The 105,710-nt window shown below is 52.0% G+C and overlaps 1 protein-coding gene and 1 non-coding gene across 3 annotated transcripts; one reads left to right on the forward strand and one right to left on the reverse strand.

Annotated features, from left to right (window-relative positions):
• Positions 1-9,639: 9,639 nt before the first annotated feature.
• Nkd1 (NKD inhibitor of WNT signaling pathway 1) lies at positions 9,640-81,874 on the forward strand. 2 transcript variants are annotated; one of them, XM_021220170.1, is made up of 10 exons: positions 9,640-9,827; positions 9,946-9,978; positions 10,585-10,718; positions 64,212-64,278; positions 73,457-73,563; positions 75,404-75,499; positions 78,761-78,908; positions 79,340-79,424; positions 80,332-80,459; positions 81,107-81,874. In XM_021220170.1, exons 1-10 carry the CDS (start codon positions 9,803-9,805, stop codon positions 81,697-81,699), a joined length of 1,416 nt encoding a protein of 471 aa, XP_021075829.1. In that variant the 5' UTR covers positions 9,640-9,802; the 3' UTR covers positions 81,700-81,874. The 2 variants fall into 2 exon arrangements, with proteins under 2 accessions (XP_021075829.1, XP_029388547.1); XM_029532687.1 differs by lacking the exons at positions 9,640-9,827; positions 9,946-9,978; positions 10,585-10,718; positions 64,212-64,278 and adding an exon at positions 73,082-73,189.
• LOC115062743 lies at positions 32,343-32,486 on the reverse strand. Its single transcript, XR_003842672.1, has one exon. It is a non-coding gene; the product is annotated as a small nucleolar RNA SNORA48 (small nucleolar RNA).
• Positions 81,875-105,710: the final 23,836 nt, after the last annotated feature.

Below are 105,710 nucleotides of genomic sequence, written 5' to 3' on the forward strand. Positions count from 1 at the left end.
TCTCTCTCTCTCTCTCTCTCTCTCTCTCTCTCTCTCTCTCTCTCTCATCTTTTTGAACAGGGCTTCTCTTTGTAGCCCTGGCTGTCCCGAAACTCACTTTGTAGACCAGGCTGTCCTTGAACTCAGAGATCCACCTGCCTCTGTCTCCTGAGTGCTGGGATTAAAGGCATGCGCCACCATGCTTGGCCACTTTCCTTTTCTTTCAAGACAGGGTTTTACTCTATAGCACAGGCTGGTCGTGAACGTATGATTCCCCCAGTTTAGCCTTCCGAGTGCTGGATTACATGCACCACTGCACCTGGCCACTCATATTCTAAAATGTAGTTGCCCCTTCCCCTCATTTGCAGATTGCCCTTGGAAAATGTGGCAGTGCCACCCCCTTATGCTGGGCATGGCCCCTCCCCTGGGGTGAATCTGGAACTCAGGATAGGCCTGCAGCACTGTCTGGGTGGTTTACGGTTGCATCGCCGTTGCCTCTGCAACGGGCATTCCCTCATCAATCTACAGAGTGCCCTCCATGTGCACACTGGGGTACTATCTCCAGACTTTCTCTTCCCTGCCTCCCTGAGCCAGCCAGGCTGCTGCCTTGCTCTGGGACGAAAACACACACACACGTTATTAGAAGCCCAGATCAAAGGCAGCACCCCACTGCCTGCCTCTCAATGGACCCTTTGTGCAGAAGGAAGCCAGCGAGAGTTAGGATCCAAGGAGACAGGGAGGGGTGGAGGGGCTCTGCACAAAGATACTTGTCACTCGGAGAAGCCTTCGGAAGATGGTGTTAAAAAGGCGCCAGGTGGAGGCCGGCGGCTTGCTGCTGGGATGCAGATGGACAGTCCTTGCCTCTGGTCCCTTCGGGGGTTTCCCAGGCGAGAGACAACAGTGGTCTGGAGAGCATCAGCCTCTCCATCTGCTCTCCGGCCCTCACGGAGGTGTTGTGATATCAGCCCTGGCTACTTGGAGTCTTCGGATGGTACAGCAAAGTGGGGATGGATGGTGGGGAAGCCTGAAGCAGGGCATGGAGATGTTGGGGGCAGGCATGCATGGTGTCACCTCTGGCTGGGTGGCCTGCCTTTCTGCCATTTATCCCATGGCATGGCCACTGATGTGCCTGGCCAGTCATAGCGTGAGGCAGGCTTGGAGGGAGTGGAGTTGGATCGGGACCGCAGTGAGGGCAGGATGCTGGGCATTACAACGAGCTGCCATCCTCCCCATCTGCCCCGTGCCAGATGCGGAGGTCACACACAGGTTCTTATCTGTCTCCAGAGAGGACAGAACAAAGTGCTGCTTTGAGAGCTCAGCTCTTCTTAGAACTTGCCTGCCAACAACGCTGAAGAGGAGGGGTGAAGGGCAGGTATGGGAAGGGTCTCCAGGAAGGGACTCCACAAGGACCGAGTGAGGCTCCAGTAGCTGCTGTGGTGCAGCAAGGCTAAGAGACAGGAGGAATTGACTGGAGGATGAGCAGTGACAGACAGCCCTAGGCTCTACCCCTGACTGTCTTCTCTCTGTCCCCGCCCACTCCTCAGGAATCTCTCCAGGCTTGGGTCTTGCTTTATGACACCTGCCCACGGCAGGCAAGGCGGCTTGCATCTGAACTCTGTGGTTCCAACCGTCTATTCGCAGATCCCTGCACTCAGATACCTACTAACGCTCTCAGAATAGTTTGCTTCAAACAACCCTCTCCTCAGCCTGAGACTTCCACCAACCAGCTACACTGTGTGTGTCCCATCAGCCACTGGCAGTTGCTGTCTCCAACCTCGGAATCCTACTTCAGGCTTTGTCTCCCCCCCCCCCTTCTCTCTCTCCAGGTCCTTTATGTCAGCTAATCTTGTGACCTCTAACTTCCCAGAATTTTTAGCATACAACCCCTCCATCTCCACTGCTGTCATTCACTCCAGTTAAGCGACTGCCATCTTGGGAGTAACCTCTTACTGTCATCCCCCAATCTAGCCCCTCTCAGGTGGCTACTGTCTTGCTTGAGTGAAGCTAAAGCCCTCGCTGTGGCCCATAAAAGACCCATGCTCATCCCATGTTACCTTCAGCTTCATGGTCTCTGCTGCAGAATCTTGCTTATTTCCAAGCATTCGCGGTTTGTTGCGACCTCAGGCGCTTTGCACGTGCTGAGATCTGCTTTCTCAATATGTTGTCCTCCTCTTGGGCACACAATGAGAAGAAACAAAGCGATGTATCTATAGAAAGGGCTTAGCTTAAGCCAGGAGATGCTGAGGAGGTAGAGGGTGGTATTGACCTTGAGCATTTTGAAGTTTTAAAACTGTATTAATTTATTACTCTACAAGATCATCAGGCTTGCGACCAGTGTTTTGCTCACTGAGTCATCTTGCTGGCCCAAGATTTTGAAGAAAAAAAAAAATTTTTTTTTTTTGCCCACTTTGTCCCGTCTGTGGCATGTCCTGTTGTACCTTCCCCCTGCTCCTTACTTGATGTTATTTTTACCATCTAATTTGCCGACTTACCTGATCCTGATGCCGTCCTCATCAGCCAGTGAGCTTCATGACAGGAGACATTTTTTACCCATACTGTGCACATGGAAGTCTGGTGTAAGTGAGGCATCTAGTCATCTTCATTGCACAGTAGAATTAAGGGAAAAGAAGCACATGTGTCTCTTGGTCCCTTTCCACCTTCAGCTGCAGCCCTGGCTGCCCACCCTGCTAACACTCACTGAGAGCAACCATCCAGGGCCCCCATAGATGGTTCACCACTCCAAAGCCTCACACTCATCGGGGACCCCACACTCATCGGGGACCCGTCAGAAAGGCCATCCTCAGGCCACACTGGTATTGCATCTTAACAAGGCCTTGAGGACCGGTATACATGTTCTATACATGAGGCTTCAGTGGTTGACATCAGCCCAACAAGGAAGGACTGCCTGGCTTTTAGGGTTCCAAGATCAGAACATAGGCAAGATCAGAGACCATGACAGTCCTCTGTCCGTCTGTCCGTGTGCCTGTGTCTATGTGTCCCCACTGAATGTTAGCTGGCCTTTTGTCACTGTGACAAAATATTGAACATAAAGCAATTTAAAATGAGAAAAGATGACTGGGTACTGGTGGCGCACACCTTTAATCCCAGCCCTCAGGAGGCAGAGGCAGGCGGGTCTCTGACTTTGAGGCCAGCCTGGTCTACAGAGAGAGTTCCAGGGCTACACAGAGAACCCCGTCTAGATCAACCAACCAACCAACCAACTAACCAACCAACCAACCAACCAACCAACCAACCAACCAACCAACCAGAAAAGGAAAAAAAAAAAAAAAAGAAAAAAAGAAAAAAAAAGGAAAGATTTATTTTAGCTCATTGTTTCTGAGAATTTATTTCATGGTTACTTGACTCTAGGTTTCTGGGCCTGTGGTAGGCAGGCAGAAGGCATGGTAGGAGAAGCTGCTTACTGTGTGCATCCAGGAAGCAGAAAGTACTGATTCCTTCAGAGGCACACCAGCGGTGAACCCCTGCCACCTTCCCGGGGGCTTCCAACAGCCTGTCTAGCTAAGATGCGTCTATGCAACTAATCCCCCCCCACAGCAGCACCAGCCTAGAGATCCACTCATATCCAAACCCCAATATCACCTCTGTCCCCATCTCTGCTTCCTCTCCGAACTTGTTTTCCATCAGCCTACATGGTACCCAGACAGCTGCCACTGCCCCTTCAAATGCTGCAGAAGAGTGGACCCATTGGTCAGATTCATGGGTGAGGCATCCAATCAGCTGTGTCCAAGGAATGAAGTGTTAGATGCTGCCAACATGGGGGTGGGGCCATCCAATCCCCTGTTTGTGAGATGGAAGGAGGAAGAAACTGAACCAGGAGGGAAGGCTGGTGGCTCAGGGCATTGCTGGTGATCTTTGCAGTGAGAACTTTCTCTTCACCCCTGTGATATTTGAGTGAGAATATTCCCTTCCCGCATGGGCTCGTAAGTTTAAATACTTAGTCCCAAGTTGGTGGAACTGTTTGAGCAGGATTAGGAGGTGTGGCTTTGTTGGAGGAAGTGTGTCACTGGGAGTGAGCTTCAGGGCTTCGAAGGTCTTCCACCATTGCTCTATGCTTTCTCTGCCTCCTGCTTGGGAATCAAGATGTGAACTTTCAGCTGCTATTCCAGGGCCATGCCTGCCTGGTGCCATGCTCCCCACCATGACAGAAATTATGAACTTCTGTCCCTCTGAAACTGTAAGCTCCAAATTTCCTTCTGTGGTAATGGTATTTCATCACACCAATGAAAATTTAAAAACCAATACACGCCCCAAGCTGAGCCCTTAAGATGCCTGTGTGCCAACACAGAGTTTCGGACAGAGGGTTTCAGAGGCCGTAAGGGATCAAGGATGTCCCAAGGATATGGTGACTAGACATGAGTGGATTCTCGACCCTAGGAACCCTCTCTGTGCCAGCTCTGTCCCCAGTAACCCTCTGCTGCACTTCCCTCTCAGTTTAGCCTCCAATGTGGAACCTGGAAGGAGATCTAGAACTAACTTCATCCGGCATGGTTTGGAAATGCTCGCTTACACTGATATTTCTCAAAAGGTTCCTTGGTCGGCAAGTTCAAGAAACCCTGCTCCTTTCCCTTTCTCTTAGGGAATTGTGAAACTTGGCGGCTTGTTGAGGGCCCTGACAAGTCCTGCAGATGAGGAACTCTCGGAGAGAGTTGGGGAGATAGCTCAACTGGTAATCTAATTTCTCATTTCTCAAAAAGGGCTTCCTGTGGAAGCGTGAGGACTCACTTTGTCCCCAGTGACTATCTTTTGTTTGTTTGTTTGTTTGTTTGTTTTTAAGGTGCAAAGGTATGCACTCCTGCAATCCCAACCCTGAGGAGATAGGCAGATGCCTGGAGCTTGCTGATCACAGGGTAGTCTCTCAGCATCGGGGAGCTCCAGGTTCCCTAAGGATCCTGTCTCAGAGTGGAGAGTGATTGGGAAAAGACACCTACATTGATCACCGCCCCCTCTTCTCTGTGTACACATACACATGCACATCCCTTGCCACACACATGCACCACGTTTACATAAATACACAAAAGAAGAGCTGTGGATCTTTCCTGTTCACCCTTCAGGTTACAGCAGGGGGACTGGGTGTGGGGGTCAAGCCTGTGTTGGTTGCATTTAGTAGAAAATGAACAAACCCCAAAGGCGCTCCCTCTCTCTCTCTCTCTCTCTCTCTCTCTCTCTCTCTCTCATGGAAAAAATGCCTGGAGAGCTAGTTTCTCAGATGTCAGGGGATGGCTGTGCTCTGAGCTTGGGACAACATTTCAGGCCAGGGTGAGTCCCTGCCACAAATGTTCAACTCAGCCAGCATTTGGAGGAGATGGGTCTCTGCCTTCTGGCCTCTTTAAGGTCCAAATAGAGAGGGAACCCCATGCCTGTTCTGGGGTTCCACTGAATTTCCAGGAGCCAATGCTGGGGCCGTGTAGCTCCTGGCTGCCTCTCTCAAACTTTTCTTCAGCCAACTGCCTCCCTGGATGATAGCTGTGGTTAGTGCCCCATGGGTGAGCTCTGTCACTGACTCAGGAATGTAGTGAGGATTCACCCAGGGTACAGAACAGTGGAGAGAGGCACAGGTCCAAGCAAGCAGCAGCTGCCCCTTCACTTCCCTGGATGTCCCCCCTTTCCACCTCCAAGGAGCACTCTTGTTTCACGCTCTGTTGATCTCGAGACCTCCATTCTTCCTCCTGGATTACACTCCTCATCCATCTGCCCCACCCCCACCCCCAACCGGTCTCCAGGCCCCAGCAGTCTTAGCTTCCCAGGGACATGGAGATGTGGCAAAGGCAGGGGCCTGCAAGGAACCAGAGGGAACTGGTATCATTCCCTTGATCATAGTCTCATTATGTAGCCCAGGCTGGTCCCCAACTCACAATACCCCTGCCTTGACTTCCCAAGCGCTGGAATTTCAAACCTGAGCCAGTTTGCCTGTCTCCAGATTACATTTCTACTTCTTATGGATGACAGTTCACCCCAGGGCTTAGGCTCCGTATTGAGGATGGAGCTGCGTTAGGGACTACACCAGGATATGTAAAGCAATGAGAGTCCTGCCCTCACGGAGACTCAGAAGGGAAGGCAGCTCTGTATTAAAAGTGAAGGAGTGCCAACTGGATGCAGAAGGATAGGTGCCTTGATGTTTAGAGAGCGTGCCTTGTGTACGGAAGGCCAAAAGGGTTTCTAACCTAGGAAGTGGTGTTTGACGGGAGCCAGATCAGATAGCTTAACCTGGGATATGGGCAGCCAACCAGGGTGCTGGGGCTTTTGAAAAAAAAAAAAAATCTCCTAGCCTTTCATCTGACAGATTTCCCCAAATCAGTCTTGGGAAATCTGCAGCCCATGCAGGCGGTGGGTCTAACCTCTCTGTCTTATCTCTTCATGGCCTTCCTCTCCTGCTCTCCTCCCCCAAAGGATGGGAAAGCTTCAAAGAAAGCGATGTGTCACTGTAAGTATACAGCCCAAGAAAATGGGCCAGATAAATTATTAAAACAGAAAAAAAGACAGCAAGCGATGGGGTGGGGAGCCCGCAGAGGGCAAAGAGCCACCTAGCTGGATGGTGCCCTGGTGGCCGCTAGGGAGTTCGTCCTCTGAATCCCGGACAGGTGATCCGGTCCCCACCCGGCCCACTCTCTGGCTTCTCATGCCAGGGTCAGAGGTGCGTGTTTGTAGAAGCCGTGAGGGTCCGGACAGCAGCAAAGTCCCAGGCGCCTGGTGGGGCCTCTGTGTCTGGCCAGCCGCTTGGGATTTACTTCCCCTAAGACTCAAGCTGGTAACTACAGAGTTTTAGTCTTTGCTTTTATCTCTTTTTGAACTGCAAAGAGACATTCCCAAGGGGCAGAGGGGATACTGTTTTCTCATGAAAGAAGAAAGCCATGACAGGTTTAAGGAAGTAACCAACGTTCTAAGCTCTGTGAGAAAGGGTTTTGCTTTGATTTCGAAGCCCCTGGCACTGGGGTGGGTGTGGGGGAGAAAGACAAGCAGGGACCCCACAGGAACTCCACTTCTATAGCAGACACTCTGCGGGATGTTCCCTGTCAGCTCAGGACCTGTGACCTCGGCCACTCTCGTCTAGTCTCGGGGTCTTCTCTTCCATTCCCACACAGTTCGCATGCTCTACACTGCACCCTAGACATCTGGGCCCCATGATTCTGGGGGTGTCCTGGGTACAGTTGGCGTTTAGCAGTTTGCCTGGTGTCTTGGACAATACTAACCCTTTCCTGGATGTAAGCTGCCTTCTGTCCTCCTGTGTTTCATCATGGGCACTATTTTTCATCTCTCTTCCACCCAGGACATAGGGGGACAGGCCTGTGCACGTGGTACTTTACTGTCCCTCTTGTTCACTGAAGTACTAGAACAATGCCTACCACACAGCTGGCACTTACTGTTTCTTTCCAGACGTTATGCTTGGGATGTGCTGGGAACCTGGGGTAGTGAAATGCATGCCAGCAAAGGAGCAGTCTGAGCTTGGTTCTCAACTAGATCACGAATCAGCTGCATGATGGGTAACTCCTTGGGCAGGTAACCCCACTTTTTCTGAGCCTACCTAGCAGGATCTGTCCTTTCTACAAATACAAAAGCCTTCACTGAGGGCACGGAAATCCAACAGGCACTAAAGATGTGGCATACACAACTGACAACAGTCCAAGTGTGGTGGCTCACACCTACAATCCCAGTCTGCAGGAGGCTAAAGCACGAACATCGCTGCGATTACCAAGGTCAGCCTGGCCTATGTGGTGAGTTCCAGGCTAACCTGGTAAGAAGCCCTTGACTCAAAACAAACAAACCAAAGCGTCAACAGTATTATTTTTTGCTGGTTTGTGAGGTCCCAGCCATGCTTGGATAAATGCATGCCGCATGAGATTTAGGGGTGTGCTTAGATTAGCTTTGATTTCCTCCAGGCAGGGTATATAAGCGAGAAGAGGGATGAAGAATTTCGGAGGGTCACACAGCTCCGGGCTCCCTTGTCCTTTGAGACAGGGAGGTGCTCAGAGTCTACTTCACAGCACGGTAGCCACCAGCCACATGCCAAGGACTCTTGCAGTGTGGCTCTGCTGTTTGAGATGCATTTCAAGTGTAAAAATGCACACCAGACCTTAAAGACAGTGGAAAACAAAGAACGTGACTTCTTCCTAAGTATTGATGTTATTTTGGCTATCTTGAGTCAAACCAAATTTCGCCCTTTACTTTTAATTTGAAACTTACTTTTTTTTTTTTTTTTTGGTATGTGAATATGTATGTGGGCACTTGAGTGTGGAGGTGTGTGTGCAGGGGATAATTTTGCAGCAGATGGGCCACTCCTTTCACCATGTGGTCTCTGGGGATGGGACTCAGATCCTCAGGCTTGGTGGCAAGCAACTTCAGCAGCTGAGCCATCTGGATGACACACCTGTTTAACTTTTTAAAAATTGTAGCGCCTAGGGCTCAGGACATAGCTCAATAACAGCGTTTGCTTGCCTAGAACCGGCTTGTCAAAGCAGTGCTTTGGGATTGACTCCCAGATCCCTTCCCACAAAGTGCTTACTTGTAAGTCTAAAACGACCAACCACTGCAGGCCATCCCACCTGTTTATATTGAATAGCGCAGCACAGGGGAGCAGGGTAAAAAAAATGGGGAGAACTAAATCTCCATTGTACAGATCATAAAACTGAGGCTGAAGCAGCGAGTCTAGCTCTAAGAGCAGAACTGGTTCTTTCCCACGCCCAGGCTGTCAGATACCAGGATAAGCTTAGCGCAGGGCCAGCAGAGACGACGGACGTTCTGAGGACCACAAAGGTATGGTGGAAACCTTTAAGTCGCCCTCCCCTTTGTAGAGACCTCCCCAGACAAAACAAACAGGCCCTTGGGGTCTGCAGAACTGCCGGGGAGGGGGGGCACGGAAACTAAGAAAGATCAAAGATCTGGCGGTTCACGCTCCTGGCCTCTTAGCTTGGCAGCTCGCCCCACCGCAGTTGGGCACTCAGGAGCCTGTGGATGAAGAAGAGTTGCGAGTGACTAGGGCACAGCTCGGGGTTCCTGTACACTTGTCGTTAACAGGAGTGGGCTGAACTCTCTCTAGTCAGCGAGGTGTCCAGTTGATTTCTACCGGACTCCCAAATGGAAAAAACAAAAAACAAAAAACAAAATCAAACAAACCCAAAACCCAGAGTATCAAAGAAAAGGGCAGGCAGCTGAAAACAGGGACCACTTTCTGCAGAAGACTGGGCACTGTAAGTCTGGGAAGGGACAGCACGATGGGAGAGCAGTAGACATGTGTGCTAGGACATCTGAGGTCGCCAGTTGTAACCTCAGTTTCTCCACCTGTGAACTCAAGCCATCCAGTCCCACTCTGGCAGCTTCGAGGAAATGCAAAGAGGGAAGTTTCAGTGTCACCAGCGAGGGCAGCGCTGCTCCACCACCCAGCGGCCAAAGCCTCCGCCTGGTCCCCACTCCCGCCCCGAGGTTCGCTCAGGGGGCCTGGGGCCCAGCACACCCAAAGCCCCTCCCCATCGAGGCTCCACCCCGCCCACAGACCACGCCCTCTGTGGTCCCGCCCATCGGCCAGCCCCTACCCGCAGGCCCCGCCTCTATCCGCCTCGCCGCGTCCGCCTCGCCTTTGATGGACCGCTGCCGGCCAATGGGCGCTCGGGGAGGCGCGGGGCCGCGGCGGCGGGCAGGGGGCTCGGCGCGCCCGGGCGTCAGTCCGGCCGCGGCGACGGCGGCAGGAGCGCGTCCCGGCGCCGCCTAAGGCTGCGCTCGGCGCGCGGACTGTGAGGAGGAGGCGAGCGAGGCTGGCGCGGGGTCGGCGGCCGGACGCATGGCTTAGGACGCCCCGCCGCCGCGCCCCAGCATGGGGAAACTTCACTCGAAGCCGGGTCAGTGTCTTAGCCTGCGCGCCGGCCGCGGCCCCGCGTCCTCCCGCCGGTGCTAACTCTCCCTCTCCTTTCTTTCCGGCTCCCGCCGCCGCCGCCGCCGCGCACGATGTGCCCGCAGCCGCCGTGTGCAAGCGCAGGGAGAGCCCGGAAGGTAGGCGCGCGGGCCACCGGCCCGGGGGGCGCGAGGGAGGCGGCGCGGACCGCCCTGCCGCTGGATCTCATTACCAGGGCTGCCTCAGCCCCCAGCCCCGCCCCGGGAGCGCTCTTTGGGGCCCCTCTGCCCCTCCTACCCGTTCCCCACAGCCCGGTGCTCCCACTGCTGACCCTAACCCCCTCCACTTAGGCGGCGGTGTCTTCCCTTCAGCTCCCCAAGATCTTGCGCCTTCCTCTAGCCGCCAGCCCCTTCTCCGGAGAACTTGGTCTCTGGTCCCACTGCACCCTCTCTGCTGACCCTCATCTCTCTCCTCTGCAGTCCCTGCCTCCCGCGCTCCTTCCTCTGATCCCCGAACTCCTTCAGTCAGGGTACTGCCTCCTCCCTTTCACCCTCTGAATCCTCCTTGCACTTAGGATCTCGCCGAGCCCCCTTTCTTGGCTATTTCCCTCTTTTGGATTCTGCTCCGTCCGGGGCGCTTGACCCTCTTGCCAAGTCTTTACTCTCCGGGCTGTGCCGCCTTGTCTCCTTCCCTTCACTCTCAGGTAACTTTTTGCCAGCTGGGGGGCCCCCGGACTCAATGTCTTCGTGTTCTTCTCGCCTCAGGTGACAGCTTTGCCGTAAGCGCTGCTTGGGCAAGGAAAGGCATCGAGGAGTGGATCGGGAGGCAGCGCTGTCCAGGCAGCGTCTCAGGACCCCGTCAGCTGAGATTGGCAGGCACTGTTGGTCGAGGCACTCGGGTATGGCACCCACGACTCCGTTCTACCCTTTCACCCCTTTCAGCCTTGGGGAGGGTCTGAGGATCTCCCCCCTCCCAACTTTTAGCATCCCGCTTGCACATTATCTAAGTCCAAAAATCCCTACTCAGCCACTGTGTGCCCCACTAGCCCTACTTGCGCCCCATGCTTTGGACGACCCTTGTCGATCAAGTGGGCACCAGTCTCCTGCCCAGCTGGGCACAGAGGGTTGCTTGGGGAGGAAGCTCCAGGGAGAAGGCGATCCAGGTCCAGTGGGGTGGGGAAACTGCTGTGTGTCTTGTGTGTGTTGGGGGCTGGGGGGCTCCTCTACTTTGCTTTTGTGGCTAAGCTTTTCCACAGGGAGGGGTTAAGACTAAAGGGAGACAGGAGTGTCTGGGTAGAGGGCAGGGCTCTGCTGGCCCAGGATCTGTGGCTACCTCCAACTGTGTCTGTGGCATTCATCAGTGCCATCTGCCATCTGAGTGTAGAGTTTGGAGGCACTGGGACCTGGCTGCCCCCTTAGTGTGGCCCTGAGAGGGAGGGGGCGTCTCTATAGCTTGGTCTGGGTGCACCCTCGTTCTTCACCCAGGGGGTTCCTGAGGCTAGAGGTGTTCTGTGGGAGCAAGTGGGTTGGGGGAGTGAATGACTCCAGCCCCTGCGCCTGGCCTGGGACTGGTGTTCACAGATGTCCTGTGAGCTCCAGAACTCCGCACGAGGCTTTCAGATGGTCTGCGTGGAACTCTTGCAAGCTGAGGATCAAAGGATGAATCAACTTTTTGATGTGACATTTAATTTTTTTTTTTTTAAACTTAGAGGGGGGAAAAGACTGAGCCTCAGGTCTGGCTAGTTCTTTGGTCTTGTTCTTTGGGTGAGATTGTGTGTGTGTGCAGGGGTGTGTGTGTATGGATGTGTGTTAGTATATGTGGTATTGAACCTGGCAGCACTATTGCAGAGAGGTGGCGTGGGTATGCGTGTGTGAGTGTGTGTGTGTGTGTGTGTGTGTGTGAGTGTGTGTTGGCACCTGGCAGCACTATTGCAGAGAGGTGGTGTGGGTATGTGTGTGTAAGTGTGTGTAAGAATGTATGTGTGAGTGTGTGTGTGTGTGTATGAGAGAGAGAGAATGCATGTGTGAGTGTGTGTGTGTGAGAGTGTGTGTGAGTGTGTGTGTGAGTGTATGAGAGAATGCATGTTGTGTGTGTGAGAGTGAGTGTGTGAGTGTGTGTGAGTGTGTGTGTGAGTGTATGAGAGAATGCATGTTGTGTGTGTGAGAGTGAGTGTGTGAGTGTGTGTGTGAGTGTGTGAGTGTGTGTGTGTGTGTGTTGGCACCTGGCAGCACCATTGCAGGGAGGGGGCATGTGTGTTTGTCTGTGCATATGTGTTAAATGTCCTCTCTGGATACTTCTCCCACTCCGTGGCTCCGGCTTCCTCTTCCTGGCCTTCCAGTTTGCTGCTGGCTGGGACTGGAGCTGCTATCCTAGTAGAAAGGTCAAAACTGGTCTGAGGTGGGGGTGGGGGGGCTGCATTGGAGCCTTTCAGCAGAACCACAAACTTTTCCTCCCCCACCATTCCCAGGTTTTGATGTACTTATTTATTTAAGGACCAATGAAAACAATTCAATTTAGACACGTGAACAGATGCATTTGCAGCTCAATACAGGCCGACAGAGGATTTCCATTAATCAAGTTTTGTTTTTTTTCAGCCTGTTTATTTTCATAAAGTATTCCTGCAGAATGACATTTATTTAGGCGCTCTCTCTCTCTCTCTCTCTCTCTCTCTCTCTCTCTCTCTCTCTCTCTCCCCCTCCTCTCTCTCACTTCTCTCCCCCCACCTCTTCCCCCTAAAGTGCCAGGCAGCTTTTGCTTCATGCTAGAGGGGAAACTTGAAATACAGCGAGGGCTTGCTTCCATTGACTTTTATCTTCAAAGCCATAACAAATGTTACCCGCATGTTTTTGGTGGGTCTCCTTGGCATCCAGGCTGGGAGGATGGGAGGGAGGGTGGAAGAAGGAGAGGAAAACAAAAGTCTGTCGTTTTTAATTAAATAGTAGTGTTCCCAGCAAGAGGAATGCAAGCCAGTAAAAGTTGCCATTGGGGGAAATGAAGCAGGGGGAGGGGGCCCCTGCTTAAGCCTGTGGCTTTGCTGAAGTCACGGAATTCTGTTGCCTGGTTTCTTCCCCCAGCTGAGGACAGCATGGGATGGATGTGCCTGCTCGCCTGCCTTCCTGCCTCACCCCCCTCTCAGAAGAGGAGGGGTCATTAATATTTGTTCAAAGTCCTTTTGAAGATGTGAGGCATAGAGCCATCAGTGTGACATGTGTCGGATAGTTAGAGGGTGGGCCCAGCCATCAAAGATGTGGAGTGGGGGGAGGGAGGTCTCTGTTTCCTTGAGAGTTGATCTTAATAGCAGACCAGGATGCCTGGGTCCCCTCCTGCCTGTGGTGGCCACAGTAGTGGGGTCATATTCACCCTAGAGAAGGACCAGGCTGAGCCAAAGTGTGGGGCTACACTGGTGGCGGCCCGGGAAGCAATTCAGGTGGTCTTTAGAGGGGCTATCTTTAATCTTTATAGATACTTATCTTTTTTAATCAGTGAAAAATAACTAGGACATCAAACGCATGATTTCCTGGATGTTATATCACTTAAGATGAATCAAAGTTGAAAGAGGTAGGTGAGTTCAAAGTCAATACTGGGGAAAATGCTGAGTTCAAGCGGTTGGAGTTGGGAACGTCAGGAGGACTGCTCACACGGCAGGGGCACTGAGAGTGGCGGACAGGCCATTGCGGAGCGCGTTGAAGTCCTGCCATTTCCACGGATCCCATTGGCATGGGAGGGGTGGCTGGCAGGGTCCTTCTATGATATCATCAGGATGTAGATGGGTGTGGGCTCTCGCAGTCTGTTGGCTTCCAGGGCTGATAGTTTCCTGTAGGCCTGTTTCAGGGAAGGACTCTGTGTCTGTTTCTCTACCTGTCCTGTCACCGAAGAGCCTGAGGACACATTACTGGCTTATCAAACAGACAACATTATTGTTGCCATGAGAACTGCTGTTGCCCGAGCGCCTGGATATGCCCAGCACATTGCTTCTCTGACCTTCATCTCCCCATAGCCCTCTGGAGTTGCACTCAGCCGGTGTAGACTGAGTGGTGTGACGCCAAGCCTTGCCTTGTTTCCAGTCAGGGGCTCACAGACAGTTGCCACTGTGTCCACATGAGCTGGTTGCAGGGTCGGAAAAAGCAAGAGGGACCCTGCCTTTCCTGTGTCTGTGACAGGAGCTGAGTTGCAGACCTCACTGTAAAGTGTGAGGGCAGCCACACAGACATGAAACTCAGCCTATCCCCCCTGTGCAGAGGTCAGGCTCTGCACAGGACATTGTCACCTTGTGCAAGTCATATTAACGTTGCATGTCTTTTGTTAGCACATCTATAAGATGAGCACAGTAATATTATCATCCATAGCAGAGCTGCCGTGGATTAATCTTGATAAGAATAGGGCCTGGGTTGAGAGTTGATCTTTACATAGGGATCCTGATGTGTGTGTTCATTCTCTCTGCACCCTTCTACTACAGGCGCCTCTTGGGGGAACCCAGGCTAAGGTCTGGGCTTCTGCTTTTCCATGGATGCTTTATCAGGTACAAGGGAGTATAAGCTCAAAGGAGAAGAGACATGAGTGACTGGGGCCAGAGGAACACGTGAAGGAAGGACCATCGACTGAGCCCAGGCCATGGCTGAGGCGAATGTACTGAGCTGTAGTAGAGGCTAGACAGTGGTCTCCGGCCAGCAGAAACAAAGTGTCAGGTCCGAGGGCCAGCAGAAACAAAGTGTCAGGCAGCAAGAGAAGGCCCAGGGGCAGTGCTAGGTGAGCAGAGGCGTCATGGTGAAGCTCCCTAGGTAGGTGGAGCAATGGGCTCTGGGGTGAGGGAGGACACCTTGCCTATGTCCACGCTGTGAGCATGGACACGCATGTACACAGGGATGCATATAGACAGGCTCCAAACAACCTTGACTCCTCAAACCACGATCCTTTTGTTCTTTTATAGCAAGACAGCTTGCAGAAATAGGCTGGGGCTTGGGGCAGGCAAGCCCCCTGTAGATCAAAGGCGGCTGCCAGGCACTTGGGTAATTTGATTAGGGGGCACCTAGCACATTTTGATATTTGGAGGAGATTAGGAGGGTGCAGGCAGGCCGCATGGGGCCAGGTGGGGCTGTGTGATGAGATTGGGAGCTGGCCCAGCTGCTGCTGGAATCCTGGATTCCAGGGGAATTACCCTTGAATGATACCAGTTGGCACAATGAAAAGGCCCCATGTCTTCACCCTATGGAAAGTGTTAGGCCTCCTTACGTGGTTTCAAAGCTATGTGTTGGGAGGTGGACTTGACATTTGAGGTAGAGCATAAATTAAATAGTCGGTGTTTAAGAATCGAAAGATGATTTGCTTTGAGAATGGCTGGGTCTCAGGGCAGAGGCATGGTGCCTTCACTCACAGGCATCTTTTAGTGGGCTAGGACGGGTCTCCTTGGGAACAGAGTCACAGGCCTGAGCCAGCAAGGAGCCTGGGAAGTCTGAGCTGTGCCAGACATCACTGCAGGCTGCTCCTGCTCTGTATCTTTCCAAGTGGGTATCATCACCTGCTGCGGTGGTACATCTGTGTGATGGGACTTCTTAGAAGAGGCACTTTAACTTCTTTAAGAAGGACGCTGAGTCAGCCCATGTGTGCTGTCTGTACCCTAGGAGCCATGAGTGGGGACGTGTCTCTCCATTCACAGTCCCGGCAGCATCTCGTACATGTGGCTGAGACTAGAGTTGAGGGCTGTTACTTCCTTGCGGGGTGGGGGGTGGGGGGGATGGGATGGTGAGTGTATCCTTGTTTGGACCAGGAAGCCCACTTCCTCACCTCCCCCACCCCCATCAGTAACCACCTGTCTCCTTGGACAGAAAGAGTCAGCTGCCAAATGCAATTTTGTTTCTGAAGTGCATAATAGGCACTTGCTGGGTATGAAGAAAGAACATGTGATCATCGTCCTTACCGCCTCCTTCCTTCTAGCCAACTTTTTTTGTTTGCTTGTTTTATCGAGACAGGGTGTCTCTGTGTAGCCCGGGCTGTCCTGGAACTCACTCTGTAGACCAGGCTGGCCTCGAACTCAGAAATCCGCCTGCCTCTGCCTCTCAAGTGCTGGGATTAAAGGCGTGCGCCACCACCACCCGGCTCTAGCCAACTTTTTAAACCTGTATTCCCGATGCTAGGTTTTATCTTTCCCAAGTCCACCATCCTTAGTTGAATCTTAGAACCAAGTCTTACACTGAGACTGTGGGTTGGTAGCTCATGGGGAGTGGAAGTGTCCCTGGAACTCCATCTGGGAAAGCCCTGTGGGTGAGCAGTTCTTGGCAATGCTTGAGCTCCCTGTCCAGGGGCAGGTGTGTGAGGCTGCCTGCTTAGGCCTTGGAATTAACTAACCTGTAGTTTGAGGATGGGCTGTTTGTTACCCAGCTGTCAATTGGGTTGGTGGCTTCTGGAGCCAGATTGTAGGTGGAAGAAGTCAGCTTGAGGGTCGGAAGCTCAGCTGTGCCAGCAGAGAGAACTAAGGGATGACGTTGGCTGCGGAAGGGCAGGGAAGAGCCAGCCCCTCAAGGGCTTGGGGAAAGAGGCTGCTGACAGGCAACCCCAGAGAGCTCACTGTGTCATCCAAGGCTGAGCTGAGACAACATCATCTTTGCTCAGGCTCCTCAGAGTCAGGGATGGAGCCCACGGAGGGGGTGGGGGGGAGGGGGGAGAGGAAGGGGCATCCATCATATTGATGAGTCGGGTGCCAGAGCTGTGAATTTACTCTGCTTAGCTATACAAACTTTGAAATCTTTTTTGGCTGCTTGTTGGATCCAGGTACTTCCTGCTCTTGCTGGCTCCCATGTTTCCTCTTGCAGCTCATTGCTCACAGTCAGTAACACCCCCCCCCTTGCCTTCTTCCCCTGGCTTCTTCCCTAGCCCTCTCTCCCTGAGAAAGGAAAGAATATAGTCCCTCACAAACCAAATATCTGCCCTCCCGTCAGAGAGAAACGAGGAAGGAGCTGAGAACACCCTGGACGAAAGACCAGAGAGAACTCAAGGCCTCGCTTGTTGGCTCTGGAAGCTGGGCTTTGATGCCACCCTGCTCCGTTTATCCTGGGAAGCTGCCTCAGCCTCTCTGCATGGGCAGGGGCAAGCTCTCAGGCTGGATCAGAGGAGAGGCATGCCCACTCCATGAAGGGTAGTCCTCTATGAAGGGTAGCCCGAGAGTCCAGTCAGGCCGCACCCTGCCAAGCCCAGGTGGGTGGGGAGCCTTTTCTAAACACACACTTCCAGAGGCATAAGTAATTCTTTGATAGATGCCTGGGCAAGCTGAGAGGGATGTTTACCCATGTGGGCACCAGCCACAAGGCTCAGGAGGAAAGCCGTAGGTCCTTCGGCTGAAGTCACCCTCAGCTTCAGCAGGGCATGCAGGAACCCCGGCCAGCCAGTGTGGCTCTGTCCGAGGGGCCTGTCCAGGGCCATGTTTGCTTAGCAGCCCTGAGGAATTAGTTTGGGCGTCACTGTTCTGGCTTGCTGAGCCACATTGGCTGTGGCATGTGTCCCTGTGTGTGGCTGATGGTTATTAGAGGGCCCTAGGGTAAGGTGGGTTTTGCTGCATCCCGTGACATCAGCTCAAGGGCCTTTCCCTCCCCTGAACTTTGGCCTCTCCATCTGAGAAGTGGGATGATGTCATTCTAATTTAGTATGTACAGGACGCCGTCTTTTTTCCGCTATTCGTGTGTCTGCAGAAGATGTGTACACACCTCTACATGTTCACTGACCACAAGCCATTTTTGTGAGGCTTAGAGCCTGGTGGAAAAGAAAGGTTTTAAAATGTAAATAATAAAACACAAGTTGGCCGGATGCTTCAGTAAGGTCTGGGGTGCCTTGAGGCTCAGAGCTGGTCTGGGTGGATGTCCACCTTATGTGTTGGCCTTCCCTCTCCTCACGCCTCTGTCCTTGCCTTGGAACTTAATGAGAGGGTTTCCTAAGTTCTGTTTAGTAACAGTGAGATGTCGTGAGTGCTGTTTATTTAGCTAAAATAACTTGCTTTGACTACCAGCTCTCTAAGATTTATTAAGTCAGGAATAATCGTTCATGTTTTTCAAATGTGGGCCTATTGATGGGCTGGGTCACTCTACTCTGTGACAGGATCTTGCTGTATAGGTCAGACTGGCCTGGAAATCACTAGCCTCCTGCCTCAACTTCTTGATTGCTGCGATTACAGCGAGTGCCACCATACCTGTTGTCATCCATATCGCTAAGGTCCCTAGTGTTCAACTTCTTTACGCTCCAGAAGTTAAGTTCATTCATTACGATGCATTATGGCATCAGCTGTCCATACTGAGCCCTGAATCAACTGAAAACTGAACATATTTGAAGAAAATGCATCTAAGTTGATCAGGCTTTCCGCTCTCCTTTGTCATTGTTTTCTAAACAAGATACCCTGATGACTAGATAGCAGTATTATGATGTGATAAGATGCTGTGACCAAGGAGGCGGTAATAATCTGAGCTGACGGTTTCAGAGGATTGGAGCCCATGATGGAGGAGCAAGGGCGTGACAGCAGGAACAGTTGAGGGCTCACACCTTGCTCCACAAGTAGGAGGTAGAAAGTCTCTTGAAATCTCAAAGCCCACACCCAGTGACACACCTCCTGCAACAAGGACACACCTCCTCCAACAAGGACACACCTCCTCCAACAAGGACACACCTCCTAGTCTTTTCCAAACAGCTCCACCAACTGGGGACCAAACATTTAAATGTATGAGCCTATGAGAGCCATTCTCCTTCAAACCGCCACATTAGGTATTATAAGCAATGTGGATTTGATGTAAGTATATGGGAGAGTGTGCCGGGTTATACACATGTGCGGTCCCTAGTTATATAAGGGACTTGAGCAGTACATTTCAGTCTTCAGGAGTGAGGATGAGGGAGTGCTCTATACTGGTGCCCTATAGCTACCAAAGGATACAACTGCTTTTTTTATTTTTTTAAATATGCAGCTGTGCTTGCTACATAGTTGCTGCAATGTGGACATTTAAGAATGTAGCTGTGTTTTTCCATGCAGCCGCCATACTTGGGTCTTTGCAGGTGTTTCTAAGTTAGATTGGCCCACACTTGGAAGGTACATGTTGAACAGTGACGACATTAAAGGGAGGTTAGGGGACATGCTGGGGGCTTTGGGTCTAGAACAGAAACTACTGGGGTCAGAGCTATCTGTCCCCAGAGGAAACCTGAGGCAAACACCAGAGGCGAGTCAGGGGAATGTCAAAGTGGCTGCACGTTTGATAAGCGTCAGGGAGAAAGCCACAGAGCATAGTTTGTTGGAGATATTGGTGGAAGTCGTGGCTGGCCTGGTCACCTTCCATGTTTACTAGATTGGCCTTAGACTCAGAGAGATCTGCCCGCTGGGTGCCCGGATTTAAAGCACAAGGCACCATACCCAGCCCCTGGCCACCTTCCCACTGTGTTATGGACTCAGTCAGGTCTTTGTCCAGAGAGAAAACTTGAAGTAGCCTTGTGTGAGGTCAGTGTGATGAAAGAAGCCTGTGATCTGTTCTGTGGAGGAGGAAGAGTGAGGAAGAGCTCTCTGTAAAGGTACTTTGGAAGATGAAGCCGGGGACAGAAGGTTTCACCGGCTCCGTGAGGATCACAGGTCTGCACTGGGATAAGCACAGCTCTTGGCTCTCTGGGGAACATCCAGGGGCCCTTGGGGAGGCTGCAGGCAGGCAAGAAGTCAGGAGAAATAATAGAGCAGCATCAAGGTGAGCAAGGGCTGTGGAGGCCCACAGTCTGGGTTCTAATTCTGCCTGCACGCTTTCTCATTGAGACTTCAGGCACTAAGCCGGGACCTCTGTGTCAACCGGTGAATGTGGTGGGAAACAGATACAGTGTCGATAATTTAAAGGAGAAGATTCCTAAGGTCAGAAAGTTGCAAGCGAGGTTGGGAGAAACCTGCTGGGTGTTGAAACAACTGTGGTCTGGCACCAGCCTCCACTAAGGCCCAGGTGATTCACTGAGATCAGAGCCATAGTGTGGGGGTGTCAAAGTGTGGGAGGAACTATTTCACTTTCTACCTTCCAGGTCGTTCTTCTAACTGAATTCAGAAGCCAACATGCAGACATGTCCTAGGGAACTGGTGCCCAGGGGTCAGCTTCCCTAGGGTACCATAGAGAAGGTAGGGACCTGGTATGCATGCTGTGGTAGGAGCGTAAGCTATGGCTGCCTCAGTTTTTGCAACTGGGAACTGGGCTGGTAGTATTCACTCATTAGCATGGTTCAGAAGAATCCCACATGGGGCTTTTAAAGCTGTAACCCACAGACAAGGGTGGGGCTTGGGGTACAGTTAGAGCGGAGGCTTTGTGGGATGCTAATGCTGACCTCAGTAGCCCGAGGAACCAGAGAAGTCACATTGATTGGGTGCAGCAGGCCGGGTGGAAGGCATCTGCTCCTGAACACACACCCTGCCTCAAGAGGGCAGTGCCACTTAGGCCCAGCCAGCACTTAGCCTCTGGGGAGCATGGCCTTGACGTTGGTTTAGAATATCCAGATGTCTGGATTTAAAACATTGCAGGCGTGATGGCATGCCTTTGTGATCCCAATACTCAGGAGGCTGAGACAGGAGGATTACAACTTGCAGTCAGCTTGGGCTGTATACGAGAGCTAGCTGGATTTGGCCTGCGCACTGTGCTTGTAACTGCTTCCACCTCGGCCCTGTGGGCTCAGGGAGTTAGTGATAAGACACTGCATGCAGGCCTGCGTCTCCTTGTGAGATCTTTGTATCTGTCTCTTGAGGGCACTTTTATCATGTGGACGAAACAGCTACTCCTAACCTAAAACTGGTACCTGACAGGAAAGGCCGGCTTTGGCTACAAACAGAACAGAGCAGGTAGCCCCTGGAGCTGGGAACCCACAGCTTGTTTCTGTGGCAGGCAGGACAGCAGGAGGACAGAGAGTGACAGAAGTAGAGGTGTGAATCAGTGCTGTGGACCAGCTGTGTGGCTGCTGGTGACAGGTGTGATGGGTTTGTAGAGTCTGACATCTTAGACCTGCATCCCACGTGGGCTTCCTGATGGATGGCCCAGGGCCAGCAATGTCTCAGGTCCTCTAACCTCACGTCTGTGGCATGGTTTCCTCTACACCGAGTTCTCTGGGGGTGGTGGTGGTGGTGGTGGTGAAATAAGTTTATGTCAGCAAGTTGGAAAACGGAGCAGATACTCAGCGTCCCAAAGCTTTCTGGTGTGTCCACTCATGATCAAACAGATGCATCCCAAGAGTGGGCATCTGAGGATGCTTGGGAACAGGGCATGAAGGAGAGTGAGGGGCTAATGCTTAAGGGTAGGTCAGAGAGTGGTGCTGAGGCTACTAAGCCCCAGGGAACAAGTAGGAGGTGTGCCTTCCTGGCACGGGTAGGTGATGTGCAGAGGCACAGAGGCCATATGAACAGCACAAAGTCCTTAGCCTCCTCCTGGAGTCTGAGTCTAGTCTCCCAGATGTCAGGTCAGCATTCTGCAAACCAGCAGAAGAGCGGGCCATACCTGCTGGGGTGGGTTGGGGTGTGCCACATCCTGTGGGGAGATCAAGTGTCTACCGCAAACCTTCCCGACTCCAGCCGCTGCCCTTGCTGTGGTTCTCTGAGCACCTAGTTTTGACTATGGAGTGGGTTAGGCACAGCAGCGCTAGTCTGCCCTAGGGCTGTGGGAGAGACCCACAGCCATCCAGGGGGGCTTCTCCTTCGCCTAGCCTCAGAAGCTTGGGCAGGGAGCCTCACCCAGAGGCCTTTGCTGTAGGTGTTGGTTAGGGACCCGCACCTGGGCCATACCTGGCTTCTATAGGGTGTCATGTTACAGGGCTGCTTTTGACCTTGAATTTTTCTCATAGCGCCCTTTCTCCCAGTGGCTTAGACAGATTGCAAGAGGACTCCAGGAAACTTGGGTTACCTGGGAACACGGTTGCCGTCTCTGTGGGTGCGGGGGCCCTCCGTTCCTGCCCCTGCCTATGGGAGTCTGTGACTGGGGTAGCCCTGGGCACATGCTCTGTAGCTGCAGCCTGGGAACACGGCTCCGTGGTAAGCGCGGGTGCCCACCAAGAGGAGGTGGTGGCAGCGTAGCTGCTGCCTACAGAGCACCGGAGGAGGCCGAGCTGTCCTTGTCCTCAGTGCTTGCTTCCGTCAGCATCCTGGTGATGCAGGCGCTGATAGTTTACCTGACACTAATCAGTTTTCTTGTTACTTTAATGGCAGAACGCCAGAGGAGAATAACAAAGGAGGATGTATTTTGCTTACGGTGTGAGAAGGTGTAGGCCCTCAGCTGGGGGAGGGTGGAGGAGCATAGTAGGACAGCAAGCAGAGGTAGGAGTCAGACACCAGACATCCCTAAGGACATCTTCAGGACCTGCTTCTCCCAGCTATACTCTACTCCCTTAAGATTTTGGTGACCTAGGGATCAAGGCTTTAGTACGTGAGCTTTTGGGGGACAGCATTTCATATCTGATGAGTGGCAGTCCCTCTTCCTCTGGCACAGTGGTTCTTCGCCTGGGCTATCACCACTTCGGAGGTTGCATATCAGATATCCTGCATATCAGATATTTACACTATGACTCATAACAGTGGCAACATTACAGTCATGAAGTTGCAACAAGACTGATTTTACGGTTGGGGGTCCGCACACCTCGAGGAACTGTAGTAAATTTAGGGTCGCGGCACTGGGAAGGGTAAGAACCAGCCGCCTAGTGGGCAGACTAATGCTGCCCAAACTGGCCCCCCGCTGGCTACCGCGCTGAGGCTCACCTGACATGAAGGTGGGACCTCAGTAGAGCAAGACTCAAGTCAGGCTGGGGAATTGTAGAGTTGTCTTAGAGACATGGCAGTGGGTTCAAAATGATATGTTACGGCTCCATTCCCGAAATCAACCGGCGGCCAGAAAAATGAAATCGAAAATTACAAAAATAAGACAAAGCTATCACTTACTTACAGTAAAACTACTGTTTCGTATTACTTTTTTTGTATTGGCTTAAACACACATGTGCATGCTCATGTTTATAGATACAGAAGCCCGTTATAACGTAATTCTTATGGTAGATAGATCGTGACTGCTCTAGATTCAGAATGTGAGTGAATACCTGGGTTCAAACCCCAGCTCAGCTCTCACAAGCTGTAAGCCTTGGCTGTGTTTCCTGACCTCTTTATGCCTCTCTCTGGTTTCCTAGCTTCAGGGCCTTTGACTTCATTTTTCATCCCAAGGCAGGAGCTCCTTGGGGTTGGGAGGGTGCTTTCACACTGAGCCTGCCCACTCCTCACTTGGGAGGAAGAGGAAGAGGAAGAGGAAGAGGAAGAGGAAGAGGAAGGTAGTGGCCTTGTACTGAGGTCACCATCTGAGCCTGAAGGGCAGGAGCCACCTCTCAGAGGGGATGTGGCTGAGCAGCCATGATGATGGCTTGAGGAGCTTCAGGTATCCATTGGCTATTATTTGACTTCTCTGAGTGCCCAGTAGCTCAGAGCTAGAGCTGGTGTTTCCATATCCTTTTTGGTACAACAGACCGCAGCTTTAGCCCAGACTCAAGGGAAGGGACCACAGGTTCCTAAATACTGGACATGAGATCTCTATCAGGGATTGTAGCCTACCATAGAGTGTGTGTGAAAAGAAAGCCACTGATAGGCAGCCTTATTATTATTATTTTTTAAGTGGGGAGGGAGCAGTACCCATGAGATGCAGGTAGGATGAGATTGTTGGGGTTGTCACAGTTGGGTTTTACAGGTGCTGACTTGGTGAAGAGAGGTCAGAGAGTCCCAACAGAATGGAGGTGTGCCTCGTGCATGTTAAGATATGTGCATGGAGTGAGAAAAACTGGTTACAATGCACCCGCCCCTCACCAGGTCAGTCCCTGGCCATGTGACCACTTCACTGACTGCGCTAGGTGACAGCAGGATGAGGGGGCCCTTGTGATGAAGGGCCTGGGTGTTGACAGGTTTTGTTGTCCACGGCAGGGGAGTCCCAAAGCCGGTCTCCGGGGATATTGGGGGACAGCTGTGCACAGGTCTGTTTCTGAGTGTAGTTAGATATATAGAGAAAGATCTGGAAGGATCAGACTTTTCACACTGCCTACTTCCTTCTTTGGCTTTTTAGGTGAATAAGTGTGTAGCCCTCATACTTTTCAGAAAAACTATACGTTTACTAAGGAAGGGGAGGGGAGGGGAGGTGCCAGAAGGGGCAGAGGGTTGGGGTGACTCGCCATTTCTGAGTCTCCTGGGTGCTGATTCAAGCGCAGAGTCCAGCTGGTGTGGTACAGATTTGTGTACTTGGTAAGCTGAGGCAGGAGGATCGTGTGTGTTCAGAGCTGGCCTGGGTAATGAGGAGAGCGGCAGATGCCGGGTGCAGGGGACCCAATAGGTGGCCCTGTGTGAATCTGACTGGTGTCAGGCTCCCTCTTCCCACTCCCGTGGCTGTGGCTAAACTTCCACGAGGGCTTAAACTTCCACAAACGGTTTTGATACAGGAGTACTCTGAACTGTTAAAGAAGTGGGCAGTATAGCTCAGTCTGATGGGTTTTCTTGTGATTAGAGTGGCCTGGGCTACTGCGTGTGTGTGTGTGTGTGTGTGTATGTATGTGTGTATGTATGTGTGTGTCTGTGTGTGTGTGTATGTGTGTGTGTAGGTGTGTATGTGTGTGTATGTGTGTGTATATGTGTATGTGTGTATGTGTGTGTATGTGTGTGTGTCTGTGTGTCTGTGTGTGTGTATGTGTGTGTCTGTGTGTATGTGTGTGTATGTATGTGTAGGTAGGTGTGTAGGTGTGTAGGTGTGTGTGTGTAGGTGTGTATGTGTGTGTATGTGTGTGTCTGTGTGTGTATGTATGTGTGTGTATGTATGTGTGTGTATGTGTGTGTATGTGTGTGTATGTATGTATGTGTGTGTAGGTATGTGTGTAGGGTGTAGGTGTGTCTGTGTGTGTCTGTGTATGTGTGTGTGTCTGTGTGTGTGTCTGTGTGTGTATATGTGTATGTGTGTGTATGTGTGTGTGTATGTTTGTGTGTATGTGTGTGTATGTGTGTGTATGTGTGTGTGTAGGTAGGTGTGTAGGTGTGTAGGTGTGTAGGTGTGTGTGTGTAGGTGTGTATGTGTGTGTGTCTGTGTGTGTCTGTGTGTCTGTGTGTATCTGTGTGTGTATGTGTGTCTGTGTGTGTATGTGTGTTTGTTTGTGTGTGTGAATGTGTGTCTGTATGTGTGTATGTGTGTATGTGTGTGTATGTGTGTGTATGTGTGTATGTGTGTATATGTGTGTGTATGTGTGTGTATGTATGTGTGTATGTGTGTGTATGTGTTTGTGTATGTGTGTGTGTATGTGTATGTGTGTGTGTTTATGTGTGTGTGTATGTATGTGTGTCTGTGTGTGTGTGTGTGTGTATGTGTGTATCTGTGTGTGTGTGTATGTGTGTGTATGTATGTGTATGTGTGTGTGTAGGTGTGTACGTGTGTGTATGTGTTTATGTGTGTGTGTATGTATGTGTGTGTGTGTGTGTGTGTGTGTGTGTGTGTGTGTGTGTGTAAGGTAGATTGCAGCAGGGGTGATGAGAATGCTTTCTACACCTTTGAAAGGAAGCCCAGGTCCACCCTCCCCTGAGTCCCATCAGAGGCGTTAGAGGCATGGCTGTGTGGAGGCAGGAGAAGCCAGCCCCATTGGCCACTGACAGCCACAGTCATGGTTTTCAGTGATCTTCCTTCTGGAAGAGTGGAAGGGAGAACTTGAGCCCTACATTACAAATACTTAAGTCTGGAGCTCCTGCGTGCTACTCCTTGTGCAGCTGTGGGGTGAGACTTTTTCCAAGTATGGACTGGAGTGGGTACCTACCACAGAGTTTGCTGTAGGGTACTGGAACGCAAACCCCTGGACTGGAGCAGCTGCCCCCTACACTGGTATCGGCCAGAGGCTTCCTAGCTCCCAAAGCCTTGTTCAAGTAATACATTAATGGGCCAGGATTATTCGCACAGGGAAACTGAGCTCATACTCAGATTCCATGGAACAATCTTTTGTGGGCTGGGCACTACTTGGCAGGCTGTAGATACTCAGATATACTCAGAGAATATCTGAGGTTTGGAGAATCCCGGTGGTGTGAAGAGACGGTCACCGGTGTGTAGGGGCTGGGATTCAGGCTCTGTGCCTTTCAGCCCCAGTTTCTGTTCTGGGTCTTTGCAGAGGGCTTTGGGTTGCTTCTCCCTAGCTCTGTGACCTCACCCTTCTCCTAAATCATGTCTGTGGCGATCCACCTAGCTTGGCCTCCCGAATGCTGAGACTAAAGGCACGTGCTCCCATGCCTGCCTCAAACATTTCAAATGCACGTATGAAAATGTCATAATTAAAATGCTCTGCTGCTCGGGTGTGTTGCTGGGTGAACGTGGCTAGTCAGGAGCTCAGAGCACCTGTCCCCAGAGCAGGATGGCAGTGTTTGTCTCTGCCCACTTCATGTTGGCTTCATTCATAGGCCGTCTCTCTCTAGCCAGTGTGAGCCGGTCTCAGCAGTCCATTCAAGCTTCTGCCTCCATCTGAAAGCTCCAGGAAATTCCAGGCTACACTTCCATCGTTTTGACCCGGGCCATATACTTTCCTGCAGAGTTGAGTCATCCTGGCTCTCTGTCTTATGCTATGTCCCTTGGGTGTGTCCCTGAGAGAGGTCCATAGGGATTGATGGGAAGGCTGCACGTGCTGCTGAGAGGGTAGAGCCTAGAGTATGCGTGCCCAGTTCCCTGGGCCGAAGACTCACCAAACAAAGGATGGCTAGCAGTTGGGGACAGGGGCTACCAGGTAAAGTAGCTAAGCTTTGGGGAGAAATATGGCTGGCCATTGGGTTTCAGAAAGCCTGGGTCATTTGCCATTTCCCCCATGTGGCCCACAGGAGCCTCCTTCCTTCCCAGCTCTCAACCTCTGCCTGGGGATACCAGGAAATCCCTCCCACTCAGAGTGCTCACGGCAGCCCTCTGAAGCCCATGTACTCTCCACCGTGGGTGGATGTGTGCCCTTCTCCTAACTGTTGGGCTAGTGTAGCCAGAGTTCCCAGGTCAGAAACCCTCCCTTGATTTGCATGGAACCTGAAAGGCTAGTCCTGGATTTGATTCCCAGCACTGCAAGTAACACACCCAAACAACAGATGGCTTTAATTGTGACATTTTCATAGATACATTTGAAATGGTTGAGCCTGGCATGGTAGCACATGCCTTTAATCCCAGCACTTGGGAGGCCGAGCTTAGTGGAGGCCAGTCTGGACTACATAGCAAGTTCAGGTCAGCTAAAACTACAGTGAGACCCTCTTTAAACAAATGAACAAACAGATAAAAATAATATAATAGCAATAATAATTATAGTAATACTACTAATAATAGTAATATAATGTTTTGACCCTTCTCTTTATGCTCTCTCTCTCTCTCTCTCTCTCTCTCTCTCTCTCTCTCTCCACACACACACACACACACACACACACACACACACACACACACACACGCGCGCGCGCGCGCGCCTCATTTAATCTTGCCTTCCTACGTGTGGATCTGCCAATTCTAGGGGACACAGAGCTTGGGGTGCAGCTTCGAATTGGGGTTTACATTGTTTTTCCTGTGTAGTGGGGAGGGGAAATCCCCCACCTTGTTTTAGGATTCAGTGAGGTAATGCCTATGCTGGTAGCCAAATATGTACGCCTATCTCTGTTTCTTTGGACCTAAAACAGCATTTGCAAGTCTCAGCTACTGTGGGGTGGGTGCAGAGGCTCACAGGGACCTGCCATCTGGACTCCTGTTTCTCCAGAGTGAGCCTTCCACATTGACAAGTGGGAAGATTGAGGTCTGTGCAAGCCCTGTGCCTTCCCTGGTGTCCTGGAGTGAGTTAGGTTAAGCACTTGTACACTCACCTAAGCACCCCTAACTTAAAAAAAAATGATATTAATTATTTTATTTATTTACATCCTAAATGTTGCCCCATCTCCTGGTCCTTCCTCCCAGAGTTCTTCTCCCCCATCCCCTCTCCCCTTTGCCTCCGAGAGAGTGCTCCCACCCCTAGCATCTCCCTTCCTTGGGGCATCAAGTCTCTACAGGATTAGGTGCATCCTCTCCCACTGGGGCCAGACAAGGCAGTCCTCTGCTATATGTACAGGGCCTCCAACCAGCCTGTGAATGCTCTTTGGTTGGTGGCTCAGTCTCTGGGAGTTCCTAGGGGTTCAGGTTAGTTGGCACTGTTGGTCTTCCTACGGGGTTGTCATCTCCTTCCATTCCTTTAACCCTTCCTCTGACTCTTCCATAGGGGACCCCAATCTCAGCCCAATAACCCTAACTTGTTTTATAACGCTCACTGCCTCCGTGAGCAAGGCCAAGTCACAGAGGGTGACTCACCTGTGTATCGTGTCTATCTCAGGGGTTCTCTGCTCTCCAGAATCCTTCCAGGCCCCTGAGCCCAGCCCTGGCTCTGCTGCCCACTTGGCTGCCTGCCCCCTGAGCTGGGGTGGTGGGTATTGTTTCAGCAGAAATGTGAACTGGTGTTTTGCTTTGAGTGTATTAAGACACAAAGTCCCTGTGGTTAACAGCAAATTAATCACTGTGCCCGGGAGGACTGCCTGGGGTAGACATGACTTCATGAGCTTGTCGGAACGTCTGCCTTGGCTGTATTTCATTCTCCAAGGTTTTTGACTTTCAGAAAAGGAGCTGCAGATAGAGTTACCAAGTTTTACAGAAATATTTTTACTGGGCAGAGGTTGCTTTATGGCGAGAGCCAGTTATTTCAGGAGACAAGCAAAGAACCCTTTATTCTCACGTTCTGTGGGAGGAAAATGTTATGTTGGAAAGCTTGCTTCTTGGATGGGCCACTGGGGAGGCAGGCTGCGTTTCTAGAGTGGGAGTGGGTGCCGGGAGATGGCATGGGGTGGGGAGGGTGAACATGCAACCATGTTCTCTTCTCCTTTGGGGGGGGGGGATTTAGGGCTATGCCACTCAAGGGTGCCAGGCAGGGATGGAGACAGGCCGAGCTGGAAGATGGAGCCAGAGACTGGAGGAGGGTACACCAGCAGGGAGGGCCCAGATGAGATCTGGAGGTCTGGTCCGATCTGGTGCTGTCTTTACGGTTATGAGACTCTGGCTTATCTGTCATCTGGAGACAGCAGCAGTACCTGCCTCTCGCTATGTCCTCCTGACGGAGGGTTGTTATCCTATGGTTGCTGTCTCTTTTATCCCACCCTTGATGCTGAGGGTAATGGTTCAGAGGCAAGGAACACAACTTCCTCTCCCCACACGACTGAGTCGGCTCACCCCTCCTCTTCCCATTACCAGGGCCTACGTAGTGAGAGATCTGAACTCTGGGTTAGCTACCCTTGGGACTTGGGGGTTCACAGGCCTCATTCTGTTGCTCCAGCTCCAGCTGGTGTCCTGGTTCCCAGAAGGGACCCTTCTTTTTTCAGAAATGTAGGGGAAGATGAGCCTGCATGTACTCAGAGTGGCTTTGAGCCTGTGTATGAGGACGGCTTGCTCCCCTTCCGACGAGGAAGAAGGATGCCTGCCAAAAGTTTTGTTTGTGTCTGGAGCGGCCTTGTGCCCGATAAGGGCACGGCATCTCTGCTCCCTCCTTGCTCCGGACCATAATCCCTTTTAAGTTGGGCAGTGGGGAGGGTTGATTTATTTCCTCCTCCTCCCCACCTCCCTCTCGTTATTTAGAATGCGAGGGAAGGTTTATCTGGTTTTCCGGGAGATCTGTCTCTTCAGCTCTGGAATTGCATCCAAGTTTACAGAATGGAGTCTGTGCCCAGAGCCTTCTGGTAAATATTTTGGGAAGTTGAATTCAGCTGGCATCATGGCCCCGGGGGTGGGTAGTGGGTGCTGTTCGGGACTAGGTGGTGGAATCTGGGCCCTTCTCACACAGTGCCTGTGAGCAGGCTAGTCATCTGTGTCAGCACCAGAATCCTCGCTTCTACCTGGGTCCATGGGTCCTGTGTTCGGACCAGGCAGGCCTGGTCCCATGTTTCCTGAGCATGTGTGCCCTGCCTTATCCTGGGGAACCTGCCTCCTTCTTCCTATTTCAGCAGACCCTGAGATACCATGTCCCTCCCTCTTCTGGAAGCTCTCCCTCAGCTGACCCTCCTCCCTCAGGGAAGCTTTCACACTGCTTTGCTGATGTGTTCTGGGGTTGTCCAAGTCAGAGGGGTGTGGATGACGTGCAGGTCCTCAGTTCCCCAGCGGTAAAATGAAATAGTCGATAAGAACTCTCCTGGTAGTGAGAATTAAAACAGGCAAGCAGGGAACCTCAGGGCCTGAAGCGATTGTCTCACTGTGTTTAGGGACCATAAAGACAGTGTGAACATGCTCTCAGAGAGGCCACCTCCTCAGAGCCTTCCTGGGTTGGTCTCATGCTGCACTGCAGTTCATCTCTTCCCTGCAGAGATATCCTGCATTCCTTGTATCTCCCCAAGAACAGGTCCTCGCATTGTCTTGCCCACAGCGGGTGCTAAGGACCAGAGTGGAACCTGCCAGTTGGGACTCGATAGAGACTCTCTAGTTCTTAGGTATCAGAGGTCCCTTAGAGCTTGACTGTAGAGAGTTTTAGGGAAGATACACAGCCTAGCTTCAGCAGAGTGGCTGGAGTCTATGGGCCCTGCCAACTATGAAGGCCTGTCTTCTGTAGGGTTGACGGGCAAAGAAATATGGCTGACACAGGGTGCAGGCACAGGGTATCCCAAAGCTTTTGTGTGGGAAGGAAAGATGAGAGTTCCTAGTTAACAATTTTAAAAAGATTTATGTTTACTATTTTTACAAACTTTTATTGATTCTTTGTGAGTTTCATGTCATGCGCGCCCCAATCCTGCTCATCTCACCATCCTTCCATATATGCCCTTGCAACCCCCCCAAATTAAACACACTTACAACCAACCACCACCAACAAACAAATCAGAGGAAACATCTCATCGTGGGAGCTGTAGTGTGTCACAGTGTACCCACAGTGTATCCCTCTGTCCATGCATCTTCACTTGCAAATGCTCATGGCAATGAGTCATTGGTCTGGCTCGAGATCTCCAGCTTCTGTGACACCATTAATATTGGATCATCACTGGGACTCCTCCTGGATATCCTGTTGCACTGTGTCATGAAGATCCTGTAGGTTTTGATCCGTAGGACTGACCCCTTTCACACATCCCAGTGTCAACTCAGAGCCCTTGGTCTGGGCCTGGGTGGTAGCTGAGCTGGTCAGCCTGCTGGTTCTCTCTTATCTGTACCATCAGGGTGAGCTCTCCAGTACTGCTCTGGGTAGGCCACCCAGTGCTGCCTTGACTATCAGAAGTCAGGCTCAGCCCTCCTGCTCTCACATCCTTAGTCTGGCTCACCTGCATCCCCTCCTCCATAGCAAGCTCCATTGTGATGTCCAGTCAAGATGCTGGCCCCACTTTCCAAGTGCTGTGGCCTGTGAGGGGTGGGCCAGCTCTCCCACTCCCACACCCTCGGGGCTGGCTTCGCCATCAGGGCCAGCTCCACTGGGTGGCCCAGGCAAGGTTCAGGGCCTGCTCTTTGGGGTACTACAGCTGGTGAGGTACAAAGCCAGCTTTGCCGTTCTCATGACCCAAGGCCAGCTCTCCCAGCTACCGCAGGTGTTGAGGTACAAGGCATCTCCCCCACACCCATGCCACCTCATGCCAGGGCTAGCCCTCCTGTGCTCTCAGCCCCAGCTCACCTGTGCCCACTCCATCAGGGCCAGCTCTTCTGTGCTGCCCAGACAAGGTACAGGACCAAGGAGTGCTGCAGTTGGTGAGGGGCAGGGCTAGCTCTAGCTCTCCTGAGATCATGACTCTGGGCAGCTTTCCTGACTGCTGGAGGTGACAAGGGGTAGGAAGGTAGGGGGCATCCCCTGTGTGCCCGAGCCACCCCATGCCAGATGAATACCAGAGTCAGCTCATACTCTTACCCTTGGGCCCGGCTTGCCCACACCCCTGTGCTGCCTGTGTGAGGGACAGGGCCCACTTTCCTGAGTGCTGCTGCCAGGGAGAGATGGGGCAAGATCTTCAGAGCGCAGCATCGAGTGAGGGGCAGGACCAGTTATGCACAGTCCCTGGACACCCACAGTCCCTGGAGGTTGCCCCAACCCTGTTCTCTAATGGTAATATGACATCAACACCAACCCCTGCTGTTGTCTAGCCTCGGACTCAGACATGGCCGTCTGCAGCAGCTTGGGGTGGACCTTACCATGGCCTCAGGTGGTGGGGCCTCTCCACCCCATGCCATGGCCTCTCACAGCTGGCTGCTCCTCTCCACCTTCCAGTCTCCAGATCCATCTCCTTCATCATGCTCAAACTACTCCACTTCCCTGTCTCTCCCACCTGACCACCACATGCTCTCACTGCAGGCTGGACCACCACATGCTCACAACACTGTGATGGGTCCCGCTGCAGGCTGGACACACGGCTGGTGGGCCCCTGGGTGACATCCTCCATCTGTGCTGTGTGGTATGGTGGCACACAGGTGTTATGCCCTGCCTATGCTGTGCACTGGAGGTCGTGTCGAAGGGGCATGGTGGTCCACAGGTCTCTGTCTGTCTTCCCCTTCCCATGCTGCGCTGCCTGGATTTTATTTGGTTTTAAGGTGTCCTAGGCATAAGCCTGCTTTGGCCACCAAGCCTGGCATCAGGCTGGGATGAACAAAGGCCCACCACCTGCTCTGCCCCTGACTGACGTAAGAGCCACGCCACTAATGAGGCGCCCCTTTGCCCACTACCCAGGACATTATTTTTACTACTTTTCCTTGTATTCACAGGAAGGCAGGTGCTCCTGAGGACCAGTGGCTTCAGTGGGAACTGAACTCTGGTCCTCTGCAAGAGATGCCTGTGCCCTCAAGTACTGAGCCATGTCCCTACCCCCAGCCTTTCCCCTGCAGTAACGTTTGTTTTTATATGTGGTGACACTTTTGAAATGTAAATATTTGGATATGCTGGCTTTAGTAACGTCAGAATTAAGTTCACTTTAAAAAAAATGTGGCTTGTAGGGACTTGAACTTACATCCCTTCTGTTCTCTTGGTCAGCAGTCCTGTCTACTCAGCACTGTTCTCAAAGAGGCTAGCTATTGTCCCCAAGGCAGTGAAGGTTGGTTCTTTAGACTTTAAAGATCTTATTCTCTTAAACTGTAAGGGACAGCTATGCGTGACATTAGTGAACAAACACTCTGTCACCTGTGGCATCAATATTTTTCGGGGGAGGGGGAGGATGTGAACCAGGCCTTGTGCTGGGGAGGGCAGGCCTTGTACTGGGGAGGGCGGGCCTTGTGCTGGGGAGGGTGGACAAAGAGAAGCAGGGCTTCCGCAGTCAGGCCTGATGCTGGTGTTGTCCCCACCACTCACTGTTTGTGTGACTTTGGGCAGATGCCCTCTCATCTCTATACATCTGTGCTTATCCAGACCCTCAAGTGAGGACAGAGCTCTGGTGTGGGCAGCTCTGAGTCCCTCGGAAAGATGGCAGCTCCAGGCAGTTACTCACAGTGTCTACCTGAAGGTCTGAAGGGAGGACTCTGCTTCCCGAGTGACCACTTCTGTTAGCTTCTGTGTTCCCACGTGGGGAATGGGTTGCTGAGAGCATTTGGGGGAGGGTTCTGCACATTGCTGGGGTATTTCTAGAGATTTCCACACTTGGCTCAAACAGAACCTCCTGGCTGTGCTCCGTCCAGCTCTCTGGGCCAGGGTATGCTGGCGATTCTCCCCAAGGCTGCCTTCAGTGGGAGGGCTGTGTGAGGGTGCAGAAGGGGACCACTGACTGTTGACTGTTCTGTCCAGAAGTTGGATTTAAGGTCCTTATCAAGGCTTTGAGAATTGGTGGTGACTTGGACCCTGTCCTGGAGATGCAGAGGCAGCCTCACAGGCTATACGCTGCTGTCACTTACGAGAGGCCAATGGTGTGCCTCCTGTGGACACGTGATCTGGAGATAGCTAGTCACAACACATCCAAGAAGAACACAGTCTGCTGTACAGAGCCTGGTGGAAGCAGGGCACGTGCGTGTATCAGGCTCGTAGGTTGGGGAAAGGAAGTTAGTTCCAATATCTGCAGGCTTCTTCCCTTCACACATCGGAACCCAGCCTGTCCAACGTAGCCTTCTGTGTCTGAGAGGGCTGTCTGGGCTCAGACCTAGCACCGCTCCTGATTGAGCAACAGATGACCCCACTGTTCCCAGCCTAGTGTCAGTCACCAGCATATGGCCCATGGGGGGGGGAGGGCGCTCTTCTGTCCCCACCTGCATTCCAGGCAGGCCACATTCACAGTACAGAAAGACATCACCACTGGGTGTGTTGCATATGTCTTTAATTCCGGCACTCGGGAGCCAGAGGCAGGAGGATCTCTGAGTCTATGGAGTGAGTTCCAGGACTCAGGAAAACAAGAACAAACAAACAAGAGAAGATAGAGAGAGAGAGACAGAGACAGGCAGAGGCAGAGACAGAGGCAGTCAGGGATGCATGCACCGTGTCACTTTCCCCTGTCACTCGCATCTCTGACTCTGTGACTTTCAAATGAGGAGATGAAGCTTCTCTCTGCCCCTCCCTAGAGCCTGCTCCTCACTCACTCTGCCCCAGACCACCTGGTCCCGCCTCTGAGCCTCTGCACACGCTCCTGTCTGCTTGAGATTCTTCTCATTCACTTCCCTGGCTCTTCCCTGCCCTCCCATTGGGGTTTAGCCAGAGCAGCTTTCCCCAGAGCCCGAGAGACAGTGGGTCCTTATCAGACCTTCCTCTCCACTTCTCTGTGGTCATCACCACTGGCTGTGCATGACTTCTTCATGTGACAGCTGAAGGAACTGTCCACTGTGGAACTGTCCACTCTGCTGCTGACAGTTTATTGCCACTAGGCTCACGAGAATGCTGGACATGTAACAGGCATGGATTTGTACTTAGGAAATGAACTTGCTTTGCTGTGTGTCTTTGTAAGTGCAGTTCCCTCTCTGTGCTCCTGGCTAAACTTTGGTGGTGGTAGATTTTGGTGTTTCTGTGGAATGTCCCTGGGGTTTTCAGCTCAATGGGAAATGGCTTGCCACACCCGTCCTTTGTGCTCTAGATGAGTAGGAGGTGTGTGTCAAGGGTCAGCTGGTTGACCCATGGAAACAGAGAAATTTGGAGGGCACAAGTGAACCCACAGCCCATGGTTCTTCACTGGTGTGGGTATAGTATAACCAGGATGCTGACCTCCCCACACAGAAACAGAAAGAGAACTCTACACTTGTATATATTTAAATCCAGAGCTTGCTGCCTGTTAATGCAAGCTTAGGCGGCTTTACTGTCTTGAGGTCTCAGTTTTCCCATCTGTGAAATGGAACTGTCAGTGGACCCCCCTCCTTGGGCAGTGGTGTCCATAAGATGTCACTCCAAAGGTCATGTAAACCCCAGGTGCTCAGTAAAGCTGTCCTTGTGACCACATGCTATTTCCTTCTGTGTTTCACCTGCTCCTGCCCTTCAGATCCCTGACCTCCAGGTCTCCCTCTGATCATCAGGTAACTCAAGGTAGAAAGAGTTGCTTTGTGGGCAAGTTTATGTTACTTTTAAAGAAGACAGATTTATTGAAATAAAGCCTCATGTTTTACTGGTGCGTGCGGGCTCATTAGTGTGTGTCTGCCGTGGTTTGCATGTCAAAGGACAACCTTCGGCGTCTCTTCTCCCACTGTGAGGAGTGGGATTGAACTCAGGTTGTAAGGTTTGGGCGGCAAGCACCTTCACCCTCTAAACCTCCTTGTTGACACAGAGAGCTTGATTTTGATCCATGACATTAGCCTGTGCCTTGTAGGATCACACTTGAACTCCGTTGGTCTCTGCCCCTGAGCCCTCCTTAGCATCTCCACACGGAAGCAGGAGGGTGAGGGCCCGCCCTGAAGGCAGGGGCTCAGTTCTTGGTAGGTAGAGTGTGCAGAGTGAGGAGGCTGTTCACATTAGCGCAGACTGGGAGGAGGAGGTTGCTAGGAACCGGAGCAGGGATAGTCTTCAAAGGCCTGGCCCAGTGCCCTACTAACCCTGTTCAGGCTCCACCTCCTTGAGGTTCCACAGCCTCCTCCAAAGTGCCAGCAGCTGAGGCATGTGTGTAACCTGAGCCTGTAGGGATGCTTCCAAGTCAAGGCACGGAGGCTGGGGATGTAAGGGTAGGGGTTCTGGGCCCTTCCTATTCTCTGCTGCTCAGTGGAGGTTTGCAAGATAGAAGACCACCCAGAGGAGCAGCAGGGCACTGTTGTCACCAAGTGGGGGACAGGCTGAGTGGCCCGAAACAATGGCCGCATATGGTATGTATCTGGAGAGGACCTGGGGACAGCCTTAAAACCCACAGACACACAGTCGCAGAAACACATGCATAAAAAGTGTGCACATGGCTGGGAAGATGGCTCGGTCAGGAATGTGCTTGCTAAGCAAGCAGGAAGACCTGAGTTTGGGTTCCCCAGCACCCGTATAAAACAGCAACCAAAGGCTAGGCCTGTAACACTAGCTATGGAAAGGCAGAGGAAGGAGGCTCCCAGGAACGCTCGAAGAGTCTTGCTGAATTGGTGAGGCCTGTCTTAAAAATCAAATGGGAAGCAGTGGAGAAAGACACTGAGCCTCAGGCCTAAACATGTGCACACGTGCTTACCATCCCCTCAGTAAGCATACACATACACCACACAAACAGAAACAAAAGGCATGTGTGTACACATTCATCCTAACATGTTGTACCTTTTTACACCATGCCGAAGTGGGCATTCTCGCTTCCATTTCACAGACCACAGAAACTGAGGCACTGGGTGGCACAGTGCCCTCTTCCTGGATCAGTCAGTGTAGACCCTGATCGGGTGTGAACCCTGGCCTGCCTGTGCCATCCTGTCTCACGACTCTACTTTGGGGGTCTCAGTTAGCTAGCAAATGGGTAGAGTTGCCCAGCCTGGGTAGAGACAGTACCTGGAGAATGAAGAAAAGGGGAAGATAGGAAAGGGGTTTGAGTCACCCACAAGTTGAGGCTGGGGCTGAAGGGCCCTGGGAGCTGGTTTAGCTCGGTTGCCTTCTCGGGGCCTCTCTGGCTAGGCACACACCAGCCATCTTTCCCTGGAGACTAAATTTAGGATCCCTTGGGGCCAGGCAGGCCTTGTCTTGTTTTGAGAGAGGCTCCATTTTGTTCCTGCTGCTGCTGGTGCTGGTGGCCACAGCTCAGTGATCGCCTTGCCTGATCTCTGCTCCCCAGAACTGGCCTCAGTTGATCTTGTTGGAGCTAATTAGTAGCTGGCCTCACAGGCCTGGCCTTCCGTGGACAGGAGGAGCTCTAAGAGGTGTGCCAGGAGCCCCCCATGTCCTGCCTCGCTGCTTCTCAGGCAGAGGCCCTTGGAGGGAGCTGCTAGGGTTTTCTTTGGCACTCACTGAGCAAATGGCTCTGTCTCTCTCTTTTCTTCTGAGCCCTGTAAAAATAAAAAGTTAAAAGGCCCAAAGTTTGAACAGTAAAACCAAATACACGAAACCAAGCTGTTTCCATGCGGGAGCCACAGACTGCGAACACCCAAGTTTGAAACTTCCTCTCCTCGGGATTTATGGATGCCTCGGAAACTTTTCCCCCTTTTTTCCTTTAAACATCAGATCGGCTCAGGGTGCGCTCGCTCGCAAAGTGTAGCCTGGCGCTCCTCGCAGCTTGATTTAATGCAGCTGGGTACTGTAAGGACTTCTGAGAGCCGTGCTTCAGAGGCCTGCAAAGCTGTTTCAACACTCAGTAAGTGGGGTGGTGTGTGTGTGTGTGTGTGTGTGTGTGTGTGTGTGTGTGTGTGTGTGTGTCTAAGCCAAGAAGTGTAGTCTGAGATTTATTAGGCTCTTCTGCCTCTCCACTAGTAACCCAGATTCTGGCTCTGCAGCTTTGGGGGTGGAAGGGATGATGAGAGAGAGAGAGAGAGAGCCTTCCTGAAGGAGGCCTGTTCACACTAAATGTTCATGTACTTGTGGGCTGGTATCAGTTGCTCCACAGAGTGCCACTGGCCCAGGCCTGCTGCAGAGCATCAGCACAAGGTGGTCGTAGTGGGGGAGAAGGCAGGGAGGGGAGATGCCACCCATTCAAGGTTGTCTTTGGACTTCCAGGCCTGGGCTCCTGGGAAATGGTGTAGGACAAGGGTTGGCAGGGGAAGGAGGGGTTGTGTCCCCAGAAGTGGGTGGCATCCTCACCTGCCTGCCTTCTTCCTGGACCGTGGGTCACAGTGTGCCCTTTCGGGAACTTGATGTCGGGAAGTAGATACTGCTTTGCCTTGTGGAGCCAGCGGAGAGCTGGTGGAGGTGGCAGCTCGCGTCTCGCCTGTGTGTTTTATGGCTCTGACTGCATAAAACAATTTAATTGCGTTTGGAGTGTAACCTGCTCTGCGGGGAAAGGTGTGGGTCTAGTGTGTGAGGACCTGTATTCTATCCCCAGCGTGAAAGAATGAATTGAATTAGTTACCCAAATTTAACAAACGGAGAGAAAGCAGCAGGTTTAGGTTTTGGCCTGGGCGTCCGTCTTTGTGCTCATTGGAGCAGGGTTGACAAGGGGAGCCTGAGCCATTGGCTAGTGCTCTTTGTCCTCCCTGGGTATGGCTGCTGGAGAAGAACGGGATTCTCTAGTATCCTACAATGCTGAGGATAGCCATCCATAACAGAATGCTTTGGTGCCTAATTTCAGAAGGGCCAAGGTAGGGCCAGGTACTCTTGGGTGCACCTGGCCTCCACTTGGCAGCAGAATCTCCGCCATGTCCATCCTCCTCCCCGGGCTCCAGAATTTTCTCAAAAATTGGAATCCCTACAATTGGTTGCTAGCCTCTTGGTCTCTAGCTGCCTTTTACTCAAAATTGGGAGTATATACTTGGCCCCTTTCAGGGTCCTCCTACCCTTGCCTTGAACAAGTTATGGGTTCTTGGTACCTGGCAGTTGTGTGTATTGCACAAGTGGGCCCATATTAGAGCTTGGAGGAGCCGCCCTCTGAGGCCAAGCTCAGTGACATGAAGGCATTTGGTCACTTCTCTCTCAGGAGATGAGAGACTCCAAACATGAGGATCCCTGGCTTTAACAGGTGTCGGCACTAGTGAGATGTAGATTCTTTGCCAAATTGCTTCGATTGTGTGGTAATAGAACAGGAGGGGATTGGGTCTGTCTGTCCTAACATTTCAGGGCTAGATTTAGGGTATGAGTCAAGAGACACCCACATTGGCCAACCATAAAGATCTGGATGGTGCATTACCTCCTGCAGAAAGCTCGGGAAATGTTAAGGCTTTGATACAGTATTGCTAGCTCTTGTTTGTTTTGATACACTATTCTTTACAGTCTTGATACAATATTGTTACAGAGTAATAGAACTCGTCCTCTATCCCGGCCCTTCCTCTGGCAGCCACCATTCTCATTTCGGGCTGTGGGCTTAGTGTCTGTCTCAGGAGACACCACCTCACCATTTCTCTGTAAGTTGCTCGTGTTGGGGTGTGTGTGCATGTTGAGGACTCAGGAATCGTTCCTCCGGTGCAGTCTACCTTGTTTTGTTTGTTTGTTGTTTGTTTTATTTTAAAGATAAATCTCCCTCTCCCTCTGCCCGGAATTGGGGCTTGCTTATTAGGCCAGGAAGGCCCAGGAATCCACCTGTCCGTGCTTCCCGAGTATGAGGATTACACACCTGTGCCCGCAGTGCTAACTTTTTACATGGCTTCTTGGGGTTGGATTTCAGTATTCATGCCTGTGCAGCAGAGGCTTTACCAACTGTGCCATCTTCCCGCCCCTGGAAGTCCCTTTTGATCAAGGCAGGCAGAACTGGACCCTGGAGTTTGGGAGCTGACCTTGTTCGGGGGGCAGGGGAGGCTGCAAGGAGGAGGTGGGAGCCGACCCTCTCTAGCAGCGTTTTTTCCTTTGCTGTTTCTTGCCTTGAGCTCTTCTCTGCCACTGAGGGGTTGTCTCTCCACCCCTGGTATTTTTCTTTCCTTTTGCTCTGGTTTTAGATGAACCAGCACTAGCACAAATAAACCTTAGCACTTCAGTGGCCCAGTACATTAGAACTTTATCATGCACCAGCCCCAACAAGCAAATGTGTGGGTCAGAAGGTGGCTTTTTTGGCCTCTAAGTGATTTGGTGACCCAGGTGACTTCCATCTGTGGCTCATTCTGCCAGATCTCTTCATCTGCTTGGATTCATGACCACCAGGTGCAGGTCCCATTTCTGCCCAGATTCCCTGAGTGGACATTAATCCCAGCCCTACTTAGATGAAAGGTGGGCTGGGTGGTGGTCCATCTGAGCCTGCATCTTTTGAGAGGAAGCAGGGATCGTGGGGCTGCAGTTACTTCTTCTCAAGACCCAGCTTGGTACTTTTCCCTTTGCAGATGTCTGGGCCTCCTCTGTCACTTTCTCAGCTGCCTGTGTCTCACTCTACATTGTAGGAGGCTCCGCCTCTTCTACCACCGAGTGTGGCATTGCCACTGAGGCCCGCTGATGCTTTGCCATGGGACTCACTCTCCACACTCCGGACACCCTCCGTGGGCACACACATCTGTGGTCAGAGCTGGCTAACGGTTTGCTATGGCATCACTGTTAGTTTGGGTCCCTGGGGTAGTGCCTCATCTTGGAAGAACCCCGTTTCTCTCTGGAAATGCAGATACCATTGGAACTCCCTGGGAAATTACTTCATATCCATGACCTTGGATTTAAGATTTAAGGCTACACATCCCTGTGATCCCAGCAGTAGGAAGACTGAGACGGAAGGACGAGACAGGAGATCAACCTGTGCAACAGGGTGAGGCCCTGTCTCAGAATGGGTGTGATTGGTGTAGAATATTGGAAGCCCTGGCCATGCATTACAGTGGCCACTAAGAGGTCCCCACAAGGTGTTCCCTATGCATTGTGCTACTAACCACCTGACCAAGGACAGTGTGTGTGTGTGTGTGTGTGTGTGTGCGCGCGCGCGCGGGGGTAGTACCATTGATGGTCTCTCAGGATTTTGTCTGTGTCACTTTGAGTGTTTCTGACAAGTACCTCGGGAGTGTTGCTGTGGCACCATGATGGGTCCCTGTGATGGACTGACCATCTGCGTGCCGCTGTCCTGGCTTGTCCCTTCCCATGTGTGTCAGGAGCGAGCATGGTGTCTGTGGGAGGCAGTCGTGAATGTGGCATTAAAGAAGGGTCGCTGTGCACAAGCACATCATGGCAGCTGAGGGCAGCTCTCGCATGCCCTGGTGCAAGGGCGCTGTTGCCCAGGGGGTCCTCTGGAGGCACACTTGACAGCAGCACCATTCGGGAGCTCCTGTGTCCTGCTCGGCAGAGCTTGCAGCTAGTGGGTACTCTGGCCCCCATGAAGGATTCGTTTGATCCACATTTTAGATTTATTTATTGCATTTTATGTGTATGTGTTCTGCATACATGTATGTCCGTGCTTCATGTTCATTCCTGCTACCCACAGAGGTCAGAAGGCATCGGATCCCCAGGAACAAGGGCTATGTATGGTTGTTAGTTAGGATGTGGGTGATGGAAACCGTAACACGGTCCTCTGCAAGAAGAGCAAATGCTCTTAGCCACTGAGCCACCTCTCTGGCCCCTTGACCCACATTTTAAAATGCTGAGTTGACTTAGAAGTCTAGATGTTGGACTTTTGTATAAAGACAGGAAAGTGGCTGTCTTTAGCCGTAACAACAACTTCTTTGTGCCACCATACGTGTGTGGAACACAGAGCCTGCGCCTGCAAGGCAAGTGTCTGTCAGGGATCTCTACCCCCAGCCTTAAATGTCTCACCATGTAGTCCAGGTTGGCCTTGAATGAATGCTCTTCTACTGCAGCCTCCTGAGTGCTGAGACTGTAGCCCATACCCTCATTTCTAAGCCTCATTAATATAGCCGGAGCTGAGGGCAGCCATGCCCTGGCAGGACTGTGTCTTTCAGAGGCCCATGGTGCTCAGTAGTATTATTGCTTGTTTCTTTCTCTGTTCTCTCTTTATTTTCTTGCCTTGATTTTTTTAATCTTATTTATTAATTCTTTATTAAAATTAATTAAGCTAAAAATAATTAATTCTTTATTAAAAATAAAGAACCATACTGGTTCCTGAACAAATATTTAAGGTCCCATATTTTTGTGTTTGAGTAACCTAGCTCAAGTGGAACTTGAGTTGAAGTGGAACTTGCCACTAATGCCCTATCTCCTAGACACTCTTCCCCCAATATATGATCCCACTAGATTCTGGGGAAAGACAGAGTCTGTGTGAAAATAAGTTTGGGAAACATGAGATACAATGATCAGTTAAATTCTTTCTGCGGGGCTTCTCAGTGCCTTCCTTGGGCCAGTGTGTGCTGTGAATATCAGATGGGAGCTTTAGCTCAGCTCAGTGCTGCTCCCAGTTAAGTGACTCCTTTTTCAAGCCTGAGAACCCCTGAAACAGTACCACAGGGGTCAGAGTACTCTCCCTTGGGCACTGTGTTCACCTCTTGTGTGCTGTTGTTCTCTGAGTGCCACCTGCTGGGGTTCCAGTTGCATCGAGGACTTTGCAAAGACCCAGAATCACCTCTGCCGGAGCCTCCGCCTTCAGTCACCTTCCAGCGGAGGTTTCGAGTTCTTCTTGCCTCATGGGAGAATTTCTGCCGTCAACTCAGAGCCAAGGACCTGCTCTTTGAGTTTGCAGCTCTGTGCTGTTGGGCTACATGGAGCTGACCAGTCTTTCCTAGTTTTTAAAAGACTTATTTATTTTATGGGTATAAAGTGTACCATGTGCCCACGGAAATCGGAAGAAAGAGTCGACTCCCCCGGAGCTGGAGTTACAGATGGTTGTGAGCCACTGTGTGGCTAGGAGTCTCAGGTCCTCTGAAAGTAATCAGTGCTCTTAACCACGAAGCCATCTGTCCAGCCTGCTGAGTCAGTTTCTACTTCATGACAATGCCATAGCCATTACTGACTTAGTGACTGACTGTGAGCCTACAGGAGCAAATTGGGACCTAGGAAGACAGAATGGTTGTGTATAGGTGTGAATCCCTTATCCTGACTGGCATTAATTTGGAGAGGGCCAAGTAGATCAGGAGGCAGGAGGACCCCTCAGTGCCCATCACTCAGATGCTGAAGGGCCAGAGGCTCAGGGTGGCAGCGGGAGCAGAGGTGGCAAGGTTGCCTGGTGATCACGCCAGAGAGCATTACCTGCCCAGCTATAGGAAGGTGCCTATAGCAGCTATGGGAATGCTAGCCTTGATGTGCAGATCTCCCTGATAGTTTCTGGGAGGCCAGAGTGCACTGCCTGCCCAAGGTTATCTCAGCTAATTAGTCCATTAGAACCAAGTGAGCCTCAGATCTCACACTTGGAGCCGATTGCTAATTATCCCTTGATTGTTGTAGCTAACTGATGTTAGTTCTTCCTGGCTGCTCAGTGTGGGCATCCTCAGCCAGGCCCAGAGCCTGGCCAAGAAGAGAGTCGTTTTTGTCCTGGGTGAGAGAGCCCTACTCTAGGTCCCCAAGGAGCCTAGATCTTGCTGTACTCATTTCCCAACTGAGGTCTTGGCAGAGGGCACAGTGCTACATTGTCTTTAGACACCTGTGTGTGTTGGGAGGGGGTCATTGTTACTCAGTGGTCCTCGTATGAATTCATTCTGGAGGATTCTGGCAGCTGTCCTCATCTTGGGTCAGATGGAAATGTACCAATTACTCACTAAATTGAATATGCTGTGGGCTCAGTGCAAGCTTTCTGCCTGGTGGGGATGAGGGGACAAAAGGCACTGAGGCTGTGCCTTAGGACCCCAGCTGTAAGGACCTGAGGCTAGACCACATGCAGGAGGTCAGAAGTTGTGGTTGATGAGCTTGCTGTCCTTGGAAGCATGTTCTCTCTTACTTTGAACTTGGGCAGACCTGGAACTATTTTAACCAATAGGAGGAGGCCGTGGAAAGGGATGCCCGGGGAGGTTTGGGAGTGTTCTCCTTTGTGCTTCTGTTGTCCATGGTGGCCAATGGAGAAGCTGAGTCATCTTGCTAGAAGAGCTGTGTATGGGGACTCCAAGGCTGAATAGAGCAGAGAGAAGCCCAATTATCTCAGCCTCTTAGCTGTCCCAGTAGTGTGCCAGAGACAGAGTGGGCCACTTCAGGGTGCCAGTCAGGCCAAACTCCCAGTGACTCAGCTGGAACCTGCAGAATTTCTCAGCAAAGCCCAGTAGTCCGAAGCATCCAGAGATGGCTACAGGGTCGGGGTAAGCCTCTGGGTTCGAAGTGGTTCTTGTACAACAGATCCAAAACCTTTGGCTTCATGTCAGTAGGGTGTGGAAGAAGTGTGACCTGTCACTTGTCCTGAAGCATCCAGAGATGGCTACAGGGTCAGGGTAAGCCTCTGGGTTCGAAGTGGTTCTTGTAGAACAGATCCAAACCCTTTGGCTTCATGTCAGTAGGGTGTGGAAGAAGAGGATGGTCATTATAGTTTGTTTAGTTCTTAATTGTTGGTATGTAATAAATTATCCCAACATTTAGTGTTTTAAAACAACATTTGTTCTCCTTCACATGGGCAGACTGGCTGGCTCAGTATCATTCTAGGTTGTACTGTTGTGGGTTGGTCTGGGTTGGGAAGCTGACTCTGGACTGATGAGGGTTGGGTGGTCTGGGTGGGGCACATCTGATGGGGCTGAGGCGAGCTGGTTTAGACTGGTCCAGACTGAACTGGGCTGATCAGGATTGGGCTAGAAGAAGATTGACTTAGACCAGTCGCCTCTTCATGTGCGTTTTACAGATGCTTCTCACCACAGTGACAGGCCTTGGACAAAGTGAAGTCCCCTATCCCTCGTCAGGTTTTGTATTACTTTCATCCCTGACCTGCTGGCAGGTCGTGTGGCTAAGCAAAGATGCAGATGTGAGGGTATTGCAAAGAAAGTGAAGTCAAGATGTGAACAGACGAAACCTCTGACCTGGGGCTCGGCCCCATCTTGGGGGAGAGGTCCTTGCTGCTCACAGGCTCTGGAGTTGGGCAGTGTTGTTTTAACAGCTTTCTGAATGTGGCTTTGGCCATTATTTATCTGGAATCGCAGCCTTCTTCTCTTTGAAACTTGTAGAGTCGAGGTTGAGAGCTGGCTCTGTGGTTAAGAGCATATGTTGCTCTTCCAAAGGACCTGAGTTCGATCCTCATCACCCACATAGAAGCTCACAACCATCTGTAACTTCCAGTTCCAGGGGGATCCGATGCCCTCTTCTGGCCTCCATGAACACCAGGCGTGTATGTGGGGCACATACTGCAAGGCAAAATATTCATACAATTTAAAACAAAGCAAAACAACCAAACTGGTGTAGTTATAGAATCTGGGGTGTTGCAAGGGTTTCAAAAGAAGGCATGCAGCAGTGTCTGGCCAGATGAGCGTGTGGCAGATGGGGACAATTATTCAAAGACCAGCCATCAGAGAAGCCATTGTAGGTCACAGGCACATGGATGTTTGGTCTCTATTGGGGCCATTTGGTGTCTTTTCTTTGGCCTTCATTGGAAAGCCAAAGACCTGAACTGTCTTAGGGCTCTACTGAGTCCTCTGTGGCTGGACAGCAAGGGCTATCAATACCGTCTCTTTCAAACACATCCTGTCACATCTGACTATCTTGAGGGCTCATTGGCAATGTGCATAGCCAGTACTGAGCCTCAAATGCCTCAGGACACACACGGCCTCTCTTCATGGGGTTCCTTCTCAGGCCTTGGAGAGAGTCCCAGTGGGTAGATGGTACAACCATTCATCATTCAGATTTTGACCTGTGACATTAAGGACCAATAAGAGTCACTGAAGTCCAAGTGTTGGTACTGACTATTGGGCAGGAACCAGGTTGAGCTGGCCTTTCCAGGGTGTCTGCTTAGGAGCTCTGTGAGGGTGGGAGGAGAAAGGAGTGGTACCTAGCAGCTGGGGTCTGTCAGCATGGATAGCTGGCCAAAGAATTCTGGCCTGTGCCTGACAAGAGGCTGCCTTGGAATTATATCCAGGCCTGGAAGGAGCTGAGAGCTCTGGCCAGCAGACCTGCCCAGGGACTTGGGGCTGGAATGTTGGGAATGGAAAGCTGGCCTGACTTCTAACACGGGGAGCTGGCTCTCTGGAGCCCTCCCTGCCTCCAGAATCCAGCGGCCAAACGTTTACACAGCCAGGCCTGCCCCTTGCCCTCAAGCGCACACCCTGGGCTCTGTGCTCAGCTGGACCAGGACACTGAACGGACTCTGTGGCTTAGTCCAGCCTTGGTGCTGAACTCCAGGCCTGGATGCTTGGCTCCACAGCTCTACCTGGCCAGGATGCTGGGGTCTGTGACTCTGTAAGTGCTCTGGGGTTTTGTGTGTTTGTTTTTGAGATGGGGTCACCACGTCATCCAGGTTGGCCTGGAACCCCCCACATGCTAAGGTTGCAGGCATGTGCTACCACACCGGCCTGGCAGTACTGCTTCCTCTGCAGTTAGAGCTGACAGTGACAGGAAAATGACAGCTGCCATCAAGGACAGGCTTGCTTGTGCAGCAGACACTAGCTTAATCATCTACATCTTCATTGGAGCTGACACTTGTTCAAAGCTGCCCTCTGGCCCCTTCCAGCTTGACGGGGTAGACTTCTTCAGACCAGCATGTCCCTACAGGGATGAGAGTTATCTTCAGCGGGACAGAGGCTGAGGCCAACACACTACTCTGTGGGGCTGGGCTCATCTGTGGCTGGCCCTGCCCCAGCCCTGCTGCTTCCACACACACCTCGCACACCTGTGTAGTATCTTCCTGCTTGTGACCTTTTAGAAGACAAGCCTCCTGTTGGAGTACCAGAATGGCACCGTATTACTGAAGATGCCAGCAAATGAGGTCTGCTCATCCTTAGCCACTAAGTTTAAGAACAGTAGACATCTAAACCACAGGCCTGCAGATCTGCTGAGGGCCACCTGTGCCCCGTGTCAGGGATCTGGATAGTGTTTGGGCTGAAGTGTTAAAGACTATCTGCTAAGGCTTCTAAGGCCTTGGATGCTCACAAGGGCTGTTGAATCTTGTAGTATCTTTTAATCTCCTTTGTGTTGCCTCTGGCTTCATCTCAATGATACAGAAAGAATTTTCCTGGCTTTGGGTTGGAGAGGAAAGCTCAGCCTGTTAAGATATACTCCTTGATGAGCTAGGAGTTGCTTCCCATGTATCCAAAACAGAAGGCTTCCCACCTTCGCTTGGATGCCTCCTATGACAGAGAGCTCACTACTTGATCGGTCCTTTTCTTGTGGGACTGCCCTGGTTCTTAGAGCTAGGAATAGAGAATTGGGGTCCTCCCTCCCACTAATGTTGTTTTGCTTCAAGAGACATTGAATTGGCCTTCTTCCTCTTCAGAGGGGTCATTCCTCCCCATGGGGAAACGGGCTACTAGCTATTTCTCCTCTTGGATCATCAGGTTGTCCAGTTGCTCCTCAAGTCTCTCTCTTCATCTTTGTGCCAGCTCCGTGTCCTGGAGGGAGTTAATTAGACTCTCTGAGTCTTCGCTTCTTCATCTATGGGAGAGGGATGGCAGCTGGGCATGATGACATAGACTTGTAATCTCGGGATTGGAGAGGCAGAGGAGCGTCAGCAGTTTGAGGCCAGCCTGGGCTACGTGAAACACTGTTTCAGACAATAATGAATGAATGGGTGAATGAATGAGCAAACAAATGAAATGGAGATAGATATCGTTGCTGTGTGTAGCTTTATGCTACTTACTGCCTTTGCTCTGGGATTGGCCGTGTTACCAGCCCCTCCCCAGCTTCCCTTTGACTTTACCTGTCTTTGCTCCAAGAAGTGGGCAGTGCTACCAGCCCCCATCTGCCCTCCATGGAATCCTTGGACCACACACACACACACACACACACACACACACAACTTGCTGCCTTGGCACAATTGCTGGGCGCTGATATCTCCTGCCTGGAAAAGCACACCCTTACCAATTTATTATCTCCATCTCTCCACTTGCCCTAAACTTCAGTGGCTTGTCCCACCTAGCCCCTGTCAAACATTTCTGGCCACCCACCTGGAGCAATGGCCATAGGCCCCAGCTCCTGGTCCCAAGACGTCACATGGCTTCTGCATTCTTCTTCCAAAGCATGGCAGAAACTCCTCTCTCCTTCCTTGTATATGACTTTTCCTACTGGTACCCAGAAGTCCCGCCTGTGCTTTCCACCCAGCAATTGGCCCCTGGCTTTCTTTACTAACAAATCAAGAACCAATTGGGGAACAGGACCTTAACATCAGCCCTGCCCACTTCAGTAGTTCCAACTGTAGACTTTTCATGACTGTCAAATGGGCTAAGACATATAAAGTAGTACGGTGCACTAAGTTGACAATGCCAGCTTGTCACTAGACCAGGGCTTCTCCAACTAGAACATGCATGAGTTGCAGGAGTAATTCATGACTTGCATGAGGATCAGGCGGCAGCCGGACAGATTCCTTAACTCTGTGGAGACTGCTAGGCCTCAGCTCAGACTTTGAAGAGAAAAACAGTGTATCTTTCTTCAGTGTGAAATTTCATTTTCCGGACTGGAGAGATGGCTCAGCGGTTAAGAACACTGACTGTTCTTCCAGAGGTCCTGAGTTCAAATCCCAGCAACCCCATGGTGGCTCCCAACCATCTGTAATGAGATCTGATGCCCTCTTCTAGTGTGTCTGAAGACAGCTACAGTGTACTTACATATAATAAATGAGTCTTTAGCCGGGCGTGGTGGCTCACGCCTTTAATTCCAGCACTTGGGAGGCAGAGGCAGGCGGATTTCTGAGTTCAAGGCCAGCCTGGTCTACAAAGCGAGTTCCAGGACAGCCAGAACTACACAGAGAAACCCTGTCTCAAAAAACCAAAAAAAAAAAAAAAAAAGTCTTTAAAAAAAAAAAGAAACTTCATTTTCCAGATGAGGTCACCTCCCGTGGTATGGCTGTTGTACTGTGTGTGTGTGTGTGTGTGTGTATGTGTGTGTGTGTGTGTATGTGTGTGTGTTGGGGATGCTCATGCACCATCACATGCGTGTGGGTAGGCATGTGTGCAGGCATGCACATGTTTGAATAGGTACGTGGAGGCCCCAAGTTGACACTAGATGTCCGTCCAAATTGCTAGCCACATTATTTTATAGAGGGTCTTACCCAGAGTTTACCATTCTCATTATAACGCAGCTTAGGGTATATTGTTTAAAAGACTAATTATTGATATTCAGGTAATTGTTGTACCTTTTCTTGGAATAGTTGGAAGTAGTCACTATAGGCAAATTGTTCTGCAGTTTGCATGTCTTGATGGAGCCGAGAGTCTCTATAGGGAGAGAGGTTATTGCTTTTCCTGGGTAATCTTGACTGTCAACTAGTCATCCTAGAGGGGACGTCTCAATGGAGGAATCTTCCTTTGAGGCCTATGGTGGATTGTCTTGGCTGTTTAATAATGTGGGAAGGCCCAGCCCACTGTAGGCAACACCGTCCCTGGGGCAAGTAGTCCAGGGATACCTCAAAACAATGCCAGTTATGAGTAAGCCAGAGAGCAAGCCAGCATCAGCATTCCTCCGTGGTTTCTGTCCTGACGTCCATCAGTGATGTAGCCTGGAAGTGGGAGCCAAATAAACCTCTCCTCCCCATTTGCTTTTAGCCATAGCGTTTCACCACAGCAGCAGACTCCAACTAGAACACCATTTACTTCCTTCTCCGGGACCTGGGATGAATCAAATGACAAGCCAGAGCCGATGGGACCCCAGGGTCCTGAAGGGTGGTACACCTTCTCAGGGATGGTCTGTCTGAGTGGCCAGTGGGCGAACCAGCCTTTGACATCAGGATTGTAGGGGTTCTGGTGTCCCACGAGGTCCTGCAGCATGCTTGCTTGGGAAGGAAAACAATTTGCAGAAGGGAAAATTCCTGAGGATGGAGAGGCCGAGCACTCCAGCCCAGGTTGGCACAGGGACCCTACAGCTGGGGCTCTGCTACCAGCTTGTCATATGGCCAGGTTGCCCTATTCCAGTGCTGGCCCTAACTTCTGAGTTGTTTCTGGGGCCATGGGGCTGCTTCAGTGGCACTGGCTCTCAGTTCCAAAGGCAGCTAGATCACAGCGTCTGGGAGAGCGTGGAGTCCTGGCTCAGGCCCTGGCCTGCTGCTGCCTCTCAGCTGGGGGGGTTTCTTTTGTTGTTTGTTTGTTTTGAGCAGATCTTGATCTTGGTTTCCTCAGGTGGTAGTGCCCACTTCTGATATCCAGGACAGAGTTAAACACAGATCCCATTAATGCCCACATTTGAGCCCTTCCTCGTGTGCTGCGGTATGACTTCACTGCTAAAAAGAAATCTAAAACCAGATGTTATGTGAAGGCCCACCATCCAGCCACTCAGGAGGCTGAGAGAGAAGAACCGTGAGTTCAGGGCCAGCCTGGGAAACTAACCGCAAGCAATTTGGAAGCAGGATTCTCAGCCATGTTCACTCTACCCTTCAGTCTGGGAAGCAGTGGAGGGGGTCCCGCCAGCGCAGAGATCATCCACCTGACCTCCGCTATGAGCGAGTAGCTGGCCTCAGCTTATAACAAGCTAGAAACAGGTAGAGGCTAGCCCCAAATGGCTACTTGAAGAACCGGGCCCTAGAGGTAACTACTTGCCTGGGAGTGGAATCTAGGCTTGGGGTGTTTGTCTCCATATGGTGTGCTGGCCTCCGTGCGTGGTCTTCTGTCTTGTTTGTATTCTTGGGCAACAACTTGGCTGCTGCAGGGTACCAGGCTGCTGGAGGCTGGCCACATCGCCAGCGTCACTGGCCTGCGTTTTGAATAGCAGCCAGGGCTAGATGCTGGCAGAGGCCAGCTGCTGCCTGTCCCTGGCCTCACTGTCAGTGAAGACTGTCGGAGGCCCAGTGCTTTGCCTCTGCCGCCCTCCCTGAACTTGTGATGCCCGTCGCCAGTCTCCACCTCTGTCTAGCACCCTACTGATGATGGTTTCCTCAACACAGAGAAAATTCAGTCTGCGTGAAGGAAGGAGGGCCCTTGTCTCCACTGCCAGCTGTGTGTACGGGCATGCTAGGCTTGTGAGTCTGAAGGGCTTCTGGCCATAGGGAGGGAGTGAAGCAGGAGACTGGACATCCCAGGGCAGAGGGCTGAGCAGGAATGCCATATCCCAGGGTGGTTTCTCTGAAGGTCTGCTGGAAGCAATCAGGAAGGGACACGAGGAGGAAGGAAGATGTGTGCAGAGGGCGGCAAGGTAAGGGAGATGGGCCAACAAGGTGGGGGCGACCGCTCAGAGAAGGGGCAGAAAGCGGTGGACAGCACGTCCCCAGGTCAGGTGCCCTAGACAGTGCCAGTCGCTCTTGTGTCCCTTGCCTTGGTCATAACACTTCTCTCTCTTGAAGGTGCTCTGCTTCAGGTGCTATAATCACGGGGCGCTGTCATAACTCGGGTGAGGGTAAAGGCCCATGTGCTGAACGCTTGGTCCCCAGGGCAGCCCAGCCAGGGTTCACTAGCAAGAGTCTGAGCCTCACCACAGTGTGGGCAGATGTGTCCTACCTACATGATGTCTGTCATTCACAATGTTCATGCTCAAGAACTGCTCAGTCAGGTACTCTTTCCCCCGAAAATGAAATCACAAAAAGATTAATGTTTTAAGAAAGTTTATGACTTCGTGTGACATGCATTTGTGGCTGAATATGGTCGGTAGCCAGGTATGAGACTAAGTAAGTTTCTTCCCTTTGTACTTGTTATTTGTGACAGTAATGGGAAGTGGGGTGTGTGTGTGTGTGTGTGTGTGTGTGTGTGTGTGTTCATATATTTATTTATAGCAGGGAAGGCCAAGGCTGAGGCTTCAAGCCCCGGAGTGAGGGTGGGTGAGCTGAGCCCTTCTGTCACCTGAGCTTTCCTGTCACTCATGGTGAGCGGTGAACTTGGGAGTTCTGGGGACATACATTCTGGGCCTGGCGGAATGTGTTGGTGATGAGAGGAAGGTACGTTAGCTAGGACTTGGCAGCCGTGGTGGAAAACAAGCTCAAATAGGCGTGAATAGGAAGGAGGGGATTTAGCAGTTCTCATCACTGAAGTGTCTAAGGGGGCCCAGCTTCAGCCATGTTTGATCTAGGAGTTCAGATGGTGGTGTAACCTGTTTTTTTCTTGCTTCACTGATCCCTACTTTCCTGGGTTCACTTCTTATTCAGCTAGGACCTTCCCGTAAGGAAGTAAATGTTTCCAGCAGTTGCAAATTCCGAGCCTCATTATCGCAGATGTCCTGAGAATGCACTGGGGCTCCTTGGCCTGGCTTGGAATACTGCACAGTTCCCCAAGGAACTGTGGTTAGGTCACGTCCTGTGCCTGGCGTCATGGTTAGGGGGAAGTCAGCCCTGACCTACAGGTGGATGAGAGTCGGGGAGAGCCAGGAGTTCCTTTACACATAGGAATTCCAGAGAGAAGACAAAGAAGTTTTGTTTTAAATCTGTTCCAAATCGTGCACAGGCGAGCCTCACACTAAGCAGTTCTGTGTTGCATCTGAGATGCCCAGCGCACTGGGTGGAGTTGGACAGCCCAGGATAGACATCAAAAGATGATCAGTAACTCTGGAGGGGGCTGGGCAGGGGTTTCTCACTCACAGGTTCTATAGCGAGCTCATAGAGTCAAAAGGAGGGACAGAGATGCCCTTCAGGCTTGGGTCCCCCAGAGAATGGCCTGAAGTTCACCATAGAGCTGTAGATGAATGCTCTGAGGAGATGAAGGATGGAAATGTTCCTCCTCTCTGCCAGCAGAGACTGGGTCCAGGTGTGCGATCCTGCCCTTCGCTGGCTAGACTGCCATTGCTATGACTTCTGGGCCTGAACCTTTGCTCTGTCTGGTTTACACAAGACCGAGCAGCTGGCCTTCCAGTGGCCTATCTGCTGTCTGGGAAGTCACCACGTGGGGTCGGAGCTCCCCAACTGCAGATACTTCAGAGGGAACACTCTTAGGTCATGGTACCCCAGAAGCAGAAACAAAGGCAAGGATTGTCTCCGGTACCTTGGGGATGTCCCAAGGCAGTCGAATGAAGGAACCAAGATGCATTTCTGGGTGGGGCTCTAGGCTCTAGTTTGGGCCTGTGAGGACCTCTATAGATTATGACTTCTCTCTAGAGTTTGTCCAGACTCAACATGGGCTTTATCCCCCTCTGCTCTTCTCAGGGCCACACAGTTTTAAGCCTTCAGATCAGGTGCCAGGGTGGGTTTTGAGGAGGCCTCAAGGAGCCTTGTGTGCTGAGCCTCCAGGGTGGCGAGCTAGTCACTCTGTCAGAGGCTCTCGCGGTGCTAACACAGGCGTCAGTAGAGTGTGTGAGACTCTCTGTGGGGAGGGAGACCCTGGATACATTTGTGGTCTTTCTGACTGCTGAGGCTGAACTGGCTGCATGCAAGACCTGCTCCTGGTTGTAAACGGATTGGGGGGACTCCTGAGCTGATCTCTTGCTCCTACTCTGGGTCTTTGGGGTACTGATAGTGGCTCTGCTGTTAGTGGGCTCTGTAACCCTGACAAGTTCTGTCTCTTTTTGTGACCTCTTTTCTCACCTATGCTCAGATTCTTATAAAAGTCGTCTACAAATAGCCTGGCAGTGAGAGGTTCACAAAACCTATATAGTCAGTGTGCCATTTCCACAGCAGGGGCATCCTCAATGGGTCCTGCCTGGGCTGAGGCCAGCCCTTGATCAGAGGCTGTGTGGGCCTCTGCTGTAGTGTCCCTAGATCACTGTGGCTCTCAGGCCTGGCCTGCACAGAAGGATGGCTCCTTCACAGCCGCACCTCTTTCTTGCGTCCCCTTGCAGATCCTTAACCCCTAACATGTAACCAGGGAGAGGGTGATAATTGCCCATTGGTCTCTCCGGGTTACTTGGAGTAAGGGATGATAGAGAAAGCCTCAGCTGTGGATGCCTTCCATCCCTGGGCCTGAGCAGTCTCCTTCCTTCTCTGCTGGCCACACAGCCTCTGCCAGTCCTTCACAGTCCTCCTTAGGCTTAGACCAGTGACATGGGGTCCTGATATGCGTGCAAGGGCAGGCAGTGACTTCTTGAACCCAGGCTATTCTTCTTCTGGGTTTTGGGTTTTCTGGAATGTAACAGTCAAACCTGGTGTGTGGTGGCGACTGTGCCCTCCTCCCCCCTGGCATGCTCCATTGGTCTCCTGACACTTGGATTCCAAGTTCTCGGCATCTAACGGACCAGCAGTTAGTCCCTGGCTTCCTAAGTGTGTACAGCCAAGAGCAGGTGGGGTGTCCAGGACCCCCAGGTGGCTGAGGACACAGAAGAGTTCTACACTGTGTGGTGGCTAAAGACCCTGTCGCCTTGATCTTGGCATCCTTCCAACTGACTTCTGTAAAGCCTACCTACCGCATAAGTACTGTACTTGCCTTTTCTCTGCCTGATGGCGATGAACATCAGGCAACCCGCATGCCAGCTGTCACAGCCTCAGAGAGCGTTTTTTGGTGCCATCTCTGTAAACCTTGATGTATGGGAACACGGTGGATAATTTTAGCAGAGACAATCACGTTCTTTGGGCTCTTGGGCCAGTGCTTTCTTCTTGGGAGAAAATGCAGGGAATGTTTTTCTTAGTCTGTAAATAGAGAGCTGCCTTGGTTGCTCAGCGCGTGCCTGCTGCATGCCTCCTGTCAGGCCTGGTATAGAATTACACATGGCAGTGAGCCCCAGATAAGGATAAGGAAGGGAGTGAGCGTTTCTCGTGGGAGAGGGTGCAGTTTTAAATAGATTTAATAGTAAAACCCTGAAGGAGAGAGGGGCTTTTTGGAGAAAGAACAACCCAGGCAGAGGATGCTGTAGGTGTGGTGGCCAGAGTAAGCAATGTGCCAGTCACCAGAAATAGCAAGGGGCGGGGTGTCTAACGTGACTGCAGGAGACAGTGAATGGGAAGCAGTGTGGGGGGGTACACATCATAAAGTAGTAGTGGGGAACACAGTACAGAAAATGATCATGTTGCCCTGGTTCCGAGTCAGTGCTGGGATACACTGCGGGACAAGAAGGAGGTGAGAGCGCAGTGTCAGCCCATGGCGTGAGGGTGGAGCCAGCACTATATGCTGATGGACAGAAGGAAAGCTTGCAGAAGCATTGGCTTGCTCCGGTGGTCTGGCCTGAGCAGCAGTGGAGAACTGACAGACAGACAGATACACACAAGAAGGAAGGGAAGGCTTGGGGAAGATTGCCTTGTAGAAGCTGTGGCTTGGTTTGGGAAGCATGAAGCTCGATGTGAATCTGACAGAAGCTACATCTTCGTTTTAAAAATAAGCCTTTAAAAATTCAGTATTTTAGTGTAAAGGCAGTGCATGTTCAGAGAAGGGGGAGAGGGCGTACCAACTCTCACAGTATAGAGTGTGGAGACTGCTGGAGGAGGCACAGGGTGCTCCGTCTGCTGGGTCCACCCGGGTACTTCTAAGCTGCCCACTCATCCCTTAGCAGGAAGGGCACCTGACTGGTGCTCATCTGTGCTCGCCAACCTCCCTAGCAGCCAGTCCTTCCTTCGTGTTCGCCTCTGTGTGACCCCGGTGCACCTGTGGGTAAGGTTGATCGGACTCTGAGACTCAGATCAGTCCTCGGGGAGCCCAGGGCTGGAACTCTTGATTCTGCCCAAATGGTTGTCTAGGACAATAAGATGATTGCCCCCTACTAGTGCAGGGAGCCATGAGACTAGTACCCTCACGAAGGGCAGAGGGCTCTGAGAAGCACAACCCAGGTGGGCTGGATGCATTGGCCTCGGGGAGAGTGACAAGAAGCCTGCCTGTCTTCCCACCCACCCACCCCTTTTTTTTCTTTTTCTGGTTTTGTATTTGTTTTTCTTTCTAGAGACATGGTCTCTCCTACATAGGCCTGGCTGTCCTGGAACTCACTCTGTAGACCAGGCCAGCATGAAACTCGATGAGATCTGCCTGCGCCTGCCTCCTAAGTGCTGATGTGCTCTTTCAGTGCTGGATTGTAGACCAGGATGGACTGTAAGATGAGTGCCTGGAAAGGGAGGCCTGGAGTGCTGGGAGCAAGACAAGCAGGAGGTGACCTCTGCAGGCTCAATCCCAGAGCCCTTTCAAACTGGACAGTCTCCCTCTCCCTCTGCCCCCCCACCCTACCCCACCCATGTGTGTCTATCTGCCTGCCTCTCTCTCTTTGTATCTGTGTGTCTGCACAGATAAGAATATCCCAGAGGCTGGGCGTGGTGGCGCGCGCCTTTAATCCCAGCACTCGGGAGGCAGAGGCAGGCGGATTTCTGAGTTCGAGGACAGCCTGATCTACAGAGTGAGTTCCAGGACAGCCAGGGCTACACAGAGAAACCCTGTCTCGGGGAAAAAAAAAAATAGAAGGAAGGAAGGAAGGAAGAATACCCCAGAGTCTGACCAACACATTTGTTTGCCTGTCATCTCCAGATGTTCTTGTACTTGGTGAGTGCAGAAAGAAAAATTCTTGCTTACTGTGTGCATTTGTTTAACAAAGCTAGAAGCCTAGGGCCTCACTTCTGTGGCTGAATGAGGAACCCTGGCTTCTGATCTTCCCCTCTCCCAGCTCCTGGCTTCACTGCGTACTGTCTTAGGCCAGAGCACACCTCCTTCCCCTCTGCAAGGTAGCTTAGGAACTGCAAAGGCACTGTGACCAGGTTAACAGATGACAGTGCCACCTGCCACAAGTGGCCTGGCTCACAGCCACCCTACCCCACAAGGCACACGGGCTGTATCCTGCCAGCACGGCATGCTCTAGTATCATTCCAGCAGTGCTGTATCCTGACACTAGAGCAGTCGCCACAGCTGCCGGGTGGTCAGAGGTGTTCAGGTGCTCTTGACCGCTTCTGTCATCCAGTCTCAGCCATGTAGCAATAGTCCAGTGGCTGGGCAGGTGAGCAATGTGACAGGCAGGGAAACCTAAGAGATAGGAAAGGCAGCAGCCTGACCATGTGCCTTTTGGGACAGCACAGCTGTCTGATCCCTGAAGACCTCAGAGAGGAGAGTGCAATGGGTGACAGCGAAGGTCCCATGGGGGCCAGGGAGCAGAAGGTCACAGCCACTGTTCCAGATGCGAGCGCACGGCTTTTGTGTGTAAGTCATTTCCCTGTAACAGCAGCTGGGGACACCGGTGAGCAGGCAGGTGACATTGCTTGCATCGGTTCTCATAGCACACAGTGGCGACTCCAGAGTGTCATGCTGGGACAGCAACAGGCCTCAGACCCTGTGCTGAGGAGGGTTCAGTGGCGGTACCAGACTCAGCATAGCACGAGGCAGCTGTCCCACTCAGTCAATGCTCGGTGTATCATCCTTGGTCCTTAGTCTTTATGACCTTGTAACCCCCATGCCCCAGTGAGCTTCTGGGCACTGAGCTTGGGCTGGGTCTTCGCCCTGACTATTCTGCACAGCCTCTCCTGCCCCAGGACATCCGCCTCAAGCTCTGACATTCACCATAAGAAAGCATACAGAGCTTACCACCTTTGGGTTTGGGGTTGTTCCCCGCCTCAGCCTTCTTTTCTCCATCCATAGATATCACATGACAAATGTAGTAGCTGTTGTCTATGAGAAGAGCCTGCGCATCCCTCTGTGTCTTGCTCTGTGTGTCTCTTCTCCCTCTCCTCCTGTTAGAGCCAGCCTTGCCATAGGGGCACCATGGGGCTTGTCACATCTTAACCATTCTCAAAGCCTGGGCATCACTCTTCTGTGGGGTGGGACTTGGGGGTGGTAAGTAGTGGACATCTGGCGTTGTAACGGCTGCATCTGTTTCATGTGCGATATGCCTCAAAAGCCTTGAGTGTAGCGAGGACTCATAGCCCTGCATTTGCTGATCTTCTTGTAAGGTTAGAGGGTTGGGAGGAGGGAGGCAGAGAGGAGAGAATGAGAATATTTAACATATTTAGAGAAGTTTGAGTATTTAGCCAGCTGCACATCTGTAATCCCAGTTTCTCAACAGCCAAGACAGGAGGAATGTCAGCTTAAGTCTAGTCTAACTCTATCTGAAAATAAAAAGTGTAAATATAAAAAGAAGGCTGGGAAGTTCAGTGGTTAGAACGCCTAGCGTGTAGAAACCCTGGGTTCTATTCCCTCACTACTCCAGTGAGGGGAGGGGAGGAGGAGAAGAGGAGAAGTATCAAGTAGCTTAGGTTGGGACTGTCTTGAAGGAAGTCGTGGTGATGGTGGCGGGTCAATGTCCACAGCTTGCCGACTGATAGCCTGGGAAGTGTACTTTGTTAATCTGTGGCTGACTGATGCCGGAAGTTGGCAAGGCCACCATCCCTGAGGGTCATTTGTGTCCCGTGGGGTCCTCCCAGATATCTGATGTCCATCTCCCTAGCAGGAGACTAGGTGTTCAGGCTGCTTGCTTAGCTGTGGGGGGCCAGCTGGGGGCGCCGCACGGAGCACTCCGACTACATTCTAGGCAGATAAAAATAGGAGCGAGGGGAGGAATTTTAATCACCACTCCGTGTCTTTGGAGCCACAGAGGCTGTTCCTTGTGAGCCTAGGCAGAAAGCCAGCCCTGCCAGTGCCCGAGAGCTGCCTTTCTCCTGTGAGCAGCACAGTTGAACCAGCGGGGAAAGCCAGAGGGGCTGTGGGCAAGGGTGGCATAAGCCTCTCATATCTCCTGAGCGTGGCAGAGGTCTCGCATTCCAGTTATAGTAGGCTCTGACTTGGTCCTGGTCTGCAAGTGTCAGGATTTTTACAGCCAGGGACAAGTTTAGCCTGAGTTGTTGCAAGTAAACGGGTTAATGAGTTGGGATTTGTCACCATCCAAGGTGGCAGTGTGTGAGGATGGACAGGGACAGTGTTCCCAGAGCCAGAGTCCACCCAAAACACACTTACCACATTTGTCTAGCACCTAACAGATGTGTCCAACCCATGGCCCACAGGTTGTCTGCATTCTCAGGGAGCTATGTTATACAGCTTGACATGAAATGGCAAAGTTACTTGGAACAAACACAGGAGTGTTTTTTCGTTAACACTGGGTTGAAGTGGTCAACGGTTGGGCACACACATAATGAATGTCAGGTACGATTTCAGAGCAAAACCAGCTCTCAAGAGACGGTGACCTTCCCTTCACTGGCCTTTCTCCCTGACCTCCATTTGGGCAGAAATGGTGGACTTTAGGAGCTGGAGCTGAGGCAAGATACAGCCAGGGAGGCAGGTGTCTTCATCAGCTCCCAGGAGACCCAGGCTCCGTTGCTGGTGACCCAAGGCTGGTAGACTGCTGGAGGAGCTGAGGGCGCTGCCTTATGCTCCTGTACACTTGCGGAGAGATGCCACCCAGCTCTGGAAGCAGCCACCGGAGATCTCGGTTCTGATACTCTTTTGGGGTAGAATGAACTTGGGTTCCTCTTCCCTGGGGGAGGGAGTTCTCCGACTGCCGGTCACAGAAGCCAGTGCTCTGGGGAGCCTTGTCCATCTCCATCTCCTTAGCCCTTGGATGGTGACTGGCTTTGTCTCCTGGGCCTGAATGTCCCTCATTGTTACCCTGAGTGGGCACTTCCTAGCACCTATGGCCTATGGACTCTGAGGGTAGGGAAGCCTGGGGTGACTGAGAAGTGAGAGACGAGGGCTAGATGGTGGACAGCCTTCGTTTTCCCATCTCTGTTGGATGTGCCACAGAAAAGCAACCAGCCACTGGCATTGTTGAAGGCTGGATCCCCCAGATTTCCTGGAACTAGGAGACCGTAGACTCATCAGGACCCAGAAGATGCCAGCCTTCTCTGCCGGCTTCTCTGACGGTTCAACCCTTCCTCCCATCCGTCTGTCTGCGCTCCGGACGCCTCTTCTGGGAAGCGGGGGATCACCCGAGGTCTTGTTAAGTCGGGATTTCATTCCCAGGGTGACGCGTGCATGTTCGGCTGGCCCTCTGTCTCCGTGGGTCCCACACCCACCCATTCATCCCATAGAAGATTCACGTAGAAAAACAACCTTTGTATTGAGTGAGGGCAGAGTCTTTCCTTGGCTGTTATTCTCTAAACAGAGCGGTGCGACAGCTGCTTCCACAGCTGCACTTGTCGGAGCTACGAGTCATCCAGAGATGGCTGGAAGGCTCCGAGGGAGGGGGTCTGGGCTCCGAACAGATACCGTGCTAAGGGCTTCCAGAGCCGTGGGATTTGGGTGTCTTAGGGATCAGCCCCTGTGGAGCCCAGGGGACCACTATCCTCATCCTTGAGAACTTAGAAGGATTCTGATAAGGCTGAGTTTTTGACTGAGGTCACTCCTTCCCCTTCCAGCGAGGGACCAGGGCATCTGGTCCGTATACTCTCGGGCCTGTTGGGTGCCTCGTGGTGCCTTACGCAGTCACTGTAGTGACGTCGGGTCCCCTGCATGTGCTCCCTCGGCCCTTCCAGGGGATGTACGCTGTGTGGCAGGCAGAGGAGTCTGCTGCCTCACTGTGAAGAGTCATACCATATCTTTTGATGGCCTTTGGGGGATATCTTAGCCCCAGGTGCTTCGGGACTTGGATGGGCTCTCAGAGGGGGGGGTGGGGTTTGCTGGGCAGGAGCCGATTGGCTATCAGGATAGGCCATGAGAGTATCTGAGAGCACCTGCGCGGAGAGGCTGTGGCAGAATGGGAGAAACTGACATTTAGGCTCTTGACAAGGTGTTACATCATCTTGTAAACAGATGGCCACAAAATGTCCGGACATTTTGACCCCACTTTTTCCTTGGCTCCTCTTTGACATAAAAAAATTTCCATTTCACAGAGGAGGAAAATATGGACAGACAAGTGTAGTGACACTTTTATTGCCACTCAGCTGTGGAGAGGGGCTAGAGCCCTTGCTGGGCCCACCTGGGCACTGGAGCATGGAGTGGCTTTGTCCCGTCTCTGACAATGGGGGAGCTTGCCATTCGTGGGGTTGGGCTGAGTCTGCAGGGTTCATGGAAGAAAGAGTTTGCTGTGCATTCATTTCAGGAGCTAACTGGGACAGGCTGCTTGGATCTAAGGGTTCTGGGGTGGCCTGGGCTGCACCCCCTCTTCCTGGAATGTCTCAGTCCCGTGCACTCCCCAAGTCTATAGGGTACCGTGTTCTGTGGGCACCAAGAGTTTGCTTGGGAAGTGTGTGGCACCCACATCTGTTACCTCTTAGGGAACAGAAAGATTGACAGAGACCTGCTGGGGCCTTGCGTGGGGGAGACCGAGTTCAGGAGTATAAGGTCCCAGCGACAAAGAGGAAAATCCCTAGCCCGAGCCAGCGTTCCCCAAGGCCCCGCTTTGATGTGGTTTTCCGTCCCTGAGGCCTTATAAGGCAGTGATGCTTAGCTCAGGGCTGGGCCAGCTGCACACCAGTGACCGGAGAAGTTGCTCTTCCTGGGGCCCGGTGAGGGGTAGAGGCTGGGCTCCCAGGGGCAGCAGAGGGGCAGTGCTGGAACTTTAGAGGCACATGTAGGCCATATGTCCTGACAGACTACCAAGCCAGGCCTCTGGTCTCAGAATTTGGAATAAGTCTGAGGCCCACAGTCCTGGAGGTCAGGGCAGAGGGGCCTAGGTCCTGGATCCTACTAATTAGATAGTTCCCTGTCTAGGCACCATACGCAAGCCTCTTAAGGAGGTGCAGTGGTAAGGGTTGGACTCTCTAGTATGTAAGAATTGGCAAGTCACAGGACTGCTCTGACTTAGTTTTCTCATCCATAAAGTGGGTATAATAGCAGCATACCACACGGTGGTTGTCATGGGAGGGCAGCCAGGATTGGTCAGTTCCAGAATCTCAGGCATTTGCCCATAGCTGCGTGGTGGTGAGCACAGAGGACGCAATGAACAGTAACTGCTGACTGATCTTCCAGCACAGAGGCGGAGCACTTCCTTGCCCCGCAGAGTCACCCTGAGACAGTGTGCTGTGGACCCTGCCTGTGGAGGGGGAGCCAAGGCACCTTGGGAGGTAGAGCCGAGCCTCTGTGGCTTAGCTGGTGCAGTGAGCTGTGTTTGCACTGCCCGTGCCCCCCAGATCCTACTTCCGTGCCCTCTGCTGCAGCCCCCACGGGGCTCGTTAGAGCGATGAGTAAGAGGGCACAGTTCCAGCAGCACCCACGGTCGTGTAGGAACCATGTTCCTGCTTCAGGTCTGTGGCTGCAGCCTGGACCAAGCCCATACCACAGAGAGCAAGGAGCTGTACTGTTCTGAGTCCCACTGCGTAGATTGGAACACTTGGCCTCTAACCCACCAGAGCCGATGGCTGGGTCCTGAGTCATGCATTTGTCTGTCTGTCTGTCTGTCTGTCTGTCTGCCTGCCTGTCTGAGATAAGGTGTAGCCCCGGCTGGTCTCAGACTTACAGTAGAGAGGGCTCTGTTCCGCTCCTTTCTCCTTGCCATCCAATCCCTTTTTGCAGTGCTATGGGTGAGATCCAGGCCTTGCACATGCTGCATGTGTAGCACAAAGTACCATATGCATGGCAGCTGCTATCACTTCGGCTGTTGTCAGCATCCTTGTTTGCTGTCCCATCTCCACGTGATGACGGTGCTCACGCATGCACCGCGATATTTGCAAATCAACCATTTCTTGAGAGATGGATGGAACGGGACTGTTGGGATGGCCAGAGGAGGTTATTTAATACACGTCCCCGCTGCCTACTGTGCAGGGAGTGTCCAGTGCTAGCTGTCTTACCATAGTGTGGTTTATACTGGGGACCATTGTGTAGATAAGTCCACCAGAGTCCAAATATTAGGAGAGCCCAGAAGCCAGGACATAACCCTGGGTTGGTTCACTATGCCCCATTTCCCTGGGTCTAAAGACCATGGACACTCCATACTGCCCTGGAGCGGCCCAGGAAGCACCTCAGTGTGTTGAGGAGCATACACTTCGTGTGAGTTCAGTCCTCTGTGGGCTCGCTGTGTCTGTCACTCACGGCCGTGCTGGCGGGTGTGCAGCGTCAGTGCATGGCTTCCTTGGCTGCTCTGTTGGGGTGATGTGGCAGTAACACCAGTAGAAAGTCCCAGGACCTCAAAGGCTCGTCATTGTCGGCATCCTTGCTGTGGTGCTATGAGGGCTACTGAGGTCAGCGCTGAGACCACTCTTTCCTAGAGGACCCAGCATGAGGGGCCTTTGTCCCCTTCAAGCCTGCCGCCTGCTCCTGTCACAAGCACTGCCTGCCAGGAGTTTGGGACTGTAGAGATGGCAGCAGTCTCTGTGGCATGAAAGTTGGACTTTAATTGGCTGCTGGGGCGTCCCCGCCATCTGATGATGCCACCTGCGTGTGTCCCTTTCCTGTCAGTGTCTGCAGATTCCCTGTCAACGCTGGTCCTGTTAACCACAAACAGCCAGATTACAAGCTTGGGAAATGTCCAGTGATTATGATAATTGGCAAGAAGGGGTGTGAAGAGAGCCGCCCGGGTTTTAGGGAATGGGGCACGGAGGCAGGCACAGCCGTGCTTCAGCTACCTTGAAGAAGGAGTGTAGCGCCTAGAATGGTCTAGAGAGCTGTTTGTCTCTAAGACCAAAGTCGAGGCTGGAAGCCACCCTGTGGCTCTAATCATTGAGCCACCCGCTCTGTGCAGCATCCCTTTCTGTGCCTTGTCAGGGCAAACCTGGATGTTCTTTAAGCATCTGAAGCGCAGAGTTTGGGCGGTTTGTATTCTGCGGAAGCTTTGCCAAAGCAAAGGGTTTTTTGTTGTCACAATGAGGCTCTGGTAGCAGCTGCCATGTTTGGGCTGTTTAGCTCTTACCATTTGCTGGGATTTAGAAGCGTCGTCACACCAACCACATTAGGAAATAGAATATGGCATGCCCGTCCCTGAGCTCTTCATTTTCCAAGAAAGGGGTAGTTTCCTAATGCTGGCAATGTAGTCCTTGGGATGTGAGCCCCACACTACAGTATACAGCAATGGAGATCCACGTGTTGCTGACTATTGTAAAGGCCCCGGGAAGTCTTGCATTAAAGGTCTTATTTAACTTTATCTAAATAATCTTAGGTTTGGAAACTCTTGGCTGAGTACCAAAAACTAGTCATTTAGTAAGCTACAGCCTAATTCTTTCTGTATCTAGTCCGCTGGGGCGAGTCAAGATAGTTGGAGCATTCGTCCCTTGGTGTCTCAGACCTTTCCGAGCCTGTAGGACAGGAACATTCCTTTTGCCAATATGACAGGATCTGAATGGCAGCTTGACAAGCTGCTAGGAAGGACCCCTGCCATGTTGGATCCCAAATCACCGGCTCATCGAGGGGACAGACCAGGCATGTGCCAAGATCAGATTAACCTCTGGGATGATGGGGTGTGGACAAGATATGGAGGTCCTAGTGAAGATCCCTGGGGCCACAGCATGCAGGCCCAGGGCATTGGCTCTTTGGCCTTGAGGGTAATAGGGATCGATCAGAGAAGAGAATGCAGAGAGCCCCACCTTGTTTGCAGGAAAAATCTAGACTAAGGTTTCTCTTTGGAGCCTTGCTGAGTCTGTGGTTGTGAAGTTGGCTGGACAGGAGGGACAAGGGACACTGATCTTACCTGGCGTCCCAGTAGGGGGCATGGACTTGGCCTCTGTAGGTCCTGGGCAGTTCGTCCCAGGGTGCTATGCACCGAGAAGCCACTCGAATTATCATATGACTAGGTCCTGTCTCATCTGCTCGGCCCTATATCCTCACGGCCACCTGTGCAGTCTAGTCAGGTTGGTTCCTACTGGGCCCCCACACTGTCTTCTAACCTGCTGCTCTGTCTTCCCCAGGAACTCGTGGGTGACACTTCTAGAGAGGCTCTCGGTGAGGAGGACGAGGACGACTTCCCCCTAGAAGGTACGTGAGTTTCAGTAGCTCTGCCTATGTATGGCACTAGGGTCAGGGAGAGGTCCACAGAGCCCAGAAGGTGTAGGCAGGGGATGAGGAACCTTTCTCTGTACTCAGGGTTACATCCACCCCCTGTGGTGGTGTCAGTGACAGTGAGTGGGTATCCCCCACTGGCCCCTGCCCTCTCTCCTCCTGTCCCTTATGCAAGAACCCTCCTTTCTCCAGCAGAAACGCCTTGCTGTAGAGCTAGGGACAGTGGCATGAACCCAACCTCTTGCCTGCTGTTTTGTTTCTGGAAGTGCCTGTGCCCTCTTGCATAGATGCTTTGCAGCTGCACACGTGGCTCAGCTGACTTCCCATGACTATGACCAGCAATAGAGAGGGCTTCATCTGCCTGTTACTCACCATGCAAGGAAAGCCTGGCCAAAGTTGAGCAGCTCAGGAGAGCAAGGACCCTGACTGCCCTTTCAGACCCAGTGCCCACCAGGGGCTCTCCTGCCATTCCCTGTGCCATGGCCCAAGCCCACCCACACTAGGGCAGGGTTATGGCTGTGCATGGCAGGCTGCCAAGGGCAGATGCCTCTGAGCCCTGGCCATACACCTGCCTAGGCCTAGGCTGCGGCATCCCTCTATGCTCCTGGCCAGGGGAGAAAACTGGCTCCTGAATGTCATCTTTGTCTTTCTGTTGACCAAGCTCGTTGCCTCTTGGCTGCTAGAGAGCTGTTTAAGGGAGGGGAAGGGGCCTTGTGAGGCGTGGAGATGAAAAGGAGTCTCTGGCCATCCCAGGAGAGGAGGGCTTTGGCTCCTGGGTTGTTCTGTAAAGCTACCCCTAATCCCGAGTCTTAGCCGCCTTAACTGGCCAGCTGGGAACGAAGCAGGAGATTAGGGCTGGCTTGGCGAGCAGGGCTGGGAGCTCCTTTTGAACTTGGGAAAGAACAAAGTAAACATCAGAGGTTCCAAGCTGACCGCAGGCCTGTGTGGCAGGGTGTGGAAAGGAGAGGGACCCTCCTTCTGAGGACCCAGCAGCAGCTAAGGACAGTAGGGCCAAACCCTTTATACACTTCTGAAGCCCGTGCTCTGAGTGTGTGAGTCAGTACTGGCATGGCAGGCAGGCCCAGAATGCATCCAAGGGAGTCCTTCATGGGTTCCCCTGACTTATGATGAGTGTCCCCGATGACCAGGCGCACCCCAGCCTTCTGGCCCACTTCTGGCTCACGGACTCCAAGCAGCGTCTCTACCAGCCCCAGTGCCCACTTGGCATCTGCTGCAGAAACCTAGTTTTATAGAACCTGGCAGGCCATTGTCCCACCTCTTTAGGCTGTCAAGGCTACCAAAGTATATGACCCCTCTCACTGGGCCAGGCCCCCTCCAGGCCTTGCAAACAGAGCCTACTAGTGCTTGGTATCTGGCTAAAGAGAAAGAAAAGCCTGAGTTAAAGGAAGAAACTCTGGGTGCAGGGCATTTGGTTGAAGGTACCAGCAACAGTGCCCACAGGCCAGACTCCCCGCTTCCCCTGGAATTCCCGGAGTCTGGACCACTAACCAAAGAATACATATGGAGGGACCCATGGTGCTGGCTGCATATGTGGCAGAGGATGACCTTGTTGGTCATCAGTGGGAGGAGAGGCCCTTGGGCCTGAGGGTGTTCAATTCCCCAGTGTAGGGGAATGCCAGGGCAGGAGGACAGGAACAGATAGATGATGGGTGGGTGGGGGAGCACCCTCATAGAGGCAGGGGGAGGGGAGACCTGGAAAGGGGAAATATTTGAAATATAAATAAAGAAAATATCCAATTGAAAGAAAGAGAGGGAGGGAGGAAGGAAGGAGAGAGGGGGAGAGAGGGAGGAAGGAAGGAGTGAAGGAAAGAAGGAAGGAAGGAAGGAAGGAAGGAAGGAAGGAAGGAAGGAAGGAAGGAAGGAAGGAAGGAAGGAAGGAAACCTACTGGCCAAGTAGAGAAGCTGAGGTGGTCAAGAGCCACCTAGCTGTTGGGGACTGGAGTGGGAGGGCAATGGCTTCTCAAGAAAGCTGGTTCCACTCACTCCTCTAGGGCAGGTCCACGGGCAAGGCTAGGTGGCAGTGCCTGAGGTCTGAGGGGGGCCTCTGGGGAGCATCAGGCTGCTGCCCTGGCTCCTCTCCCCGCTTGAGCTCCCCGCAAGCTCGGCAAGTCACACCTTGGTCCCCAGCACCTCTAAGCCTTTTCCACTGAGTGAACATGACTTGGTGTCTTCCCCTCTGCTGTCCACGGAAGTGTTGCATGGACAGTGGAGGTTGTGGCTCTGCTGTGCCAGGGAGGTTTAGCTGTGTCCCCAGTGGGCAGGTTAGAAAGCTAATCTCCTTCATGGCCTTTCACACGGGGGAAGGACAGGGGCAGAGTGGATGTCCAGGGTCCCTACCTTCACTCACGCTGTCCCTCTCTTCCCTTCAGGCCCCAGAGCGTGAGGACCACACACTATTGGTAGACAGTTACCTCCTTTCCCTGTTTCCCCTTTGCCTGTTCCCTCTCAGTCACAAGTGTCTCTAAAGCAGAATCCTGGGATGTGGGCCCAGGAGTGGCGTGTGGGAGGGCAGTGTGCATATTTGGAGGCGAGCCGGGGAATGTTTGGGGGCTCTGCTGGCCAGATCACTGCTGCTGGGAGGTGGCCTTGGTTCCCTGAAAAGCAGAGGCTCACAGCACACACTCCTTAAGCCAGGACTCCAGGCTCTTTAGGATGTTCAACCAAACTTGTTTGAACTTGAGGCTCTTGAAATTGAAAATTCCCGGATAGGCTTGCCTAAAAAGGCCTGGCTGGACCTAGGAATGTAGCTGGCCACACCGTACAAGCAGATGCGCGCACACACACACACACACACACACACACACACACACACTCCCTCACCCTCTCCATCTCTTTCTGTCCTCTGTCCCTGAAAGTCTGAGATGGGTTTTGGGGAGCATCTGGAACATCTACCCATGAAAGGGTACATTAGTGACACCCCTGGCTTCTTTCCTGTCAGGGAGGATCACTTGGCCCAACTTCCCTCTCATCTAAATTTGAGCAATGACACAAAACTCCACCCCTAAGCTCTCCCCCCTCTGAATGCGGAATGTGCGGGGCTGTCTCAAGCAAGGCATGGCTCCTGGGTCATGGGATTCTGTGCAGAAATTCTGCCTCACTTTTATAACCGGGAAAACTGTAGGCTTGTGAGACCTGACTACAGTGTAATGGTGGGGGTAGGGAGAGGCTGTGAAAAATACATCCTTTTTCTTTTCTTTTCTCTTTCTTTTTTTCAAATACAGAGTCTTGATGCCATAGCCTGGCGAGGTTGGGGTGGAGGGCTCAAATTCACAGTCCTTCCTTGGCCTCCCTGTCCTGGCATGACAGGAGTGTGCCACCACACCCAGCTTTTTCCCCTTTGCTTCTAAAGCTTTATCCCCAATGTTGTGAAATGCAAATGGTGACGCTCTTACACTGTGTTAGCAAGGACTTAATGAGACAACATGTGTACCTGCCAACTTGACTGGCAGTGCCAGGCTGGCACATCTGTGCATCTCTGGAACCTTTTCCCTCCTGAGGCCTGTGCCAATCATGCAAGAAACCATTTGGCCTGGAATGCACACACGATCTTTCTCCTCGTGGCCGCCGATTTACCCTCCTAATTATTTTTGGCATAGGCTAATATTAAAATCCATCTGCATTCCCCCTGACAGCTGCTCGCTAGAGGCTTGGAGGCCCAGAAACATCCTGGCAAGCCACCCTCAGACCAGAATATTTGTCACAGATATCTTTGTGTGGACAGTTGCAGGGGATCAGGAGCATGTTAGGGCGTGTGTCCAAACTTCAGCACGGAAACCCCAGCTCGTACCCAGTCTTCTATCGTGTCTGCTTGGAAACTTGCTGGCTATCCAGGTAGAAGAGGCACGTGTCACGTGTCACACTCTTGCTGGTCATTTCTGCACTGTGCCTGAATCTTTACTGCCTTGGTCAGAACCTGGTTTCCAGCTTCTTGCTTTCATCCAAGCTTGCTGGGGTTTTTGTTTTTGTTTTTTTTCTTGAGACAGGGTTTCTCTGTATAGCCGTGGCTGTCCTGGAACTCACTCTGTAGACCAGGTTGGCCTCGAACTCAGAAATCCGCCTGCCTCTGCCTCCCGAGTGCTGGGATTAAAGGCGTGCGCCACCACGCCTGGCTCCAAGCTTGCTGTTAACCAGGCTCTTGGAGGTTGTGTTAAAATAAGCTAGCATCAGCTACAGTCACCTGAGTTGGAATTTTTTGCCCCGTATTTCAACCATTTCCTTCTACACTAGGCCCCCAAGTTGCTCAAGCCAGGATTAACAACATCTCTCTGTCTTAGCTTACCAATACCTGTGTGTAGGACGGGGCACAGCTGGGTTCATGCTTATGAAAACCCTCCTCTGTAGAGATGAATGGATGCGCCAGCCCTACAGGTCCTACAGGGGCGGCAGAGAGCAGGGACCAGCCTCCAGAAAGTTAAGAGTTCTGTCTGTACAGATATGGAGCCTGCTGTGAGGTAGGTCATCAGAGAGCCCCATCTGGGACTGAACAGGATGGGCTGCCAGACTGAATGGAGGTAGACTGTGTCCTGCCAGCGCAGATGCATTTGTACCAATTAAGAGACACAGCTCAGGTACCCCTCCTTCCGCACCTGCCTGTCATTCGCGTGAGAAATGTCAGAAGTAATAGCGCTTACACATATCTCCGGGGCCATACGCATGACACTTCTGGAACTGAACGGTGTGCTTCTTGAAGCCTCTCTCCCAGCAATTTCAGATGACCCCCGGTGACCCTAGCCACGGGGCAAGAGCCCTAGGTGAGCATGTGCCCTTGCCGCTTCTTCGGATGGGGCTGCTGTATAAGGAGGGCCCACTTGCCTTCCAAGTCCTCTTCTCCCCCTGCTGTGTGGGTGGCACCAGCTGTCGGTGCACAGGCTGGGTGGGCTGTGCCAGGCTGCTCTCTAGGTCACTGCTGTTTGCCAGGGTAAACAGTCCCCAGAAAGTGATGGGGACCTCTCGCAGCATGTGATCCCAGAGGTGCCTCCTATTGGCCCTGGGGTGCTTTGGGAGTCCAGGTTGGAATCACAGCTGCCCCCTTTCCCTGGTTCCCAAGTCTCTTCCCTTTCTCTTCCTCCTCCTCTTCCTCCTCCTTCCTTTTTTTTTTTTTTTTTTTTTTTTTTAAACTCGGGGAGGGGAGAGGGAAAAAGGCTGTCTTTGATCTCAGCGGAGGAAAGAAGTCTGTTCTGTTCGGGCTTTTGGCTAACACAACAAACAGTGTTTAAAATTTAACTTTGCTTAATTAATTAGTAATTCTGTTTAATGCTGTCTGATCTCCCTCCAAAAGGTATTTTGAAGCTTGAGAAGGGAACTTCAAAGGGAGCCGGGTGAAGATGGTCAAGTAATGCATTTAATCTGGCAGTGGCTGGGGGGGTGGAGAGCAGCCAAGCTGGAACTGATGCATAGAGAGAATCTTCTGCTAAATCAGCCAGCCAGCTCCGCTCACTGGCCATGGCCTCCGTATGAGACGGACAGAGAGCAGGAGCCCCACAACACAGCCCCTCACCGACTTCTGGGCTAAGAAGCAATTTTAAGAATGTAGAAATGACATTTTCTCCCATCTGTGGCCGCTCTGAATGGTTGAGCAGGTTGGGTCCCGCACAGGGTTTCCAGTTAGCCGAACAGTCAGTCCCAAGTCACTTCCAGGCTGTGCCCTCTCGAGCAAGTATACACCTGAGAAGGAGGGGAGGGCTGCCTTCACCTGAGCACTACACGAAGGGCCAGACGGTTCCTAGCTGTGGCGACTTGATACAGCTCTCCTGTGTGCAGCAGAAGCAGTCAGGGACTAGTACATGTGACATGTCTCATTAAACTTCACTTGGAAAGCCGGGCTGCAGGCCCAGCGGCTCACAAGGCCTCCTGGCATCCTGTTCTTTATCGCCCAGACATGCTTCTTGGGCCCTGGAACGTCTTACTGCGTTCCTTCCTCGGTTCCCTTTTCTGCGTTTCCCATTCTCCCGTCTCCCTGGCCATGCGCCGTGCTGTGGCTCTCCCTGGCAGCTGGAGTATGCTCCGAGCGCCTTTGAAAGATGTCTCAGACTGGCAGCTGGTGAAGCAGGGACAAGCAACCGAGTGAAGACTTGGCCACCAGAGCCCTCCTTGGCAGCATGGCATCCTACTGATCCCTGGGTAGATGACTTGGGTGGCCCGCAGTGAGCAGCATTTGCTGCCTGGCCCTGATGCCAGGGGCCATAGCCAGGTGGAGATGCTCCGTTCAGCTGCTGGGCTACAATACAGGTTGCCTTGGTTTGGTTTGGAGGCGTCATCTGCAGATCCCGTGCCGGATGCCAGAATCCTAGCCCTTGGCTCTGACCCTACGCCTTCATGGCTTTCTGTGGGTTCTCTGCCACGTCTTCCTGCACTTGATCAGGGGACAGTAGGGATGAAAGGACTTCTTTTGGTAAGGCACAGGGCATCAAGGAGTCTTACCCTGGCAGCATGTCTTCCAGGCCTACTATTTATTTCTGCCCTGTCCAGGCTGGGGTGCTCTGAATATTCACTAACATGGCCATCCAGGTTATCCCGGAGGCTTGATGAGCTAGGACATCGCGATGGACCAGCTGGGGAAGAGAGGACAGTCTAAGCCACTCAGTTCTCTAGAGAGGAAACGTGAGGAGAGAGGAGGGGGTGATGTCCACCTCAGGTGAGGAAAGAGGAAGGGGCGGGGGAGGATCCGAAGGAAGGCGGGCTCTCTAGCATGGCATCGAGAGTGCTCCAGAGGAGAGAACGGTACAGTGGTTCCTTGTCTTTGGGCTTATCAAGTGGAACATGAAAGGCAACATTGAACCTGGAACTGCTTGTCTGATAACTTCCCTTTGAACTTGAAGTCGGGTTTCGATAAGCCTGGCCAGCTCGCATCAGCAGGACCTCTGCAGAGCCAGGCAGTGGCTTTGAAGATGGAACTAGGCTTTGTTTTGCTTTCTGAGTCCTCATCCTCTCCGCTCTCTGGGAGGGGGAGAGGGGAGGAGTCTGCAGGCTGTGACTTCTCTACAGTTCCTTCGCAGGGGGAGATTGCCTGGGCTATGGGCTGGGACTGGGGACCAGTCAGCACTTACTGAGCACTTGCTGAGTACCCACCATTGTATCTGACCAACAGTCTCCTCACAGACCTCTCCCGGAACTTTGAGGATGCCGTCTGCTGAGAACCAATATCCCTGTGAGGGAGAAACCGCCTCTCCTCCACGATACAGACTCTTAAAGCTGCACAGGTTGGAAAAGTAGGAACACCAAATGCCACTCTCTCCCATGATGCTCCTGTGCAGTCCAGCTGTGTCTGCGGGACATGCTGGGGACAACTAAAGCCAGGGAGGGCCTCAGCAGAGCTCCCTGGTTCAAGGAGTAGCGGGAGGGGACCGCCTTTCCCCAAGGCCTTAATGGCAAAAGCCATACCTTGTGCCCTGTCTGGACTCATGGTGGCATCTGTGGCCCAGTGGGCACTAAGTAGATTTAGTACTCGGTGCTTGACTGTCTTGGAGTCCCTGGCCAGTTACTTAACCTGGGCTTCCTGGATTCGGGTTCTACCAGAGGAGGGTGTCTGACCAATAGGATCAGAGCAGGACTTTTAGGGGTGGAATACAAAGTACTTAGGGCTGGTGGCTTCCCTGACAGTAAGGGTGCCGGTCCCCAGGAGCCTTCGGAGGAGGTGGCCCTCCTGGTTTGGAGCTCCTTTGACTTTACTTTGCAATAACAGGCCATTCCACAATCAGCACCCTTGGTGGCATTAGGGAGCTATGGCCTCTCTGGTAGCATGGGCTGGAGGCCTTGTGGGTCCTAGCTGTGCTGAGACAGGAAGAGAGAGAAGAAAGGAGCTCCCCGGGGAATGAACTACTGCCCAGGTCTGTCTGTAGCTGCTGAAGTCTCTGGGAACCCGGAGTGTTCTTGTGCCTTGGTTTTTCCATCTAGAAAATGGAGCTAATAATAGTAACTGCTTCAAAAGGTCCCAGTGAAGACACAGTTCATGAATAGCCAGTGCTGAGGGCTATGGGGCCCGGTACTATGTGAGCCTGTGAACACTGGTTCCAGGGTACCATATGGACTGCTGCAGATAGCTGCCAGGAAGAGAGTTCCGACCTGGAGAATATGAACTAAGAAAGGTGGTGTATCCTCCCCCACTGAACTTCGCCACCCCCAGCCGTCGCTCTTGGGTGCTCATGGCAGCACTGGGAGATGTGGATTGAGTGAGGTGGGGACAGAGCCCCAGTGTCCCGGCTGTGCCTCCTGTCACCAGGATCCTGACGTCCCAAGACAGTTCTGTTGAACTCTTAGTCTGGTCGATCCGTCTCGGGTCTCCTCACTGTCCTCCGAGCCTGCCAGCCTCTTAGGTCAGGGTCCCTACACCATTGGTTTCCCTACAAAATAGAACAACAACAAAGTCCCCATACGTGCGGGGCGTTAGAGGAGGGAAGAGGCTGGAGTGTCTTCTAGGAAAGCATATTGGAGCTTCTTTGTGTCACACAGAAAGGGTCATAGGGTTCCTCTGGGACATTCTGTTACGTGGTGGGAGCCATCACCTGGGCTCTGGGTCTACGATGATGGGTCTACATGTCATACTCCTATCTGCTCCTGAAGGGCGGGCACACAGAAGACCATGTCCTTTGGCAGAGGGAAGAACTCCAGGTGAACTGAGGCCAAGGGCAAGGGTCAGGGTGATTGCAATCCCTCAAGAGGCCAATGTCCTTCAGCATGTGCACATAAGCCCATCCTCAGACTCTTCATTCAGTCCTCCCGCTGCTCTACCCACTAAGCGCGTCCGCATCTCTGAGGGTGCCACAGTGTCAGGATAGGAGGCAGCGAATACAGAAGGCTGTGGTCCCTGGGACCCCAAATACTTCTCCGTGTGCCCTACCCTGCTGAAGCGGCTGGTAGTCTCTACAAGGTACTGAATCTGCCTATAGGCTGCTTACCCAGCCTGGAAAGCTGGGGCCGAGGAGGAGTCTGAGAGGCTACAGAGGAACCTGAGGAACTGGTGTGACTGCACCTCAAAGGCTTTCTCCAGGACGGCCTGTGGCATCACCAGGTCAAAGAATGGAAGGATGTGGAGCAGGGCCAATAGGCAGGGCAGGAGGGGCCAGCACTCCTGGCCTGAGGACACAGCGCAGCCACCTGATCCCGACTTGCTCTTCTCTCCTGTGCCTCCCCGCAGTGGCCCTACCGCCTGAGAAGATCGACAGCTTAGGTAGCGGAGATGAGAAGAGAATGGAGAGACTGAGCGAGCCCGGCCAGGCCTCCAAGAAGCAGCTCAAGTTTGAAGTGAGTTTCCTTCTGAGGGCTGTGACTTTACGGCGGTGTCCAAGAAGGGGGAAACTGAGGCCCATCTAAATGGGAGGAGCTCTTACCTCTTATGTGGATAATTGCTCCTGGGGGAGACCCTTCCTGCTGTCCCTGGGCCATGACACTTCAGGCGCGGCCTCTCCACATGAGTGGTGGCCAGTACACACCACCAGGACCCTACAGCAAAGTGTGAGCGCACGTGGGGAGATAGGACTCTGGTTCTGGGACCTGTTGCCCTCTTATGGGATCTTCAGAGTCCTCAAAGCTTCCCTTTCACCCCCCGAGGCTGACCTGGGACATATTGGGGGGGGGCGGTCTCCTATGGTTTGTAAGAAGCTAAGGCAGGAGCCCTGGGCAGGGCCCCAATTCTATCTGGGCCTCCATTTCCAAACCATGTGAACAGAACAGATAGAACAGATAGCTCATCCTCCTGCTCCTTTCTGACCCCGGCTGTGGATCCCAGGCACCAGGCACAGGGTGAGGCTTAGAGTGAGGTCCGATGCAACAGAGGATGCTGGCATCCCTTACGCTCACTGCTTCACGCCTTCTCTGTCCATCCCTTTCAGAGACCACAGGGCACAGCTCTACTGTTGGCACAAAGCTGTGAGCTCAGGCCAAGGCCCTTCCCATTCCAGCCTTCCCTGGACTGTGGGTATCTGCTGGGGGTTCTGGGGCTCCCATTCTACAGTATATAGTGGGCTGCCTTGCTTGGTATGGCCGGGGCTTCTTTCTTTCCCCCAGTGCTAACAGAGCCCCGCTGCTTGCAAGGAGAGCAGCAGTAAAATAAGTATGGTTCCTGGTTCCTGCCCTTGAGCTTCGAACAGTGTGGGTCAAGGACAGACAAAATGGCATAGCTAGCCAACGCAGTGTGTGATGCTTATGTGCAGGGGTGTGTGTGTGTGTGTGTGTGTGTGTGTGTGTGTGTGTGTTCACATCAAATACTTCCCAGGAAGGGTGGGCACTTGGCAGGTGTCAGATTAGCATGACACAGATGAGGGAAGGCTGGCTTTGAACTCAGCATGCTCCACTTGAGAATGAGAGAGAACCAGCTTCCAGCTTCGGGCTGCGGCTGTGGCTGCTGCAAGCAGGAACCCCTTGTCTGCCATGTACGATCCAGTCAGCAGCTACTTTCCCATGTGGTGCAGAGGCCTGTCTTCATGCTCTGTGAGCCGGGGCATGGGTGTCATTCCATTGTCCAGGTCGCCTCTGGGTCTTTGATGCCTGGCCCTATCGTGCTGCCTTCGGCAGACACTTGAGGTGGGAGTGTGGGGACTGTCCCCATAACTTCAGGGGGCCTGGGAGCTCTGAGCTGATGAAGGGCCATGGGACAAAGGACATAATTATCCTGAGGACTTTATGGGACAGAGGACGGATATGATCATGTTCTGTCACTTACATGAGGGAAAATAAAGCGTCAGAAACACATCCCAGGAGGAGTCTGGGCAGACTCTGGAGTTTGACCTCTTCATGTCCCACCTGCTGCTGCCCGGTTCAGTTGCTCGTTCTGAGGTCTTGCCTGGTGTCCCAAGTCATTGGTCCTGTTGCCTTCCAAAAGCTTCTCACCCCCGGTTGAAGCTTGCCTTGTGAGGCTAGTCTCCTGTCTGAGTCCATGTGTCTCCTTTGTCTTTGAACACTAGAGATTACCGGTGCCCTGGGACATGTATGCCCTGCCCGGGCTCTGGCCTCTTTCCCTGGCTGATCATGTCTTAGTCTCCCTTTGCCGGGGTCAGGGATAGCCAGGGGTGCTCATGGTCTTACCATGGGGCCCACGGTGATGCTCTGGCTGACAGTTAAACAAGCCACATGTCTATCTGCCCAGGAGCTGCAGTGTGATGTCTCTGTGGAGGAGGACAGCAGGCAAGAGTGGACTTTCACTCTGTATGACTTCGACAACAATGGCAAAGTCACCCGTGAGGTGAGTGCGCTTCCTGCCGAGTGGCAGCCCTCAGACACAGGGCCTTAGCCTGAGTCTGCTGTCCCCTCATCCTGCCTGGTAGGGGCAGGGCTAGGAAAGGAGCTGTGGTGAAAGGTTGTTGTTGGGGGGGGAGATCCTGGCACCTCACACAGTCTGCAACTGGGGGTACCTCTCCGGGGAGAGGTGGCAGACAGTGGCAAAGTCCAAGGCCTTCCCAGAGAGGACCCCAGGTTCCAGCCATCTTTCCCTGCATCTTTCTCTCTGCAGTCCCTAAGCTCTAGCAGCCACCCTCGGCTGCCTCCGTGATCCCCCAAGGCCACATAGATAGAACAGGAGCAAGCAGTGACTGTGGCCGGTCCCAGGTCCCTCTCCCCATTCAGAGTCCTCCCACAACCCCTCCCAAGGCCCCCTCACCCTCTCCATGCCTCTGCCTCTGCATCAGGCAGGGAGGAGAATGTCAGTTCTCCATGTGTCGCTCTGGCAACGGATGGTGCAGAAGTGTAGGGAGCAGCTTCTCAGAGGGGCAGCCTATGGGGAGCTGACCTCAGCCCTAGGGAGGAGCGCCTGCACAGCTGATCCTTGGTGATTCACTAAGGAGACCGGCCGTGGCCCCTCTGCAGAGTAGATATAGTAGGTCCTTAAGGCCCTGCAAGAAACTCAGATTCCATCCAGGTGTCAGGAAAGCCTAGCCTGGCTCAAGCTCAGCCCCTACCCTCTGCCTCTCCAGGAGGCCTGCGTTATGAGGCGAGGCCTGTTAGAGTTGGTGTTTGGCACCTGTGTGGAGATAGAAGACCAGGTGGGTGGGCTCTGTGCCCTCTTGTAGCCCAGCATGTGGGCCTGCCAGTGACTCCAGAGGTATTGATGCTTAGCTTCTGTATTTCCTTATCCCATCCAGGTTGGGGCAAATATTAGGTTTTCCACAGCATAGATAGGAAGTCACCTTTACATACTTGGAGGGAGATCTGGCTTACAAAGCATGCCTCTGCCGCAGGCTGTAGCTTGGGGGAACATGAGAAACCGGTAGGAGGAGGAGCCTGTGGTACAATCGTAGTTCATCCTGTCCTAGGCAACAACAAGAGCAATACGTTGTTGGCTCATGCGTCTCTGAATTTCAGTTTGGGGAGGCTTACTTCAAGTATGGCTGAACCCAGAGGCTCAGTATGTGCGAGCGGGAGCAGGCCTTACCCATGGATGCTCCCTCTCCGGTCTCTTCCTTCTGTGCAGACTCTTCATGGCACTGTGAGCTCCGATTCAGATCCCTCCCTCTCAGGATTCCCGCCCATTCAGAATCTCCATACATGGTCCAGAGCCAAATCTCACTGGCTTCCTGGCCAGCCAGCCTGAACGTCACAGGACATAGGGGACCATCTGTGGCATCTTTGTCACGTGTGCCACAGTGAGGATGGCCAGCCCTGGGTGGCTGCCCTCTTCCTTTCTTCCCAGTTCAGAGATGCTTAGGGGCGGTGTCCTGTGTGTGTCCCCTGCTGCAAAGTAGGGCAAGTCAGCATGATCTGGCAGCTGTGCATGACAAAGCCTAAGTGCTCACCTCAGGGCCTGGAGATGAGGCCAGAAAGAAGAGAAGACCAGGTCCCACTGTCCCCTTTGTGAACATGCCTCCAGTGACCTAAAGGCCCACCTCAAGGGCTTTTAAAAGAGTGTTCCCTGAAGGCTCCCAGTAGTCCCCCCAAGATCACACCTTTCTTACATTGGTTTAGAAACAAACTGTAGCAGCCCCCATGTCTGTGCCAGATGGCGGCAAAGCTGCTTCTTCAGCTCCTGAGCCGTGCGGCACTCGAAGAATGTTGTCGGTGGCCCTCGGTTTCCTTGTGTGTCACCTCCATCACGATGGTGTCACCATCATCTCCTGAAGAAGGAGCAGGTCTGAGAGTGGATGACATGGCTCTGCAGGGAGAAAGGGGTCCTGTGTGGTCTCATAGGAGGAACTGAGACAGCCGAGTGAGCAGGGGGGAGCAGTGGAGGCTGCGTCTCGAACTGCTGCCCTCCACCATCTGTCTCCACATCTTCCGGTCTGGCCTTTCAGAGGCTTTTGCTAAAACCTAAATTAGTTGTCAGTGTCAATGGTTTGGAATATTTCTCAGAAGACTCTGGCTTTCTGGGTCCCCCGAGTGGCCTCATCCTGTAGAGTCAGCCTAGAGCAATGTCCACCGGGTTTCACAGGTACACCTATCCCCTACCCCACCATAGACCCTACGTGCTTTTTACCCATCACACATCTGCCTGGCTATGGCATAGCTGGGATCACCTCTGCCTCAGCTGAGGGAAAGTAGAGGAGGGGCCCAGGATGTCAGAATTCACGAAGAATTGCTGGCCAAGATAACTGAGTGTGCCTGGCGATACAGTGTTTTTTAAGGAAGTGGCTGCCCCATAGGCAGCTGACTACAGATAGAGACCCAGAGCACAGAAGTCCTAGTAAGGGGTGCTTGTACCCCTGACCCCAGTCAGAAGTCTCTTGAGGCTCCTCAGAGAACACTGCTGGAGGCCCCATTGCAGTTTAATAGGTAACAGGCCCAGAAGAAACCCTTGGTCAGGTTTCTCACAGACCAGTTTGTCTTCAGTGCCACTTACTTCACACTACCAAGGCAGAAAGTGACCTCCTCACATCCTAGAGACTGGAGGTTAGGGCTGAGGTACCAGCCTGCATGGTTCTGGTGAGAGCTCCCTTCCTGGACTGTGGACAGCTGCCTTCTCCCAGGGAGAGAGCAAGTGAGTTCCAGGAGCCACAGAACAGCAGCACCTGTTCCTACACACCCCTCCACCGTCACCATCAGCACCTCCCTGTCTCCATCGCTCACTGAATCCCACTATGGTGTCCCTGGGGATGCCTGCAGAGGAATGCAGGGGCATAGTCCAGTCAAGTGTAAGGACATAATCATATTTCTCTTTCTCCCTCTAAGAGCATGGTATGTAGCTTCCCTGAGAGCCTCTCATCTAGGAGGGTTGAGAACTGGTTTGTAAACTCTGCCCTTACCTAAATAAGGCTATCCAGGGAGGTTCTGCACAGCCTGTCAAGGGCCCAGGGGCTCACAAGCCACCCTGAATTTGTGAGTTTACCTCCTCTGCCCCCCCCCCCGGCTCTTCATTCCTTCTTCCTGGAACTTTTTCCCCATGCCCACCATCTTGCCTCCAGCTCTCTTTGAAGGAGCTGGGGACTTCAGCCCGGCAGTGGTCACCAGCTCTCAGGTTGCTGGTGGCAGGGCATTGTGGCTAAAGTCTTCAGGGTGTCTGCTTCCTCCCAAACAGGACATTACCAGCTTGCTGCACACCATCTATGAAGTGGTTGACTCCTCTGTGAACCATTCCCCCACATCAAGCAAGACACTGCGGGTGAAGCTCACCGTGGCCCCTGACGGGAGCCAGAGTAAGAGGAGCGTCCTTTTCAACCATACCGGTGAGAGGGGCAGAGCGGTGACCTCTCTGGGAAAGACAGGGAGGATCTAAATCAGCCTGGAGGGCGGGGAGAGACCCAGCTACCATAGACAGTTGCTTGGTGTACTGAAGGGCTTCAGCAGACCCTGGAAGGATTGGGCCTCTGAGGAGAGGGAGGAGATGGAATCACAGATGGAAGAAGGCCCAGTGTAAGCAAAGGCATCAAGTTGAGACTGGAGAGGATGCAGGCCGGGCTTAGGAGGGCAGCTTATGAATCTGGAGAGATGAGTGAGACAGGCAGCTAGTCTTTAGACAGACTCCTTGCTGGGCAACCCTGCTGCAGAGCTGGTGTGAACTACTTTGAGTGGTTTTTGAGGACACAATGCCTGCCAGGAAGCCCTGGCCGAGCTAGAGGAGGCACTGACGAGTCTCTCTCGGGCTTCTGGGACTCAGATCTGCAGAGCACAAGGCCCCGAGCAGACACCAAACCCGCTGAGGAGCTGCGTGGCTGGGAGAAGAAGCAGCGAGCCCCGCTCAGGTATGACATGCCTCGTGCCTGTGAACATGCATTGAGCGCCAGCTGGATACGTACATCTGAAGGGCTTTAAGTAGCAGGTTCCATCCTGGGTCCTCCGCAGGGGCTGTGGATTTATTTCAGAAAGCACAGATTTACAAATCAGACTCAACATTTACAAACAAAACATAGGAAGAAAATCAAAACCCTAGATATAGCTCATCACTGTATTCCATATAAAAATTCTTCAGATTTTTCTCCATGTGGTTTGGATTCCTGATGTATTTACACCAAAGATAGTTAGGTGTAGTACCTTGGGGGTCTAACACACTAGGATTTCTACTGGGGAGTATGTGCATAGGCCATCACAGCAGAGGGACAAAAATTCTAAGCCTGTCCCTTAAGATGGCTTGGCTGTTCAGTGGGCTATGAGAAACCTCCATTTGCAGATTGCTCTCAGAATTGTGAGTAAGGACTTACAAATCTGCAGTTATCCATCCTGTTGTCACTTCTGCATAAACAGAGGGAAGGAGGGCTGTTTAAAGAAAAGCGTCTAACAGCAGCATCAGGGCAGCAGGCAAACGTGGGGATCTTCAACATCTGTGCCAAAGAAGGCATGGCCAGAAATCGGCTAGTCCTTCACGTGAGCATGGATAAGACAGGCCATGCTAAGTGGGCTGTGGGCTGGACTGCAGGGCCCAGGCTGGCTGGAGATGGTGGGTCTGGGGGCATTGAACAATCCTTGCAATGGTGAGGCAGATTGTGGTGGGCATTGGGGAAATGAAGGCACAGACAGAGGTTTCTGCCTCAGACACCCTTCTCCCTAGTCACAGGAAACGTGAAGAAGCGAGGAAGCTGCCGGTTTGGCCTCATGGCTTCCCAACAGGCCTCAGGGTCTGTGACTTCCTACATAATGTCCTTTTTGTCCCAGGTTCCAGGGTGACAACCACCTGGAGCAGCCAGACTGCTACCACCATTGCGTGGATGAGAACATCGAGAGGAGAAACCACTACCTAGACCTGGCGGGGATAGAGAACTACACGTCTCAGTTTGGACCGGGTAAGGGGCTGCTGTGTGGGGCATAGTCTGGACACGGTGCTGGGTGGTAGCCATCGATCCCTGAGGACTGGGGAGAAAGGCAGCTTTCTACTGCACAGGTCAGAGCCTCTAGCCAAAGACTGAAGACATTTTCAAAAATCAAAGTAATACTTACAAAAGGCTGGGCAAAATCCAAGAGCAAGAGAAGGTTGAGAATCCAGCAAAAGCAGTAGCCCCGCTCAAGCCAGCCCAGCCCTGGTCCCACATCAGCCCCAGCCCCAGCCCCAGCCCCAGCCCCAGCCCCAGCCCCAGCCCCAGCCCCAGCCCCAGCCCCAGCCCCAGCCCCAGCGGCTGCTCATTCCAGTAATGTGTTGCTCTGCCAGCCTCTGTGCCCCCTGACCTTGTGCCAGTCCTGCTTCCTCTTAATGTTGAGCTCTGTCTGAGTTCACCCTGCATTTCCCTTTATCTATTTAGAATGCTCCGCCCACCTCCTTTAGTCCCTTCTCTCTCCTCACCTCTCAGCAGATGGGAACATGTCTCTCCCTACAGGGCTGCAGAGGGCATTAGAGGGCTGGTAGCTCAGACAGAAAGGTCTGGTACCTGGTAACCCAGGGTAGCCCAGTGCACACAGTGGATGCTCATGAAATATCTGTCGGATTGGTTCCTAGGCTCCCCTTCGGTGGCCCAGAAGTCAGAGCTGCCCCCTCGAATCTCCAACCCTACCCGCTCTCGCTCCCACGAGCCAGAAGCCGCCCACATCCCACACCGGAGGCCCCAAGGGGTGGACCCGGGCTCCTTCCACCTCCTTGACACCCCATTTGCCAAGGCATCAGAGCTCCAGCAACGGCTCCGGGGTACTCAGGATGGGAGCAAGCACTTTGTGAGGTCCCCCAAGGCCCAGGGCAAGAACATGGGTATGGGCCACGGGGCCAGAGGTGCAAGAAGCAAGCCCCCGCTGGTACCCACCACCCACACTGTCTCCCCCTCTGCCCACCTGGCCACCGGCCCAGCCCTCCTCCCCACCCTGGCACCCCTGGGGCACAAGAAGCACAAGCATCGAGCCAAGGAGAGCCAGGCGAGCTGCCGGGGCCTGCAGGCCCCCCTGGCTGCAGGAGGCTCCACCGTCATGGGGCGGGAGCAGGTGAGGGAGCTGCCTGCCGTGGTGGTGTACGAGAGCCAGGCTGGGCAGGCCGTCCAGAGACACGAGCACCATCACCACCACGAACACCACCACCATTACCACCACTTCTATCAGCCCTAGACCCCAGCAGGCTGCCACAGGAAGGACCCAGCCCACACCCTAAGGCATTATTATTCTATTAATTATTGTTATTATGGCAATTATTGTTATTAATAATTATTGTTACTCCACTAATATTTAGCCAGCCTTCATGTAGAAGACATATGGAAACACAGAAGTAAACTTATTTATACGTTGTGGGGATCATGTAACTCACCCAAGAAGTGACTCTGGGTTTGGAAGGGTCCTTGGGCCACCCCAGCTGCAGGGTCGACACAGATCTTCCCAAACCACAGGAGCCCCGGGCTCAGCTCCCCCACTTCAGCTCTCCCAGGAGAGCACCCTTGCCTGGTCCAGCTTCGGAGACCCTCAAGAACCCCAGAGGACAACAGCTGCTACCTCTTAGTGTTATTCTGGTTCAACTTCGCCCTTCATTGATTGTAACACGCTACAGGAGATTTCGGTGGACTGCCATTGCGCCCTCTCTCCCCTTGTGTTCTCACACCTCCCCCCAGACACCTTAGCTGTGTTTCCGGAGCTACTGCCTCCCCTTTCCAAAGGGAACGAGCCCTTGGCCCAAGCCAGCCCTGCGCTTTCTTTTGTCCTTTGCCATGCACAGTGTGGAAGTGCCCTCTCTTCCTGTGCCCCCCCCCCCTTGGCTTATGAAGGGTGCACCTGTGTTTAAGGATTGTCCTTGTAGCCAGCCTTCTCAGTCTGGGAACATCTACAGAGAGAAGCAGCCACATTTAAAAAAAAAAAAAAAAAAGTGTGGTTTCCCAAGATGGCACCATTGTGTGACGGAGGGTGTGAAGCCTGAGTTTGCCGTCAGCGAATGGTTTGTGGCTCTCTAGCCGCCTTTGTAGCTAGGTAGGTGCTGCCGGTCCACGTCTCTGTATCTTTCTATAAATACACTCTCAGGTATCTTTGCTGGTGTGCAGAAATCACTGTGCTGTTCTGTGGAAGCTCCTGCAACCCAGACGTCCCCGTGTGTTTCCCATAAAGGCTGCCCATCCATCAGATGAAATCAGCCAACTCCATCTCCCTTCCTTGGGTCTGAAGTCTGCAGTTTTGGAGAGACCTGCTTGGGTACAGAGACTTAGGGTGGAATGGGGGGGGTGGCCACTGAGACAGCGAGCAGCAGCCTTGACAGAATAAGGTTTGATCAGACAACGGTCCAGGGGACCAGAAAAGGTTTACTGTCAAGTACTTGGGGCCCCAACAAAAATCAGATTACACTCCCAGGTTTAATTATTTGAAGAGGGCTCAACAGGGACAGCTGCTAACACTGGAGCAAAGACTGGGAGGCAGCAGGACCCAGACCAGCACTGAGCTACCTCGGTACCTCCATACATGAAGGATGAGGATTGAGAGGCACCTAGGAGCCATGACATTCATTCAGAGAGCATAGCAGACTGTGAATGGATGGATGGATGGATGGATGAATGAATGAATGAATGAATGAATGAATGAATGAATGAATTTATCCAGGGCGGTGAATTCCCCTACTCCCTCCCTTGCCTGTTTCACACCTTCTCTAGTAGCCTCAGCTGAAGACCTGGAGAGGGGGGGTGGGGCTTTTATTCTTGAGGGTCCAGAAAGAGTCTGACCCCAGAAGGAAGTGTGCCCACCCACCCGCCTGCCTGTCTCCTGAGTTTAGCATGGTTGGTAAGCATGGACTTCTGCAGGTGGTGAGCATTCGTTGTCTTCGTGGTGTTTATTTTCCTGATCGCTGGTGTGCCTGTGTCTGGTTGGTGACATCCTCGGGGCATCATTGTGAGGAAGCAGGAAAAGACACATCCTGGGAATGTGTCTGAGGCTCAGAGAGGTCAAGAACCTGCTTGGCACACATGGCAGATGGCAGTGCTGGGTCCTAGCCTTCAGGGTTGCCTAACCCTGAAGGCTATGAGCCCTGAGCTTTTTCTCATGGGAAGCTGTGCGTTCCTGTTTGGCTAGATTCCAACTCAGAGGAGACACTGCCACCTACCATGTGACTGCAACCACACCACATGGGCAAGGCATTGTGGGAGCTTGGCTTGAGATGACAGGATCTGGTATGAATGAAGTAGTTTTTGTCCCTGAGTCACCCTGTGTCGGCAGGCCCGAGCAACTGACATTCTGGGTTCAGGACCAGGAGGAAAGAATTTCTGGGAGACAAGAGCCTGATGAGAGAACTGTGATTGACTGGGCTTGGGGGAGGTAGTCTCACCCCGGGACTAATTGCACGGGTCATCTGGTGTGTGGCCTGCCTCAGGAGGCAAGGTCACTGCGATGAGGGCAGGGCTAGGGGGACCAGCAAACATAAAAGCCAGTGACCTTCAGGACCACAAATGCCATGGGCAGCTGCCTAGGGAGTGGAAGCCACTGGTTTTAGAGCATAGATCCTCAGCCTGGGGAAGGAGGTCCCCTGCCGCTCCAGGATTTTGTTAACTTCTTGCTCTAACTCTTTAAAAGCCACTTATAAAAATAGTACCACGTGGTCACCTGTAAGAGATCAAGGTAGCGCATAGAGGCTTAGAGTCAAAGGTAAGTCAGCAGGCTCCATCCCACGTGCTCAGTCTCCAGAGATCCTCAGTCTCCAGAGATCCACCCCAGCATCCGTGTCCAGATGACCCACCCTCCCCCCCCGAAGACCATGAGCACGGTGGGTGGGTGCTCCAGGCCTGACTCCCCTTCCTCCTAGCAGGCACTGCAGGTGAGGTGCTGTGCCTTGGTTTCTTCCGTGTGAGTCCTCCCCAGGTGTTATCTGTCTTCACTCCCAGAATAAAAGCATTTTTATAGAATATCTCCCATTTAAATGTTTTAATCTAAAAAGCTTGTCGTCCCCCCCCCCCGACACAGTGTGAAACAATTGTGTAATGGCAACCTTGCGCTCACCCACCCAGAAGGTTTCAGATGCTGACATTGTGCACTGTTTCTTTCTGATCTATTTTTAAGAGAGAAAACCCGCAGATACGCGCAAGCCCCTTCCCACCCTGTTCCTTTATTTTTACCCAAGGATCAGCATCGTGTTCATTCTTGGGCTCTTTCTCTGCAGCCCAGTGTACTTGGGGACACCCCCTCCCCCCCGCCAGTCACTGAGCTCTGCTCTCCTAACAGCTGCTCAGCCCACTCTTGCACAGAGGCACTGTCATCTCCTGGCAGGTCTCTGGCTCGTCTTCTCATCCTTCACTGGGACACACTGCATAGAGGGTCCTTGTACGTAACTCGTCTTGCTGTCTACTCACAAGACAGAAAGCAAGAGAAGGAAGGTGTCGGCCTGCACAGAACGACTGGTTTCGAGAGCAAGTGTGGTTTCCCGTTTTGAAGCTATTGTGAGTGACCCCGTAAAAGCGGGGATAGCAAATAATTAGAAGGAGCATGAAGAAGGAAGAAAAGAGAGGGAGGAAGCTGAAAGAAACAGGGTTGGATCCTGTGTTGTAGATGTGACCCAGTTCCTGGGCTCTGAGCACACAGCCTCCCTGGGGCCTGGCAAGGGTTAGTGGTTCTGTGGATTTAAGGCATGATGGTTTTGCAGCTTTGGGCACACATGTGCATGGCACTAGCTGCTTGGTGAAGGATGGATATCTTCTGTGCTCTCACCTCCCTTGTCTGGGGAGCATCACACACTCAGCCATGCTAATTAGACATCTTGGCAAAGGAAATAGCCAGGACCTGTTTGGCTTTCTCCTTTCCTCAGTCTGGGCCTGAGGATCAGCAGCCAAGAGAATTGAGAAGTGGGCTATGCTCTGCGGTGGATGCTACCCAGGACCCTTAGCTCCCTATGAAGGTCAGGGCTGCCAACCTCACGACTGGCACCAGGGAACCGCATACCCCGATTCTCCAAGACAAACTTACCCTTAGCCCAGGCTCACTCTTGCAAACCTATCTCCTGGTGCTGCCCTTGAAGCCAGTTCCTCTTGGGAGCTGGTGCTCTAGAATGTTTTTCCTGACTAAATAACTTTCCTTTGAAGGGCTTCCAGGGCCCAGCATCTGCTCACAAGGAGGAAGTGGCAGAGTTTAGCTTGTCCGGCTGACCTGGTGGGCAGTTTGCTCTCACCCTTCCCCCAGCCATCCAAGCAATAGAAGAAGCACTCCTGCTGCTACAGAGTCAGCCTGGCAGCTACGAGTCACTCACTCAGGCCTACGTCCCTTCTGATGTGACTTGGGCACAGGCCAGCCTGTCGATGTGTGGAAGCTTCATTTGGAGTCACCCAGAGGAGGTCTCACAGGCCGGGCTTTTGGTCCCACCTTTTATGATGCTGATTTTGGGGTCGGGATGAAGCCTGAGCATTACAAACGCAGGATCCGCGATGATAACCCTACACAGGCAAGACCATACTCTGGAGCCTTGCACCATCCCTTAGATGACTTCAGAAGGCCCTTTGAGAGAGAGAGAGACCTGAGTTCTAGGACTGGAGAAGTATGTTAAGTATAGACTCGGAGGCCCGTCCTGGATTAGGAGCATAGGTGGCTTAGGGTTAGGTGGTTCTTAACAAGCTCCCACCCCTGGAGATAGTGGTGTATCTGGTCCACAGGTCCGTCCCAAAACCCCAGAAGCCTGTGCCTCAAGGAGCATGCGTATTGAGGTAGGAGGGGAGCAAGAACAGAACCCCCTGGCCCTGCTCCAACAGGGGCCCCAAAACTCCACAGTGACTCTAACTTCAGCAGAGGACCAGAGGGGGCTCAGCACCTCCGTTTGTATAGGCCAAGTTTGTATAGCCAATAGCTGTGCTGCTGTTGGCTCTGAGTAAACCGCCCACACTCCATTATCACAAAACCGTAGACTTTACAGAGAACCGGGCTAACTGAAACCCAGTGGTCCCAGTTGGTCCATGTGACATTGACATGGACAGCCTTGGCCCTTCGTCACTCGAGATGAGATCTGACATTAATAAGATGTGTGTTCAGTCTTAAAAAAAAAAAAAAAAAACCCTCATCCTGATTTCTGCACTTGGCCATGGGACCCGGGGCTAATGTGAGCTCGGCAGCCTAGAACTCAATGTGACCACTGCTTTGTTTCCAAGTCTATGGCTGCTAGGTCACTCACTGTGAGAGCCTGCTTTGGGAATCACATGTGGGCAGACCTCTCTCTATAGTTAGAGAGGTAGATAGGGGAGCCGTTTGGGGTTTAGTTCTCAGAGTGAGAAGCAGAGAAGGTCAAGGACCTTAGAGGCCCACAGCACTGAAAGGGTTACGCTCCCCTTCAGAGTACTGATGCCAGACATCACGAACATCACTCTTCTCTTGGTATTTCCAAAAGCAGAATTCAGGGTGTGTTCCATCAAAGCTGCCCCCAAAACCCGTTCATCTTTTTCTAGCCAGGCTGCTCTTCCTGGAGCCTTAGCGAGTCCAGCAGAGGGCAGCAAGCAGTGTCAGATCCTGGTCCTGAGTGTCCTGTCTGCAGTCCCTGAAGATGGGGCACCTCCTGAAGTAGAGTTCTTCAGGGCCCAGTGTGCCGTAGGAGGTTAGTAAGCAGGAACATGAGCATGGTGTGGAGAAAGATGAGACAGAGAGAGAGATAGAGACAGAGACACAGAGGGAAGACAACTGCTGAAGGACAATGGCCTCGCTGAGCTATGGCATCCTCCCTCATTGGGGCCTCAGAAATAAGTGTGCACAGCAACAGCATTGCTATTTTTTCATTGTGTTTTCTAAAACATGCTCAGTAGTAGAGCTCTTGCTTACCCTATGCCAGGTTTAATCTCTAGAACAACAACAAAAAGCCAATAAAACAAAACAACAAAAGCAATGATTTATTTAAAAAGAAACAAACCTCCATTGTGTTGTCTTCTTTTTTTTTTCCCTGTTTGGTTGGTTGCCCCCACCCCTCTCCCTTACCCTTGGGAACCAGTAAAAATCCAGTCAAGTGTTCCTTGTGTTTTTGAACATGCGATTGTGATTGGTCTTTCTTTGTGATTATGAAAGATCTTTCCACCATAGCGACAGGAGAACAGAGACTCCAGTAGGCAGACTTAACCTGATTGACACTTGTCAACCCAGAAGCCAACCCCAGAACACCTCAAGACCTCTTTCCTACCGAAGGCACTCATTGACTATATAAAGGAACACATTTGTTCCAGGTAACCATTGTCCGGAACCTGGGGAGGGGCCTGACCAGGACTGTAGAGGCTAAGGTGGCCTTGCTGGTGTTGATAAAAACCTAGCCACTGCTGGTGATGATCAGGCCATGACAGTGAACCGTAGACCGCATGCCCATGTGGTACATGGCAGAGCGTGGATAGAGCAGGCATGGGCCCAGGATTCCCGAGCTCTACCTCTCCCTCCCTCTCCCACTCTCTGCCTACTCAGCTCTTATGCTAACCCACAATGGCTGGGGCAGACCTACAAAGGTCCAGCGTATCATATTTGATTCCTTTGGGGGTTTCAAAGACTTTGAATGAATGTCCAAGATCTAAAGTTTTCACCTAAAAATAATAAAGGCTTCTAGCTTATTTGGTTGGTTGGTTGGTTGGTTGGTTGGTTGGTTGGTTGGTTGGTTGGTTGGTTTTTGTCTTTCCATAAGGAGCAAAAGAATCAAGACTGAATTCTTCCTTGAAGCAACCTATAGAAGCAGAGTAGCATCTGGCCCTTTAAGTAGAGAACAGGCCTCCTAGGACTTGGGGCCTGTCAGCTGGCTTCAAGCCTTCTCAGCCCGGCCCAGCTGCCTGCCTCAGAGCTCTTGGGATGTTTTCTCTCACACTGAGCCTCTAGTCCTAAGGAGTGACAGACAGCTCTGAGCCCACAGAGGTGGAGAGCACTGGAGAGTCAAAGCCTCTGGGACCCTTTCTTCAGGGAAACAGTACCCTTCTCAAGTTTTCAGCTGCACAATCAACAGGCATTGATCAAGACGAACCAGGACCAGTTATTCTCCGTGGGCCACTGTGACTCTCTCAATCCAGACAAGAAGAGTCTGTTCTGGAAGAGAAAGTTCTGGAGATACTTCAGCCTCCCCAGAGGCCCACAAGCTCATGAATCTTATAGTTCCTTCTTTCTCAGTGCTGAGCATGTTTGTAGCTAGCCTGTGCTCATTCATCTCTGCAGTTAGCCTACCAAGTTGCCTTGAGCAATAAGTACTCAATTTGTGAGTACTTATCTGCTGCTTCTGGGACAACAGAGGGTGAGGTCCCTGCCAGCCTGTCATAACACTGGCATCGTCCAGTCGGAGCACGTTACTCTGTACAGTAGTCACTGCTCAGAGACACTTGTTTCGTGGGTAGTGACATTCACACTGAGTTTGGCTACAACACCACACCTCCAGCCTGTTCTCTCCCCTTGCTTAGGATCCAAGCACAGTCCTGCTCTAGGGCCAAGGACCATTTTAAACAGCAAAATCCCCAGTGTGGAGCAAAACCCAGGAAGGAACTGCGACAAGAACTTGCGTTTATGAGATGTGAGCCGGAACCAGAGAACGGGGCATCACCCTGTTCAGCACCAGCTAGGCATGGGCACCAGGCAACTCGGTTTCTCGGCTTTCTCATGTTCACGAGTGACCACGAGAACGCCATAGATCTTAACGCTGGCGTTGCACATGAAGCTCTGCAGGTTGCTGGAAGCACGGTTCAGCACCTGTGAAGGACGGAATGCTCTGTTCCTACCTGTTTGTGCCAATTACGTGGTTTCTACCAAATCTCCCATCTGTTCACCAGAGATCAAGGGCCCAGCTGAGTACTAGTGAGAAACTTGTAAAAGGACTAAAGGATTCTCACTTCTAGGCTCTTGCATAGCCTCCAGCCAGATCCAGCATGTGGCCTAATGTCAGTCTGAGAAGTGTCTTTGCTAATTGGCTTTAGAAGCACATATGGGCAGTGCCATTGCTGTCACTGCTACCCAGACCCTGTCTGCTTCCAGGCGGTTGGCACAGGCTGAAAACTAGGACTCTGGTGTGGATGTTTTAGGGTGCAGAAGAGAAGAACAGTGGCCTCGATGTTAGCTTGTGGGATCTTAGCAGGGTCCATGCTTTAGGGGCCCTAGATGACCCCACCAAGTCCTGTGCTGGGATCAGGGGAGAGAGACTGGCTGTCCTAGCTGATGTCACTTGCCCCACATGCCCTAACACTGACCTCAAAGTACAGTATCTGATCGTGATATGGTTGGTCCTAAGATTCCCCATCCAGCCGTTCCTTCCTCTGTTCCTTCTCTGAGCTTTGGTTTGTGCGTGCCCTGACTTTCTTATTGCTGTTTACTTATAACCTATCACTCTGTGGTTATAAGGAGCTCTCAAACTTGAGCTTTTGGTGCAAGGTTTGGGCAGGAGGAAAGACTCCCAAATTTGGGCCTCAGCGCTCAGAGATGACCATCTCAAATTCAGCTGGCCATTCCCTGGACCACACCCATACCACATTTATCTCCAGAGTCCTCTGTCCATATATACTTTTTTAACTATGTAGTGATCAACAGCTGAGTCAGAAAGAGTGCTCGTGTCCATCAAAAAATGCTCATATCAGACAAAGCAGACTCCATATTGATGGGATTTTACAGAGCTCATGGGCTAGTAGGGGTAGGGGCAGGTGTCACATAGTTGCATAGGTACATTCTGGGATACCTTCCATGGGGACATGGAAGGATAACAGCACATAACAGACTACGGGAGGGAGAGCGTTCTTTAGAACCATCTGTAGGTAGGTGAAGACTGCAAGACTGATGAGGAATTACCCAGGCAGAAAGCCAGCCAAGGCCCTAGCTTGATAAAAGAGAGGATGAGATATTGGATGGATCAGTGCTGGCGAGGGAGCCAGCTAGAGCTGGTAGGATCTGGAAGGGGGTGTGGTGGATGGTGTCCTCTTTAATCGAAGAGACATAAAAAATTGGGAGGTCAGTAAGCTGAGATAGCACATGCCACTGGCAACACACGGTGGAAGTACTAGAAACCACCTTGGACAAGCAAGGCACATGGCGACTCAACACCCTCTACTGTGGATATTTGTAGGAGGCTTCCCCGAGAAGGTACTCAGGATACACTTGTCTATCTCCGTCCTGGGCCCGTGCTACTGCTCCTGATCTCAAACCACATCTCTTTAAGTGTAGGAAGAAAACATAAAGATGTAGATGAGTCTAAGCAAGATGGAGGCAGAGGGGTGGTCTTAGTGAGGGTTTCTGTTGCTGCGACAAAACACCATGACCAAAAAGCAAGTTGAGGATTTTTGGCTTACATTTCCAGATCATAGACCATCATCATTAGAGGAAGTCAGGACAGGAACTCAAATCAAGCAGGGCTGGAACCTGGAGGGAAAAGCTGATGCAAAGGCCATGGAGAGGTGCTGCTTACTGTCTTGCTATGCTTGATCAAAGTGTTCTTCATAAGTGTGAACCACAGGGCAACCTCAATGTTAGACTCTTTGGGGAGATTTCTTTCATTGGTGCAGTTAATCTAAATCCTTTTACCTTAGCCTCAGACAGACTCTTCAGACAAAGGCAAAACACAGCCACATTCTTCACCAAAATATCACAAGAATGATATCTAGGCAACATACTAAAATTCTTCTCCCCTGAAACCTCTTAAGCCAAGCCCCCGTGGGTCAAACCACCCTGAGTACAGCTGTCTTCCATGTTACTGTTAGGATGGCCCATTAAGCATGCTTAAAGCATTTCATTGATTTCTTAATACAAAGTCCCAAAATCCACACTCCTCCAAACAAAAGTACAGTCAGGCCTATCATAGAAATACCCAACTCCTGGTACCAACTTCTGTCTTAGGGTTTTATTGCTGTGAAGAGACACCATGACCTAGGAAACTTCTATAAAGGCAAACATTTAATTAGGGCTGGCTTACAGTTTCAGATGTTCAGTCCACTCTCATTATGGTGGGAAGTATGTCATTGTGCAGGCAAACTTGGAGCTGGGAGAGACAAGAGTTCTACATCTTAATCTGAAGGCAGCCAGGAGGAGACTACTGTGTTTCACACTGGACAGAGCTGGAGCACACATATTACCTCAAACCTGTCTCCATAGTGACACACTTTCTCTATCAAGGCCACACCTAATAGTACCACTCTCCATGGCTCAAGCATTCAAGCACATCGGACTATGGGGGGTTCCATACCTATTCAAACCACCATATTCAGGGGTAGAGAGAGAAGGGAGAGTGGAGAAGGTTAAGCAAAATTGGGGGGTGTATGAGAAAGCTTTGTAAGAACATTAAAAATAAATCTTTTGAAAAAGAAATTTGAACAGAGGTACTCTATATGAGTAGTTCAGAAGCCATAATTTTTTTAAGCGAGAATCCCAGTGTCAGATTTGGGGCTACCTCTTTCTCCACTGTTGGACAGGGAGGCCCTGGAGATGCTTAAGATGCAGCTATTGCCATGGCAATAGTATCATAACTGGATACTAAGTATTTATAGTATCATAATTGGATACTAAGACCCTACAGATGAAGACACAGGATGCTTTAGATTAGGGGCTGGCGAGCTGGCTCAGTGGGTAAGAGCAATGACTGCTCTTCCAAAGGTCCTGAGTTCAAATCCCAGCAACCACATGGTGGCTCACAGTTGCCCGGAATGAGATCTGACGCCCTCTTCTGATATGTCTGAAGTCAGCTACAGTGTATTTTACGTATAATAATAAATAAATCTTTGGGCAGGAGCAAGCAGGGACTGAGCTGGAAGCAGGGAAGCAGGGACTGAGCCCGAGCGAGCAGAGGTCCTAAAATTCAATTCCCAACAACCAGATGAAGGCCCACAACCATCTATCGGTACAGCTACAGTGCACTCACATAAATAAATAAATCTTTTTTAAGAAATGCTTTAGATTCGCGACATAGAGAAGTCAAACTGGAAGTGACCTCCCGCAAACCCCTTCCCTGGTGACTTGCTTTCACAATGCTCTTCAGACTACTTGGGGAGAAAAATCATCAGTATTACCCAGCATCACACCCTATGTTTCAATACTGAACTTCCAGGAAGACGTGCCTACTGGCACAATAATGTCCCAAAGTTACAGGGATAGCCAGCTGTCTCTTGCTTGCCTTTGAGGCCTGCTCTGCAGGAGAGAATCGATGCCTGGTACAGAAAACCTGTGGAAAGCCCATGGTTGAGGGTGTCATCAGCCCTGGGGTGGGGGCAGGACGACCCTACTACTGATGATGCTAAATGAACACACGGTCAAAGCATCTTTGCTGCTCTCAAAAGTCAGAGAAGCTTCGTTTCGCAGGGGTCACCTGTGAATGCGGACTCATAATTGGTTAGTGCTGAAAATAAGTGACTGTGGGGTGTTTATCCCTCAACAGGACATCTGCATTGAATCCCTGCCCCTAAGGCTCAAGAAACATTTCAGAAGAGGGGACAAGAAAAAAAAAATGTTAAGGACCAGGGGATAGGAACGAGCGCTGTGAGATGCTGTCTTCTGGACGTGTCGCAGCCACTGTGAGAGGCTGTGGTTGCCTGCATGAGATTGAGCCCCATGAACGGTTCATCCTCGATGGAGCAGGGTACCGGAAACCACAGCCCTATTAAGGAGTTAGTGGCAGTTAATGAACGCTGGGGGAGGGGGAGTCATTTTTCTTTAAGGACACAGATGCTGGTAAGTCGCCCATGGTGCAGTAAACAGCCCATATCCATGCAATCATCCAAAACAAATTCAGTGGGTTTACTGGGAAGAGTTCCAGAGGGCGTGGGAGAGGATGAGAGACTTGAGAGATGGAGTTGAATGGGATCAAAATACATTATATACATATAAGAAATTGTCAAGGAACAAAATCTTTTTAAAAGAAGGGGGTGGGGCGTGCAAGGACGGACATCTGGAGTCTGCCTATCCACCTGGTAATTGCTGAATTGGCGGTAGGAGGCATGAAGGGAAGAACGGACTTGCGCCCCTCTGTCAGCAAAGTGGGGGAGGGGAGGTACAATATTGACTTTAACGCGGGGGATTTTTAAAGCCCCTATGTTCCCACTTTGTGCTTCGCTTCTCACGGGCAGGCCAGGACCTTTGAAGTCTGCCTGGCCCAGTAGGGAGCAGCTTCTGCATAGAGAGAGATGCAGGAGGGGGAGGGCTTCTGTGGAGAGGCGATGTGGGAGGGGCGGGGTCCAGCTTTTGTGGAAAGGAGATGCTGAGAAGGGCCAAGGGGCGGGCTTCTGTGAAGAAGAGATGCGGGGAGGAGCTGGGGGCGGGGTTCTGAGCAGACTGGATGCGGGAGGGCTGGGGGCGGGGGAGGGGCGGTCGGGCTTCTATGAAGAGGCTCTGCTCATGGGGGTGGGAAAGGGGCCAGGGGCGGCGGAAACTATTAGGCACGCTCCAGCAAAAAGGCCGCAAATCCAATGATAATGTACATCTGTTTCAGGACTTTATAAGCTTTGAACATTTTTTATGGGCAGATAAGTGGGTCGTTTTCTTCCCATAACTTAGAACTTCAAAGCGGGATGTGTGGATGATGCAAATTGCTGAAATATGAGATTTTCCTACAAAGAGGCTTCCAAAAAAGACAGGAGGAAAAGATGGGAGGGACCGAAGGCTAATTGATGCCACAGCCTTTTATGTACATTGCAAAAAAGACGGGACAGAAATTGATTTTTATGAAAACTCGATGGGGAGTGTGGGGGAGTCCCGCCCCCCGTGGGGGTCTGAAGTGGCAATGCATGCTACCCAGGCAGTGGTCAGCCCTGCCGATATGGCCTCGGCTTCCAAGGTACCCTCACTGCTCCCCCCGGGACATTGGGACACTTCTAGACCAGCCAAGGATGTGTCAACACAAGGCCTGGAACACCCATGGGGCCCACAAGCAGGAAGGATTTGGGGAAGCCTTGGGGGAGGCATTTGTGGGAGCAGCGTGATCATGCACCCCACACCCTCTGTACACAGTTCTCCATGTTGTTTTTGTCTGCCCTACCTCACCCCCAACCCCTACCCTACCCTCAACTCCCCCTCCACCTGACCCCTGCATTGGCAATTAGCCAGTTCCTAAGTGGGGGCCGAATAAGCACCCTAGATGTGCTCAGTGAATGAATGAATGAATGAATGAATGAATGAATGAATGAAATGAGAAAATGGAGCTTCCTGGCAGCGAGGGTCAACCAGCTGCCTGGCCGTGAGTTTCTGTCCCACCATAGATGAAAAAGGCTGTGTCCCCCACACTTATGGTTGACCCTGTGACCCTTTCTCTTGGTGGGTCTGTGTGCTGAGCCAGCCCAGGCAAAGCGATTCGTTTTGCTGGTGATTGATTTGGGTAAGGTCATGTGGCCGGATGGGGGCCTATGAGTTGTAAGTGCAGCCCAGGAGGTACTTGTTAATATGCCAAGGCTGCAGCCATCTGGCCAGCTGCCTGAGCATAGTAGGAAGTCAGTAGATTAGAGAGCATAGTAGGGAGTCAGTAGATCAGCCTAGAGGCTGCCACTGAGTTACCGCTCCTGGCTCCTGCCTTAGCTGGCAGCCACCCAGTTATGTGGCTTTTCTTTGGAGAGGGCTTCAAGACAATAATTTGGGTAGGTGTTTACTTTGAGGGAGGTGAGGAAGCAAGTCAGAGGCGGGAGCAGCTGAGGGTCACTTCCTCATAACTTTGTTCTCCAGGGGAGTATGAAAATCTCCTGGGAGTTACCCCACCACCCTGTTGCTCCTGCCCACCCTCACAGAGCTAAGAAGCTGGGTGATTATCCCCTGATTCCTCTCAGTTGTTTGTTTGTTGAGGGCAGCTTAGCTCACCCGGCACAGGAAGCGCTGTGGTGATCCCGTGGAAAGGCTTAAACAGGTGTGGCCATGGAAGTGGGGCAGACACGCAAATGAGCAAATGACCCCGGATGGCTTGGGAGTCCTTGCGGAGGGATTGCTGGAGATTCCTAATCCTTGCTTCCTAGAAGGTTGGTGGGTGGGTGGGCGAGATCAGAGGGTGGGGGTGGGGGAGGGGGTGTTGAGTAAGGGAAGTCTGTTTCCTGGGGAGCCCGTCCAAGTGTAGGACAGGCGTCCTAATGAGCCTGAGAAGATTGAAGTGTATTCAGCAGTAGGCTGGAGATGCTAAGATGACTTGGGAGAGTCCCCACCTCAGACATCCTGTCAAGGGGTTCCCAACATACCTGGACCCCAGGTCTCAATTTTATGACATAATGTCTCCACAAAGACTCCCCGTTTTTCTCTTCTGTAGCCACCCACTCCTGGGCCCCACTCTGAATCCACCTCTAAAGAAGGCACAAAGTCCTCCATCTCCCTCCCCTCCCTCCAGTTCCCGCTAGGTCCCCCTGACTGTCACCCTGTGGTGGCCACCATCCTCATCCTTGTCTTCTCCTGGAGTCTTTGGGATCTATATTTACATCCTCTATTTAAGAATTATTCTCACCTCCTTGTCCTCATGGCACTTGGCTGGAAAGAATAAGGTGCTCAAAGTCAAGTGCTCTCAGGTCAGATGGACAGTGGTCACCATCAGGTCAGATGGACAGTGGTCACCATCAGGTCAGATGGACAGTGGCTACCATCAGGTCAGATGGACAGTGGCTACCATCAGGTCAGATGGACAGTGGTCACCATCAGGTCAGATGGACAGTGGCTACCATCAGGTCAGATGGACAGTGGTTATCCAGGTCAGATGGACAGTGGTTATCTCGGCCTGGTTCCTTTGGGCTTCCTTGTCTCTGAGCCTGCCACCGGAACTTCCCTCCTGGTCTTATGGCTTCTTGTCAGATGCAGACCACAGCTCTTCTTAGCTCATCACTTGCACTTAGTCTCTACAAAGGTGCCCACCTGCTCTGCTCCCGGGCTCTCTTCTCCCTCTTTAGTAATGCAGCCTTTGGTTCTGAGTTCAAGAATGAAGAGGCTTCTCAGCCTGCCTCACAATTAAATTTGGTGACTAACAATTAAATTTGGTTTTCCCACAGATGCCACTTCCTGGCTCTCATCTTGTCCATGACTCCGGCAACCAACTTCAGGCTAACAATGAGTTCTAGTAACATGTGCCTTGAACTCACTCTCTTAGGCTAAAACTTGTTCCCAATTTAGCAAATGACAAAGACAGTCCTCCCAGTAGCCTATCCCCAATTCCTCCCTTGTCTCCCAGCCTGGGGACAGCTACATTAGAGACTTGCTCCCTTCTCTAGGTTCCCATGTAAGAGTCTGGCAAACCTTCGCTTACCGGGGACTCACTGAGTGAATGATGTGGAGCCTTCAGGAATCAATGCAAAAAGCAAGAGGAATTTATTGTTCCAAAGCTTTGGGGTCATCCTACACATGAAGGCGAGAGAGAACCATTCCTCGAAGCACATTTGGCTAGTATTTATATAGTTTTCAGAGCAGCAGCCATTAGGCACAAGGTGATTGGCAGAACAGTGTGACTTTCAAACTGAATGGCCTTTAGGGAATGAGGTGGCAATGACTTCCCTTGTCTGTAGGTGGCACAATGTGTTTACATGCTCTGGGCCTTCCCCAACCACAGGTGGCCAATGGTCGGTCCAACCCCCACCCCCCAATGGCCTGATGAATGTTATTAAGCCTTTCACTTCTCGAGGGGAGGGGTGCCTAAGGGCTTCATGACGTTTCTCTTCCAGGAGGGGAGGGGTCTGGTGGAATTTTCCAAATGCCCTGAGCTGAGCTCTTCATCCATATCATAGACAGCATGTTCTGAGCACCAATATGATCATGATGTTTCCCCACATAGACTCATCCCATCGCTCTGGGGACGGGGGCTCAGCTCCTCACACAGCAGGCTGGGCCTAGGGGTAACTCCCTTGCCTTCTCCCATCTCATCTCTCTCACTTGCACCCTCTGGCATCCTCTGGTACCATACACCTTCATCCTAGCACATGCTGCTGGTCCGTCCTATGCTGCCTACTCTTGTCCTGCCTTTCCTACCCCTGGTTTTAGCTTGAGTTCTCCAAGATGCAGACTGAACAGAGAGTGGTCAGAACCAGTCAGTGTGAGGATGTGCTGCGCAGGACCCCCGCTGGGGGTGGTGGCCTTCTCAGACCGGGACTAGCTGTTTCTGGATGCTCAGCGGTTGGAAGCAGGGTAACTGCAGGTACCTGTTGTTCTGGTCTGTGACTTGTGTGCTGCTAGGGGTGTGGCCCGCTCACTTCCTGCTGGAAGAAGGCCTTAGAATCAGCAGGAAGATCAGATGCGAGTTGGCTATAGCAGGGCATTATCCTGCCTTCAGCTGTTGCAGCTCTATGGGTCTGGGGTGTGCTTCATTGAACACTCAACTCTTCCAGTGAACCCCAGCTAAGCTCAGGCAAATGCCCTATTCCAGGCCAGAGAGTAGGCAGACAGGCTTGTAATCCTGCTATTTGGTCCTTCCTTCCTCTGGTACCCAAAGCCTGCCAGAGATAAAGCAGTCCTTGGGAAACCTGCCATTTGATCCTTGAAGCTGCTGTAGTTGGGCAGGTTTTCTATCATGTCCATTTTACAGATGAGGAATGTAAGGCCAGGAGATGATATCTCTTGCCTACAGTAGTTGCCCAGCCAGTTTAAAAGCTCTTGCCCTGTGGTATGTGCTTGCATTTGCTCCCACACCTCAGCCTCCTTTCTCAGGCCTTCTTCCATCCTTCCCCTCTCTGAGCATGTCTTGACCACTTAGACATAGCGCTATTATGATCATCTCATTGGCTCCTGCGACTCCGGTCGAAGCAAGTCACATGGCCCAGCCTACAGTGGAGGAGGTGAGGGGTGACTTCCAAGAGCAGTGTCTCCTGCCTCTGCCTCACATGCAGGCACGTTCTGGGTGACACCCTGCTTGTGATAGAGACCTTCCATGGTCTCCCATTGGCTTTGTAGTCCTTTTCTTCTTTTGCAAATCTTAGTGTCTTTCTACCATTCAATGATACCATATAAGCCACTGGCCATTGTGAGCAGAGAGGACCATCCACACACTGCTGTTGGCAAGAACGTGGGTGTCCAGAGTCCACGGTGATGCAGAAGGCCGTGACCTCGGCGTCTCCTCTCTATCTGCTAACACCTGCTAACCTAGATCCAGTTCTTTCTGACCAGATTGCCCCGGACCGGGCCTAGATGTTGCCAGCTCCTTTCTGAAGAAGGTAAGTGGGGAGGGAGCAGGCTGTGGAGATGGCAGGACAGACAGCATCCTTTTAAACAGTCTGCAAGCATCACATACTAACAGCTGGCAGCATCAGAAATGGGGGTTAGGAACCGAGGAATGCAACTTCCTGAGAGACTCGAAGAGGCAATTAAGCTAATGAGGGCTCACTTGGCTGATTTGCAAACTGTAATTAATAAGCACTCGTCTGTTTAGAAGTCTAACACGGCACAGGCTGAGGAGTCAGCGTCGAACGCAGCGGCATCCCAAACCCTGTCCAATAGCTCATGCAGTAGATGAAGCTCAGAGCCTGGCAAGAACCTGGTGAGGAGTCGAGGGAGGCTAGGAGGAAAGAAACCAATCATTGCTCTGCTCATCTATCTGAGACATCTTTTGGGAGATGCTGCTGCTGCTTGCTGTCTGTGCCTTCATTTTTTGCTTAAATAGTGTCCAGCCTGGCAGTTACAACCCTTCCAGGTTTTAACCAGTCAGTCACTCAGCTCAGCTTTCTCATGGTGGCCTGGCTTGTCCTATGGTAAGCTTTGCAACCGTATCTGTGGATGGACAAACATCAGTGGAGCAGGGAGCTGGCCCTGTCTGGGCTCCGGGATACAAGATTACTTAGGTGGCTGTCGTGAGTCCTGAGATACAGAATTACTTAAGCAGCTTTCCTTGAACCACACGAGCTGGAAGGGAGGCCCAGGGTTGCCACCTTGGTCACCTAAACTGGCTGAAAGCAAAGCCCAGCTAAACTTAGTGGCTTGTAGGCTTCTTGCTGATGGAAACTTTGAAAGTCTGAAGGAAGCACTGTAAGGTACACCTCTCCCTGGGATCAGGGAGGAACAGCCATTGTAGAGCCAAATGCAGACGGTGGCGTATGAGTACTAAGTGTGCTCAGATCCTACGAACCTCACCTATGTCTTGTTTCATTATCAGCGGCACTCTATGAGACGCTTACCACCCCCATTGTACAGACAAGAAGACTGAGGCTGGTTTGATGAGTGAGAGCTGAGCATGTGTGACAGGAAGAATAGAAGGGCTGCTAACAAAAATCAGTACAGAAATCTGGGGAAGGGGCCTTTCAGTGAGGATCCTCCTGGCCCTCTCCTTCCCCACTGTGACATCCTCCCTAAGGATGGGGTCATGGCCAAGTATGATGGCTCAGGTTCCTGATTCCAGCCCTCAGTGAGAGGCTGAGACAAGAGGATCAAGAGTATGAGGCTAGCCTGAGCAAAACAACCAGAGCCCCCACCCCAGCCCCCAACACAAACACAAACACACAATAGCGGCAGCAAAGGTCCTGGTTCCCTGGATGACGACTGTTGTGTCCGGGCACCAAATGTGTTTTTAAAAAGCCAAAGGTATGTTTTACAAAGCATGGTATAGTGTGGTAAGGAGGGGTGCCTTGGTGAGCCCATGCTGAGGCATCCCTTCCCCCTGAGGTACCAGCCATACCATGGGGTCTAGTATAGAAGAGAGTTTGTTTGGGGACATGGGAAGGGGAGCTGAGAAGGGAGTAGAGGCAGAGAAAGAGAGGGGACAGAGAAGGAGAGACAGACAGACAGACACAGAGAGAGAAGGAATAGGAGAGAAGAGACTGTTCAGAAACATGTGGGGGTGGGGGATGGGGAGAGAAGAGGAGAGAGGGAGAAAGGTGAGAAATGGGTCAGGGAGAGCAAGGGTGTCAGAGAGAGTAAGAGAGAGAGGGGAAAGGCCAAGCAGCCCCTTTTATAGCAAGCCAGGCCTACCTGGCTGTTGCTAGGTAACTGTTGGGTGGAGCCTAGAAGGAATGCCACCAAGGACTGCATCCTCTAAGCTGTAAACTGAAACCCTCCTTTCCCACTTTTGGTTAGTGTTTTGTCACAGCATCAGGGAAGCAAACTACAGCAGGAAGCATCCATTTGGTCATGGGCCTGGGTTTCAGATATGGTGTCTCAGTTGATTCCAAATCGTCTTAAGCTGGCAGCCAGGGTTCACCACCATCCCTATCGCAGGTGGTGTTAATGTCAACCTGCCACAGAGTAGAATCGCTGAGTGGGGAGTAACACCTGAAGACCTGTCCCGATTGCTTACACTGCTGTGGGAACACGCGTGCGCACGCGCGCACACACACACACACACACACACACACACACACACACACACCCCTGAACTCTGAGTGGTCCCTTCTGGTAGCAGTCTAGACAGCAAGGCAAGGCAGAAGGAAGGCGCTGCCTTTGCTAGCTGGGCCCCCCTCTTGCCCTGGAGCTGACTTACCCCATTGCTGCTGCTGCTGCTGCTGATGATGATGACAAAGATGATGATGATAATCCCATCACTGATTTCAGAGCCCGTGTTTCCAGGCTCCCATCATGGACTAGGGACCAGCTGCTCTCCAGGAAACACCCAAGTTTTCAACATCAGACTGCCCACACATACAACCTTGTGGCCCAAGGAAATAACTGGTTGTCTGCCTTCCCAGTGAGAGCCACTGTGAGACTCAACCCTCCCTCCTAGTGGCTGGCACCTTCCACCAGGGTGACCTGGATATAAAGAAGCCCCCCTCCCCATGGGAGGCAGAGCTGCCTGCCTTTACCCTTCACGGAGAGCATGCCACTCTGACACCACCACTCCTGTGACTGTCCTTTGCTGACATCAGAACTCAGATTGAAGGGCAGTGGCTTTCCAGGAATCCTCCAAGCCTTCGAACCAGGTTGGGGCTTTAGGGGTTGGCCAGCTATCATGTTCTAAGCCACTCCCCCCGCTCAATGTGCAAATGGTAGTTGGTCTGCCCAGACCCAATTCATGTAAGTCAAGCTAAAAGATACCTATATATATATATATGATAGCCTTTTTATTTTATATATATAATAGCATTGAATTTAATGTATGTATGATTATAATGAAAATATAAACCATATATGTAATGTCTCTCTCTCTCTCTCTCTCTCTCTCTCTCTCTCTCTCTCATACACACACACACACACACACACACACACACACACACACACGTACAATCAGCTCTTTTCATCTAGGGAGTCTTGCTTTAGTAGGGACATCAAATGCCTCTGCTACCTCTGTTTCTGAATGGCGTTATGAAGTTCAAGAGAGACAGAGACTTCCTGGTCTCTGGAAGGTACAGGTTAGCAGGTACAGGACTTCCAGGACTTCGGGTCCACTCTCCTGGGTCTCATTCTGCAGGAGGACTTCAGACCGGGAGGACTACACAGATGTGGCCTCTGTCAGGAGCTTGTCCTGTGGCACCTGACTGAGCAGGGCTCAGCTCCCTTATCTAGACATGGAACTGCCAACAGAGATTTTTTTTTAAATCACATTTATTATATTTATGTGTATGTATGCATAGATGCCTGCACATGAACCACAGCACACATGGAGAGGCCAGAGGATTTTCTCCTTCTAGCATGTGGGTCCTGGGGAACATCCTCAGGTTTCGAGCTTGGTAACCAACTCCCTTCCCCTATGAGTTATCTTGATGGTCCTTTTGAGGAAGGGACTGAGTCTCACTATGGAGCCCAGGTTGGCCTTGAACGTCCAGTTCTTCTGCTTTAACCTTCCTTGTGATAGGATTACAGGCTCATAGTGTCACATCCATCTGCAGGTCTATTATGTTGCTGTGTGATGAGCCCAGAGAGGGTTAAAACAATGTCTAGAGGGCTGGAGAGATGGCTCAGCGGTTAGGAGCACTGACTGCTCATCCAGAGGTCTTGAGTTCAATTCCCAGCAACCACATGGTGGCTCACAACCATCTGTAATGAGATCTGACACCCTCTTCTGGTGTGTCTGAAGACAGCTATGGTGTACTCATATAGATAGATGGATGGATGGATAGATAGATAGATAGATAGATAGATAGATAGATAGAGAAATTAAATCATTAAAAAACAGTGTCTAGAAGTGTAGATAGATGAGTGGATCTATTTGCTAAGTTCTTAGGGAACTTGCATAAGGCACATGTCATACAGGTTGTGATGTCTGGATGCTCGTGTGATAAAAGGTAATGAAATGGCTGTTGTTTTATAACCATGAACGGAAAAAACAAAAACAAAAACAAAAACCCTCAACTTCCTAAGCAAACGAAGTACCGAGTAAACCCTCCAGTCAGGTGCAGCTTGAGCTAGGTGCTAACATCAACTGAGCTCAGTGTCTTTTTCCCTCTGCTTAGATCTCAGGTTTCCTTACTTCTTCTTCTTCTTGGACAGGCTTCCGGGGGGTTCCAGCCTTGCCTTGCTACCCCAAGATCAACAGAAAAATAGGCATCCCCCAACAGCCAGCCCAAAGGAGCCCCAAGACCACTTCTCTTTGGTTTGGTTTGGTTTTTTTCGAGACAGGGTTTCCCTGTGTAGCCCTGGCTGTCCTGGAACTCACTTTGTAGACCAGGCTGGCCTCGAACTCAGAAATCCACCTGCCTCTGCCTCCCAAGTGCTGGGATTAAAGGCGTGCGCCACCACTGCCCGGTTCCACTTCTCTTTGGCTCTGAATAAATCACTTCAAAATCAGTCACTATGGCCAGAAGTGTGCACTGGGAGGCAGTCCTGAATCACAAAGGCTGCCTCAGAGCTGTGATAGAGAACATGCTACAAACCACAGACCGAGTTGCTTTATAAGAGGATGCAAAAAATTAGTGCAAGACCACCCAACTATATAGCTGCCACCTCCTATAGCCTGCTACGTGGGGATGCTCTTCTCTGTACCCCTGGCAACCTCTGCCCCTACATCTGCACCATGCCCACCCTCACCCACCCCATGTCCTAAAAGCCACCCAATTCTCAGTCTCTCCCCTCTAGGCAAAAAGAGAGGGTGGTGCCCGCATTATCTCATTAATCTCTTTGACATCTTATGTCACCTATCAGGGGAACAAGCAACTCCTTTGATCACAGCAAAAGGAGAGAATGTTTAAAACGCAGCCCAGGAAGATTCTCCTGGCAGAGGCTGCCAAGGCAGTCACTGGCAGCTTCTGGGTGGAAACGTGAATTTGCAGCTGCAGCCTTGCTTGTACATCTGAATTCTGTTCCGAGGAGGGAGCCCCTCACCTCAGCCCTGCAGCTGCTTTGGCTGGCTAAAGGAGCCAGGGATCGGTCCTGACCAAAAGGATTTCCATAATGACAGAAGTCAGAGCCTTTGATGCATAAGGAATCACAGCCTGAAAAGCCCGGGTCCCCTGGGAATAGAACCCTAGGATGGGAGTTGAAGCTCTCCTGTGTGTAGACTCTCACCCTCCCTGACCCTACTATCCCTTCCCCTCAGTGAGACTCAGTGTCCGTTCTTCAGCAGGTTTTGGGATAGAACCGTCCTTGGCGCCTCCTGTCACAGTTTCCTTCATGATTGCCATCCACCTGTCCAGTATTTACAGAGATCGTCTTTCCAAACAGATACATTGTATTCATTGTGGTAGTGAATGTATTCATTATGGTAGTGACGGTCTGGCCTCATCTTCCCACCACAGACAGAACAGCACCCATGCACAGTAAGAGAAGCCACGCAAACAAACATACTGGAAAGCCACGTGCCATGTTGTGTCTCTCTAGATCCCAATGCTGTGACCCTTTAATACAGCTCCTCATGTTGTGGTGACCCCCAATTATAAAACTATTTGCTTTGCTACTTCATAACTGTGATTTTGCTACTGTTAGGAATCCTAATGTAAATTGCTGTGTTTCCTGATGGTCTTAGGCGACCCCTGTGGAAGGGTCATCTGACCCCCCAAAGGGGTCGCACCCCACAGGTTGAGAACCGCGGCTCTAGAATTTTCTGTAGATGGAAAGCGTCAGAAGCTCCCACCCTCTCTGGGAGGCTGGGGTGAGGAGTCCCTGACTCTCTGCTCGAGCACCCCAAAATACTGGAATGAAACATGACAAGTACAGAAGCCAAATCCAAACTGGAATCTGGCAAGTTTGAAGGGAGTCTTGGAGGCTTTTCTTGATGTGCTTTGGGGTGCATAACTCTGTTAGGGCCCAGGGCATTTAGGGCCAGCCACTGGGTAGGCTGCACGTCTGTCCGTACTGGAACAGCCTAGACCTGAAAAGCTACAGGCCCTCCTGGTGCTAGCATCCAGGTGTGCACAGGGGTGGGGGTGGGGGTTGGGGATGAGCGTGTATGGAGGGCAGCACAAATCAATCCTAAGAGCTAAAGGCCTAAGACCTCACCTGGCAGCAGCTGAGTTCCCAGGGCCCCTTTGGCTCCAGGCCTCTGATTCTAAGGTGTCCTTAGTTACTTAGGAACAGAGGTAGGGGGCAGAGGGAGGGAGGAGGAGCCAGGTCCTCCCATAGTGTTTGTTCCCTACCTGACCTCAGCACGGCCACTTTCTAATTCTCTGCTTAAATCTGAGCAGGTCCTGGGCATGCACGCGGGTCTGCTTCCCCCAAGGGATGCTGGGCGCCATCCAAGGACTCTTGTTTAGATGTCCTCTCTCCATCTGTGCCAGGACAAGTTACCCGATTTCCATGTCTAAGTCCAAAACGAAAATGTGAGCCATTTGTTAAAAAAAGATTATACTGCACTTTGCATAAACACCCCACATTATTAAGAGCACATCAAAGAGGTGGTGATATCGGAGCATCAGACCAATCGTGGGCCTCCGTAGGACTGCAGAGGTGAGGTAGTGTGCTACACCTCAGAGGCGCCCCTAGATTATTTCCGTGGGATCTGGCTGCCAGCCAGCCTTCCATCACTATAACAAACATCCAAGATGACCAACTTATAAGGAAGAAAAATGTACTTTATAAGGAAGAAAAATTCATACTTTAGAGGTTACAGGCACCTGCAGACAGGACAACTCAGCTTCTTTTGGGGTCCAGTAGGCAAAGGTGTGTGGGCAAACAGCGGAGGAAGCCGTTCACAGCACGGCCAGAAATCAGGAAAAAGAAAGTGACCGGAGTCCCACAGTCCCCTCCGAGGACACAGCAGACCCCACACTTGAAGCTCTGTCACCTCCTAATAGGCCACCTTAGAGACCAATAGCACAGGCTATTAAAGATAAACAGGTCTAGGTGGAGTGTACCTCAGTGGCAGACTGTTAGCCTGGGCGATGCCCTGGGCTCTGTCACAGCACAAGATCAAAGTAAATCCAACAAGAAGTGGAGAGGGAAGGCACACACATACACATACACAGGGGGGG

The sequence above is a fragment of the Mus pahari genome, chromosome 20 (genome assembly GCF_900095145.1).
Source record: "Mus pahari chromosome 20, PAHARI_EIJ_v1.1, whole genome shotgun sequence".
Classification (NCBI taxonomy): Eukaryota; Metazoa; Chordata; class Mammalia; order Rodentia; family Muridae; genus Mus; species Mus pahari.

Coding starts and splice junctions, on each gene's coding strand:
- Nkd1 (XM_021220170.1), top strand. CDS start 9,803: ATGGGGAAACTTCACTCGAAGCCGG. Junction 75,500..78,760: donor ATGGCAAAGTCACCCGTGAG/GTGAGTGCGCTT, acceptor CCTCCCAAACAG/GACATTACCAGCTTGCTGCA. Junction 78,909..79,339: donor CGTCCTTTTCAACCATACCG/GTGAGAGGGGCA, acceptor TCTGGGACTCAG/ATCTGCAGAGCACAAGGCCC.